The following is a 144,179-nucleotide window of genomic DNA, read 5'->3' on the forward strand; positions in this document are numbered from 1 at the left end:
ATTAACCTGTTACAACTTAGATTTGAAATATTTATCATATACCACATTTTGAAGTTTTATATTTGATATTTTCCTGATGCAACTATCTGAAAAATGAAATTTAAAAAATAGTACTAAATGATGAAACTACTACTTAAATAGAAGTTGTGCTAATTAGTCTAAATGTCTTGAATAAAAGTTTTGGGGGAAAAATTCAAAACGCTTGTGCAAAACCATAAGCATGAATTTTGTAGTATTTTAGAGAACATTGTATCATTGATTTTCATTCCTATGGTTCCAACTTCTTTAATGTGACTAGCATTTCACTTTTTCTCACATATTAAGGCACTAGCTCCATTGAAATAAATTTGAGTTTTATCAAAAAATCCTCATATACAAGATAGGCTATATGAATAAGGGAGGGAAAAGGTTGTATTTGCCTATATTAATTACTGTAGCAATGACCATTTATAAATTATTAGAGATTGGACTAAATGCTTAATTTGAAAATTAAACCTTTGTTGTTCCCTCTGAATGCTTGATGTGGTCTTTTGAAAACATGTGACACAAGACTCAATTTGAAACCACTGAACTCTGTAGTCATAAATGTGCAAAAACTTGACCATTCAAATTCCAAGACCCAATCTATGCCTTGCCAAGTTAAGATATTTAATAAAAGAATGTGTATAGATCTTATAAACTTCACTGAAATAGTTTTGACCTATACTTTCAAATACCGTATGTTAACTCAGTTAAGCATTCCTCCCAAGTGTCCATTTGTGGTTAAAGTAGCTTTAAAATAATAAATTCTATTTTTATTAATATTTATCTCAAGGCTTTAAGATCACTAACCACCAAAGAATCCCTGTGAGGGGGCAGAGAGAAGATGTTTCGTGTGTTTAGGTAATATTTAAGCATTTTAAACTTTCTTCTTTCTGGAAAGTGAGCAGGTATTCCACGTGCAGGGGTGGAATAGAACCCCGCAAGAACATAGTATGTATGCCAGTAAAAACTTTTGGATGCATGGGCATTTAAGCATATTGGCTTTTTTTTTTTCCTCCCCATGGGTATTCAAGGAACTCTTCAATCTAAAGTAATACTTTCCCTCAGCTTCCTCGGCACAAAAGCAAAAGTACTTATACAGTCTAAAAAATAAATACTAGAAATAAAAACAATTGCAACCAACAAATATACCAATGAGGCCTTTGGGAAAAGCTGACCACATAGATCCTGTAAATGCCCCAGCACATTTAAATTGTACTCATGGTGCAGAGGCCAATATTAAATTGTTTTCTAAAAAAGAAAAAGTTAACTAACCAGCTCAAAGGATACAATGTATTTTAAAACATTCTAAAAACATTTAAAAATACTTTCTCATCCTTTGAATAATTTGTACATTCTCAAAAAGAAAAACAAATTTAGCAGCATTATCTATCTTAGATTTGCAGTTTAAAAGGAAAAATACATTATTAACACGAAGATCATTGAACATCTATTTTGCTGTTTTCAGCTGCACATAATTGTTATTTTAAAAGGCTCTTTCAGGGCAAATTTAGTCGATTGGCTTTAAGGCTGCAGAATTGTTTTAAGTCTAGTGAAAGTTCCAATGCTGTTTTCAGTGATCAAAGCAAAAATTTTTAATAGTTTTTCCCCCATAGTTTCAGAATGTTTTCATACCTAGTTTTTCTAATAATATAGAATATATTGATTTTATTGCTGCAACAGAGTCTACATCTGTGTAATCATGCCTTTTAATAATTATACTTCAATGTATTTCAATGGCTTACTTGTCAAAGAAATACATGTATTATCTACATTTAAACAAATACTTAATCCTGTGCCTCCTACAAAGGGAGTTGAAATAAATGTAGCTACAGGAGAAAAATTCAGTTTTTCTAGTATCAGAAAACATTATGGTGAAAATTTTTGTGTGAGCTGGAAATATACCCATCACTTGGGCCTAACACATAAACACATTTAGGTAGAAGATGACAAATGCCTTGTAAGAGAAAGGACTTACATATGTACAGGAGAGTAACATGACAGCTATTACAGAAACAATTCTTGTGAATTTCCTAACTTTTACACCCAGGAAGTCACATTTAATTGAATTACTTTCCTCTTTTAAAACAGCATTTAAAAATCTATGCTCAAGCATTATTGCTTTCCTTTTTGACACTAAATTGAGTATGATTACAGTTATCAACTCAAATTCTATTAGAGTATTAACAATCAATATTATGCAAGGTCATAAAATATGTAACAGATGTAATGAGCTTGGGTGTTGTTAATATTGTTTAACTTTTACACAACTCTGCCCTGTAAAATATCCCTTATGCAAATCAGATATCTGGACATTTTTCAACTGACGTTTTACTACTGAGGAGAAACAAGGAGTTTAGAAAGAAAATGAGAGATGGGAAGAAAAGATGAACATGATTAATAGGTGTTTGTTTCATAAAGACTCTAGGGAGACTTTCAAATCCTTCACTGCTCCTATATGCTCACCGAAGTGGAGAGCTAGTTCACATGCCTTTCAAAGCCTTCAAAGGAGAACTTGAGTAGTTACTCAATCTTTACTGATGCTAAATTATTCCATTTGCGTCCTGTTGTTGTGAAATCAGGTGTTCTTTATGCATTGGTGCAAGGTTAAATGTTGACTGTATTCGTTAGAAACTTTTTTTTCGAATAAACGCCTAAATTATGCCTCAAAAAGTGTTTCATGGTGAGTCTGTTTCAAATAATGCCTCCTAAGAGGCATTATTTGGAAGACTAAAACATCTTTCTCGTTCTTTATTCCTCCCCTCCACCCGGAAAGAACTGCACTTTGAGTTTCCTCTTTAAATTCTTTTGATCAAAAAATGCATAATCTACTTTGATGCAGTTTTTTGTTTTGTTTTGTTTTAAGAATCACTCTTGTTCTCCAAATTCGTATAACTATAAAGGGGAAGTTAAACTTTATACAATATTTGAACCTTTAAAATGATGGGTATTCACTCCTGATAAAGATTTTGCCATTCTTAACTATTTACTAAGTTTTTAGTAAATAGTTTTTAGTTTTGCCATTTTACTAAGATAACTATTTGATAAAAATATGATAGCTTGACTAATTAAAACAGGACCCATAGATGCTGTGAGCACAGTAGCACAAAATTTTTATCAGTTTGCTTTTGAAAGGTGTTTATTTGTAGCTGCATCTAAAATTTTTAATAATTCTGTCCAATATGTTCGTGAATAAGATATTAATCCCTTAACTGTCGAAGTACAGCACCTACACACGCGCACTATATGTATACATGTGTACACACACACACACACACACACCACGCAGGAAGGAATCAATTGCCGTATTCCAGGAATGACAATGAAAGAGGAAAAATAAGCAAGAATTATAATTAGACGTCTACAGTCTCATTCACAGAAGGGCAGTGCTTGGGGGTTAAGCTGTTGAGTTAAAAAAAAGCCCCCAACCAAAAACCAACCAGTTGCCTCCGATTGGAGCTTCCCGCAGGCTTTCGCGCTGAGCGAGGAGTGGGGAAGGCGTAGTTCTCGGGGCCGGTGGGGGCCGGGATCCCGTCACCATCACCACCTCCCGAGGGGTCTTTCGGGAGCGCTCCCGCGGGCCCCGCAGGAGCCGGTGACAGTCCTAGGTGAGCGCCGAGAGCAGAGAAAGCGCCGAGCGCGTCCACAAAGAGCCCGGGCCGCCCCTCGCGCTAAGGCACGGCGGCCCTAGCGGCGGGCGCAGAAGGAAGGACTGGACGGAAGCGGCGGCGGCGGCGGCGGCTGGCGGGTGGCCGGGGTCGCGGGCCGGGGAGCGGCCCGGGAGGCCGGCGGGGAGCCCACGGGTTGGGAGGCCCGCAGCCCGCGCCGCCGCCGCCGCCTCCGCCGCCGCCCCAGCCGCGTGCGCGCGCGGCCGCATCAGCTGAGCGCGCGGCGCGTGTCACGTGGTGCGCGTGTCGAAGGTCACGGCGCGCTCACAATGGAGCTCTCGGAGTATGTGCAGAAAGGCTTCCAGATGCTGGCCGATCCCGGCTCCTTCGACTCCAACGCGTTCACGCTTCTCCTCCGGGCGGCTTTCCAGAGCCTGCTGGACGCCCAGGCGGACGAGGCCGTGTTAGGTAAGCCGCTGGGCTCTGAGCTGGATCGGCCTGGGTGGAGGGGCGCTCGGAGAAGAGGAGCGAGATGGAGCGAGAAGGGGAAAGCCCCGGGAAGAGGAAGTCTCCGGGGTTTGCCCTTCGCTCCGGACGGAGTGTGGGGATGTGGCTCTGCCAGAACCCACATCGGACCCTGAGCATTGTTCTCTCCCCAGTTGGCACCTGCACACAGCCAGCTACACGTTCCTGGCCTGATTTCCCCTCCCAGGCTCTTTGTTCCTTTGTAAAGCCGGTGTTCAAGTCTTGTTTGTGGCCTAAACATCTAAGGTTTTCAGCCTGGTCTGGGGCAAAGGCTGTTTGACACTTGGACTTCATCAGGGCAGCTCCCTGCAATTCAAGCTTTCAGTGCTAGGTTGACGAAGGTTTTAAAGGGTCTGCTTCCAAAGTAATTACTACGTCAAATAGTGTTGACATTTTTCATCTTAGAGAATACCTCAAGATCCTCTGATCATTCCAACACTCTAGTTCAATATGTTTTGCACAGGTTCCACGCCTAGACCCTTAAAATATGGTGCATAATGTTTTGTTCTGCACTAGTTATCAGGAGGCGAGTCTCTTATAAGTGGTCGGGTCAGTGATTGCGGAGTGCGGTGTCAGTATGGATGGAGGCATATTTTAAGACAGATCGCTATTACATGATTTTCTTAAATATAAATATCTCAACAATTCAAATTTTTTTCCTGTAGTTTCACGAGCTAAACACGTGTACAAAAAGATGAAAGTGGAAGTTCTTTAAACGAAAATAGTAACCGCCACCTGGTTAATCTCAAAAAAAAAAAAAAAAAAGAAAGGATGGCTGTCGAAACCTGAAAATATTTTGAAAATTGTATTTTATATTCTGAACTCGTTCCCTCTCCCCCACCTCCATGTGTTAATGTCCATGGAGCCAGTTAGCATAAAATTAATCTTTAGAAGGAAAGTTTATTCATTCTTAAATTTACACCATATAAAATATTTATCTTCTTATTTTCCTCGGAATTTACTCCATCTTTAGAGTGACCACTGTATATTTTACTCTAGGACTATGTTTTTTAAAAAATAAGAGTATTAAGGTAAAGTAAAAGAAGGTAATTTGACCAGGTAATTGCATAATTATTGATGTGTGATCTTTATTGTTTTGCCATTGACCATGTTGCACATCTCATTTACTTATAATTTCCAGTCCTTATAGTTGAATTCTTCTTGTTATCTTGTTAGAGAGGGTTCTTTACCCAAATTAAAATCCCTTTTTAGAAACAGGACTATAAAGAATTTATTGTCACAGGCATCACTGGCAATTAATTTATTTTAGATCACCCAGACTTGAAACATATCGATCCAGTGGTTTTAAAACATTGTCATGCAGCAGCTGCAACTTACATACTGGAGGCTGGAAAGCAAAGAGCTGACAAATCAACTCTAAGGTACAGGATTTATTTAAATATCCATTTGTTTTCAAATAGTACCTTTATGATTCCAATTTCAGTTTTTAAAATGGAGACTAAACTTAGGCTTTTTTTTTTCTTTAGCACTTATCTAGAAGACTGTAAATTTGACAGCGAGAGAATAGAATTGTTTTGCACGGAATATCAGGTTACTTACTTAAATTTTTAAAAATTAACAATTACTATTTTTCTTCTACTCTGTTTGCAAAGACATATTTTCTTTCTTTTTTTTCCTCCCAGAATAATAGGAATTCCCTAGAAATCCTACTGGGAAGGTAGGTCCTGTATAAGGTGTCAAGCTGAGCTACTTTTTACTTGCAGGTATGAATGGAGAGTGTTGGTGTGAAACAAAACAGGACAAAAAAACGGGATCTAGACCAAAAGAAAAGGGGCTAAAGGGCAAGTGAAACAATTGCAGTTAAGCTAATGTTTTTAAAGATAAAGCTTATGGAGATAATTTTTAAAATGCTCTTTACTCTTCAGAACTTGAAAATAAAGTTTAACAATGTTTTAAATTCAGAATGGATTAAAATAGTGTGTGTGGTGGGGAGGTGATAGACACCATTGTTGGTGAAGATAAATACTAAAAGTTTTCCTGTAGCTATTATGTACAAAATTATCATTGTATCTTTCAGTATAGGCAGATCTTTCCCTCATATAACTGATGTTTCTTGGCATTTGGAATATCAGATAAAGGTAAAGTTTAACAAACTGTTTTCTAGGGGAACTTAGGGAACTTTTTAAAAAAAATAAGAGTTAAAGACTGAAATCAATGTGTTGTGTTGTTTTAGACCAATCAACTTGATAAGATGTACAGACCTGCATATTTGGTGACCTTAAATGTAGAGGTATTTATACATAAGCCCTGTCTAAAAATTAAATGTGTAATGAAATTTAAAATTTCCTTGATTTAAATAAACAGCATTTTTTTCTTCCCTAGAACACTGATTCCCGATCCCACCCAGAGATTAGTTTTAGTTGCAACATGGAACAATTACAGGTACAGTATTAGGATCTGTGAATATGCCTACCTTTTTACAGATTTTTAATTGAGAATTATGCCTATGTAAAGTTCAAAAGAAAATTAACCATCTGTCAGTAGATAATGAAGGTTGGTTAAGGATTTAATGGTGAGGGGGCTTCAAAAGCAATATTTTAAGGTAGGCTTCGCTTTTGAAATTACGATGTTACTAACAGAATTGGTCTGCATTTGCTGTTCCCTCCAATTAAAATAAACTTGTGTAGTGTTGAGTGTAAATTCCTTCTATTTGTGATAAGTGTGAGCCAATAGGACAAAGCAAAAGGAAGAGCTTGGCTTTGAAAATGTCTTCTTTGCTTTCAGAAATTGAATTAAACTCTCAAAACATGATTTTTAAACAGTAGTTGTAAATGACTTTTTATAAAGGAGCAAGTATAAAAAATTCTTCAACTGTTTATATTGCCAGTGTAAGACTGGGGAAATTAAAAATTACATTGATTAATGGACATGACAACGAATTTATTTCTTACCACTTAAAAAAATGAAGGTCATTGCTTGAAATTTTGATGAGATTGAATTTTTCAAAAGGGATCTCCTGCAGAGTCGTTTTAATGTAACCATTAATCAAACTTTAAACTTTCAAAAGATGTGAATACAGCATAATCTTTGTTAGATAACTTGAGAAATTTTAATTTTGATATACTTCGCCTGTTCAGAGGATTCAATTAGAAACTATATCTCACATCTGAGGGCAAGCAGCCCATTTGAAGATGAGATATTTTAGAGGAAAACTTTCTATTGACCTTCTTTTAATTTTTTACATCTTTTATATTTTAGAAGAAAACCTTCTTTTGATAGTGGTTTGTCAAAGGTTTAAAATCTTTGTGAATTTTAAGCTTGTTTAGAAAGTGTCCCCCGACTCTTTTCTTGCATCTTTCTCAAAGTTGGATACTTCTTTCTTGTGTTTTTATCCTATAAACGATTCATCATACACATCTTCAGGACTTAGTAGGGAAACTTAAAGATGCTTCGAAAAGCCTGGAAAGAGCAACTCAGTTGTAATTTGGGGAAGTTAACGATCTGCCCCGGTCTAGAGGAAGACCAGGAACGCCTTGCCTCCGCCGAACCATCGTTTCTGCGAGCTGGATGTCTTCCTTTTCAGGAGAACAAATTTTTTCTTTTGGATTTGTGTCACTCATCAATTTTGACACTTTTTCTTTTACACTTGTGAAAGGGTTAAGAGGGAAAGTCTGCCTAAGTATTTGAATCATCTTTAGTATTATCCGTACACTGATCATATTTGATCTTTTCCAAGTCTTCCAAAAGGAAGCAGACAGTATTATATTCTGAATAAATAAGTTGTTCCCACTAAAGAGTGCTGAGAGTTTGTTTGGATTTGAGTTTGTTAATTATTACTTTGAAAACGCAGACACGATTGGCGTTAACTTTTAACGATCGCCTCTTCTCAGGATTAAAGTTAAGCGTAGTGGGAAAGGATGCGATCTTCGGGGTTGCCTTAAGACCCCAGCTTCGGGACGTGGGGAAAGGGCGCGGTCGCCCCGCGCCGGGAGCTGGCCCGTCCCGTTACCTGTGCCCGAGGGCTCGCCCGCAGCCCGACCCTCGCCCGTGGGGCTCCGGAGGCCCGGCCCGGCCGGCCCCGCGCGGAGCCCCTGCCCGGAGCGAGCGGCTGCCCGCGCGCGCCCCGCCTCGGCCACTGGCGGGCGGGGAAGGGGGCCGGCGCGGCCGCGGGAAGACTGGGGCGGGCGCTGTTGTTTCCGCGAGCCCAACTCGGTCGCAGGTTCCGCGCCGCGGCGCCGGAGTCTGGGCCGCAGCCCGTGGGGCCGAGCGGGGGGCGGCGGCCGGGCGATCTCCTCGGCTGGAGCCCGCGGACGTGTGCACCGCGGGCGGAGGCGGGCGGCGGCAAGAAAGAAATAACGGGGGGTGGGGTGGGCTGAACTGCTTGCGGGGCCGGAGCGATGCCCGCGCCGAGAGCAGGGTGGCGCGTGTGGCGCTGTGGAGAAATGTCTCCGCAGCCGCGCCAGCGCCGCCGCCGCGCCGAGCGAGGGGGAGGGGGCCGGGTCGCGCTGCTCCGAGGGGAGGGGGCGGCCGCGGGCCCGACTACACCGACACTAATTCCCAGGCCGCCCTTAAGGAATGAGGGGAGCACGTGACCCGGTGGGGGGGCGGCGGGGGGAGGGGGCGGGCGGACTCTGAGCCATTTTGGAGCCGGTGTCAGTTTCCACTCTGCCTTCAGCGGTGCTTTTTTTTTTCCACCCTCCCCTCCCCCTCCTCAGCCTTCCTCCCCTCCCCCCGCCTCTCCGCACGCACACACACGGCGCCCCCCACCCCCCTCCTCCCCCCACGGCAACTATGAAATAATAATCGTAGTATTAAAGGCAGAGATCGGGGCGAGACAATGGGGATGTTGGCGAGGGAGCCCCGATCCGGATTAGAAACACCTCCCAGCCCCGCAGAATAATACTGATCGCGCCCCCTCCGCGCGCTCCCTCCCCCGAGTGCGGAGCGGGAGGAGGCGGCGGCGGCCGAGGAGGAGGAGGAGGCCCAGGAGGAGGAGGCGTTGGAGGCCGAGGAGGAGGAGGAGGAGGCCGCGGAGGAGGAGGCCGAGGCGGAGGAGGAGGAGGAGGCCGGGCTCGGGAGGCAGCATGAGCCGAGCGCGGCGGCCGCGGCTCCTCTCGGCTGCGCTCGTTGCCCATTGACAGCAGCGTCTGCAGCTCGCTTCAAGATGGCCGCTTGGCTCACATTCATTTTCTGCTGAACGACTTTTAACTTTCATTGTCTTTTCCGCCCGCTGCGATCGCTTCTCACCGGCTGCTTTTTCCGGGTACGTAGGAGGCGAGGCGCCTCCGGGACGGGGCCTGGGGGCGGCGGGGGTCGCGCCGGGCTCGGACCGGCCGCCGGTGGACTGGGAGCGGCCCCCCCGCGCCTCGCCCGCGCCGGCCGGGAGGGCGCTGACAGCGTGGGCGCCGAGCCCCGCGCCGCCGCCGCCCGCCGCCCGCCGGCCCCGCGCGCCGCCCGGCCCCGCGCGCCGCCCGCGCCCGCGAGCGCGCGCCCGCCGCCGCCCGCCGACTCCCGCGGCGCCGGGACCGACCCGCAGCCCGCGCCGCCGCCGCCAGCCGGCCTCGGCGCCGCTCCAGCCGCCGCCCGCTCCAGCCCGGACGCGCCGCGCGCGGCCCCACGTTTTAGTTCCTTTCTCCCCCGAGCGCCCCTCTACACCCTCGCGACGCACATGGCCCCCGAGAAGAACACTTCTATTTGCAGCTTCTGCGGCTCTCCCGGCCACGGCGCCTTTTGTTGAGAGGTAGATTTTGATGAAACGGGGACGGGTGCCTGAAATCGGGAGCTGCTTGGGTCAAGTGGCTTCCCTCCTCTCCCGAAGAAAGGGCTTTGGAGGGGTTTAAACAGCCAGAGAACGCCCCCATTTTATAGGGACGGGTTGCGTGGGGGGCAGCGATCCCGCCAAGGTGGATGTTAGGCTGGTGAGAGCCCGAACAAAAATGTTATTAACTTAAGTTGGAGGGACACTTGTGAGAAATTGGATGGCTTGTAAGATGGCGGTTCCCAGTTGTTTCCAAGGTCTCCTGCGTTTGTGTTTAAAATGGTAAAGTTTTCAAGGTGTTATTTGTTGGGAGTCTTGGATAAGTTCTTCAAACATTACTTGGGACGTGCTCACTGGGAAGTGGGCATTTCAAATTTGGAGCTTTTTTTGGAGTGATGATGGTGAGTGGACGTTAGTCTTGCAAGAGGTTTCCTCTCTTTCTTTCTTTTTTCCTCTTTTTGTTTTTTTCTCTCTCAGAGACTACAGTTTTTCTCTCAACCTCTAGTATGGGATGCACTTAGAATCATGACTCAAGTCCACAACGTTTTACAGGTTTGGTAAATGTCAGCTTAGGTCATGTGGTGAGGAGATGCTTTGGAAAACGAGCACTAAAAAGTTGATGGCATATGTTTACGCAGTCTTTTGGGTTTGACAGCCGTATAGCATGATCTTTTTCCCAAAGATTTACAGTTAATAATTGGAAGTAAACAAGTATAGAGACTTTGATCATTCCCAATTGCAATAAAAGGATTTAGTGGGCTTAGTGGTCACGGTTCAGTATTTGAAATACAAGCATGTATTAACCCCTTCCCTTAAAGTAGGCAAAATTCTGGGCATATTATTCAAATCCAAGTGTAGGTTGGTAATGCCTAGAATGTTATGAGTAGTTCAACCTATATTTTATAGGAAGCTTAACCCCCAAGTTCTGGAAACATATTATATGCTACGCTATAGTCTTGAAACCTAAGGATGCCAATTGTTAACAGCATATGCTAACTTATGAGACTATATTAACATTTGAGTTTTATTTTAAGTAGAATCCCTTAGAGGTTGATTTTGTGGGCAAACATATATTTTTTTAATATTTGAGTTCATTCCCATACATCTGCCCCAAAGTGCAAAGGTGTTTGAAATAACCTACTTGTGTAAATTTACACCTGGTATCTTTAAAGCCATATAAGTCACTGTGTATGCATGTGTGTATGTATACACACACATATACACACGCTTTTGTAAGAAAAGTGAGCATTTAGTTGTACTTGAAAAATCCATTAATGTTCTACCATCAAGTCCTTGGATGTGCATTAAGTGCCCCCAAAGGTAAAATTCTCCCTAGAAGTCAAGTTAACCCAAAGTTTACCCATACTTGTATTGGCCTGGGAGCCCCAACTGGGGTTATGGAGTTCATTTGCATGTGTTAGATTGCAATAGTCAAGCTGATTGTTAACATAAGAACTTGCTTCTGTTTTCCTTCATTTTGACATTACTGGTGTTAGGCCTCCAACTAAAGTGACAGCCCCAACTGAGTATGTTATAATGGCAAGTTTAAACTATTGAGTATTTTTTCCATTGTATGTTTGGTGCATTTTTGCTTGCTTAACTGGCAGTTCTGTGGTGGAACCTAGAAGGTTTTCCTTTCTAAGGTGCAAGAGATTGTTTCTGAAACCTTATCAAGCATGTCAGATGTTTTGGAAGTCTTCATTAGGTTCCCAGTACTTTCAAGTGGTATATAAAGATAAAGAACTGATTCTTATACAAGTAACAAAGTGGTATTTACTAGCATTATAAATGGTTATAGGGTTGTGGTCAAATCCTTGTGAATTGAAGTAGAGGAGTTGTGTGAATTAAGACTTAAAATGAATTTGAAAGGGTTTTGGTCAAGTACATGAGACTTAAACGTTCAAAGCCAACCAGTAGATAACCTTTCACTGAGGTCTGATTGTTCTGTGTGTTAATATTTGTGTTTGTCTGGTGTTGATTTTATGTAAAGTAGAGGAGAAATAAAGGCAGCTGTTTTTATTGATGCCCCTTCCTGAACTTCATGATCGGTGGCATTAGTGTGATGTGCTTTTGCAAGGGGACAGAAGTATCACCTTGCTAACTATTTTTCTAGTAAAGGTCCTGCTGTTTCATAAGGAGAGTTTTCTTTGAGAACCAAGAAGACTTGTCTTTAATCACCAAGTACAATAGAATTAAATATTGCTACTCTTTAGGGACACTGCTCCATCCACAACTCCTCTGTAATCCCACTTAGATTTATATTAACAATATGTTGACAATATTCCTCTAAACAAGTCATCCAAAGATAACTGAGGAGTCACACATGACGTTTTCTGGTTGAAGTCACTGGTTGCCACTGTGGTCACTTTTCATAAAAGAGGCTTTGTTTTGTTTTTACCGGTTTTTTTTGTTGTGTGTGTGTGTTTTTTTTTAGTACTCTAAAACTTTTAGTTTCAGCCATTGAGCTGTGTTGATTAGTATTTCCCTCTCCTGCATTAAAATTCCCTGAGAATTAAAACCTCAGATGCATCTTCAAGTTTCACAAGTTCCTAGATTTCTGTTCAAGGCAGCTTTGAGAATGTGCTTCAGATAAGTCTGGAAGCTTAGTCTTATTTCAGATTCTGAAATGAATGAAGTGGGAGTAAGAAATGCATTTTTCAAGCATACTGCACGAAGTAATTGACTTCCCTGATTGTCCGCTATTGTATTGTTGCTGACAGTTCCCCACCGTGACTTTTCTATAACATACGATATCTGTTGGGAATAGCATTTCATTGTGTGGGGTTTGCATGGAGGTGAGGCTGAGAAAATGACATTTGTTTTTCTCTGCTCTCGGTGCTCTGGGTTGACAAGGTGTTGATTTAGCGTTGGGAATGGGCTGGTCACATGGTTCTTTACTTATTGTCACTGCCATCGATTCAGGTAGTTTTTCTTGCCTCTATCCAGCATAGCTCAGGTAAAACACAAGGCTTTGCCCACTTCTTGTCTGCTATGAAACAGATTTCAGTTTTCAGCCTTTCCAAAACTTTGTATCGCTCATCCTAATCTACAGAAGAACTTCCTATTAGAGAAGAAAGCTTTAAAGAGTTTCAGTTCAATAAACATCTCTGCAATTTGAGCCCTGACGGGTTCGGGCTAAGTGCACAGTTGGCAATTCTCAAAAGATCCCTTCATGAAATTTTTGACCTAGTGATTGCTAACAGGAGAGAGCGAAAGAGTCAAGATCTGAAAGAAGCTCTTCGCGCCGAGTCGACGTGGAAAGAGGCCCCCAAGAGTGTCCGAAATGGCCGGAGTGCGGTTTGCATTTTCCTTTACCACTGCACGCTCCGGGGTCCCCCAGGCTGTCTGCCGGGTCGCCTCGGGCCAGAATCCTGCTCCCCAGCGCGGCGGGCCTCGTGGGGCCGCCCCACCCCCGCGCTGCGCGCCCGCACCCCACCCCGCCCCCGCGCGGCCCCGCCCCCGCGCCGTGCCGGCCCCTCCCCCGCGCCCGCCGCTGCCGCCGCCCGGCAGCCCCGCACGCCCGCCGAAGCTACGGGCTCGGCCCGGCTCCGCGCGGAGTTGCAGCGGTGGCCGGATGCCAAGTGTAAGTGTAAGTTGCTATGGAAACCCCGACAGAGGCGAGTTCCGAATCCGGAGCGAGACGGAGCCCCGGGCGCCGCCGGATCCGCCCCTCCGCATCCCGGCCCCCCGGCCCCCGGGCGTCCGCGCGCTCAGGCCCCAGCGCGAGGCCGACTCGAGGTGCTTCTCCTGCGGCCCCAGCACCCAGCTCCGGAAATGCCAGGGATGCAGATAGAGCAGAATTTGCTTTCCCTTTGTATCGCGTCAAAACGTGCCTGGTTCTGGTTGCCGGAACCGCTTAAAACAACCAGAACCCCTGGGAAGCCAGGGCATGCTCCTGGATTTTCGATCGAAGATCCATAAGGAAGTTTTACCCTAAATTTGGAGTCCTGGAACAAGCCCTAGCGGTTGGTAAATATCTGCGGGGAGCGTGTAGCGTCTGCAGCAGCCGTGGGGCTGCTGGGCTGGAGGACAAATGGAAGAAAGAGACCCGAATGCTCTCAGCTCCCAGCCCCCACCCCAGACCTTTTCTTCTCCCTCCTGGAATGACCTGAGGAACCAGAGATTACTTTTCTTGGATCCTTTTTCACCTTTTCTGTAGAACTGATTGAGGTCTGATCAGTGAATTCTTTCTGTAGAAGACGTTGGGACAGTCCAGCTGCACAGTGTTAAACGAGTTTTATGAACTCCTTCAGCATTTCAGAGCATATAGTTACTGGGAGTTGGAGATAATCTCGAATCTCTTTCTGTGAATTATGGCCAATATTTCTTTGTCTTGCAGGATCTTTTATCAAGCAGAAATGCATCGAACAACCAGAATCAAGATCACTGAGCTAAATCCCCACCTAATGTGTGTGCTTTGTGGAGGGTACTTCATTGATGCCACAACCATAATAGAATGTCTACATTCCTGTAAGTACACAGTTTTAGACCTTTTCTTGTGTCGTGTATATTTAACATCTTGTCCTGAAATTTGAAAACTAACAATTCCCACTGTCCTTGAGAATGTTGGTACAAAATGAAGAAGTTGTTTTCCGCTCTTGCATTTAGTGACTTTTTGTTAATGCATATTTAATAAAATACTGTATAAATATAAATTGTATAAGTGTTCTCAGGATATTAACTGAATTTGTTTATTTAATTAGAAATGCCTTTTGGTATTTACCATTTTGTTACTACTAGTTCTCTATTTCTGACACACTAATTTTATTGCTTAGCATCTACTTCCTGAACTTTAAAAAATTTGTGTTTTTATTTCTAGTCTGTAAAACGTGTATTGTGCGTTACCTGGAGACCAGCAAGTATTGTCCTATCTGTGATGTCCAAGTTCACAAGACCAGGCCACTACTGAATATAAGGTAGGAAAATGTTTAAAAACATTGTTTGTAATTGCATAATTATTGAATTTAGTGTTTATTTCTTCACACAAAATTTACCCTTCAGTCACCGTCTAATGCGTGTACTTTGTAGAGGAGGATAGCCCTTAATTTCTTGGCCATTTTAATGATGACTAACTTTAAACAGAGTTCAGTATTATTCAAGGGATTTTAAGATTTTTTAAAATCATTTTTAAAAATGGAATTAGTTCTCCATTTTTGCATTGCTTTATTGACCTTGTGACAGGCAAGAGTGCATGTGTTTAAACTGCTTCCATTCTCTCCTCTTTGTTCTCTTTCATATTAGCTAATTCAGTAATTTGGAAGGCACACTTTTCTTGACTTAGTGAAATGTGAAGAATTTATTAGTGAGTATAAAATAGAGTATTCTACTAATTAAAAAACAGTGCTACTACATAAAGAAGTTTTATCATAATTATCATGTTGATGTAGTTATAGACAGTGTTACAATCAAGTAAAATACTATAACAGAGAAAACAAAGAATGTTTAAAAACTTAATAAACATTTTTAGTTTTTGCCATATTAGTTGATAGTTTATTTTCTAATTTATTCTTTTTCAGGTCAGATAAAACTCTTCAAGATATTGTATACAAATTAGTTCCAGGGCTTTTCAAAAGTGAGTAACTTGCTTAAAAATGAATTTTTAAAAAGTATTTATCAGTTTTACCTGCTATGTTTAAGTCTTTTTTTTCCTCCTCTTTAGATGAAATGAAGAGAAGAAGGGATTTTTATGCAGCTCATCCTTCAGCTGATGGTAAACTCTTTAGAGGGGGAAAGACATTTTATTTGGAGGGAGAACTTATCCAGTAAATTATTAAAATTAAGCTTAAAAGTACCAATTCCATTCTTCTATATGTATAATATTTAATTAAGTACTTAATTCTTAAAAATTGAATTTAAAAATGTCTTTATAGCTGCCAATGGCTCTAATGAAGATAGAGGAGAAGTTGCAGATGAAGATAAGAGAATTATAACTGATGATGAAATAATAAGTTTATCCATTGAATTCTTTGACCAGAACAGGTAAATTCTTTAGGAAATGTGTTTTATGCTAATATATTTATTAGATACATTGTTTGCCTAATAAATTATCTGTTTCTTAGATTGGATCGGAAAGTAAATAAAGACAAGGAGAAATCTAAGGAGGAGGTATGTTCCATGATACAAAAACACATAGAAGATGCATTGTTTGGATTCTAGATTTTATGAGGGTGTATGTTGCTCTTTAGCATATCCTAGGGTCAGATGTTGCTATCAAATAGGAGAAAATCATCACGTTTGTTGTTTAAGAGTGATCTGTATTCAATAGTTACTAGATAGAATTTATCTTATATATGATTACTCTTCTTACAAAATATTTTCAGTAATTAATGTTTAATGCTTTGATGTACTGAAGGAATCTGTTCATTTAGTATTTATAATAATAGCAAACTCAAAGTATAGCTGAGAACTTAGTCAAATCTCAGCTTTGGTATTCGTACCTTTTGTCATACTCAGACATCTATTTTTTTTGACTTTAAAAAAAAAATCTTAAAGTTAGGAATTTTAAAAAATTATTTTTTTAAATATGCTCTTAGGTGAATGATAAAAGGTATTTACGATGCCCAGCAGCAATGACTGTGATGCACCTAAGAAAGTTTCTCAGAAGTAAAATGGACATACCTAATACTTTCCAGGTATCTACTTTATAGTCTTCATGCATTCTATGTAAATCTTTAAAAAAAAATTTCAATGACATTTTTCTTTTTGGATTCTAAACCCAAAAAAGCAACGGAATTTTTTTTTTAATTTAGTACTTTATTTGGAAATCGCTCTTAAAATATTTGGTATGGATTCTGTTTTATGCTGTGAAAACAAATCCCTTACTAATTTCAAGAAATGTTTTCCCTCATTTGAAGTTTCCAGAGGGATTCTTTCTTTGTCCAAATGTTTGGAGAAAATGTTTTTTAAATGCATTTTTGGATTCTATTTAGGTGGCCAAAAAAATCTAGATTTACCATCATTCTTTGTGACACTTAATAATTGAAGTGTTGTTTTTCAACAGATTGATGTCATGTATGAAGAGGAACCTTTAAAGGATTACTATACACTAATGGACATTGCCTACATTTATACCTGGAGAAGGGTAAGTAGCGTACCTGATGCTCGCAGGTTATTTTTGTAGACTGTACTTAAAGATCTAAGACTGATTTTTTTTTTCCTCTTAACTTTATAGAATGGTCCGCTTCCTTTGAAATACAGAGTTCGACCTACTTGTAAAAGAATGAAGATCAGTCATCAGAGAGATGGACTGACAAACGCTGGAGAACTGGAAAGTGACTCTGGGAGTGACAAGGCCAACAGCCCAGCAGGAGGTATTCCCTCCACCTCTTCTTGTTTGCCCAGCCCCGGCACTCCAGTCCAGTCTCCTCATCCTCAGTTTCCTCACATTTCCAGCACTATGAATGGAACCAGCAGCAGCCCCAGCGGTAACCACCAATCTTCTTTTGCCAATAGACCTCGAAAATCGTCAGTAAATGGGTCGTCAGCAACTTCATCTGGTTGATACCTGAGACTGTTGAGGAAAAAAATTTTAAACCCCTGATTTATATAGATATCTTCATGCCATTACAGCTTTATAGATGCTAATACATGTGACTATCGTCCAATTTGCTTTCTTTTGTAGTGACGTTAAATTTGGCTATAAAAGATGGACTAGATGTGATATTCATATGGACGTTAATTGAAAAGAAAGATTATTCTCGAAAGAATTGATTTCTGAGAAAGCAGGCAAGATGTTTTTCTGTGTGTTAGGACAGATGTGAAATGGTTTCTGTAACCATTGTTTGGATTTGAAAATCTTCTGCAGTGGATATAAACATTGGGCCATAGTTTGTTAATCTCAACTAACGCCTACATTACATCCTCCCTGATTGTTCTTGTTATTATGCTGTTTTGTGAACCTGTAGAAAACAAGTGCTTTTTATCTTGAAATTCAACAAATGGAAAGAATATGCATAGAATAATGCATTCTATGTAGCCATGTCACTGTGAATAACAATTTCTTGCATATTTAGCCATTTTGATTCCTGTTTGATTTTTACTTCTCTGTTGCTGCGCGAAACCGATCAAAGGAAAGTAAACTTCAGTTTTACAATCTGTAAGCCTGAAAGCGGGTACTACCATTTATTTTACTGACTTGTTTAAATGATTCGCTTTTGTATGAATCAGATGGCATTATGCTTATTGTACAATGCCATATTGGTATACGACATAACAGGAAACAGTATTGTATGATATATTTATAAATACTATAAAGAAAATATTGTGTTTCATGCATTCAGAGATGGTTGTTAAAATTCTCCCAACTGGTTCGACCTTTGCAGATACCTATGTTTGAGCCTTATCACCATAGGATATTTTTAATGTGGATATTTAATTCTAAATTTTGTTCCATTGGAAGCGATTGGCATATCGTAATACTGATTTTTCTCTAGTAATACCTGTTTACTTTTAAAATTAATAGTTGCATTAAAGAAAAACTTTGCACTAAGGAAATTGGAAATGCTTTCTTCATTTCCCATTGCTTATGATGGAATTAATGTGTTTTTAAAATGCATATTGATCGCTGTAATTCTAAAACAAATATTTTAAATAAACCAGCAAATTGCTGGAAGAAGGCATTTTATCTAAAATTATTTTAATATGTGGCATAGTGGAAATTTCAAACTTAAGAATTGCTGTTACAGTTATAAACAGTGGAATATGCCCTCTCTGTAACGTCTGGAAATAGAAGCAATTTATTGTGAGCTTCTACAGGTATTAGTTTTTAAATACAGTGAGCATGTTGAATTTAAAGTATGAATATCCCCAACAATTTTCAGTTTGTGTTTTGCTTTGGTCGAACTTGTTCATCACCCATCAGTTATTTGTGAGGGTGTTTATTCTCTATGAATATTGTTTCATGTTTGTATGGGGAAATTGTAGTTAAACATTTCATTGTCCCCCGTCTGCAAAAGAAGCACAATTCTATTGCTCTGTCTTGCTTATAGTCATTAAATCATTACTTTTACATATATTGCTGTTACTTCTGCTTTCTTTAAAGATACAGTAAATGAAGTTTTATGAAACCACAAAATACATATATTTTTATTTTGACCTAAATTTGTACAGTCCCATTGTAAGTGTTGTTTCTAATGATAGATGTAAAATTAAATTTCATTTGTAATTGGAAAAATCCAATAAAAAGGATATTCATTTAGAAAATAGCTAAGACTTTAATAAAAATTTGATATGAAAAGCACAATGTGCAGAAGTTTTGGAAACCCTATTGTGGATTACAACAGGTAAAAGCTGAAGAACATCCATTGCTGTCTTAGTGATGTTGCTGAGAGTACATGCGTTGTTGTATAATTGCTTGAAAGCCCAATTGAAAGATGTATCTGTTTATTTACTCTACAATCTTTGAAGTAAAAGTTACCCATGTTTGCCAATTTTGGTGAATTTAACTTATTTTTCTAGGCTTTTCTTCTCAAGTTGTTCATGATGTTATCTAAGACAAGAAAAAAAAGTTAATGGAAGTTTCAAGTGATGTTTTTATTTTGGATATGACTGTGTATATAAAAAATGCAAAAGTATTTTTCAAAGGCTAAAAACTTAAAGTGCTAGTGGATTGTCATTTGACTTACACAAAACCAAGTCATAGGATCAACACAGAACTCAAAGATTTTACATCTCAACCTTTTTATGGACTTATTTTTGAAATTAGTAAAGTATCAGATATTGCATCTATGGCTTACCTAACACTATTTCACCATATTTGAAAACATGTCCATTTATTTTGTTTGAAAGAGGAATTTCCCCCCTACTCAATTTGAAAATTGCTTAAGCTTTAAAGGCTATTTCAGCTAAAATTTGTCTTTTAATAAAACGAGAGTATAATGTTTTGTATTTTATAAGCAGCCATCACGGGTTTGACAATTAGGCTTTAAAACTTTTGCTGAACTACCACTTAAAATTTCAATGTTACAAAAACCCATATCAAAGCTGCTAACTTTGTAACTCTTAGCAGTCAAGGCAGGGTGCGTGAAAAGTCGGCTTTAAGTTTGGCTTTTGCTATTGAACAGTATTCTGGGATTCTATACCACAAAGTTAGAGCTAAAAATATTCCACAGAAAATGCCTAAATTGATTTCACAGATTTTGGCTTAAATGCAAAAAAAGAATGAGGCTGGTTGCTGTTGTATAAATAGTGATCTATCTTGCTTTACACATGCATACCACTTTACAAATACCTTTTTGCTTTTAAAATTGCCGGCCGTTAATTGCTCTGAGTTGAAAAAAAAAGTTGCCCTTCAGTTGACTTAACCTACCAACCATATTGCTTTGTTTCCTTATCCATATGTGCAAATGTTAGGACCTTTGGAGGTACAATGCAACAGGCAGAGTAAGCTGATAGGGGCTTTCCTTCATCCTTTCCTCTTATTCTTTTCCCAATATTGGAGTTGCAGTTCATTTGTGAAGTCTTTCCGTACACTCGTTGTATAGGCCTATCAAAAAGTTTTGTTATGAAACCTTAATAGCAATGTAAAAGGAATCCATGTGAAATACTACTTGCACTGGCCAAGAAGAAATGAAAATGTTTGGTTTTTGAGAAATAGCTTAATGGTAATCTTTGGAGGAGATGGGATTTTAATTTTAGAAACAATTTGCACATGGAACCTAGTCTCCTTTAGAACCCTGAGGTGAAGGAAGTGTTATTTTTGTTCATTTCTCTTTATATTTTAAAGGTTTTAAAGATATATCTTTTCCTTCTGACATTACCCTGGAATGACAGTTGGAAATTCTGATTCAGTTTGGTGCTCCATGAAATGGAGGCTCCATGTTATTTTGAAATACAATGATTGTTTCTTCCATACAGTTTTACTCGCCTTTTATCCAAAACAAAAGGTCTTGATGAAATTACATTTTAAAGGACCCTTAAAAAAAAAGTATATACCTTTAAGACTTCTAAGTTTCAAAGAGCACAGAACGCAGCTCCAACATAAGGCTCTTGGGTTAGATAAGGTCACTTCGCTTGAGGATGTTTCTTCAAGTAAAAAATGAACAGTACAACAGGTGATTATTTCTAAGGTCGCTTAAAAAAAAATCCGGATTCCTCCAAAATAAAACCTTGAATTAAACTGGGACCACAGAATTCAGATAGATGGGTTCTTTACAAGGAAGAGAAAGTATCACATATTAGAGCCTCCCAGTAGATCAGACTTGGGAAATGCCACCGCGAAGCCTGTCCATCTCCTTACAAATCTCAAGATCTCCCAGTTTTGATTATGAAAGTCTCCGAAAATGTTTACACAGTCGAGTGTTTCCTGTTTCCGCACTTAATTTTTTTTTAACGTTTTTTCTTCTTTTGGTTCTTGAAACGGATTTCCTTTATTTGCACCAGTTTCTTTTTCTGAGTGTGCAATTTCTAGAGGTCTCACATGAAGACTTCACCATCAACTTTTTGTCTTCATCAAGTCGACGACATCAACAGTTATTCATCACTGGAAAGGCTACTCCAGGATCCTTATGAGTTTTCTGAAGAAGTTCAAGTGCCTGTGGAAAACTCACGCGAAGTCTCATTTAACCCCCTAAATGAATAGTAAGCACTACATAAAACTTCCAATGGATGAGTTAAATTACCCCCATTCTTCTGTTTTCTTAAAATATCCCTTCCAGAGGCTATTAGAAGGGAATTTCCCAAAATAGCAAGTGATGTTCCCTCAGAGTCACCTACATTTCAGTTAAAAAAAAAAAAAGTTACTTCTTGCTCTGATTGTTGGGTGGTCATCAACTCCAAACTTCAAAGTGAACGTGATTTCAAGTTCCGTGCGGATTCGGCGCTCTTCAACTCTGTCCTTTTAAGTTAGCTAGAACCCAACAGACCCTCGGAAGGCTGCGGACTAGGGTACTCGGGAAACGCGTCGAAAATTGGGATGGAAGGAACGAGAACGTTACAGAGATGGATAAAGAAGTTACTGGAGATAGCGAAGCCTGTCCAGGAGCTCCAGTCTTAGGTCTAAGTGCCCCCACGAGTGGAAATATTCAAAGAAAGCCGAAGACAGGAGCGCAGTGCGCGGCTTGCAAGATAAAGCGGGGGCGAGGGTAATTAGGGTGGAAAGAGCATCGGCTTAAAAAAAAAGAGAGAAAGAAAGGCTTCCTATGTTCGGGTGCCCGGTGGAAAGGGCACAGGACGCCCGGCCGGAGAAAATGACCTTCGTTTCCCGGCAGCGCTGCCTTCCCGATTAGGGAGCCTTTACCAAAAGGACCGGTTACAGAGAAAACGGCCCTTCTCCCTGTTTTATTTTTTAACTAGCAGCTCTCCGAGAACCGCAAAGAGCGACAGCCCGGACCTCCGCCCCCGATTGCGCCGCGGGGTTCGGCCCGGCCCAACGCTCGAGCCCAGGCCGCGGGGCACCGGGAGGCCATTTTGCGCGTGCGCGGCGCGCCACCCTCGGCTCGGCGGACTCGGATCCCGCCAATTTTGAAAGCGAGATTCCCAGGCCTCGGCAGGCTGGGGAGGCGGGAAAACGAAGTCGTGTCTCCAAGGCCGGACCCGGTGGCGAGCGGCGGCGACAGCCGGGTGCGCGTGATCTCACAAGGCGGCCCCCGTCCTGCCGAAGGCCTCTCCGCCCGGCAGGACACCGAGGCGCGGCAACCGGCCCCTGGGCCGCGAGAGCTCAGCGCGGGCAGGAAAGTGTCCCACGTCCCGGGAGGCGGCGGCGTCGCCTGCAAAGCCCTCAGAAGCGATTCCTTGCGGGGCCATTCCAGATTATCGCCTCGCTTTGCCCTCCTCCCTCCGGCTGCTTCAGATCCTGTGCCCTTTCTCCTTCAATAACAAGGTGTCCTTGGAGTTTAGGGTTTTGTTGGAAAGACTGTAAGCCAAATTATTAACAAAATATAAAACTGCCATTTGAGGCTTCCCGAAGGCTGAGCTTCAGCCTACCCGAAGGGTCCTCCAGTTGAACTTGTTTAATGGGTAGAACGGGCTCTAATCCCCTGGGAAGAAAACCTGACCAGGTGAGTGTCGAGGAAGGGGTGGCTGCGCGATAGGAATCTTAAGATCTGGGCAAAGGACCACACTTTAGGACCCAAATGCGAAGCCTGGGGCTCCGGGCAGGGCGAACCTGGAAGGTCCGGTGCTCTCGCACTCCGGCGGCATTGAGACCCCGGCGGGGCAGAGGATCGGGCGGTTGGAGGTTGGGATATCGCCTCTGAAAGCCGCCGGGACGCAGCGGTTTCCAGCAGAGTCCGCGCCTGCCTGATCCCCGGGGCAGAAAAGCTTCTCTGACCCAGGAGTCCCACGTGCGCCCAAAAACGGGGAGAGGAAGGGACGGCTTGGGGAGGGGGACCGGGGTAACAGCAGAGAAATGAAAGCGGCCTAAAATGGGCGACGCCCGGCGAGTCCTCTTTATCGGCGCGGCAGACTGCAGGAGCCGCCATTTGGTGGCGGATTTCGGTATTTCAGTAGCACGTTGTGCTGAACGTCACAACTGGCTTGTCTACGTGGCAAGGTCGTTTCGGAACCGCCGTTTTTAAAAATGCAAATTTCCCCCAGGCCTCCCCCCTTCCCCGGAGCACCGACCCCTCCCCCACTCGCGGTGGAGGGCGCCGCGTCTCGGCTCCCCCTCGACCCGGGGCGGGGACCTCGGGGCTGCACTGGGCTCCACCCGCGCCCAAGGGCTAGTGTGATGCGGGGTGGAGCCCAGCGCAGGACTAACGGGTGTTTTTCTCCCCGTTTTTCCCAGATTGCGAGCCCGCAGCTTTCCTCTCCCCTGCGGAGAATCTCATTTCCTTGGGGCGGTGACGGGCATTGTCTCTTTGCGGGGGTCGCGTGCCAGCCCTGGCCTCCCGCCTCACACCTCTCGGAAGCAAGGAAGAGAAAGGCGGGCCAGGCCTGGCGGAAAGGGACCCACCCGACGAGACGCGGCTCCTCGGGTAGTGTCGGGTTAGCATCCCGGACTGGCGCTTTCAGCTCGCTCCGGAGCCCCTGGGAGACCCGGGGAGCTACACACCTCTGGGGAGTGCCAGGACGTCGGCGTCCCACCCGGGGTCACCCTGTCTTACACGGTCTCCATTAAAAGCCCCCGAAGCGCGAGGTGCCTATCGAGAGGAGAACAAAGGGCCGAGGGGCGAGCGCAAGGCGAGTCGGCGCGCGCGGCTGCCCTTAGCTGGGCCCGACTCGGAGGCGGGGGCGCCAGGAGGGCCGACTCGCGGCCGGGAAGGGAGGCGGCGGGCGCGCAGCGGAGTCCGCAGCCCCCGCCTCCCCGGCGGACTGAAAGAGTCGTCTTTGAACCAGAGCTGCCATGTTGCATTCGCGGAGGACGCCAGTAATTTGACGCTCCCGAGGCAGCGACATCCCCAACCCGAGAGCCTTTCGGGGCCCTGCGTGCCGCACAGCAGTGGTCACAGCCCGAAGGGGCCGCGGGGCGCGGGCGGGAGCGCGAGCCCTGCGGGCGGCCGAGCCGGGGCGGCCGCGGCGCCGCCGCTTCCCCTCGCCACTTTCCTTCCAGGGGCTGCGGGGCTGCGCGCTCTGCACAGGCTCGGTTGCCAGTAGCAACCACACGACGGCGATTTGCAGCCAGGGCTGCAGCCGCGGGTACCGCCGCCGCTTCGTACATCTCGGTGTCTAGCATTTAGAACTCTAGGGGTTGCCCTCGTTGACATCTCTCGCCTCCACCCCTCCGTGTCCTCATCCTCCGAGACCCTCAGCTCCACTCGAAAGCTAGTACCCCCGGCTCGGCCCTGCCCCCATGGCAGACAATAGACAAATAGGCTCCAAGCGCACGCTGCCGCGCAGGCACCTGAGCCCCCGAGATCCCGGCGCTCGGCTTCGTCCCAGCCCCAGGTGCCCTCGTCTCCAACTTGAGCCGAAATTCTTTGTCAATGGCCAGTCCATTAAAAAGGTTTTCTAGATATCAGCAATAAGGATGGTGGTAAAGAAAGAAGTCAAGATGCCCACTCCCTCTCTAGTAACATCGACACAAAGAGCTTAGGGTTGTGTCTGCCCTTGGTAAAGGTGGCTTTCCTCTGGGTTATAACCACAGGCAAACGCTACAGCCTTCCCTCTTCTTTGTCTACCACGAATATTTTGCACGAAATTCATAATATAACTGCTTGTGTAGCTCAAACATTACGTCCAGATACTTGTTCTTATACATAAGTGGATGGAGCACTTTTTTCTCCTTCATCTCATGTGATAAACCACACCAGACGTCAGCAGTAGGGATGCATAAAGAAAATGATTGACATTAACCCTTATGAATCTTTCTGCCTTTTCTAATGTCTGTGGCTCTAGGACGTTGATTTAATTTTTAACAGAACTCTTGTTAATGTTTTAAACAAGTTTTTATTGAAGAAAAATCTTAAATGTATCCAGCAAAATATTTTGATTAGCTAGTAGGATAACCCCGGGAAATACATGCATTGCCAAGTTTCATCGCTCTTAACAACTGACCCGGTTTTAAACAGCTATTAAGTTAGTGGAGTGTTCTTCCTAGATTGACATTTAATGTAAATCACAGATGTGCTGAAATTTTTAAGTTTAAAGCTCCTTGAGGACAAGCACCTGTCTTATTTATCTTTGTATGCTCCGGAGTCCCTTTAACATAACTCAACAAATATTTGTTGAATTTCCAGAGGATTCCAGAAGTTCAACAGCCCTTGTGAGAAATAAAACTTACTAATAACTACTATAAAGCTTGGATATCTTTAATGAACTCAATGAAAAGGTAAAGATTTTCCAAGCCAGTGGCACTAATCAGATATCCTCATTCGTGCATATTTTTACCTAATTATATTTCGAATGTGGTGACTGTACTAAAAAATATCTGACAGATGTTTCCAGAATTCTAAGAATAAGAACTTGTAACTTTGTTATTTTCCCACCAAAGGTGTCTGGAAATTGGTTAAATAGGCATAAGATGATATTTTAAAGTGACTTTCATACAGCACAGGCAGGGTGTTAACTGTCTTCACAGTTCAACAGGAACTCTTAAGGAACTACTATTGGATACTGCAAATCTAAGACAATGCAGCTTGAAATATCCTATTTAATTTAATCTTTAAAACATACTGAAAATAGTTAATATGTCTTAATCATATCTGATGGTAAACTTAAATCAACATGCCTCCTAAAATGCTTCTTAGGTATGATGTTATGAAAGGGGTTCACCTTTAAGCTTCACAAAACGTCAAGTTCATTAAATAAGACAGTTTACTTCAAAGAAGAAAGTTAGCACTACTTGGTTCCTGGGGGCAACATAATGACCTGTAGCTTGCCCAACACTCCCCACCTCCACCTGAAAAACACGAAAGCAAGGCTTTAGTGAAAAGTTCCTTTCTATGGTCTTTCAGGAAAGAAAAGCTCCAACAACTTGCTTTGGACCAAGTTAAAGAGATTATCTCCCTTTTTCATTACGACTGTGTCTTTCAATGAATTGAAGGATAAGATCAAAGTGCATTCATATTCATGTGAATTATCGCTATTGACTTGAATAATGATGGATTTCATTGTTTTATTTAAACTGAAACCAGAAATGCTGCTGCTTTTGAGTCTACACCCCTAAGGCTGTAGAATTTCTTCTGAGGACTCAAAAGCCAAGCAATTAGGTCTGACAACCACGTCATTTCCATAATGTACTTCCATACAAAGGACTTTTTACTGGAATTGGTTACATTTCTATAGAATCTTACCATGCAATTTTTGACTCCTTTCCAACCTTCTGAACAAGACTCCTAAGTTCAATAAACACTCATCCAAAATACTTAAGTATAAATGATACTGGGAAAATGGAGTGCTGTTTAGAAAGCATCTAGCTGTTCATGAATCAGAAAATTAATGTTACCAGTAATTAACTCAGAAGAGTGTTTTTCCTTTGAACATGATATATTACAGTTTGTTTTCTAGTGTAACTGAAGAAGTCAGTCAGGGTAAGCTTGGGAAAATGTGTTTACCAGCTGTTTCTTTCTAAATATGCCTCATGACAGTTATCTTAAAATATATTCATTTGGGTTCTCTTCAAACTATGCCATCATTTTCTAATGAGAAAGAGGTTATGAGATCTGAAGGACTCCACTCACTTTTACTAAATAATCATTCTGCTCAAATTATTCACCAATTAAAATTATCACTTTGGAGACCACTTCTAAGGAAATTCATTAGAATAAAGTAAGTTTACAACAGAATGATATAAGCAACCTTTAAAATAGGCTTAAGGAAATCCTTTTTCATGAACTTAATATACACAATTCGTATAGGCTCTCTAAACTTAAAGACAGACCTTAGTGCAACCAAATCTATTATATTATCATGGTCTGCATTGGGTTCTGAGAATACACTTTCCAAGAAAGATAACTGACATCTTAATTGGTATCAGTCTTAGATGTTTGCCATACGTTTAAAGCATTATGCATAAGCATCATATTAAAAAAAAAATCAAGGTTTTTCTATCCAGTTATGCTACAAGAAGTCTCTATCTTAATTGTCCCCATTTGGTGTCCTTAGTATTGCAAGGCAATCTTTAAGCCAAAAGTTTTTTAGTAAGTTTGGTTCTCTGGGATTTGACCATAAATATACTGACATTACTTGTATACATCTAATTTTATCTGTAAACTTCCAAGACCTTCACCCTTGACATAATCAGAATGATAAGCAATTACGTATTATTTCACCGGGAAAAATAAAGCAGTCCTAGAATAAAAAGCATTTCTTTACTATTCATTTCCTGTTTTATTAATGGGAAAGGCATTGGTATTTTCTTCATATTGGTAGTCATTAATCTTTTCTTATGTGGTCCATATGAAAACCTTTATTCTTCGCTTTAAAAAATAAATATGAGGTAACACTGGAGTAGGACGTAAAGTAGTTCAGCTTTAGCAATATTCAGATGTTTCCTCAGAAATACCAAAAAAAAAAAAAAAGGCAGGAGTTGTGTTGTATAGCTTACTTGGACTAAGGAAGATGCAAATCATAGCGCAAGTTATCTCCACTTAAAAAATGGGAAGCTGTGCCACTGAGTCTTCCAAGTCTAGCCTACGTTTTAGCGGAGCTCTCTCTCGGCTCTGATAATCTGTGGGGGGAACCGACGTGCAGGGTGGATAGACAGCCTGTGCTATTTTTGTGAAAGCACAAACCTTGAACACTGTCTCTCTGTACTTTTGCAGTATTTCCTAGGAGTCAGAGCATACAGTCAATTATTTTTCAGAGTAATCAATGAGCAAGAAGTTTTGGCTTGAGATTTGATGTAGCGAAATGACGTCAAAAATTAAAAAAAAAAAACAAACCAAAAACACGAGGCTCGCACATGCGCAGTGACATGCAGCTTTTTTTCCTTTCCTTTTTTAAAGTAAGGTTTGGGCTCCTCACTCAGCCTTTGGGATCCGGCCTGCGCCGCCGGGGTCTAGGGAGCTGACTGATGTAAGGTGGTGTAGGATTCCCACACCCCACTCCCGGCCAAGAGAGTCTGATCCCCCTCCCCCGCTAACGGGGCTCTCTTTTTTTAAGTCCCTGGAGGAGCAAGTCAGGGGAAGCAGGGCCGAACGGAGCGGCCGCCGCGAGCTTTTCTGGCTGCGCAACGCTGCGGGGCCTTTGCTCCCGGGGTTCCAGCTTCCGCCCGCTCCGGGCTCGCCCCTGCGAGTTGGCCACACCATTCCCGGGCCCACGGGTCAGCCGCGCCGCGGGGAGGATCGGGCCGGGAGCCGTCCGCGAGAGCCCGCGCGGCGGTGCGGTGCTTGCTGGAGGCCTGGCCGGGGGAAGCAAAGCGAAAGGACAGAGGCCTTCTTCATCTTGCAACCCGCCCCCAGCAGACGTCGGCTTGCGGCATCTGCGGCCCCTTCCCTTCTGATCCCCAGGCCGGCGGCCCGCAGGGCTACGAGCAAGCCGAAGCTGGGACCTCCCCCCTCGCTCACACCCGCAGGCCCGCGGCCGGCCCCCGGAGGCCCCGCTGGAGGGGGGCCGCCCGCGCGTAGCCTGCGCCACGCTTCCGCACTCTACCCCTCGGGCCGCGCGCCCCCGCCTCTTCCTCCAGCCGGCGCTCCCGGCGCTGCCGCCCCCGCGGCCCCTTTTCGGCCCAGCCCAGCGACCCACGGCGGGGGCTTAGCGGCTTTCTGATTCGAACGATGGCCTGACCCCAACCCCAACAGATTCCCGCGCCCCCTCCCCGCTGAGAACTGCGCGGAGTGCGCGGGGGTGCCCGCTGGAGTCTGAGAAACTCTGGCCTAAAGGAAAAGCCGAGGACATCGGAGGAGCATCGTGTTCTTCCTTTTTCCTGCGGCTCCGACACCCCGTCCACATTGAACGCAGTTGCCTGCCTTAAGGCTAGCGCCGTCGAGCCGGGGACCCCGTGCCCATTGCGCGCGCGGAGACCCGCCTACGTCTAGCTTCGCAGCGTCGGCCCAGAACCTTCCGCTTGCGGCGGGCGGGGTCGCCGCGCAGCCCTGGCAGGACCCGCACATGGGGGATGCGTGAGCCGCGTCCTCCTGGGTCTTGGCCTAGATGCGCGCTTGGTGGGCTCCGGGTTTTTTTCCCTATGTGGCACCTTCCATCTTTTGTCTCTTGCGTCCAGTACTAATAAAAACGTGGGAAAGGAATAGCACCGACCTTGTCTCAGAGAAGTCCAAGGCCAAGATTTTAAAGGGGTGGGGGGCCTGGGGAGCGCTGAGAAGGAGTGGCTGACAGACTTCTATGGCAGGGTGCCTAGAGGGTATCTGGTGGTGCGGGGTTCGGGTACAGCCTTAAAGGAATACTCACATAAGTCTTTAAAAAGAAGATATTCACATAACACACACGCACACCAAGCAGCAATAAATTGGTCTTTATGCATGTCCCACTGCCTTCGAAAATGTTATGCTGTATTTCAGGCATTAGAATCATCAATTTTTAGTATCAATCACTTTGTGCTATAATGGTGGCTTTGGAGGTGAACTTATTCGTGTGTGGAATCCCCCTAATCACGGTTTACTTTGGAAGTGGAAAGGATGAGTTCAATCTATGCATCCACTGAATTCCTGGAAAAGGAAGCCATGTACAGGCGTATCTTTAGAACTTTGGGGCCAGCAAAATCACTGTCATTTAAACATTTTATTGGCCTTAACACAAAGAAACGTAAACACTTTAAAGTCTGAAATATAAGGAGTTGACTTTAAAAGGCTTGAAAAGCAAAGAATAGGAAACAAGACACAAACACAACATCAGCATAGAAATGTTAATCTTCTCTTTCTGGATGGAAGTGTCCGAGTCTTTTCTGCTCTGCTGACAAACTTGATGGCACAACCGGTTGGTCTGCTAAAACCCAAATGTAAACTCCTGAGGCTTTTACTCAAAAGAGGAGCAGAGCAACATTTAAGATGTCATATGTTTGCTTTCATCATTATAGGTAATATTTTGAGTCCACTAACTTGGTTATGTAATACCTTTATTTTTCATTCAAGTATGTAAATATTATTAATTTTAGATTTGATGTTGGCAAAATGATTATTGTATTCTTATGACTTGCATAATTGCATGCAGTTGCCAAATGAATGCATATTTAAATACTACCATTATGTTTTAATTCTTTGGGGGAGGAGGGAAGGAGATTTCATATCTAGGCAAAAGTCAGCTAATTTTTCTTAAAAACAAGACACCTTTTATTAGTTAAGTGATGTTTTAGATATTCTCACTTCTTCCCCTAGGTTATCCTAAGTCCTTCTTCTTTGTTCCCAAGGCACTTAACAGTGCTGAGTGCAATAATAGCCCTTAAAACAGGGCAGGCTGCAGTATATGCTTATTTAATGAATTAAACTTTCTTTAGATGTCGATCTCCCACTAGGTTTCATGTCCTAGAAGACAAGCACATTCTGTTAGTAGTAGTGTCTGGCACACACTGATATTTAATGTTTTTGGCTTGGGAGAGGAATATATATACACTTGATTCATTCAACAGCAGTTTTTTAAATGTGGATATTAATATCTACTTAGAACATATAAAGCTTTAACTTTTAAAATTCTTCTAGAAGCTGAAGGAAAAGAAAACATGTCTGTTAAAATTAGTAAAATTTCTTTTAGGCACATGCAGAATATATTCCCATGATAATGGGTTTTTCTGAATTCCCAGAGCAGATTTTTAAAGAGAAACAGAACAGGATTTTTAAACTGGCTTTATAATGTTGTCTTTTTTGAGTCTCATTTTCATAAAAAGATAAATGCAGAAATGATTTTGAAATTACATGTGATTAGCTTTATACAAAAGGGGACAAAGTCTTCCACACAAATCTTTCTTGGAAACATTTTTGCAAGTTATTCAGATAATAAGTTTCATTCTCAATCAAATGTATAGTTTAATGTGTCAAGTACACTGTATATCTGTATTAAAGTCAGCTGGTACTTTAAGAAGAGTAATCTTAAATAGCACCTTTTCTTCCTTTTTTTTTTTTTAATTGAAATATCCCTTTGAATAGTTTTCTTTCCCACTGCTTAACTGTTAGAGGTGTGTATGTCATCTTGGGGCATTCAACTAGCTTTGTAAAACAGAATGGTATTTTATTTTATAGTTAGTAAGTTGAAAAGTGAGTCAGAAAATATAGATTGGCTTTGTCAGTAAAAGTAATCTTTCAGTTTTGCCATATCTTATATTTGAATTACTAACAGTTCATTTAAGTTTTACAATTAATCTGTTACAGTTCTCCATTTAATTTTAAGGATTTTAAAAAAGAAAGCTAGAATAAAGAGCAAAGATCTAGCTTCTTTAGTATGTCCAGTTTCAGATATAAAGTAGGAATTCTATATTGTGTTTCATCAGGAACAATACAGTTTAACCCACAGGCACTGTTAATGACAAATACTCAGAATCTATAGTTAAAAATAATTTATATACCACTTGAACTTAAGTTTTCAAACTTTGTAGGGTTCCGTAAGTAGACTGTTACGTTTATAGGTTTAGCCTTTTTTTCACTATTAAGCTCTTATCTCAACACGTTTCAAGTAGAAAATACATAGTAAAAAGAATTACTGAAAATGGCAGCTGTAGTCACTTCGGAGTTTGAATTGTTAAAGGACTGAAACCAAATATGGAACCTTTTAGTTTTAAGGGGATTTCTTTTTTCACAATGCAACAAGGAACTGAAAATAAAATTACAGTGAAGGTGTATTTGCCATTTTAATTATTTGTTCAACTTGTCCCTCCCCCTGCCCCCCAATCTCTAAATTAGTACACACAAAAACTTTAATTCTAAAGGACCTGTTTCCTTAGGGAAATGTGGAGATCCCTGTTAAACTTTATGCCTCAGAGTTAAGTAAAGGGATGTGGGTATCATTGGCTTCTGAACTCCGGAGCAAAAGACATGCACCTGTTCTGGGGGTGGTAGGGACCCGGCTGAACATACCTATTTCTCTCTCTGATTGCTAGTCCATTCCACAACTATTTGGGGCTTCACAAAATACCAGGACTTTATCAGAGCGCTCAAGTCAGAGTGAGATTTGAAAGATTATTATATAGGACTCACCCCAGCTAAGTTTGCATGCTCCCTTCTATTAAAGAAGAGATATCAAGAGGTTTCCTGTCTTGGCACTACTCAGCAGCAGCTGTGACTATCCGCTCACTTGACATCTGGCGAAATTGTAGTTTCTGATGGAGGAACATTTAAAGTTGAAACCTGTCACTGAAACATTTGGTATACAGTTTTCAGACACACTAGAAACCAGTGATAGACTACCTAACTTTTGTCAAAAGAAACTGGGTAAAGAATTAAAGTTATGTCAGCAAGGGAAGTCTGGTTAAGATAATTTCAATCAAGGCTTTCCAGGTAAAGATTCTCTCAGTTTCTTTTGGAAATGTCCTTCAGCAACAGAATGAAGCCTAAATTTAAAAGACAAAGACAACATGTTTAAAAATCACATAAAAGTGAGGAAACAGCAAAGTTGGTAGTAATTTGGAGAAAGTCAAGGAAGACAGGACGTTTATCATATTGTTTCCTCGTCTGCTTTCCTCACTGAATCTCTATGAGTGCTTATTAAATGCTTTCAATACAGTATAATTAAATGTATGAACATAGCTGTCTTGACCCTCCAGGAATCCTGAAACCTGAAATGCCGGGTATATAAAAGCTGGACTAAAGGGGAAAACATTTGACTTTAAGGTTGTACTGACAGTAATGTATTTATCAGATTACACAGTGTCCTATATGAGATTTTTCTCGACCGTCGAAGCCCAGGCGACTCCATCGTAAAAGTTTGCTTGTCTCGCCGCACTTGGACCGGGTTCCTGGGCGCGTGGGGCTCCCTCCGGGTTCGGTCTGTGAAACTCCCTGACCTCCTGGCGGACTCCTGTGCCTATAGGGTGTGACCCTCGACGGCGCACGGCTCCCGCGGCCGCCGGGCGAGCTCCGCACGTCGGGGAAACAGCACAGGCTGAGCTCCCCGGTGGACTGTGACCGCGCACGGGGCGCCCGAGCACCGCGCCCTGACGTCACGCCCGGGACCGCCGTTGCCGCGAGAGGGCTGCGTTCCGGTTCCGGTCGGTTGCCCGGGAGACGCGGGTACACAGAGAGACCTGGCTCCCGTCGGAGTCCGAGTGGTCGCCACGGTCGCCCCCTCCGCGGACTCTCAGGCCGGGCGCGGACGAGCCGGGCGCCATGAGTCAGAGGCAGGTGCTGCAAGGTAGGTCCGGGCGCCCCGACGGGGGGCGGCGGGGCCCAGGGGCCGCGGGCGGTGCGCTCCAGCGTGTCTCTCCCCGCAGTGTTCGAGCAGTACCAGAAAGCCCGGACCCAATTCGTGCAGATGGTGGCGGAGCTGGCGACCAGACCGCAGAACATCGAGACACTGCAAAACGCGGGTGAGCCCTCACCTCGCACTCGCGTCGCTCCACGCCCCTGACCTCGCCTCGCCCGTCGCCCCGCACCCCGGCCCCGCGTCCCTTGGTGCCGCGGCTTCGCCCCGCGCCTCCATTCCTAGTCTCCCTGGGTCCTTGGCCCTGCTTCGCCCCTCACCCCGTATCCCCGGCCCCTCGTCGCCCAGTGTCCCCGGGCTTCTCCTCGCCCCGGGTCCCCGTCGCCCCGCTCCCCAGCCGGCTGAGCTGTTGGGGAGCGGCAGGATGGGGACAGGAGGACAGCGTCCCTAAATTCCTCCAATCCACCGCGGAGGCTGTAGAAGCGTTCGATCTCTTTAGCGGGTCAAGTTTCCAGATTGGTGTGAGAGGGACCCGACGTCCCTATTTCCATCTTTATCGCAACCAAGCAAATGTCAGGTTGTCTGAATCTACCCTAATCAGACCCATTTTATCCGGATGCCCTGCCTTTGATCACCTTCGACTTGACTTTCTCACACCAAAGGAATTCCAGAGCAGTTGACCCGTTATTTCTTGTCTTGCATTAGCGAAAGAGCAAAGATATGCTTGAATATTTTCCAAGAGATTCCAAGTAGGCAGAGACCTAGCTTTGAGAAATCCTTGTGGTGCTGTTATTCCACGTCTCGATCCGAACTCATGTACACTCTACAGGAAGAGGAAGAGTGTGTGCCTGTGTGTGTGATTTGCTTCTTATCTTTTAACATAAACAGAGAAGAAAATGGTGGTACCCTCCCCTCGTCTCTGTCTCTGATTAAGGATGATTCCACCACCATCTGAAGGTAGAATTTTATTGCTACTGTGTCATGAGAAATCTTCAGTTTATGGGATGTGATCTTTAAAACTCATTAAATTAACATGGATTTGAAGAAAATTCAGAACATATTTCGGGGCAAGAATGTTTAGACATACTGTTTACTCTGTGTTTCTTTGAAGGGAATTACTACTGCACCTAGCTGGCAATTTCTTCTGTCACTGGGAGGGATTCTGGTGTTTATTATTGCATGTTTTTATTTTGGGAGGGGGATGTATTTAGAATAGGGAAAGTGTATTTTATAATCATTTAAAAAAAACTTAATTTTGAGATATTTGTAGATTTACATGCTGTGGTAAGAAATAATATAGAGAGCTAGTGTACCTCAAAACTGTAGTATATCGCAACCAGAATATTGATAAAAATCCAACAGTTTTTCAGTTTTCCTTGTACTTTAAGTGTATGTGTGCTTTTAGTTCTATACAATTTTATACCGTGTGTATCCATCACCACTATTGTCAAGATACTACTTTCATCACCACAAGGATCCCTTGTGATGCCTTTTTATAGCCACACCTATCTCCCTCTTGTTCCTAATGCTGGGCAACCATTAATCTGTTCTCCATTTTGAAAATTTCAAAGTTGATAGTCTTTTGCTCTACCGTTGTTTCATGTGAATTCATCTTCTTTCTTCTGCACGTGTGTGTGCGCTTGTATGCATGCACGTATACTCCTCACAGTGCCCAGAACAGTGCTGGACACACAGAGTTTCATATATACTGACCATGTTAACTTCATTAGAGCATATTACATTTTTTGAATGCGCTTATTTTTGGATTTTTTTCCCTTTCAGTCCTACTCAATGGCCTTCGTGAATGGACACTTGCTATTTACAAATATTTAATTTTCTGGACAGTATGTATACAGCTAAACTAAAACATGATTTCTTAAAATGGGAAAATGATTGACATTCTTTTATAAATTTGATACTGAAATATGGATGTACAGATAACTCTTAAGATACAGAATATCATGTTTTAGTGTAATAGTGACAGATTATCTCTTCCCATAAGTATACAATGTAGAATATATTGTGGAATTTAATCAATCCAAACAGGCTAAGTCATCACCAAAGTATAAGTGACTTAGATATGGCATTCTTAAATAGCCACCTATTTCCACTTATGGTCTGGCTTATGAAGGAATGGAATACAAAAGGAATATAACTTAATGTTTTGAAGTTATCTGCACTTGCCTAATAGCTTGATGGAATGGTAAGATTTTTCTTTCCCCTGAGGAACTTATTTTAATGTATTTCATATTATCTAAATTCAACTTAAGCCCCCCTTTAATAACTTTAAATAGGGACAGATGAGTATTCCAATATATTTATTCTTTTAATTTAAAAAAACCCTGTAAGCTTTGTTATGAAGACTTCTCTTAATAGTCAACTTAACCATTTAAATGGTTTATTTTTAAAACATCACCATGGATTTAAAAATGCTTTTGAATGAGCCACAATATGTGTACATAAAGTATATATTTTGATCAAGCTTTTTTTTTTTTTTCAGTCAAGTGACTTCATTTTGGTATCATAAGATACCAGTGCATTTTATTCCTGACTTTGACATACTGTCTACATACCTGGGAGGGTTTTGTTTTCTCACTTGTCTTCCCTAATAAACTGTTTAAATACATATGTATCATAGATCCAAAATAATGTGAAAAAAAGTTTCCATATAGGTATCATGATAAATCAGTAGTTTACTGGTTTAGAATTTTTAAATTCATTCAGTGTGAAAGGAATCTTAAAGGTGAAAGTTATCAATGAAGTTTTATTTCATTTAAAATCTCTGATCTTTCTCATTGTGTTTTTGATGTGCTAATGAGAGAATCTGCTCTATTAAATATGTCCAAAGTAATTATAAAACAAAGTGTTGCAAGATATCTTCTTCAGAGTATTTGGACAAAAATAAGTTTGAGTTCCAATCAAAATTGTTACTAGAAAGAACTGTGTACAATGTGTCTATAACCTAGAGTTTTTTTTTTTCCTCACTGAGATTTTGTTCTTTCTAAGTCAAAAGGACATACATGAAAACATTAAAAAGTTTAATGTTTGTTATAAAACCTCTTTATGCTCCCTCAAACCCTATATGTTTGAGCCATTACATCTTGCAGCTATTTAAAAATGAATTTGGGTATTTCACCTCTTTGAATAATAACACATGACTTCAATGGTAGTGATAATACATCGTTACTTGTACCAACTGTGGAATCTCAGCAATTGGAGGTGGTTGTTTAATTACAAAATATAAGAAAGGTGTTTTGTGGTATATTGGAGTACCAGGCCACTCTTTGGTTGTTTAGAAGGTCTTCTAAAATAAGCCAGTAAAAGCCTGAAGAACATGATTTTTAAACTGCTTAGCTGCACGAAATAAACTTCTTCTGAAGCAGCTATTTATATAAGAAAAGTAGGGGTAAAGTTTAAAATAATACTTTGTAATATTTTGCTTGTAACCTATATGTAGCCAAACAGTAAACATGGCAAATCATAGTTATGCACATTTTCAGAAGAGTAGGAATAGAAAAGTTTGCCTATCACTTTAAATATGCACCTGTATGAAGCTAATTTCCAAATTGAGGCAATTTATTTGGTTCATAATTCAAGAAAATAAGTAATATATGTTGACATAAAATGATTTTAAATTGCATGTGTCTGGGGCAGGGTGAAAATCTTCATATTAATGATCTAGAACTTCAATTTGCTATGAGAAGGAAAAGCCTGTAGTAAACATTTATAATGTATTTAAAACACATCCTGGGAGGTACATGTACAATACCGAGATTCTCCTACAAAAACTATTGTTCCAAAGGATATTAGAACTGAAAAGATAATTAGTAAAGCAACTTCAGAAAACTTAAGCAATTATGCCATTTAAATTTGATGTATTTGCCAATATAAAAGGAGCCTTATACTTCTGAATGTATGATAATTAATTCAAAGCACTGACTTTTCCTTTAAGGATAGGGTAGGGATAGAGGCCTTTTTTTTTCTTTCTTTCTTCTTTTTTTTCCCAAATACTTAAGTGGAAAATGTTCCAGGGAGCTATAAAAATTCTGAATTTTTATGCACCTACCAATATGTCCTAAAAACAAGATTTTTCAGAATTTTATTCTGTGTCCCAAATAGTTGTTCCTACATGGACATTTATCTGTTTTGTTATCTAAGCATTGGTACATAAGTAGAAAATAATGCAACCAGGGCTAGGATCTCACTGTTTTCTTAGGAAGAGTTTGATGACTAAAAAGAAAAATCCAAGCTGTAGATAAACCTCTAAGAGTGGGTTTTTGAAATGGCAGATTGTGGGGTTACATTTCAATGTCATAGATTCAATGTTTTTGAAAAGTTATTTTAGTGTTTCCTAAAAGCACTTTACATTCGTTGAATGTTTTTTCAAGACCTTTGCTCCTCTGACTACTAGAACCTTTTCCTACACTTCTTTGCCTGGTTAATTCCTACTCATTCTTTATGGCTCTGTTCAGATGTAGATTCCTCAGGGAAACCTTCCTTGAGCCCTCCCCGGGGGTTGAGTTTATTGATTTATCTTTCCCTGCTTCTAATAGTTCTCTTTCATAGTCCTTATCACAACTGTAATGGTTTAGTTTCTGCTTTCTCTACCAGATGTAAACTTCATGCCTAGCATAATGCTTAGCATAGAGCAGATGTTCAACATGTTTAAATAGAATGAAGGAAGGAGTAATTATTTTTCTAAGTGTTTTCACATCTCTTAGAAGATTAGATTCTTATAACAGCTCAGGTAAGTAGAGTAGGTATCTTGTTCACTGTGGTTAAAGCCCAAAGAAGGTTGGATAATTGCCCTCATCACAAAGTGAGTTAGTGGCCAAACTGGGACTAGGACCTGTTTCTTAATTGCTGTCTGACCTTATGCTCTTTCTGTGTTACCTCAGAGGTATCAGGAAACTATTCCTAGATGTTCTAGGAGTTCCAGATAAACCTCAGTGTTAACTGTTAAAACAAGTCATCTATTTAGGCCTTTGGGTACCAGTGACTGTCCAGTAATTGTGCATAACTGCTTTTGAGGTCTTGTTGAGTACCATTATGGGATCTTGAGTGGAGGCCCAGATGCAGAGGACTAACTTTAATTGGTAACTACCTGGAGGTTTGAGGGAGTGGAAGTTGTATTTAGGGCTTAAACTGGCCTCAGAGCTCTAGAAGACCTTTTGGTTTCCTCTGGCTTCTAAGGAAAGTCTTATCAAACCAGAAGCTCTTTAAAATCACCTGGGGGAAAAAAAAAAATTAAAATCACCTGTGGAAAGTGTGTAATCCACTGCTTGTGTATGTGTGCCTGTGTCTCCAAAGGAAATGATCTCTCTCCACTTTTCCATATATTCTGAGTTGTATCTCTGTGTCAAGTTAGAATCACTATTATATTATGTAAGTAGACTAGATTACATTAGTTTTCTATAAAAATGTCTTTGTAGAATTAGTCTAATAACTCTAAAAGTCCCTCTTTTTTTTTTGAGGGCTTATTTAAAAATAGATACTTAGACTTTCCCACAACTTTAAAAACCTATCATTGAAGATGTCCATTTTGCTGTTAAATTTTTTAATACAAAGATACACTCTTTTATTCAACCAATCTTTTATTAACTATTATGTTTCAAGTCAGGCCTAGGTATGATTTCAGGAAAAAAAAATTTGTTCCTGCTTCCTTTTATTTCACAAAGTGGTTCTCATTCTACTTTTGCTGCCACAAAACTCAGTGCTATGTTCAGAGTTCAGCTGTAGCAACTATCACTATATTTCTGATTTAAAAAATAACCAGCCCCCGTCTCCACTCCATGGCTCTTAATTATTAACTTTGTATCCATATCTTTTAGAGTAAACTGTCTCAAAAAAAAGTAAACTAGGTAGAGTATGATTAAAACAAAGAATTTCATCTGAAGATAGATTTTTGAACTGATTGCCTTCCAAAAGTTTTCTCTTCACATATTACCCATGAAACCTCTTGGAGCAGACAGTCCTTTTAGAACTGTCCTCTTTATTCTCTATACTGACCCCATTCCTAAACATTCCAATCTTCTCCAGGAAGATGGGTGTAATAGGTATATATTGTAAAAGAGAAAACACATTGACAGAAGAAGACAGAACTAATTTAAAATTTGCAGCTCTCTAGAAGACTTTAAATTAAAATAGAATTATATGTATGTGGGGTGGTTTTAGGTGAGGGGATAGTTTAAATGACTCATTTGAGTTCCTTAAAGCTTTATGAATTTATAATAATGACACTTATGTACCTGACCTCGTGTACCTAACAAAAGAACTATGAACACTTTATCCATTTTGTTATTTTAACTAAAATGTACCTAAAAAGAGAAAATTGCACATTAATTTTCAGAGTTTGTTCATTCATCATTCAACAAACATTTACTGAGTGTCCAAGTGCCAGATGCATGCTTAGATGCTGATCATGCAAAAATTGAAGGCATAGACTCTGCCCGTAAGGAGCTTATTTGCTAATGGTGAGATATATAAATACATACTTTTTGATAAGTGTCTGATATATAGACATATGGGACACATATGAAGGGTACCTAATCAAGTTTTAGGAATGAGGAGTGCTGGTCATGGGAGACTTTTAGGAGGAGGGGTTATCTGTGCTTAATTTCTTAGGAGTTAGCTAGATGAAGAAATGGGAGAGGAAAACTGCATTTGGGTAGAGGGAACATTATGTGCAAAGGCAAATAGGCAAGAGAAAAGATGGTACTTGATAGAAAAGGCAGATGTTTAGGTATGGCTGGAACTTCTTGGGGTAATAGGACAAGAGAGAGGCAAGTCAGTGGCTGGAGAGGAAAACAGCCCTAATTATGAAGGACCTCATCTGAAGTTTGGATTTATCCTAAAACCTTTGAAAAACCTTTGAAAAGTTTTAACTAGAGGGATGGAGGGATTCATTTTGTGTTTTAGGGAGATGATTTTCACAGTGCTGTTGAGAATAGATTGGAGGGGATTGAAACAGGATCGGGAAGACCAGGTATCCATTTTTGCTATAGCAGTCATGCTGGATAAGAGGTCTGTCGGACTTGTGACTTAGTAGAAGGGGGCTGGCAGGGGCAGGTGAGGAGAGAGAGGGGTTCAAAATGACTCCAAGGAAAACTATAATTTGAAAAGATACATGTACCCTAGTGTTCATAGCAGCATTATTCACAATAGCCAACGCATGGAAGCAACCTAAATGTCCATAGACAGATGAATGGGTAAAGAAGATGTGGTATATATATACAATGGAATATTACTCAGGCATAAAAAAAGAATGAAATAATGCCATTTGCAGCAACATGGATGGACCTGGAGATTATCATACTAAGTGAAGTAAGCCAGACAGAAAGACAAATACCATATGATACCACTTATATGTGGAATCTAAAATACGATACAAATGAACTCATTTACAAAACTACAAAACAGAAACAGACTCACAGACATAGAAAACAAATTTATGGTTACCAAAGAAGAAAGAGGGTGGAGGAGGGATAAATTAGTTTGGGATTAACAGATACAAACTACTATATATAAAATAGATAAACAACAAGGTCCTACTGTATAGCACAGGGATACACACACACACACACACACACACACACACATCTGAATCACTTTGCTGTATACTAGAAACTAACATGACATTGTAAATTAAGTATAGTTCAATAATATTGTTTTTAAAAATTGTTACAGCCATCCACCTGGCAGAGGGTCCAGTACAACATAGGCACTCAATAAATGTTGAAACAGCTTTGGAATGGCAAACTTGTTGCCTGATGAAAGGCAGTCCTTCATGCTTTCACAATAAAATGACTTTTAGAAAGAAACAAAGAAACAAACAAAATGACTCCAAGGCTTCTGGTTACTTAGGCAAATTAGCACTCTTCATTAATGGAGAAGGGATACAAACAGCTCGGGGGAAATGGCGATTTCACTCTGTAACAGTGCTGGGGTTGAAGTGTGTCTGGGAGATCTATGTGCCAGTGACTCTGGTAAGCAGTTTGGATAGATAGGGCTCTGGGGCTCAGGAGAGAGATCTGAAATGAAAATAAAGGCTTGGATATGTGGAACTTACATGTTCATTTGGAAACTATGTTAAAAGCCCATTTTATATTTCTTCACGTTAACTATAAACACGTAAGTTCTAATCATTTTTATCTGAAGTATCATGTAAATTGAACTTGCCATAACTTTTATGCTCTACATACTCACTCAGTATAAATCTCCCATATAGATGGTGGGGGCAGTGACCTAGTCCAGAGTCACAGTTGCACTGGACAAATCAGTGGAATTTCGGTTTAATACAGTAATCATGGAAGAGACCTACAGTAACGTTAATGGCAGAATCATGTGAATTCAAGAGATGGTATGCATTCTAAACCTAGCACAGAGGCCAGTTTTCATTGGTAAATGGGGCGACTGACATTGGAGAAATAGGAGGGCATAGACTCCCGAGCTATAAATAGCATCTACCTGGTAGGATTGTAATGAGGATTAATGGGTTAATATTTGTAGATTTTTTTTTAGAGGAGTGCCTGGAGATGCTCTAGAAGTATATGTTAAATAAGTGAGTACATACTGTGCTTCCTTGCCCTCTTAGAAGAGTTGCTGGCTGCCAGTGAGAGGGTCAGTGATCTCTGTCTCATCTTCCTCTCACTCCTCCCCACTCAACAGTGACATGTCAGGTGTGGTAGTCCTTCACTCACAAATGACTGAATTGACAGTGAATCACCAAACAAAATTCAGAGGATACTGAAGTTAATGAGAATAAATTTAAAAGGAGAAAATATATTACCCTTGATCATAAGAGTTTCTTGAATCATTTATGATTACAATTGAATTTTATGTAAAAAAGACTATATACACATTTTGTGATTCATTCTGACCATTTAAATAAATTATAAGGATCTTTGTGTGTTGTAAGGGATATAACACCTAAAATCATAATTGACTTTATAGTTATGGCAGTGAAAAAGTGTTTCACAGAAAGCAAGACAAATAGATATGTGATACCAAAATTTACTAATTCTTTTTTTTTTTTTTTTTTTTTTTTTGCGGTACGCGGGCCTCTCACCGCTGTGGCCTCTCCCGTTGCGGAGCACAGGCTCCGGACGCGCAGGCTCAGCGGCCATGGCCCACGGGCCCAGCCGCTCCGCGGCACGGGGGATCTTCCCGGACCGGAGCACGAACCCAGGCCCCCTGCATCGGCAGGCGGACTCTCAACCACTGCGCCACCAGGGAAGCCCATAATTGACTTTATAGTTATGGCAGTGAAAAAGTGTTTCACAGAAAGCAAGACAAATAGATATGTGATACCAAAATTTACTAATTCTTAATCAAATGAAAGAATAGTGGCCAGAGGTATATAATCATAGAGGATGAAAGAAATCAAATCAAGGCCTGAAAATTCTTCTCTAAAGAAAAGCAAGGGAGGAACACAAATATTTTCAAGTGAGAAATGACCAGTGAAGGAAAACGAGAACATGCATTAAAACTCATCAGTGTCATAAAACTTGCTTCAGTAAAAATATAGACATGTAAATGTAATAACTTGTTAAAGAAATAAAAAAAACTAAAATCAGAGAAAAGCTGATGAGTGTAATTGGAATTACTCTGTGATAGGAGAGTAGGTAGTGCTTGTAATAGTAAAATCCAAGTGGATAGTGGTCTCTATAGAGAGTCAAGACCACAAAGTGTTTCAATAAGAGTTAGATGTGCGTTCAGAACCGTGCTAGGTAATTTGAGAAATAGAAGAAAAGTGTAAAACATAAGCACTGCTCTAGAGATGTTCATTATTATACTGAGGAGGTAAGATTTATTCACATGAAATAGAGAACCACATAAATATCAAGGATGGCTACTGTGCTTTGCACAACTTCGGGAGTGCCATTTATATCATGGTCTATGCGAATGGCGTCCCCTGGATTTGTGCAGTATGCAGCCTGCCCAGCCACACATGGTGGGCCTGGGAATTATTCAAAGTCTTCATTTCCATTTATTTACTTCCCTGAGAATGAGTAGTGCAAACAATAAAGCTCCCCATAGCTTCCCATTTCTCTTAGAACAACATCACAGAAATCTTCATTTAACCTATAGCTAAACTTATCTGGCCCCAACCAACCTCTCCAGCTTTATCCCTTGCCGCGTCACCCCTCCCACTTTACATTTCAGACCAGTATAGATTTATCATGGCTTCTTCAACAGTCTGCAACAATCATGCAGCCCTTGTCCAAGCCAGAAACTGGGAAGTATCAGTGATTCCTCCGTCTTCTTCACAATAATCAGTTTGTCTTTTAAATATCTCCTTAGACCTTTCACTTTTCTCTTTCCCTTTTGCCATTACTGTACTCCAGGCTATCTTCACATCTGGCCTAGGTTCCTATAATAGCTTCCTAAGTGGTCTTCTCTCTTTTCATCCTTTCTCCCCAGTGTAATCTGAGATGCTTCAGTACAAAGTGCAAATCTGATCTGTCACTGCACTGACATTAATGCTCAGATTAAATTTAGAATACTTAAAACAGTTCATTGGACGCTTCAGGACTTTTGTCTCTCTCTGTTCATCTCAGCCTTCTTTCTCCAACTCCTCTCTCCTCTCTTGTACTAAAGTCAAACTGTATTCTCAGTTTTGTCATCATATCAAACTCTTTTTGGTTCTGAGCTTCATTTATACAGTTTCTTCTAGTTGGAGTTCTCTCCAATCCCTACGCCTTCCAATTTTTTTCAGCAGAAAATCTGCCTGAGAGCCTTCAGATCTCAATTTAGATGTCAATTAGCCTTTGCACCTTCCCTCTGTCCCTCAAAGCCTGGGTTAGATGCTCTACTGTGTTTTTGCAAAGCATCCTCTATTCCTTTAGTTGCACACATCATAATGTGTTGTTTATCTCTCATGACCCCTTTATGAGTTCCTTGAGGTCAGGGACAATTGTGTTTTAACACGTTGTAGATTCTTAATATTTCTTAAATGAATGGTGAATGAGCTATTCATTCCAAAGTAATTCTAAAATACATCGTAGAAAAGGCTCAATCTGTGGGGCCGTGCAGCCTTAAGTATTTCTCCATTACAGTGTAAGGTACTGATTGATTAATGAGTCATCTATGTTAATAATAATAAAATGTTGATGAAAAATATGGTCAACATAGGGAATTGATTCCTTTAGAGCACTTTTATTTATCAAGCATCCAACTGGTGTTTATTTTGTCCTAGATAATCTTCCTAGCACTTTAGAAATTTTAGCTCATTTTAATTCTCACAACAGCTTTATACGGTGGTCCTAGAATTTGTCACCATTTTACAAATGAGGAAACTGAGACACAGAGTGGTTAAGTAATCTCGCTGAGGCCCCACAGCCAGGAAATGGCAGAGCCCAGATTTGAACCCAAACAATCTCCCTCCAGATACATGCTATTAACCATCTCAGTCTTTTGTCTCTCAGCATAGGCAGTGATGTACCAAGTAGGGCAAGATTCCTTCTATTTCTAAAGCACGAAGTTTCTTTCATATTTTAATTGGGCCCCAACAGAATGTCTGAGTAACGTTGACGTTGATGGTTAAGGGTGAATCCTTTGCTGAGTATTGGTTAACTGTATGCAGAAATCACTTCTTCCAAAACTTGAATGAACTGTAGTAGCAGTTTCATAGTAAATGGATACATGGAAAGTAGTTTTAGATTAAAATAAAACGTTTGAGTTTAAAATTTTAAAGCTTTGTAAAATTTATAACAAATCTTTAACATATTTTATGTTTGTGATAATTTTGAATAAAATTGGAAAGTAAAAAATATTCATTTTAAGTCTAAGAAACAAGGAGGGGCCTCAAGGTACACTATCAAGAGAGTGAAAAGACGGCTCACAGAATGGAAGAAAATGTTTGCAAAGCATATATTTGATAAGAGCTTAATATTTAGAATATATAAAGAACTATAACCGCCACCAACAAAATATCCACTTCAAAAATGTGCAGAAGGGCTTCCCTGGTGGCGCAGTGGTTGAGAGTCCGCCTGCCGATGCAGGGGACGCGGGTTCGTGCCCCGATCTGGGAAGATCCCACATGCCGCGGAGCGGCTGGGCCCGTGAGCCATGGCCGCTGAGTCTGCGCGTCCGGAGTCTGTGCTCCGCAATGGGAGAGGCCACAACAGTGAGAGGCCCGCGTACCGCAAAAAAAAAAAAAAAAAAAAAATGTGCAGAAGATTTAAATCAATTATATTTCTTCAAAGAAGATAAACAAATAGACAATAAACACATGAAAAGTAGCTCAATATCACTAGTCATTGGAAAATGCAAATTAAACCATAGTGAGATACCCCTTCACACCCCTCAGGATGGCTGTTATAAACAACAACAAAATATTGGTGAGGATGTGGGGAAATTGGAACTCTTGTAATTTGCTGGTGGGAATGTAAAAGGGTGCCGTCACTGTGGAAACAGTTTGGTGGTTCCTCAAAAAGTTAAGCATAGAATTATCATTTAGTCCAGCAATTCCGCTCCCAGGTATATACTCAAAAGAATTGAAAGCAGGGACTCAAATGGATACGTGTACACCACTGTTCCCAGCAGCATTATTCACAATAACCTAAAGGTGGAAACAACCCAAATGTCCATCAACACATGAATAGACAAACAAAATGTATATACATACAATGGAAAATTATTCAGTCTTAAAAAGGAATGAAATTTTGATACATGCTGCAATACAGATGACTCTTAAAAACATTATGCTAAGTGAAAGAAGCCAGATGAAAAAGGACAAATGTTGTATGCTTCCACTTATATGAAGTATCTAAAATAGGCAAAATAATAGAGACAGAAAACAGAATAGAAACTGTCACAAGCTAGGGGTAGGGGGAAATGGGGAGTTATTGTTTAATTGGTATGGAGTGTCTGTTAGGAATGATGAATAAGTTCTGGAAATGACAGTAGTGATGGTTGCACAACATTATGACTGTACTTAATGCCACTGAATGGTACACTTTAAATGGTTAAAATGATCAATTTAATGCTATGTATATTTTACCACAAGTAAAACAAAACAAAACAAAAAAGTAACCAGGGCAACCAGAAATCTTTACTATGACTTAAATGAACCCAAAGAATTGTTTTTAATGGAACAAAGTTGAGATGTTAAATATCTTTATAAAACACCTCAGATTGAAGTAATATCTATATAAATTATGCACATGTAATATGAGAATATTAGTTTTTTTTTGTCTTTAGAAATGTTTGACCTTTTTTTCCTGACTTACATATGCAATTGGCATGCAAAATTAAAGTGATTAGGGCTATGTTGCATTAAAAGGAATTAAGGGAAAGAGTTGTGATTATTTTGAGGCTATTCTATAATCTCTTCCACTAGATTATTAGTTTTTTGAGAGCATGAACTGCCTTTACTCGTGTATGAGGTCCTATTTCTTGCCACTCGGTAAACCTTGATCTATTTTTTGAATGAATGATTAGCGAGGGTAGGATTAGCGAGGTTGTTTTTTGCAAAACTGGATTACAATGTAAGTATTAGAAGCAGTGTCTCCAGTATGGCACTGGAACAAGAAATACAGAAAAGAAACTCAAAGCTATAAAGTTGGGGGTGGGGAAGATTGTAAAGATTGTAAAGATTTAGCCTGTAGGTTAAATTTCAGAAACATTTTCACACCATTTAATCAATTTATATAAAGAAAACAGAATTGTTTTATAGATATTAGAGTATAATACAGGAATAATTTTTACTATTAGATATAATATTGGATTGGCCAAAAAGTTTGTTTGGGTTTTTCTGTTAGATGTTATGGAAAAACGCAAACGAACTTTTTGGCCAACCCAATATTAGCTAGTATGTGTTGGCTCCTTCAGTGGAGACCCTAATGAGTCATTAGCTGCTCACTAGAGACCTTGTCTATCAGATATTGTAGCGGTAATTCCGACTGTTGTAACTTATGGACTCTACATTTTCATGCATTCACTCACCAAGGATCAATCACCATGAATTCCTAATGGACAGACAAGTAAGGAAAATTTTCTTTTTATGTTATATATGCTTCTCTTTCCCTCCTTCTCTCCCTCCCTCCTTTCCCTCCTCGCTTCCTCAGTTCCTTTTGCATCATTATCTGTATATCTAGGACAAACCTGCAATTAGAGTAATAAAGTATGCTTAGCCTATGTAAGAGATAAAAACATGTCCCTGGGGATTGAGGACTATGAAGCACTAAGAGGCAATTCAAGGACTAGAAATTTGGGGCAATATTTTCTCTAATAAGAATGACCTTATTATTTTTTTTTTAAGATTTTTTTTTGATGTGGACCATTTTTATTTTGTTTATTTATTTTTAAAAATAAATTTATTTATTTATTTTTCGCTGCATTGGGTCTTTGTTGCTGGGTGCGGGCTTTCTCTAGTTGCAGCAAGCAGGGGCTCCTCTTCGTTGTGGTGTGTGGGCTTCTCATTGCGGTGGCTTCTCTTATTGCAGAGCATGGGCTTTGGTAGTTGTGGCACTAGGGCTCAGTAGTTGTGGCGCATGGGCTTAGTTGCTGACGTGGACCATTTTTAAAGTCTTTATTGAATTTGTTACAATATTGCTTATGTTTTGTTTTGATTTTTTGGCTGCGAGGCATGTGGGATCTTAGCTCCCCGACCAGAGATCAAATCCGCATCCCCTGCATTGGAAGGCAAAGTCTTAACCACTGGACCGCCAGGGAGGCCCCAGAATGACCTTATTTAAACAGATATTTTAAATGGAAACTTTAGCTTTTACTTTTATATTCAGAGATTTAAAATTTTTCACAATTCTTACTGTCTGAACAAAGGAATATGATAGAGCAGAAACATCTGCATAGAAGTCTAACTTTGATTTTGAATACTGGAGTAGAAGGAAAGGAATTGTGTGTCATTTTATTGACCTTATTTTTCCGGGGCCAGATGCAGTAGAAAAAGGGAGGAGAAAATATACAAAGCAGAAAATTCCTTTGAGTATATGGACAAGTGAAATACATCTTTGGGGGTAGAATATCTTATTGCTAAAATGGCAAACTGAAAATATCCAACATTGGGAGACTTGTGGTGTGTTAGCTAAATATAGTAACTAATAATACATAATAATATAATAAGAAATATTATAAACTTAGATAAATTCATTCTTCAAATTCGTAACATAAAAGTTCAGAGTTCTTGCAGTTTAATTCAAAATTCTAGGTTGAATAACCCAGTATGGATTGATTTTCCATTTATATTTCAAAAGACAATAAGCCACTGCCTTCACATAATTATATCAAGTGAGGAGAAAAGGAAATACTCGAATCATCAGGGAAAAATAATATGAAACATATTTGTGATTCTCTTAAAACTATTCTGAGCATCCTCATTAATGTATTTATTATGAAACTTTAAATATATGTTAACAAATTTAGCTTTTCTTTTTTAGAGTATAGACTTGTTTTATTTAAAATGGTGCATATTCATTATAAAAAATATTAAGTTATACTCAAGAACAAAAACAAAAAAACCAACCCAATTAAAAAATGGGCAAAGGACTTAAATGGACAGTTCAACAAAGAAGATGTACAAATGACCAATAAGCACATTCACCATCACTGGTGATAGGGAAATAAAAATCAAACCACAAGGACATACCACTTCAAACCTATTAGGATGGTTATTCTAAAAAAAAATAACAAGTGTTGGTGAGGATGGGGAGAAATTTAAACACTTGTACTTTGCTGGTGGGAGTGTAAAATGATGTAGCCGCTGTGGAAAGCAGTTTAATGGTTCAATGCTGTGATGATTACACACCATTGTAAATGTATTTAATGCCTCTGAATTGTACATCCCAAAATGGTAAAAATGATAATTTTTATGTTATGTATATTTTACCACTGTTAAAAAACTTAAATTGAGTAATAAAGCAACTACAAAGAAGAGATCAACAAATTGTTTTAGATTCAACTTTCTAGAAGGAACCCATGTTAACGTTTGGTAGTCATTCTAATACCTTATTCTGTGCATTAAACTTTTTGTTGTGAGATATTACAGAAATGATCTCTATAAAAAAGTATAGAGAATAATATAAGCAACACTTATGCACATGGACATGCTGATTTGTTTAACATGAGCTGTGGCCTAGGCCTGAGGAGGGGCCTAGGCACACTTTGTGTGCCTGCAAAGTTAACCAGCCTGAGTGGGATGCAGCCTTGCAACGGTGGCCTTCTGTAAAATGATCTAACCAAACCAACTTAGACGTAAAAATGATCACTAAAGGAAATTGGGAACTGCGAAAAGCCACAGGTCTCATCATTAAATGTTTCTGTGATAAGCATCATTATTCTCTGCTTATGTTATTTGGTAGTACCATTTATCTTACTTTGGTCTAATCCTATATGTTATTGTAAATGTTTTCCTTTTCTTTCTATTTCACATGTTTCTGGATATAACATTATAAAAGAATATTGGTAATATGTATTTGCTTTTATAGGTCACTGGGGTATGTTTTTAAAGAAAAGATGTAATAACATCAAGTTGAATAGCCTGCTGTAAATTAAGTTTAGCAAGTCAAATTTCTAAACTTGTTCTAGTTTGAACTCTCGTCATTACCTTTTTTGTAATCTTAGACTAAAACACCGTCATTAAAGTACAAATAACAGTTGACTATTTTGCATATTTTATAGTAAGGCAAAGTTAATACAGAGTTGGAAGTATCCAGTAAAATGGCCCAAATGCAATCATGTTTCCCCACCTCCTCAATTTTCCATACATGTTACTTATTTAGTAAGTATCAAAAAAGAATGTCTGAATTGCTAACGTTGCTCCACCATTGTGTGAGGATTTCCCTAACCTTTCTCAGCCTCCATTTCCACATCTATAAAATAGACGTGATAATAGGGCTTACTTCCTAGGTTTGTTATGAGAGTTCAGTGAATTAATATGGAAAATAAGTTCTTAAAACAATGCATGCACAAAATAACCTATAATATAAGCTACTTTTATTATTGTTGTTATGATGGTATTCCTACTATGTATTCAAGCCTAGAATGAATATTATGAGAGCTAGTATTGTGATTTATTTATTTGGAGATAATGTCAGAAATCTGAATTTGCAGCCCTTTATGAATGGGAGGCCCTAGCCAAATGGCCCTGCTAGCTCACCTAGCCCTGAAGCAAAGTTCAGTTGGAATCAGAGAAAAAAACATCGGAAGACTTGATTGAGAGGAAAGGACTGAACTGAGCCCTGAAAGATAGGATGTGCAAAGGCTGTGTGGGAGGGACCCAGCTCCCCAACACCTGCCTCCCTGCCATGTGCTAGGTAGGCATTCTACTCTGTGCTTTACAACCTCTCTCTGCGTTCGTGACGTCACGCAGCTAGTGTTTGCCAAATCAGGGATTTAAACTCTGGTTCTCCAAAGCCTTTCTTATTTCCATGCTAAGCTGCTACTTTGATAATTACAGGTTGTATTATTCTGTGCCTTAGCCAGTTAGATGCTGCTTGATATCCCATTAGTTTTTAGTGCATGATTTTGTTGTTGTTGTTTTACTGATATATTCCCCTGAATTTTCCTATCTGTGTATATGCTGAATGGTATGCTTGCCTTTTAATTTAAAATTTGCTGATTTCTGTTTTCTCATAACTTAGGTGTAATGTCTTTGCTGAGGCCTCTTCTTCTGGATGTGGTCCCAACAATTCAACAGACTGCTGCTTTGGCTCTGGGGAGACTGGCTAATTATAATGATGACCTAGCAGAAGCAGTAGTGAAGGGCAACATTCTTCCACAGCTTGTTTATTCACTGGCAGAACAGAATGTAAGAATTTTTAAAAACTAAGTTATATGGTTTTTTGTTTGTTTGTTTTGGATTTAAAAAAAAATTGATAGTTTGGGTACAGTTGCAAGTTTGTAGGCATAGAATTATTAGGATGTTAATACAACCTTCAATTCTTTGAACTGCATGTAATAATACTTTTAAGGTATTTTACTTTGGGGCTGATAGGCAGCTTTTCTCCATTACTGTTAATATAAAGAGAAAACATATTATAATTTTTAATGGAATTATGCATAAAGCAGTATTTCTCAGCATGGGTTTATTCAAGTTATAGGATCAGTCTTAGAAAGGTGTATGGAGCCCTGGGCAAATAAGTTATATACAATGGTGAAATCTGGTTAATGGACAATGTAAGAGACAGCTTTGAAGCAAGGGGAAGAGAAGCATCCAAAAGGAAGGAGAATACATGTAATGGAAGGTTTGCCAAAGCATTTTTTTCCAAGTATGAAAGCATGTCAGCCCTTTTAAGGGCCATATAAGAGCGCCTCCATTGTTTTTTCCATCCTGTCTGGTTCCCTCTATGTTTCTAACAATAGTTAAGGATCTTCCTCTACATAGGGTCTTGGACTGTTCTTTCCATCCTGCTAGTTTATCATAACCTAGGGATGTATCTTTCTTGACATGTCTTTAAAATTAAATTCCTATTTGTTGTAACCAAAGGACAAACAATACAATTTTTAAAATGGCGGGGGGGGCTTCCCTGGTGGCGCAGTGGTTAAGAATCCGCCTGCCAATGCAGGGAACACGGGTTTGAGCCCTGGTCCGGGAAGATCCCACATGCCGCGGAGCAACTAAACCTGTGCGCCACAACTACTGAGCCTGAGCTCTAGAGCCCGCGAGCCACAACTACTGACCCTGTGTGCCTAGAGACCATGCTCTGCAGCAAGAGAAGCCACTGCAATGAGAAGCCTGTGCACTGCAATAAAGAGTAGGCCCTGCTCGCCACAACTAGAGGAAGCCCGCACGCAGCGATGAAGACCCAGTGCAGCCAAAAATAAATAAAATCAAATCTTAAAAAAAACACACCAAACATAATGAGATAGCACTCTACCTACTAGGATGGCCATAAAAAAATAAGAAAAAGAAAAAAAGGAAAATAATAATAAAAGTGTTAGTGAAGGTGTGGAGAAGTTTTGTAAAATCGTGCAGCTGCTGTGGAAAACGGTTTGGCACTTCCTCAGCAAGTTAAACATAATCACCATATGACCCAGCAGTTCTCCTCCTAGTTATGTTTCTGAAGGAATTGAAAACAGGTGTTCAAACAAAACTTGTGCACAAATGTTCATAGCAGCATTATCCACGATAGCCAAAAGAATGAGTAGATAAACAAAATGTTGTGTATCCATACAATGGAATATTATCAGTTCATAACAAGGGATGAAATCATGATATATTCTACAACACGGGTGAACCTTGAAAGCTTTGTGCTAACAGAAAGAAGTCAGGCAAAGCTACATATTGTATGATTTCATTTATATGAAATAGCCAGGATACGCAGATCCATCGAGATGGAAGCAGATGAATGGTTACCAGAGGCTGGGGGGGAGGAGGGAGTGAGAAGTGGCTGCTTAGCATGTGGGAGGTTTCTTGTCGGAGTGATGAAAATATTCTGGAACTAGATAGGTGTGGTTGCACAACATTGTGAATGCGCTAAATGCCATTGAATTGTACACTTTAACATGATTAACATAGTAAATTTTATGTTATGTGTATTTACCAAAAAAAAAATCCTAATTGTTTAAAAATGTGCCTTATTTTTTTAGATTGGAGAGTAATTTGCTAATAACTGTCTTATCCCTAGGAGGAGTTACAGAAATTTTATTTTTCTTGTAGGCATTCCTTCTATCATCAAATGCTTGGACTCACCTCCTTCTCTGAGGGCAGGGTCTGTGTTTGGTGTCTCACATAGAAGGTTCTCAACAGAAGTTTTCTAAGTGTGAATGAGTACCCATTAGCTGTAAAGAGACAAAAAGTACTAGGGCAGAGGTGAGGAGAAAGTGAGAATGTGAAGCATCATTCACAGGCTTCTCTCTCCTTCCCCTACCAGGCCTTTAGCCCATTTCTCACAGGAGATTTAATATCTTCTTTATGAGGTACAAAGTCCTCTGGTTTTGCTTTTCCTTCCTTTTTTTTTTCTTTTTTTTTTTAAAGGGTAATTCTTTTGGTGAGGAATTCTGGGAGAGAAGAGAGTTAGGGATTTGGAATGAGATCAGAGAGTGATATTCTAGGCACTGTAGTTAGTATTGACTATTGATGCCCAGTAAAGTGTGAATTTGAAAATTCTGCAATATAAAAAGTCAAATTAGCTTAAGGTAATGACAAGAAATGTGTCACCGTTATTTTTCCACAATTATGAGAAAATAATCTATGGGAAGCTACTCTAAAACTATTCTAATTTTTATAATAAAGTAGGAGATTTTTGGTTACTGACATGTAAAATTGGACTTTATAACAAATATCTTAATGCCTGTATATGTTGACATTTAAGAAACTAAAGAAATATATCAAGTCAAAACATCATTACTAACATAGCATATTTCTTATCTTGTCAATATATACTGATTTTGGAGATATAATATTTTAAAGTATACTTGATGTATTTTCTCTCACATAATTTTTTATTGAATCTTAATATTTTAGCCTGCATAAATAGAATGCTTTCAAAACAGATGCTATAGTCATCTAGTCGCTTTTTTTTGTAGTCACTGTAAAGAAATAGAAACTTAGAATCTAAAATAGGGCATTAATTGGGCTCTATTAATGAAAGATAGAGTTAGGAGACTGTTACTGTGTCATTATGCTAACCATAAAACAGGGAGTGTTATAGCCAAATACTTCCTCTACATCTAATTTTTTTTTTTAGCAATATGAAGAAAAACAGGTTAGTCTTGTGTTTCAGTTTTATTTCTTAATCTGATAAAATTTACACGTAGAACATATTATAAGTATGAAGTATTACTTGAAATTCACATAACGGTAAGTCATTTATATCTTTGTAAAAAAACATTTCTAAGAAGGGATAAATAACAACGCACTGTCGGGCTGGTTTATTTGCCAGGAGGAGTTTTAAAATGTATCATGAATATTTTGCCTTTATGTTTATCTGATGATTGCTAAGGGAGCCTCAGAACATAGTTGTTATTTCAGGGTAACGTGGGACACCAGAAAGGTTAGTTGAGGTCATGCTTAGAGACTGAGGGCAAGTAAAGGAAACGAATTTGTTAGGTGACAGTTTAGTTGCATGTGCTAACAATCTAAGAGTTCCCATAGGGCAAACAAATACCTTTCACTGTAATGCACAAACATGAAATCTCATTATTTTATGAATTTGTAGGAAATATAATGTTTATATTTTATTTTATACAATTTCCAAATGCATGTTTCAGAGTAAAACATTTGAAATGTATTTTAAGGCTTAAATCCTTTCAGTTCAGTTAACTGAACAAAAGCAATGGGGGAAACATCAAAAAATCAAAATGATATTGCAGGATGTTTTTCATCTCTTATATTTAATAGCTGTTGAGCTTTTTTTCTTAGTTTTATTTTTTATTTTACTTATTTATTTTTTGAGCTTTTTTTTTTAATATATCAATGTCATTTTAATGTTGGTTTTGGTCTATTTTAACTTTTAGCTCAATTCACTTTGAGTTTTGTCTATTTATCCTTGTAGCGTTTTTACAAGAAAGCAGCTGCCTTTGTGTTACGAGCAGTTGGTAAACATTCTCCCCAACTAGCTCAGGCGATAGTGGATTGTGGAGCACTGGATACACTGGTGATATGCTTGGAAGATTTTGACCCTGGAGTCAAAGAGGCTGCAGCCTGGGCACTTGGCTATATTGCAAGACATAATGCAGGTAATGGGCCTTATTATAAAATAGGATTGTTAAAGTTTAGATTAATTAGGTAAATCTGGTTTTGCTTAGTAAACCATAGATATGAGAGGTCTTTTTTTTTTAATTTTTAATTTTTGGCTGCATTGGGTCTTTGGTGTGGTGCATGGGCTTTCTCTAGTTGTGGCGAGAGGGAGCTACTCTTCATTGTGGTGCTCGGGCTTCTCATCGTGGTGGCTTCTCTTGTTGCAGAGCATGGGCTCTAGAGCACAAGCTCAGTAGTTGTGGCTCGTGGGCTCTAGGGCTCTAGAGCGCAGGCTCAGTAGTTGTGGCGCACAGGCTTAGTTGCTCCGCGCCATGTGGGATCTTCCTGGACCAGGGCTCGAACCTGTGTCCCCTGCATTGGCAGGCAGATTCCCAACCACTGTGCCACCAGGGAAGTCCCAGATATGACGTCTTAATGATATTTCTATATATTATGGGAGATAAGTTTCGAATGATGGCCAAGTTGTTTGGATCACAAATTCACCAAAAAACCTATACATTTCAGTCTTTATGTTAGTTAGCAAAAGAAAAATTTGAAGACAGAAAGGGAATCAGGGGGATGTGGGGAGAATGAGAGATTGATTAGATTCAAGGACCTTGGTAAATCGGTTCCGTTACAAAATTGTTTGAGTTTGTCACCCCTCAGGGGACATTGGGTCTTTACTCTCGCTTATGGTAGGGTGTTCCAAGCCAGCCAGGAGCCATGTTGTATGAGTGAATATTGTTGAAAAGATATGGGCGTGGTAACTTGCTAGAACATATTTGTATTCAGCCCATAATCGTCAGGAAGGAGGAGAAAGAGAAGGAGCACCTTTTCTTCTAAACTGAGCTCAATGAAGCCATCAAGAAGGGGCCAGGGGCTTCCCTGGTGGTGCAGTGGTTGAGAGTCCACCTGCCAATGCAGGGGACACGGGTTCGTGCCCCGGTCCGGTAAGATCCCACATGCCACGGAGCGGCTGGGCCCGTGAGCCATGGCCGCTGGGCCTGAGCGTCCGGAGCCTGTGCTCCGCAACGGGAGAGGCCACAATAGTGAGAGGCCCGCGTACCGCAAAAAAAAATAAAAAAGAAAAAGAAGGGGCCTGGGCCTCTTGTGTGAAGGTTGTGCTGACACACCTGCTCAGTAAAAAATACATAGGGAACAAAATTGCTCCCACCACTTTACAGAAGTTGCTAAATAGTATGAACAAATAACACAACAAGAAAGTAACAGTTTTAAGACAAACATATGTAAAAGTGTAAACTTTTCTGGTGATCAAAGAACTGCATATTAAAACATCAGTGAAAGTATCTTTTCCTACCTGTTATTATTTGGGGGGAAAAAAGAGTAAAGCAGAAATATAACCAAGTGGTTAAGAGCATTGTGGCCTTAGGACAGGATCTGAGTTTGAGTCCAAGTTCTACTACTTAGTTGCTGTGTAACCTTGGACATGGCTTTTAAACTTTCTGAAACTTAACTTCTTCATCTGCAAGAGAGGAAATACTACTTCAGAGATTCGTTGTGAGGACGATGAGATAGACCAATGCTTGGTACATGGTAAGTAATCAATAAATGCAAAGTATGAATACTGTATTAATACTGAAGGTCTGAGAGGGCATGATGATGTTTCTGCCCACTGATGGAGGCACTACAAATCGTAGAAACTTGTGCAAAGGCATTTGGCAAAACTAATCTAAGCCACGAAAGAGTTCATGGCTACTCTAGAAAACCTGATTTGGGAATTCTTCCTAAGGGAAGAATCCCACAGAATGAAGAAGCTGCATTCATGCAAATGTCATTGTAGTATTATTTCTAATATCAAAACCCCTCAAATATTTGGCAGGAATTTAGTGGTTAAATTACAGTAATTTACTTAATGGAATCTCACTCAACAAATAAAAGGTAATTATGAATCCTACATGATAACATGGAAAAGTGATTATAATGTGAAAAAAAAAAGACAAAATTGCACATTACAATTATAATAATATAAAAATAAATTTTTATGTGGACGTAAATTACAAGGACGTACATGTTTGTGCTACTAGGGTGATAGAATTAAGGATGTTTTTAATTTGTTTTCCAGATTTTTCAGTGTGTGTGCATGTATAAAATAATAGCTACCGTTTATCAAGTAATTACTGTGTGCCTGGCTCTGTGCAGTATGCTTTAGGATATTATCTCATTTTGGCTACAGATACACTTAGGGCAGGTATTACTCTCCCTGTTAAAAAGAGGAAGAAAGTGGAACTTAGTATACCTGAAGTCATGTTAACGGTGGAACTAAAATTTGAGTCTAAATCTGTCTTGACTCCAAAGCCAGATGTCAACCCCTGTACCATACAGTTTCATTAAGCACTCCTTGAAAGAGTTTTGAAGAAGAAACTCAAAACAGAAACAGGAAGTGGCTGTCCCATGGTTATGTTTAATTTGTTTTTTTTTAAAATTTATTTATTTTATTTATTTTTGGCTGTGTTTGTTCTTCATTGCTGCTCACGGGCTTTCTCTAGTTGTGGTGAGCAGGGGCTACTCTTGGCTGCGGTGCGCGGGCACTACTCTTCATTGTGGTGCGCTGGCTTCTCATCGTGGTGGCTTCTCTTGTTGTGGAGCGCAGGCTCTAGATGCGTGGGCTTTAGTAGTTGTGGCACACGGGCTCAGCAGTTGCGGCCCGCGGGCTGTAGAGCACAGGCTCAGTGGTTGTGGCACACGGGCGTAGCTGCTCTGTGGCATGTGGGATCTTCCCGGACCAGGGCTCGAACCTGTGTCTGCTGCATTGGCAGGCGGATTCTTAAGCACCGCGCCACCAGGGAAGTCCTTTAATTTGGTTTTTAAATGGTGACACTATTGGAGACAAAATAATAAAATGATATAAAAGTAAATTGAGAAAGAAAACTATTGTTTTGCTTAGAATGATTCAGAATTGGTATATGAAAATTATTTCTTTAATATCTGGATTTTGGTTTTCCAAGTAGCTTCACCTTAAGACTATTGTTTAACACTTGTTGATTGAGAAAACTAAAGCAATTGTTTTAAATTAGAAGCTGGTTATCATGGGGAAACTACATGAGTATATTTCGTTTTTTTTTTTAGTTTTTTTTTTTTATTGTCAGAGGACTTTACGGCAAACAGATTGTAACATGGGTATTTTAAAGAGTGGTGCAAAAGAGCTTTGAGGCCAACCATGCAGATATGCTCTGAGGCAGGTGCCCATAGGTAACCTTTCCATACCTCCCTTTTGTTGAACCTGAGGCTAAATGATTATAGTTCATAAATAGGCTCTGTCTTTGGGATTCTATTCCAATTTTTGGCTATAATCTGGCTCCCACATGGAATTCCCAGTGTAATTTCAATATTTCACAGTAGTTAGGGGCTTGGGACCCAGAAGCTCCCAGAAGAGATTACCGCATAGATTTCTCAGAAGGAAAGGGAATTGTTATCTAGTAAGCAGTAAGTCATCATTCACATCCTGAATATCAGTGAAAATAGAAGATTTACCTCCAAATAACCTGATTTCTTTCTTGGTGGTCTCTTAAAAATGGAATATATTGAGATTAAAGGGATTCATTCAGTGTTTTCTTCTGGGTATTCGTGGTAAGTTGTTTGATTAGATAGTTTAAGAAATATAAACCTTAAAGGAGGTGCAAAAAATATGTACCTTTAAGCGCAATAAGAAAGGAACCTTTAAGGAAAAACGTTTGTGTATAGGAAACAGAAATAAAGTAAGCATACAATTAGTAGAAGAGGGAAATCTATGGGCATCATCTGACTTTTCCTTATTTGAAAAAATGCAATTTCTAAGAGTTACTTCTATGTATAGATTTTAAAGCATTTTACAGATAACCAAGGGAAACTGGGGGCTATCCACCAGAAATGGTGGTGGTGGTGGTTTTAACTCGGGGCAAATGGTCTCATTAAATGTCCACGCTTGACTCAGCAGGTACGGAATACAATTGATAATATGTACCTCTTACTCGGAAGATAAATAAGCTACTTCTTTCTACTCTGGGCTCCTTAATAAAGGTCGAGGTAGAATTCTTCTCAGACTGGTTGTCCCTCTTCCTCCGTCTTGCTACATTCTCCCACTCAGCAGAATTATTCTGGTTACATTTTTACCTAATCGGTGTCAAATCTCTCACTCTCTCCGAGGACTGGTCTTACTTTTGGAGCTACAGGGGGCGAGGCAGGAGGAGCGGTGGCCTCTGCGGCCGCGGTGCTCCCACTGGTAGGGCCCAGGCGGGGGCTTCCTCGCACTCAGGGCCCTCCTTCCTCGCTCCTCCTGGCAGCCTTGCTCTGGCCTTGCGCCCGCCGGTGGCACAGCAGCTTTGTGGAGGAGCGCCGCCAGCGAACTTGAGCGCAGCATGTGGCAGTCATCAGAGTACTTGGGACAGAGGTGAGAGCAGCGGCCTGGCCGCAGCCTGAGGAAGGAGGGGCCGCGTAAGTGTTTTGTAGGAAAGATCTTCCACATTTGGGCTGAAAACTAAGTTTTCAGTGTTTGTTTAGGAGCTTTAGCTAAAAATTCTGTCTCTTGTAAACTTTGCCTCCTGTAAACCTTTGCTGTCTCAGAATAAACTTTGGCTGTTCTCAGTCCTGGCAAAGAGGAATACGTTTGATTAGGTGTTCTAAAACATTTTAATTATTAACACATTATATTATATATATATATAATATTAACATATCATAGGTGAGGAAACTGAAATAGAGAGGTTAAACGATTTATTCTGGTCAGACAGCCATTTATGGCAGAACTGCTTGGCAATTACTCAGAACCCTTCAGAGAGTCTTCCTTTTTATAATGTGAGAAAGGCAAGTGTATGAAAGCTCATCGTTCTTCATTTTAAGCTCCTTGTAGTATCTGACAGTCTTGCCAGATACCTCTGTTTTTAATCCCTGATGACTGGTTTCCACATGTGTGACTATTCTTTCTCTCAGGGATATCATTTATATCCTAAATCAAATGAGAAATTTCCCTTCCAGCTCAGTAGCAGTCAGGAGAGGAGATTGCTGCAGCCACAGATGAGCAGTGCTTGCAGGAATTGGCTCATTCTGATACTACAGAAACATCGAGTAGATTACAACCCGTTTACCAAATAGATAATGTAAGGAAGAAATCCAGACAGAGCACGCTGGCCTGATTCTTTTCTATGTCATGTGTCAGTAGTTGCAGTACGCAGGCTCAGCAGTTGTGGCACGTAGGCTCCAGGGCCACGGGCTTCAGTAGTTAACGGCTTGCGGGCTAGAGTGTAGGCTCAGTAGTTGTGGCGCACGGGCTTAGTTGCTCCGCAGCATGTGGGATCTTCCCAGACCAGGGCTCGAACCCGTGTCCCCTGCATTGGCAGGTGGATTCTTAACCACTGCGCCACCAGGGAATTCCCTAGAAAATTTTAAATTATATACGTGGCTCACATTCCCATCTCACAGCACTGACTTAGAGTTCCTGTACTCTGTGTTTTGTGTGTGTAGGGGTGGGGGTTGTTGTTGTTAAAAGGCATTGTAGGGCTTCCCTGGTGGCGCAGTGGTTGAGAGTCCGCCTGCCGATGCAGGAGACGCAGGTTCGTGCCCCGGTCCGGGAGGATCCTGCGTGCCGCGGAGCGGGTGGGCCCGTGGGCCATGGCCGTTGAGCCTGCGCGTCCGGAGCCTGTACTCCGCAACGGGGGAGGCCACAACAGTGAGAGGCCCGTGTACTGCAAAAAAAACCCCAAAAAACAAAAACAAACAAACAAAAAGGCAATGTAGTGGTGATGCTGTGGTCTCAAAAAGTCACACTTAATATTCATGCTTATTAATCAGTGTAACTGAGCAGTACATGTGTAGTAAGTTAAGGAATATGGAACTAAACTTACCATTTGGGGAGAAGTAAATGATGAGTCCACTTGGAGCAATCACTTACTGATGTAAGGGCTGAAATGTACTTTATAAGTGGCCAAACTACCAGGCTCGCACATTGCTGATGGGGCCACATACTGATAACCCCCTTTGGAAAACAATATTGCAGTCATATTAGGTTGACCTTATGAAATTACCTATATTTGATTGGTTTTGACTTAACAAAAATAGCAGTTTCATGTGGTTTAATCTAAAAATATCAAGAACCTCAAAAAATGTCAACATTCTTCCCCTCAGGACCTTCACCTCTGTGCCTCTATCTTAACTAAACACATACGTGCACACACATATGTGTGAATGTGTGTATGTTTGTCTGACCTGTAGAGTATATTTGTATCAGTGTAGGACCCGTGGTAGCCAGCCTCCCAAATGCCCCTCAGAGATCCCACGTCCTGGCATTCTCACCCTTGTACAGTCCCCTCCCACATCGTACCAGAATTGGTCTGTGTTACCACCAGAATGCTGCAGAAGTGATAGTCTGTCACTTCTGAGAGTAGGTGACCAGCTCTGCAGGATCGAGCCTTCTGTTGTGGGGTTCTCTCATCACTCACTCTGAGGGAAGCCAGGTGCTGTGACATGAGGACACACTCAGGCAGCCTGTGGAAAGGCCCATGTCATGAGGAGCTAAGGTCTTTGACAACCAGCAAGAAACCGGAGCTTCCTACAGCTACACAAGTGAGCTTGGAAGCAGATCCTACCCCAGTTGTGCCTTCAGATGACTGCAGCCCCAGCAGACAGTGTGACAGCAACTTCATGAGAAACTCCAAGCCTGAATCCCCCAGCTAGGCTGCTCATGGATTCCTGACCTACAGAAAATATGAGATAAGGAATGATGCTTTAAGCTGCTGAGTTTGGGTCATTTTGTATGTAGCAATGGATAACTAATAAATAAACGTAATCTTAATGCACAAAGAAGTTCACTGTACTGAACTTAAGAATGGCAAAGCCCCAAAGCAAACAAAACAATTAAGTGTCCTGAGTAGCTGGGGTGGGGGGGAGAGGTTAAGTAAATTATGGAATATTTACTCAGTGGGATATCATGCAGTTATTAACAGTGTTGGGCTGGCTCATCCTCAGGAATATAAGTGGACAGTGGAGGCCCACAGGTAGCTTCATTAACCACCCAGAGGCAGTCACCCCGAGAACTGCTGACCGGGGACCACTTGTATAAAAACACCCTGTAAACTTTCTAACCATCCAGTGCTTCGTTTCTGTTTCCTCTGTCCTTTGTGTGTTCTTGCAGAGAATTCCACTGGGGCACTGCTAACCCTTTACTGTTTAGCCTCCTCCGTCAGCCTGAGCTCCTCGAAGGCAGGGACTTGCCTAAAACTGGGCTGGAACAAAGAACAAATGCCAGTGAAGTTCGAAAGTTTGAATAATAAAATCTGCATTTGCCATCTAAGGATTTATTTTCCCCCCAGCAGAATGCAGATTGTAGGTGGAATGAAACTACGATTGTTGCAATATTATATAAAGCAAGTAGAAATGAATGGAAACATGTCTAGATACAAAAAGCGTATTTTGTAAAAAGCTGATTCCAAGTAATTTATTATTTTCTTCATACAAGAGCACTCCAGACCCTCTCTGTAACTTTGCCTTTTCCAATTCAGCTTAGTCTCAGCTGTTGAGTAAAGTATAAAACTAAAAGCTGCTAAAATCAGGGTTTTAAAAATGGCTTTGTATCTTATGCTACCTATGCTCTTCCAAGGCCGTACCCAACTCTACCACTTCCCACCTTCTCTTTCTCTCGTCTCCACTTCTTGACTTTTCCTTTCCGTATTTTGAAGCTGTTTTTTATACTTGAGCCTTGTATAAGTGCGCCATCCATCCAGCTGATTGTAATTTCTTACTAAGGCCCCGTTAACTCCAGATCAATGGCTTATTTGACTCACTTGACTTTTTAAAGAAGCTAGAATTATTTAACCTTCAAAGCATATGTATGTATGTGTGTTAACATCTCTCAGACACTCAATCCATATGTAAGGGTTAGACCGATGGCTCTGGAGATGGGGTGGAAAGAGGTGGCGTGGAGATAATGGGTAGGAAAAATGACATTTGTGGGAGCGGGGGATAAATAAAAATCATACATTAGATTTTTTCATAATAATATGCAAATTCCCACCACCTTTTCTCACTCCGACATGCGATTGGAGATATCAGTTTCTCAGCTCAGAATTATAGCTCCAGTGAGCCATCATTCCCTATAGAAGGATATTGCCTCTCTCAGATGTGTTGGTGTAGAATAAAGGTTTTTTGGTAGCTGGCTTCCATGCCTTCCTCTTCCTAGTCACATCCCTGTGCAGTCTCCGCCCACGTTGCACCAATGAAATACAGCAGAAGTGATGGCATGTCACTTCTGAGGTTAGAGGATAAAAGACTATGGCTTTTGTCTTGGGTTCTCTCCTCTGGATCACTCACTCTGGGGGAAGCCTCATCATGAGCTACCTATGAAAGAGCCCAGAAATGGGGAGGAACTGATGCCTTCTTCCAACTCCCATGGGCACGCTGGGAAGAAGATCCTGTAGACCCAGTGTATCCCGGTCAAGCCTCAGGTAACTGCAGCCCTGGCTGATGGCTTGATTGCAGCGTAGTGAGAGGTCACAGCCTGAACCATCCAGCTGAGCCGCTCCCAGATTCCTGACCTACAGAAGCTGTAAGATTATAAACGTTTCCTGTTTCAAGCAGCTAAGTTTGGTGTAGCAGTAGGTAACTAAACCAGTTGTAAACAGCTGGGTTAGACAAATTTCTTCCACTTTAAAAGTGACATTCCTAAAATCATACTGGCGTATGGTCAGTATATAACCAGTTTTGGCGATTACACCTCCATCTTTGTTTTTACTGTAATTTCACCAAATCATGAAAAATTTGGTTGAACGGGATGATTATATAACATAAGATTGACATCATAAGTGACAGCCAAACCTTAAATGTATTTTTTAACCCGTTTTATTTCACAAAGGTTTTGAAGTGATATAGCTGTGTTTTACAGCCAGATGCAAAACCAGCCTATCTTTTTTTTTTTTTGCGGTACGCGGGCCTCTCACTGCCGCGGCCCCTCCCATCGCGGAGCACAGGTTCCGGACGCGCAGGCCCAGCGGCCATGGCTCACGCTCCGCGGCATGTGGGATCTTCCCGGACCGGGGCACGAACCCGCGTCCCCCGCATCGGCAGGCGGACTCTCAACCACTGCGCCACCAGGGAAGCCCCAGCCTATCTTTGAACTAAGAAATAGGGCCACCTAAATGCAAAGAAATGATGATTCATAACTTTATTTTTAATGAAAAAATAGAATAGAAATTTTTGTAGGGCTTAAAACCAGTGAGTTAAAAGCAGTGTTTGGAAAACGAAATTAAAAAGCAATAAAGTTAAAAGGAACTAGAGGTTTTTTTTTTTTTTTTGGTTCGCTGGCCTCTCACTGTTGTGGCCTCTCCCGTTGTGCAGCACAGGCTCTGGACGCGCAGGCTCAGCGGCCATGGCTCACGGGCCCAGCCACTCCGCGGCATGTGGGATCTTCCCGGACCGGGGCACGAACCCGTGTCCCCTGCATCGGCAGGCGGACTCTCAACCACTGCGCCACCAGGGAAGCCCCGGAATTAGAGTTTTTGAGGTGTTTGATTTGCCTAATTATTTTTAAATTAGTATGCTAAATATATATTATATATTTTATATATATATATAATATATATATAGTTTTTCCTTCCTTTTTTTCCTTTCGGAGAACCTCTTCATTTTGAGTCCTTTTTATGAGTTCTCATGATGGATCACTTAATTTTGCTCACATTCTTCCCTCTTACATCTCCATTATGAGCAGAAAAATTAGTGGAGTATCATAATATATGTTTAGATTAATCCTTTTTTTGCAGGCCAAGTTTTAGGTTTTCATCAGTTTTCTTGGAATTCACCTCTGACTTTTCTTATGTAATCACTACAGTGGTTCTTCCTTTATGACTCTAGAGTGTGTCTTCAAGAATCAAATGTAGAAAGAATGTCACCTTTCTACATCCAGAAAGTCCCCATAGCTCGTTTTAGAAGGTGTAAGGTTTAAGCCTAGGGTTGTAAAATGATGGACGTGTTTTATTTAGCCTGCACTATGTTGTCTTACACAGTGTGTTTTTAAGTTTCCAACACTTAAAAACCAGGCAATTTCACATTAAAAATAAGATGTCTGGCTTCTCTTGAAAAATCCAAGCGTCTGACAACGGTTGCCTATATTCCTACGTGGCCGCGCTGGGCTGAAGCTGAGTGGTTGCTGCTCCTTGGAGCTGGTGCATATAGTTTTGCAGTTTACTGTGCTTCCCACTCAGGTATTTTTCTTACACCTGCTGGCTTCACTTATTTTAATTACTTGCCTGGGCCCTGTGTTTACCACTCCTGATCTAAACAAACCACTAACCATAACAATTAAGAGGAGGGGTTAAGGCCATTGTGAGCACTGTTAAAGCAAAATCACTTTTGCCTGACGCACCTAGTTTTATGTGTTACAGCCGTGCCTATTATATGCTGATGGACTTTCCGTTCTGTGCTCTTCCCTTCTGGTCAACATAAAGTCATCCCTAAATATTCCATTCATCCAGCTTTAGATACTAGTAATTTTATGAATGTTGTTGATCTTAAATGTCCTCCCTTTTTTCTGTGTCTCCTTTTGTTTTAAAAATTAAATCTAAAGTTGTACTGAGCTTGTCATGGTCCGATAGAGGTGGCTGCCTCAATTCCTTCACTCAGCCGTGAGGTATTCAGGAGGCCAAAGAGAACTAGCTATTTCTTTACTGAAAACAGCTGACCATCAGATTTGCGGACTGTATACCAGTTGTCTACATGCATGCAATCAATGGCTTTAATTATTATTTATGAATAAGGAAAGTGCTATTGTATAGTTTTATTTCTACTGACAATTTGAAGTCTAAAAAATTGTTAAAAATGAATAAGCCTTAACATTTAAAAAAATGTAATATTTTAACTGTAATAAAGGCATGAATTAAGATGAGGGAAAGTGTGAAAAAGTAAATGGATAATATTTCTAGTATATATTAGTAATTCTTCAAAGAATAATTATGCATTCTTTCCTAATATTTTGTTTCAAGGAGACATATTCCCACCATTTTTAAAAATAAGAAACTTTCTTTCATGGTGAGAAATAAGCTAAAGTGTTTATTTTTCTTTAGAATAGTAATGTTAGTATAGTTAGCCACAGCAATAGCTATATGTGTGGTCAAAGGACATGTTCATATTTCTTTTATTTTTTAAAAACAATCACATTGAAGAAAATTTGTCAAATAGAGAAGAAAATATATCACCAATAGTACCATCAACCCCATCTAAATCTTGTTAGTATGTTAGTATAACATAAAGCCTTCTTTCTCTGATTTTTTTTATTTTTTGCATAACTACTTCTAATTTTGCTGGTTACCTAACAGTATATGATTATGGCACATGTTCTTGCATAAATAAAAGAAGATGTAGTTTTAAAAAATTTGTTTTTTGAAGATTCATTTAAAATTTAAAATGAGGTTAAGGAAAAAAAATGAGGTTAAGATATTTTCAGGCACTGAAGATAAATTAATTGGCTCTTTTTTTTCCTTGATCAAACCTTTTATGAGCATCTGTACATATCAATCTTTGATTTCCTAAGTTTAATAATTAATTAAACAACCCAGACTCATTTCCAAATTAGAGTTAAAAATGAATTCTTTGAGATTTCTCCTATAGGGAGTAACTTTTAAATGTACCAGATTTTTGTATGTGTTTTGGTTACTACCACTTTTTTTAGAGTAGAAAAGTAGAGAGAAGAAGAAAAGGGGAGCAGGAAGGAGGATGGGAAGCACTGCCTAAAACGGCACCCCATGTGTGTTTCCCCAAACTCTCCATGCACCCAACTCCCAGCTCCACTCTGTGCTGTGGTCTGTTCACGTATTTACCCTGAGCAGAGTCTGCTAGAACAGAACAACGTTTTTACTCTATTCTGCTTCCCCAAGATCTAGCCAAGTTTCTAGCACATAGTAAGCACGTAATGAACACTCAGTGACCAGAAAGGAGAGGAAAATAAGTACATACACCAAGCCTGAGAGAGGACAGAATTGTATCAATATGTTTGGGGCTGTAAGTTACAGAATATCAGCTACAGGTGGCTTAAGCAATGAGGACATTTTTTTATTTCACATGACACAAAGTGAAGAGTCAGGGCAGTTCCAAGGTTGGTTATGCAGCTGAACAGTGTCTTGGAGGACCCAGATGTTTTTCATTTTTGTACTCGGCCATCCTCAGCATATTGGCAATTTCTTCTGTTATAGTTGCAAGATGGCTGTAGGAGTTCCAGATGTCATTTGCAGGCAGATGTGCCCATGTCCAGCAAAGAAGAGGCGGTGTTTCCTCCTGTGTATTTCTGTTTATTACAGAGGAAAACCGCTCAGAGATGCTTCTAGCTGACTTCTGCTCAGGTCCCATTTACCAGGATTGATTCACAAGCCCATGCCCTGACCGACAAAGGCTATGGGGTAGACGTCAACAGCGACTGGCACAGAAATACCAGAGGAAGCAACGGTAGGAAAGAGGAGAAGGATATACCACAGGAAAAAGAGCAGTGACAGAGGCAGGATGAAATAGCCTGTGGAATGTGTAATATAGTATGGTGTGCATTATTTAGGTCTATTATACTCTTACCTTTATATACACTGTCTTATACCCAATATATGAATGAAAGTGGTAGAACAGTATCATTTATGAATTACAATGTGTGCCACCCAAGAACAGAGCTGGGTTTTGTAGGACCATATAAATTGGAGATGTAAGGTATATGAAACTGCAAGTACAAAATTGCTAGGCCCCATCCAGGTCCCTGGAAGCTTCATTACCTTCAGGCAAACCTTTCTTTGGTACCCTCCCCAGCCTTCCCCTCATTTAGCATCACTGATCCAGAAAGAATGGAAAACAGCTTTGGATGGGAATGGGTAACAAGTCAGAAGAACTGAGTTTGCTTTATTATTAATATTATAGAGTTCAGGAAAAGGAGGATACGATACTCACTCAAGGAAAGCATAAAATGTATGGGAATTACAAAGATGATAAATTTTTTTAAAAAGAACTTTGTTTTTATTAATAGTTTTATTAACTGTTTATTAATAGTTTATTAACTTTTAAAAAACTTATTTATTTTATTTATTTTTGGCTGCATTGGGTCTTTGTTGCTGTGTGCGGGCTTTCTCTAGTTGTGGAGAGCGGGGGCTACTCTTCGAAGGCTTCGTGTTGCGCGGGCTTCTCATTCTGGTGGCTTCTCTTGTTGTGGAGCACAGGCTCTAGAGCACAGGCTCAGTAGTTGTGGCGCACAGGCTTAGTTGCTCCGCGGCATTTGGGATCTTCCCGGACCAGGGCTCGAACCCGTGTCCCCTGAATTGGCAGGCAGATTCTTAACCACTGTGCCACCAGGGAAGCCCATATTAACTGTTTTTTAAACAGTTGTTTACTGCAGATTCTTTACTCTTAGAAACTGTATAAAAGTGAAAATACATAAATAGGTGAACTTCCCATTGTATTTCATATTTCACACTTGGGTTTTTTAATTGAAACGTATTTGCTAATCAGTGTAGTGTTAATTTGTAGAAGTGTGTCATCTGCACCCGTGTTGAATGAGTCTGACACATAATAACCTTCCATTAATACTTGTTTAACGAAAGAATGAATGAATCGTTTATGCAAGATCGGGACTTTTAAGATAATTATAATAATTGAAGGAAAACAAGTGTTGGACACTAACCTGTATTTTCTAACATTATTTCCTTTTAGAAAATGTGATATTACCAATCTTTTGAAAAATTAAAGACTGTACTTTCTTTAAAGACTAAGAGATATGCTGAATTGATAGCTTGGCTATTAAGATATAAATTGCCAAGGTGCTATAAATCTGAGAAAATGAGAGCATAATTTGAAAGAAAGAGATTATAGAAATGGGTATATGTGATTCAGCAAGAAAGGCCATGAGTACAATGAGAGTAGAATCTGTAACTATGCACTGTTTTATGCTTCTCAACAGACAGTTTTTACACATATATTATATGGGTCTGCCTGCTTGTCTCCTGTTCTCTATAATTTTAAAATGTGTTATTTTTTATAGCTGTTATTTTTGGGCACACAAGTGAATCAACATGTATATACAAAAGATACTATTTCTGACATGTAAAATGCTTAAGATAAATTTATTTCTTTATCTTACATTAACATTTATATATATTAAAGCCTGTTCAATTGTAGTTCTCATTTTTGAAAGTGTTTTTATATGTACAATGAAAATACACCTTTTAATATTGTACAAAGTTTTAAAAAAATCTTTTAAAAGTACAGTAAGATGAAAGGAATTTAAAAATCGACATTATTGGCACAAGATTCATGTTAATGTTTACTCATATAAATAGCACAAAATACTGCCTAATTAGTGTGGTTGGTAAATTTTTGGTACTTTAATTTTCTCTGTTATTGTAAACCATGCATAAAATGCTTGCCTATTGAGAAGTGCAGAATTGTCAGAGCTTAAACAGCTGACATCTGCTTACTCTCTTAAAAAAAAAAAAGAATAGGAAGCCATTTCAGCTTAATCTACCTCAAATGTGTTCATGTAAATGGAGGTCCATCTATTGACCTGTATTCTTTTCAGCTCAGGATTGGTCCACATGGTTCATGAAACCAGGAAGCCTGATTAGAAATGCAGATGTCGAGACAGTGAAGTACACCGTCCCCTTTTCCCTTTGCTGTATCTGTCAGGGTGAAAAGTGGCTTGTACAAGGGTCAGTCACCCATACTCACTCAATTACTTTTCTTGGACCCACAGAGCTGTCACAAGCTGTGGTGGACGCGGGAGCCATTCCTCTTTTAGTGCTCTGTATCCAAGAGCCAGAAATTGCTTTGAAAAGGGTTGCTGCTTCGGCCCTCAGTGATATTGCAAAGCATTCTCCGGAGTTGGCACAGACAGTGGTGGACGCAGGAGCAATTGCTCACTTAGCCCAGATGATCCTGAACCCTGATGCTAAGTTGAAGGTAGTTAAAAATAAAGAAACAAACAATCCAGGATTCTGATAATCTAAGAAGATGGAAATGTGTGCAGATTAATATTATACATTTTTAAATAATTAGTAAATTATCATGGAAAACAGATACGAAATATTGTGTATTTGGTCCTTTAATATGTGAAAACTGTGCTGTAAGGATTAGACAATAAAGATGTGACTGGGAAAAAGTATGTGCAACGCTGAAAACTAGAAGTAGCATCAGAATTAATACTAATAATTAAAGTAAAGAATCACGTAATGATTAAATCTCAGGGTTAGAAGGGACCTAAAGGTTTTCTAGCCCATTGTTATATTTAAGTTTCCTGTAAGAATTGCCATATTTACATTAGTCTTTTCTATGGCTTTCTAAAATCTAATTTTCAGTTGATAGTCACCAATTATACTTTTATATTCTAATAGTTATATTCTGTAAGATTTAAAAATTGTCAATATTAATTAAGCAATGTAAAGTTTTACAAATGATATTGGCAATATCCCAAAATGTTAGTTCTGCTTGATTGTTACTGTACTACATTACTGTGTTTATCGTCAATTAACAATTTAAGTATTGCGTAATTAAGAAATAGTATTCATCCCAGGGTCATATTCTTTGACCAGCCTCAACTGATAAGAGATTTAAATAGTCAATAGTGTGAACTAAGATGTTTAACTTGGATATGAGGGAATTTAAGAAATTGAGTATTGAGGTATAAGAAGACTAGGATGTGAATGCCTCGAGACTCCTAGATTATGTTGGATGTGTGATTGTTTTTTCCTCTTTATAAAGGAATTTGAGTGTGTACGAAGCTGTTTAAATTACGTCTGAACTCCACAGTGGAGTCTATGTAACATTTGGGTTTGGTTTTTGCTCAACAGCGTCAGATCCTTTCAGCTCTCAGTCAGATTGCGAAACATTCTGTGGATCTAGCAGAAATGGTGGTTGAAGCAGAGATTTTTCCAGCTGTACTTACCTGTCTGAAGGACAAAGATGAATACGTGAAGAAAAATGCTTCCACTTTAATTAGAGAGATTGCAAAACATACACCTGAGGTAAAACAAGGAAAAAAAAAAAAACAGCTTCAAAATACAACAGTATGGGGCTTCCCTGGTGGCGCAGTGGTTGAGTCTGCCTGCCGATGCAAGGGACTCGTGCCCCGGTCTGGGAAGATCCCACATGCCGCGGAGCGGCTGGGCCTGTGAGCCATGGCCGCTGAGCCTGCGCGTCCGGAGCCTGTGCTCCACAACGGGAGAGGCCACAACAGTGAGAGGCCTGCGTACCGGAAAAAAAAAAAAAAAAAAAAAAACCAACAGTATGCAGTTAGTTTTAGTTTTTAAGTAAAACATCAGTTTGTTCACAGGGCTCAGGGACAGTGTCACATGTTGTGAGGGGTTCTCGTCCTCAGCACTGTTGACATTTTGGACCAGGTCATTCTTCGTTGTGCGGGGCCGTCCTGTACACTGTGAGGGGCCGTCCTGTACACTGTAGGGTGGATGTTTAGCAGCATCCCTGGCCTCTGCCCGCTGGATGCCAGTAGCGCCCCTCCCCCAAGTTGTGACGATCAAAAATGTCCCCACATATTACTAAATGTTTACTAGGGGACAAGAGTGCCCCCACTTGAGAACCACTGGGTTATATCAATGGAGTTTGAGTCTGAAATCTCAGGTTTTAATCATTTTCTGCTTTCCATTTCTAGATTGTAGGGACCGTGGACCTTTGTTGTCCTGTCACTCTAGGTCAGCTGGGCGTAGTGAGAGATGGTGCCCCTCCAGGTTGGGAGAGACCATCAGGCCCCCTGACCTGGCGTAACTGCTCTAACAGCTGCTCTTGCACAGTGGTTCCTGCTCTGAGGTGTGAGGTGGGAAAGGAATAGAGACGAAGCGAACCTGGGTAGATTCTGAAGTTATGTCTTTTTCTGTGTATATTTTCACTAATCAATTTCATTTCACTAAACTTTTAAGTCCTTATTCTTTTTTTTTTAAAATTATTTATTTATTGGGATGCACCAGGCCTTAGTGGCAGCACACAGGATCTTCGTTGTGGCGTGGGGGATCTTTAGTTGCGGCACATGGGATCTAGTTCCCTGACCAGGGATTGAACCCAGGCCCCCTGCATTGGGAGCTCGGAGTCTTAGCCACTGGACCACCAGGGAAGTCCCAAGTCCTCATTCTTTATTTCACCCAACATCTTTATCTGGTTGAGATTGTTCAAGACTGGAGTGCAGTCAGCTAGAGATCATTGCTGGCAAAGGAAGGATAATGGGGCTAGACTATTTCAAGTCTGATCTCACCTTTCAGCATTCAGTGATTAATCCAATTCTTACTCACACCTTGTGATAGGGGGTTTCAGCAGTTAGCTAGTTATGAACTAGCCCTAGACTTAGTGTTTAGGTGAGGAGTTTTGACATCCATTATGATAAGGATAGAGTCGTGCAAGAAAAATTGAACCACAGAGAGGGTCCTCACAGTGAGCATATTCTGTACATTAGAAATAGCAGGACTGTTACCCTTGTACACTTCTTTGATAAAAATAATAATTTCACTAAATGACATTTCAGATTTTACCAGACGTTTTTTAGGTCCTAAATTTTAAAATTTGGCAATGCTAAAGTAATATTTAAAGATCATCTTACACTTTAGGGCCATGGTTATCTAGCTCTCCTTCTTTTCTCTTAGCTTTCTCAGCTGATAGTGAACACGGGGGGAGTTGCTGCCGTGATCGATTGCATTGGGTCCTGCAAAGGAAACATAAAGCTGCCGGGCATCATGATGCTTGGCTACGTGGCAGCTCATTCTGAGAACCTGGCAATGGCAGTCATCATTTCCAAGGTTTGTTCTTGCTTCCTTTTCCTCTGGGTATTGCAGTGAGATACTCTAAGACAGAACCACAGATTAATACTATCCCACAGAGTGTAAAATATAGCTGACCAGAGTCAAAGAACTACCAGCTTTCTTCAAGGCTTATTAGTAAGTTTCCCAAAGCAGTGCTTGAAGTAAAGTTTACTTGGCAGGAAGTTTAAAGTTTTACTCAGTGTTTAATATCAATAAAATGTCAACACCTCTGAGTGTTAGTATCACCTATATCTAAATACCATGTATTTGTATCTTGAAGGATTGGCTTTACAAATATGTAAAGCATACTTTGATTAAAGACAGCTATCATAAATGACATGCCCAGTGGTCATTTTGATTATTCCGTACATTCTCCCACTTCCTGCCATTTGGGCAGGATATGACAATGGATGGCTCTCTCTCCTTCAGCTTCCATGAGCTAATTTATCTTCTTGGACATGGGCAATTCAGAGCACATGTTGGATAGCATGTTTCTGACATGCTGTTTCCTTGCTCTAGGGATTTGGCCTTATCTCAATTTACGGCTTGGAATTAACCCACCAGATCACGTAGCCCTGGCTCATAGTAGGTGATCAAAAAATATTTGTTGAATGAATAAATATTGATCTCCTGAAGCATGCTTCAAAGGCTGCGTGCTCCCAGTGTCTCCGGCAACCCTCTAGGATGTGGGTTTCTTATCAGCATGGAAAATCTGTTGCTGTATGTTAAACAGAAGTGTGGATTTTTTTTTTTAATCCTTTGCTAATCCTCAGAATAAAAATGAACCTCAGATCTTTATTTTCTACCTATTCCTTGATAATTCTTTACTTCACTCCCTTTTTATCTCTAGCTTTTCCTTTTGTTCTTCTATTACCAAAGACTCTGATAGTGACTAGAGCAGTAGTGCTGCTTTCTGAAGGGTCACCATGGGGATGCGATCAGGATTCTTGATTCTCGGTTCTTTTGTGGATAGTCAGAAAGCCTACTGTAGGAAGGATGAGGAAGGAAGCAGCAATTGCTTTTGCTTCCTGTGTTTCTTCCCCAGACTAACCAGGAGGTGCTCCCTGCCTTTGTTCTGGGGCTGCTTCTGGCCTCTCCCATCTGGTTTGTCTTCCATTTAACTGAAGATCAAGGTGGGGGCACCAGCAGTTTGAGGCAGACCACGCAACACTGCCTCATCCTTTCCCGTTCCGTGTAGTACTCTCAGGACTGAGAACACCTCCAGTCTAAATAATACTTTCTAATGTTCAAAGCACATTCAGCGCTCCTTGTCTCATTTGCCGTTCAAAACAACTGAGGCCAGTAAGTCAGAGTGCTGGGCATGGGGTAAAGGGGGCTGGCTGTCTTCTTTTCCTCCTGCTTCTTCAGTCTTGGTATGTCTCAGAAGTATGGACTTTCTGGAGAGTTACCTCATTCTGAAGATAGAAAGATTCTGACCTTTTTTTTTTTTTTGTATGGGCAGACACATTTTTAGTCATAAGAAGGAAGTCAAAGAAATATGGCAGATCTCTTCTTTAAGAAATTGGTCTTAAAAACCTAATTTAAAGGTGGAGGGAAAAAAAGTATATATGATCATTTGGCCTTTGCTGCGGTAGCATGACCCATGTGATAGTGGCTTTTGTGGTGCTAAATTTTAGGTGATAATTCTTCTAGTCTCAAGTTAGTTAGAAAATTATGCCTATACAGAATGAATTATAATTTGATTTGGTTATTTGACTCTTCCTTGGGTATATAAACTGTGATGCATTTGAGGCCCTTTAGTTAACTCTGTTTTGATTATTTAGATAAAACTGAAGTTTGAAGTGCAAGATATAAGCATATGCCATCTGTGTAACAAAAGTACTCATCCTCCTTTGACATTCAATCATGTTAAAATGGGCAAAACTATCATTTAAATGTTGACAAAAATTAATGGAAATTTACTATTTCAGAAAAGGTTTTAGTGACTATATTTTACCTAAAATTTACTTCAATAGGATTCTTGCTCATATTATTCATTTGATTTTGGATCTATAGTAGGTATTTTGTTCTCAGATCTGTTATACTTGGTGAAAAGTCAATTTTTAAAAGGATTCTAAATTAACTTTTTTAACAAGGGAAAGCAAAAGGTTTTATTTTTTTAACATCTTCATTGGAGTATAATTGCTTTACAGTGGTATGTTTCTGCTTTATAACAAAGTGAATCAGCTATACATATACATGTATCCCCATATCTCCTCCCTCTTGCGTCTCCCTCCCACCCTCCCTATCCCACCCCTCTAGGTGGTCACAAAGCACTGAGCTGATCTCCCTGTGCTATGCGGCTGCTTCCCACTAGCTATTTTACATTTGGTAGTATATGTAAGTCCATGCCAATCTCTCACTTCGTCCCAGCTTACCCTTCCCCCTCCCCATGTCCTCAAGTCCATTCTCTATGTCTGCGTCTTTATTCCTGTCCTGCCCTTAGGTTCATCAGAACCATTTCTTTTTTTTTTTTTAGATTCCATATGTATGTGTTAGCATACAGTATTTGTTTTTCTCTTTCTGACTTGCTTCACTCTGTATGACAAACTCTCGGTCCATCCACCTCACTACAAATAACTCAATTTTGTTTCTTTTTATGGCTGAGTAATATTCCATTGTATATATGTGCCACATCTTCTTTATCCATTCATCTGTTGATGGACACTTAGGTTGCTTCCATGTCCTGGCTGTTGTAAATAGAGCTGCAATGAACATTGTGGTACATGACTCTTTTTTTTTTTTTTTTAGTGGTACGCAGGCCTCTCACTGTTGTGGCCTCTCCCATTGCGGAGCACAGGCTCCAGACACGCAGGCTCAGTGGCCATGGCTCACAGGCCTAGCCGCTCTGCAGCATGTGGGATCTTCCCAGACCGGGGCACGAACCTGTGTCCCCTGCACCCCTCAACCACTGCGCCACCAGGGAAGCCCCATGACTCTTTGAATTATGGTTTTCTCAGGGTATATGCCCAGTAGTGGGATTGCTGGGTCATATGGTAATTCTATTTTTAGTTTTTTAAGGAACCTCCACACTGTTCTCCATAGTGGCTGTATCAATTTACATTCCCACCAACAGTGCAGTAGGGTTCCCTTTTCTCCACACCCTCTCCAGCATTTATTGTTTGTACATATTTTGATGATGACCATTCTGACTGGTGTGAGGTGATACCTCATTGTAGTTTTGATTTGCATTTCTCTAATGATTAGTGATGTTGAGCATCTTTTCATGTGTTTGTTGGCAGTCTGTATATATTCTTTGGAGAAATGTCTATTTAGGTCTTCTGCCCATTTTTGGATTGGGTTGTTTGTTTTTTGATATTGAGCTGCATGAGCTGCTTGTAAATTCTGGAGATTAATCCTTTGTCAGTTGCTTCATTTGCAAATATTTTCTCCCATTCTGAGGGTTGTCTTTTGGTCTTGTTTATGGTTTCCTTTGCTGTGCAAAAGCTTTGAAGTTTCATTAGGTCCCATTTATTTATTTTTGTTTTCATTTCCATTTCTCTAGGAGGTGAGTCAAAAAGGATCTTGCTGTGATTTATGTTATAGAGTGTTCCGCCTGTGTTTTCCTCTAAGAGTTTTATAGTGTCTGGCCTTATATTTAGGTCTTTAATCCATTTTGAGTTGATTTTTATGTATGGTGTTAGGGAGTGCTCTAATTTCATTCTTTTACATGTAGCTGTCCAGTTTTCCCAGCACCACTTATTGAAGAGGCTGTCTTTTCTCCATTGTATATTCTTGCCTCCTTTATAAAAAATAAGGTGACCATATGTGCATGGGTTTATCTCTGGGCTTTCTATCCTGTTCCATTGATCTATATTTCTGTTTTTGTGCCAGTACCATACTGTCTTGATTACTGTAGCTTTGTAGTTTAGTCAAGTCCAGCAGCCTGATTCCTCCAGCTCCATTTTTCTTTCTCAAGATTGCTTTGGCTATTCGGGGTCTTTTGTGTTTCCATACAAATTGTGAAATTTTTTGTTCTAGTTCTGTGAAAAATGCCATTGATAGTTTGATAGAGATTGCATTGCACCTGTAGATTGCTTTGGGTAGTATAGTCATTTTCACAATGTTGATTCTTCCAATCCAGGAACATGGTTTATCTCTCCATCTGTTTTGTATCATCTTTAATTTCTTTCATCAGTGTCTTATAGTTTTCTGCATACAGGTCTTTTGTCTTCTTAGGTAGGTTTATTCCTAGGTATTTTCTTCTTTTTGTTGCAGTGGTAAATGGGAGTGTTTCCCTAATTTCTTTCAGATTTTTCATCATTAGTGTATAGGAATGCAAGAGAGTTCTGTGCATTAATATTGTATGCTGCTACTTTGCCAAGTTTGCTGATTAGCTCTAGTAGTTTTCTGGTAGAGTCTTTAGGATTCCTATGTATAGTATCATGTCATCTGCAAACAGTGGCAGTTTTACTTCTTTTCCGATTTGTATTCCTTTTATTTCTTTTTCTTCTCTGGTTGCTGTGGGTAAAACTTCCAAAACTGTGTTGAATAATAGTGGTGAGAGTGGGCAACCTTGTCTTGTTACCGATCTTAGTGGAAATGGTTTCAGTTTTTCACCATTGAGAATGATGTTGGTGGTGGGTTTGTCATATATGGCCTTTATTATGTTGAGGTAAGTTCCCTCTGTGCCTACTTTCTGGAGGGTTTTTATTATAAATGGGTGTTGAATTTTGTCGAAAGCTTTTTCTGCATCTATTGAGATGATCATGTGGTTTTTATCCTTCAGTTTGTTAATGTGGCATTATCACATTGTTTGATTTGCATATATTGAACAATCCTTCTATTTGATCATGGTGAACGAACGTTTTAATGTGCTGTTGGATTCTGTTTGCTAGTATTTTGTTGGATTTTTGCATCTATGTTCATCAGTGATATTGGCCTGTAGTTTTCTTTGTGACATCTTTGTCTGGTTTTGGTATCAGGGTGATAGTGGCCTCGTAGAATGAGTTTGGGAGTGTTCCTCCCTCTGCTATATTTTGGATGAGTTTGAGAAGGATAGGTGTTAACTCTTCTCAAAGTGTTTGATAGAATTCTCCTGTGAAGCCATCTGGTCCTGGGCTTTCGTTTGTTGGAAGATTTTTAATCACAGTTTCAATTTCAGTGCTTGTGATTGGTCTGTTTATATTTTGTATTTCTTCCTGGTTCAGTCTCGGGAGGTTGTGCTTTTCTAAGAATTTGTCCATTTCTTCCAGGTTGTCCATTTTATTGGCATAGAGTTGCTTGTAGTAATCTCTCATGATCCTTTGTATTTCTGCAGTGTCAGTTGTTACTTCTCCTTTTTCTTTTCTAATTCTATTGATTTGAGTCTCCTCCCTTTTTTTCTTGATGAGTCTGGTTAATGGCTTATCAATTTTGTTTATCTTCTCAAAGAACCAGCTTTTAGTTTTATTGATCTTTGCTATCGTTTCCTTCATTGCTTTTTCATTTATTTCTGCTCTGATCTTTATGATTTCTTTCCTTCTGCTAACTTTGGGGTATTTTTTGTTCTTCTTTCTCTTATTGCTTTAGGTGCAAGGTTAGGTTGTTTATTTGAGACTTTTCTTGTCTCTTGAGGTAGGATCTTATTGCTATAAACTTCCCTCTTAGAACTGCTTTTGCTGCATCCCATAGGTTTTAGGTCATTGTGTTTTCATTGTCATGTGTTTCTAGGTATTTCTTCCTCTTTGATTTCTTCAGTGATCTCTTGGTTATTTAGTAGTGTATTGTTTAGCCTCCATGTGTTTGTCTTTTTTACAGACTTTTTCCTGTAATTGATATTTAGTTTCATAGCATTGTGGTCAGAAGAGATAGTTGATAGAATTTAAATTTTCTTAAATTTACCAAGGCTTGACTTGTGACCCAAGGTACGATCTATCCTGAAGAATGTTCCATGAGCCCTTGAGAAGAAAGTGTATTCTCTTTTTTTGGGATGGAATGTCCTATAAATATTTTTCCATCTTGTTTAATGTATCATTTAAAGCTTGTGTTTCCTTATTTATTTTCATTTTGGATGATCTGTCCATTGGTGAAAGTGAGGTGTTAAAGTCCCCTACTATGATTGTGTTACTGTCGATTTCCCCATTTATGGCTGTTAGCATTTGCCGTATGTATTGAGGTGCTCCTATGTTGGGTGCTTAAATATTTACAATTGTTATATCTTCTTCTTGGATTGGTCCTTTGAGCATTATGTAGTGTCCTGCTTTGTCGCTTGTAGTCGTCTTTATTTTAAAGTCTATTTTGTCTGATATGAGAATTGCTACTCCAGCTTTCTTTTCATTTCCATTTGCATGGAATATCTTTTTCCATCCCCTCACTTTCAGTCTGTATGTGTCCCTAGGTCTGAAGTGGGTCTGTTGTAGACAGCACATATATGGGTCTTGTTTTTGTATCCATTCAGGCAGTCTGTGTCTTTTGGTTGGAGCATTTAATCCATTTACATTTCAGGTAATTATTGATATGTATGTTCCTATGACCATTTTCTTAATTGTTTTGGGTTTGTTATTGTAGGTCTTTTCCTACTCTTGGCTTTCCTGCCTAGAGAAGTTCCTTTAGCCTTTGTTGTAAAGCTGGTTTGGTGGTGCTGAGTTCTCTTAGCTTTTGCTTGTCTGTAAAGATTTTAATTTCTCTGTCGAATCTGAATGCGATCCTTGCTGGGTAGAGTAATCTTGGTTGTAGGTTTTTTCCTTTCATCACTTTAAATATATCCTGCCACTCCCTTCTGGCTTGTAGAGTTTCTGCTAGAAATCAGCCGTTAACCTTATGGGAGTTCCCTTGTATGTTATTTGTCATTTTTCCTTTGCTGCTTTCAATAATTTTTCTTTGTCTTTAATTTTTGCCAATTTGATTACTATGTGTCTTGGCGTGTTTCTCCTTGGATTTATCCTGTATGGGACTCTCTGTGCTTCCTGGGCTTGATTGACTATTTCCTTTCCCATATTAGGGAAGTTTTCAACTATAATCTCTTCAAATATTTTCTCAGTCCCTTTTTTTTTTTTTTTTTTTGCGGTACACGGGCCTCTCACTGTTGTGGCCTCTCCCGTTGCAGAGCACAGGCTCCGGAAGCACAGGCTCAGCGGCCATGGCTCACAGGCCGAGCCGCTCCGCGGCATGTGGGATCCTCCCAGACTCGGGCACGAACCCGTGTCCCCTGCATTGGCAGACGCACTCTCAACCACTGTGCCAGCAGGGAAGCCCTCAGTCCCTTTCTTTTTCTCTTCTTCTGGGACCCCTATAATTTAAATATTTGTGCATTTACTTTTGTCCCAGAGGTCTCTGAGACTGTCCTCAATTCTTTTCATTCTTTTTTCTTTATTCTGCTCTGCAGTAGTTATTTCCACTATTTTCTCTTCCAGGTCACTTATCTGTTCTTCTGCCTCAGTTTTTCGGCTATTGATTCCTTCTAGAGAATTTTTAATTTCATTTATTGTGTTGTTCATCATTGTTTGTTTGCTGTTTAGTTCTTCTAGGTCCTTGTTAAATATTTCTTGCATTTTGTCTATTCTATTTCCAAGATTTTGGATCATCTTTACTATCATTATTCTGAATTGTTTTTCAGGTAGATTGCCTATTTCCTCTTCATTTGTTTGGTCTGGTGGGTTTTTACCTTGCTCCTTCATCTGCTGTGTGTTTCTCTGTCTTCTCACTTGGCTTAACTTACTGTGTTTGGGGTCTCCTTTTCACAGCCTGCAGGTTCGTAGTTCCCATTGTTTTTGGTGTCTGCCCCCAGTGGCTGAAGTTGGTTCAGTGGGCTGTGTAGGCTTCCTGGTGGAGGGGACTAGTGGCTGTGCTCTGGTGGATGAGGCTGGATCTTGTCTTTCTGGTGGGCAGGACCATGTCTGGTGGTGTGTTTTGGGGCGTCTGTGACCTTATTATGATTTTAGGTAGGCTCTCTGCTAATGGGTGGGGTTGTGTTCCTGTCTTGCTAGTTGTTTGGCATAGGGTATCCAGCACTGTAGCTTGCTGGTCATTGAGTGGGGCTGGGTCTTATCGTTGAGATGGAGATCTCTGGGAGACCTTTCACCGTTTGATATTATGTGGAGCTGGGAGGTCTCTGGTGGACTGGTGTCCTGAACTCAGCTTTCCCACCTCAGAGGCACAGGCCTGACACCCGGCTGGAGGACCAAGACCCTGTCAGCCACACAGCTCAGAAGAAAAGGGAGAAAAAAAGAAAGAAAGGAAGGAAGGGAGGGAGGGAGGGAGAGAATAAAATAAAGTTATTACAATAAAAAATAATTATTAAAAATAAAAAAATTGGGCTTCCCTGGTGGCTCAGTGGTTGAGAGTCTGCCTGCTGATGCAGGGGACACACGTTCATGCCCCGGTCCGGGAGGATCCCACATGCCGCGGAGCGACTAGGCCCGTGAGCCATGGCTGCTGAGCCTGTGCAGCCGGAGCCTATGATCCACAATGGGAGAGGCCACAACAGTGAGCAGCCCGTGTACTGCAAAAAAAATAATAAAAATTAAAAAGTAATTTAAAAAAAGAAAGAAGAGAGCAACCAAAGCAAAAAACAAATCCACCAATGATAACAAGGGCTAAAAACTATGCTTAAAAACAAACAAAAACGGACAGACAGAACCCTAGGACAAATGGTAAATACAAAGCTATACAAACGAAATCACACAAAGAAACATACACACTCACAAAAAGAGAAGAAGGAAAAAAATATATATATCATTGCTCCCAAAGTCCACCTCCTCAGTTTGGGATGATTCGTTGTCTATTCAGGTGTTCCACAGATGCAGGGAACATTAAGTTGACTGTGGAGATTTAATTCGCTGCTCCTGAGGCTGCTGGGAGAGATTTCCCTTTCTCTTCTTTGTTCGCACAGCTCCTGGGGTTCAGCTTTGGATTTGGACCCGTCTCTGCGTGTAGTTTGCCTGAGGGCATCTGTTCTTCGCTCAGACAGGACAGGGTTAAAGGAGCAGCTGATTCAGGGACTCTGGCTCACTCAGGCCGGGGGGAGGGAGGGGTACAGATGCGGGGTGAGCCTGCGGCGGCAGAGGCCAGCGTGACGTTGCACCAGCCTGAGGCGCGCTGTGCGTTCTCCCAGGGAAGTTGTCCCTGGATCACGGGACCCTGGCGGTGGTGGGCTGCACAGGCTCCCGGGAGAGGAGGTGTGGACAGTGGCCTGTGCTCGCACACAGGCTTCTTGGTGGCGGCAGCAGCAGCCTTAGCATCTCATACCTGTCTCTGGGGTCTGCGCTGGTAGCCGCGGTTCGCGCCCATCTCTGGAGCTCGTTTAGGTGTTGCTCTGAATTCCCTCTCGTCGCGCACCCTGAAACAATGGTCTCTTGCCTCTTCATCAGCTCCAGACTTTTTCCCGGACTCCCTCCCGTCTAGCTGTGGCGCACTAGCCCCTTCAGGCTGCGTTTACGCAGCCAACCCCAGTCCTCTCCCTGCGCTCCGACCTCCGAAGCCCGAGCCTCAGCTCCCAGCCCCGCCCGCCCCGGCGGGTGAGCAGACAAGCCTCTCGGGCTGGTGAGTGCTGGTTGGCACCAATCCTCTGTGCAGGAATCTCTCCGCTTTTACTTCCTCACCCCTGTTGCTGTGCTCTCCTCCGCAGCTCCGAAGCTTCCCCCCTCCGCCACCCGCGGTCTCCGCCGGCGAAGGGGCTTCCTAGTGTGTGGAAACCTTTCCTCCTTCACAGCTCCCTCCCACTGGTGCAGGTCCCGTCCCTATTCTTTTGTCTCTGTTTTTCCTTTTTTCTTTTGCCCTACCCAGGTATGTGGGGAGTTTCTTGCCTTTTTGGGAAGTCTGATATCTTCTGCCAGCGTTCAGTAGATGTTATGTAGGGGTTATTCCACATGTAGATGCATTTCTGATGTTTTTGTGGGGAGGAAGGTGATCTCCGCATCTTACTCTTCTGCCATCTTGAAGGTCTCCTTCTTCAACCAAAATGCTGCTGCATTGACTTTTTAAAGTCACACAGGCAGATGTCTGGGGTGGTTGGTGATCCGTGATGTTGATAGCAAAGAAAGGATGTGTGTTCTAAGTGGTGACACCGAGGAGTCCAGCTCCCTGATCAGATCTGGAAATCCTTTGCCCCGGGGGCAACCTCGGAGACCGTCCTGCGCCCCCCGCCACTTCCCCGGACTCTGGGGCGCCACCTGCAGCTGAGTCACCAGCCCGGCTGCGTCTGGGATGTGTGCGCCGGCCCCAGCCGGCCTCCCCTCAAGCAAAAGGTTTTAAAATCCTACGCATTTTTAATTTGTCACGGGGGAATCTGGTTTTGCCTAAATACTGGTCTGTGGCATCTGTTTTTTGGTTAAATGCCTCTGTTTGGGGAGTAAACGCTAGTGGAGTTATTTAGTTTAGTTGGATTGTTACAGATAATTAAGGTAAATTAGTTCTAGTCATTTTATTGACTTGAAAAATGACAGCCCCTGTGAAGTGCTCATTTATTGAACCGTTTAAGAAAAGGATCAAGACCAAAATGATTCCTTCTAACGTTTGAGAGACAGGGAAGACTCTTTAATCCTGCTCTGGATTCATAACTCTTGCTCTTTTGATCAACGCTGCAGGGTGTGCCCCAGCTGTCAGTCTGCTTGTCGGAAGAGCCAGAAGATCATATTAAGGCTGCTGCTGCCTGGGCCTTGGGACAGATTGGGAGGCACACTCCGGAGCATGCCCGGGCTGTCGCGGTCACAAACACTTTGCCCGTCCTGCTTTCTTTGTACATGTCGACCGAAAGTTCTGAGGATCTTCAAATGAAAGTAAGTGCTTAATTCTTGACTGTTTTAATGAGGCTTTGTTAGATTTTGACTCATTCTTTAAAATGTGTAAATTAAAATGTTTTAATTTTCATCATGGACAATATCGCTTTTCTGAGTCAAGAAATAAATTTATCAGAAGAAGTGAGGTGACTCTTTGAAAATGAGTTACCCTTGTCTCTAAAAATCAGTGATATATTTTAATGAAAGTTCTCTGTAGGTACAAAGTTGTTTGTAAAATGAATGTCTGGTTGTTGCCTTCTACATTTCTATTGACTTTTCTTATGAAATAGGTTATTGAATAATAGGATTTTGGAGATGGAATTGGCCAGAGAGTACTTTAGTCCATTTTACATTAAAAAATTGAGTCTAAAGAAATTTAAGCTGCTTTCCCAAGGTATTCCTGAAGCATGAGCTACCTCTCCTAACTCCAAGTCTGCCTGATCTTTTAATTATGTCTTATATTTGTTCCTTAAAGGAAAAATGACTGTAAGATTCACTAAATTAAACATTTTTACATCATGCATTTAAAAAAAAATTAAGATTTCTAAAAAAATGTTAGTAGCTACTGAAATGATTCATAAAACATGAATATAAAGTAGGATGGGTTTGTAAAATAAGTTTAGAATTTCAAAGAAAGAAAAATGCTTCCCAGCATACTGCCTATTAGGAAAACATGTAACTTTTGGAAAGCAGCTTTCAGAATTGACTTGGGTTGAGAGAAGTACACAGAAAAGACAATCAAAATAACAGTAAATTAAATTACTTTTAAATTTTAATTAAAACACTGAAGTAACAAATAGGAAAACACATTTGCTGGAACAACTTTAGGTGCTCTAACAAGGCAGGAAGTCTGCTTGAACTTACAGTTGAGAGACTCTGAAAGCGATGTCGTGAGTCATTTATTTGGTTTATAAATTTTATAAAAGTGAGTTTATGTTGATTTGGTTATGTTTACATGTTTTTTCTCTACAGATTCATTGGGGGAAGTTGATTTCTGAGATTAACGCTTTTCCCGTTTTTATAAGACTTTCTAGATCAAAGCAATGATTTAATAGATTTAGGGCTTTTCCCTTACTTGTCTCCAATGTTGACTCCATTCCTTGGCAATGCTTGGTAGAGAGTAAGATTGACAATGTGCTAAGGTCTTTTCCTGTTTAACAATTGTGTGATTCTTTGACTTTCTGGTGGGAAACCACAACTCCATTTCCAGTTTTGAGTTGTCCAAGTACATCTGATTTACATACATATACTTTTATTTTATTTTATTTTATTTTTAAATGTATTTATTTTATTTTTGGCTGCGTTGGGTCTTCATTGCTGTGCGCAGGCTTTCTCTAGTTGTGGTGAGCAGGGGCTACTCTTCATTGCGGTGGGTGGGCTTCTCACTATGGTGGCTTCTCTTTGTTGTGGAGCGTGGGCTCTAGGTGCACGGGCTTCAGTAGTTGTGGCATGAGGGCTCAATAGTTGTGGCTCATGGGCTCTAGAGCACAGGCTCAGTACTTGTGGCCCATGGGCTTAGTTGCTCCGCAGCATGTGGGATCTTCCTGGACCAGGGCTCGAACCCGTGTCCCCTGCATTGGCAGGCAGATTCTTAACCACTGCGCCACCATGGAAGCCCTACATATAATTTTAACCTATGTATGTAGTTCTCTTTTTGTGGCATATTTCTTTAACCCATTATCATAATTGTCTTTCTTCCTCCCTCTTCCCTCTCCTCTTCCCCACTTCCTCCTCTTCCCTCCTCCCTCCTCCTCACTTCTCATCCTTCCCACCCTTACCTCTAGTAATCCAGGGAAATAAAAGATTACATCAGCTAGAGCATGAATAATTAATAGTGGAGTCAGTAGTAATTATAGTTTGAGAAACCCTTGCAAATAGTCTCTGAGGGAGCACTATATACTATTTACATGCTACCAAGTTTATATAACTTGGTTTTTAATGAGTTATTATGATATTATGTTGTATAAATATCACCAGAGTAAAATAAGTTTGATAACTTTACTTTTTGAAGTCAGATAATTTTTATCTTGTATTAGTTTAATAAAGGTGGTTTTATTAAAACATTTAGGTTTACTAATAGAAGATTCCTTTTGCCCTTATTTAATATAATATTTACTTTCAGGAAATACAGTGGGTATTAAATTAAAAGTGATTTATCAATCTTTATCCTGTCAACAATCTTTCCAAGGCTTTAAATCCATCCAGATATTTTCTTATTGTAGGGACTTAATCATTCCTTTTCTTTTCTTCCCCAAGGTCTCTTGGATTCTATCAGTTGTTGTTTTAAAGGCTTTAGAGTGAAAGTCCAAATCTGTTTGATGTGACACTATCTCAGTAGGGAAAATGTATCCAAGAGCTTTAGGAACTGTCTAATCGTGTTTCTCATTTGTTACTCTGTAGCAGCTTTCAAATTATAAGGCCATGTTGAAGTTCATTTTGTCCCAAAGGCATGTCAGCTTCTGTAAGCATTCTCTAATTGGTTCTGATCCATGAGAGAGAGCCAAGGAGCAGCCCCTTGGAATTTCTTGCACATTTTCACATAACCTTACTGTCTATACACCTATGTAATTTCAAATACCTTATAAAAACTGAAAAGAATATATATCTTTTATATAATCAGCTTACCTACATATATTTTGATAATATTCAGCCAACTACACTTGTTTTGATTCAGAGGTATCCTATCGAAATGTATCATCTTAATTTGGCATTTGGATGGTTATAAAACTATTCAAATAGTTATAAAACTATTTCTAAGATAATTATTTGATTTAATTATTGTATTCTTATTGTCTTGGTTGTTCCCCTTTATTTTTAGCAGCTTTATTGAAATATAACTCATATACCATATAATTTACCCATTTAAACTATACAATTCAATGGTTTTAGTATCTTCACAGGTGCAAACATCACCACAGTCTAATTTTAGAACATTTTCATTCTCCCATTAGCAGTCACTCCACATCCTTCCTGTTTAGCCCCAGGCAACCATTAATTTACTATCTGTCTTTGGGGATTTGCCTCTTCTGGACAGTTCATTTAAATGAAACCATACAATATATGTGGCCTTTTGTGCCTGGCTTCTCTCACTTAAAGTTTCAAGGTTCATCCATGTCATAGCATATATCAATATTTTGTTCCTTTTAATTGCCAAATAATATTCCATTGTATTGATATATACCACATTTTATTTTTCTGTTCACTGCTTAGACATTGGGTTGTTTCTACTCTTTGACTATTATAAATAATGCTGCTATGAACATTATTATGCAAGTTTTGTGTGGACGTATGTTTCCATTTCTCTTGGGTATGTACCTAGGAATGGAACTTGCTAGGTCATATGATAACTCTTTTTGACATTTTGAGGAACTGCCAAACTCTTTTCCAATGTGACTGTACCAGTTTACATTCCCACCAGCAATGTATGAGGGTTCTAATTTTTCCACATCTTTGCCATCACTTGTTATCGTCTTTGTTTTTTATTATAGCCATCCTAGTGGGTGTGAATTGGTATCACATTCTGGTTTCGATTTGCATGTCCTTGATGGCTAATGATGCTGAAAATCTTTTCATGTGCTTATTGGCCATTTGTATATCGTCTTTGGAGAAATGTCTAATCAGACCCTTTGCCCATTTTTAAATTGGGCTATTTATCTTTTTATTATTGAGTTGTAAGGGTTCTTTATATATTTCTGGATACAAATCCTTATCAGATGTATGATTTACAAATATTTTCTCCCATTCTGTGGATTGTCTTATCACTTTGTTGATGGTATTGTTTAGAGCACATTTAAAAAGGAAGTTTTAACGAAGTTCAGTGTATTTTTCTTCTTTTGCTGCTTGTGCTTTTGGAGCTGTATCTGAGAAGACTTTGCCTAACACAAGGTCATGAAGATTTACTCCTATGTGCCCCCCTCATTTAAATAACTATAGCTCTTTGGGTCAGAATGCTTTCAGAATAAAATTAACTTTTGAATAAGAAACATTTTTCATTTTAAGCAGTTTTCATTAGAGATCATTCATTAAGGAAAGCAACAGTGAATAATTTTTTGTTACTCCTTTCATTTTCTGTGAAAAACAAGTGAAGTGGCACCAAGTGTTTGCCTAGAATTGACAGTTGTATTTTGTTAATTACTACGCTTATGTGTGTTGTTGAGATAAAAAAAAAATAGTATTGCTAGTCACTTACTGTGGTTTTTACAATAGCTTTGATCAGTGTGGCTGAAGTCAGTTTTTAGAAATATCAGAAAAATTAGTGAATGTAGAACTGTAGATGCTATGCTAGTTCATAGGAAAACCAGGCTCAAACTCAAGTTGCCCTAAGTAGATAGCCCATGACCCCTTCCCTCACATCATCATGTATTATATATGTCTAAGGATAAGCACTAGCTACTAAATGCTCTGACATTTAGCAAAATTCATAGTCTCTCATTCATTATTTCAAAGTAACACCTTACTTGATTTCCTGAATTAGGTAAATAAAAGGGTTTGTTGACCCCATGTAATTTCTGTACAATTCACAAAATGAAGTTGTAGGAACAATTTTATTTCGTTCACAGCCATAAATAACCAAATATAAGGCACATTTTCTAAAGGCTTATACATTTTAAATCCAAAATATGACGTGATCTTATATGTAGAAAATCCTAAGGAATACACACAGACACACACATACACAAATACTAGAACTAATAAGAGTTCAACAAAATCACTAGGTATAAAATCAATATAAAAATCAATTGTATTTCCATATCTTAGTAATGAGTAATTCAAATATGAAGTTAAGAAAATAGTTTCATTCACAATAGCATCAAAAAGAATAAAATACTTAGGAATAAATTTAACAAAAGAAGTGTAAGGGCTTCCCTGGTGGTGCAGTGGTTGGGAGTCCGCCTGCTGACGCAGGGGACACGGGTTCGTGCCCTGGTCCGGGAGGATCCCACATGCCGCGGAGCGGCTGGGCCCATGAGCCATGGCCGCTGAGCCTGCGCGTCCGGAGCCTGTGCTCTGCAACGGGAGAGGCCACAACAGTGAGAGGCCCGCGTACTGCAAAAAAAAAAGAAAAAAGAAAAGTATAAGACTTGTACACTGAAAACTATAAAACATTGCTGAAAAAAATTTAAAAAGATCTGAATAAATGAAGAGACATTTCATGTTCACAGATTGGAAGATTCAATATTGTTAAAATGGCAATTCAATATTGTGAAAACCATCTACATATTCAATACAATTCCTGTCAAAATCCCAGCTGGCTTTTTTCCCCCCAGAAGTTGAGAAGCTGATCCTAAAATTCATATGGAAATGCAAAGGACTCAGACTAGCCAAAACAATCTTGAAAAAGAAAGACTTACACTGCCCAACTTCAAAATTTATTATAAAGCTACAGGAATCAAGATAGTGTGGTACTTGCTTACAGAAAGACATATATATCAATGTAGTAATTGAATTGAAAATCTGAAATAGACCCTTTTATGGTCAGTTGATTTTTCACAAAGGTGCCAAGGCAATTTAATGTTAAAAGGATAGTCTTTTCAGCAAACTGTACTAGGATAATTATTATATCCTCAGACAAAAATATTAATTTGGACCCATGTCTCATACCATATACCAGAATTAACTAAAAATGGATAATAGGTCTAAATATAAGAATTAAGACTATAAAACTCTTAGAAGAAAACATAGAAGTAAATCTTTTTAACCTTGGATTAGGCATTGATTTCTTAGAAGTGACGCTTAAAGCACAAGTAATAAAAGAAAACATTGATAAATTAGGTTTCATCAAAATGAAAAACTTGTATGCTTCAGAAGACATCACTGAGAAAATGAAAAGACAAGCTGCAGACTTGGAAAAATTACTTGCAAATCATATATTCAAGCAAGGACTTGTATTCAAAATATATAAAGAGCTCTTACAACTCAATAATAAGAGGACAACCCAACTAAAAAATGGGTAAAAGATCTGAATAGACATTTCACCAACAAATGATCAATCAGCACATGAAAAGATGTTCAACATCATTAGTGATGATAGAAATGCAAATCAAAACCATAATGAGATATTACTTTACAGCCACAAGAATGTAACTATAAACGGGCACGAGGTTTCTTTTGAGATGATGAAAATGTTCTAAAATTAGATTGTGGTGATGGTTGCACAGCTCTGTAAATTTACTAAAAATACATGGATTTTAAAATGAGTGAATTTATGGTATGTAAATTATATCTCAATAATGTTGTTAAAAAAATCTTAAACCCAGAACTTGACAAGTAAACAAAATCTTAATTAACTAATATACTAATATTTCTTTCATGCTGGATAATACAACTGATTATTAATCATGATATACATCCTGATCTAGAAGTTTATAGTCAAAACTCAAGTATATTTCTTGATGAAGGATAGTGAAGCTCAGTGGATTTCTAGTGTCATTAGAGTTCTTGATTAATAAGTTGGCAGTCTATCACCAGCTTGGAACTGTTAGAATTGGAGTAAGGCTGTCTGCATGGTACAGTGGATGTGATCTCCGCTATCCCGCTGGTAGACCTGGTCACCAACAGCAGTTAAGTTCATCACAAGCTCTTCACTTCATTTTCAAATTCCAGGAACACAAGACATGAATTCTTGTCAAGCTTTCATTGATTACTTACTTTGGTATGTATTTTGCTTTGTATTTCAATAGAGTAAAAAAGCCATAAAGAACATCCTACAAAAATGCACCTATTTACCAGCTCTCGAGCCATTTCTGTATGATGCTCCTCCCAATATTCTGAAGTATGTGGTTGGACAGTTCAGTAAGGTAAGACATGCTCTCTTAGCCTAGAAGTGGGGGAAGAAAATTGAAATGGGGTATTAACTTGTTGCTTCTGCTGGGTCAATGTTTTCTTCTGTAAGATGGGGGCAGGGTTTTACTACTTAACTTTCACCTATCATATTGACACGGAAGGTAAAATAGGTTAATAAAATTAACATAAGCTAATAAAATTCACACATAACTAATTCACACTTTCTTCTTCCTCACATTTTCCTCACAGCCTCTGTACTGTCTTTTTTATGTTCTTGGAGAGTAAAGAGTCAACATATAAAAACCTCATAGCGCAGATAATTTATACTGAGAAGTAACTTTTGGTAATTTTCCCAGTGTCTGTTAGTTTCACTCATCTGGGAACACTGCGAAGATCTTATAAAGAAAAGGTAAAAGGTCTCTGAGTCACTGAAATATTTTTTGCAACGTGCATGCACTTTACCGGAGATGCTTTGAGACAGTCACTTGGAGTGTATTGACTTATTCTGTGAACAGTTTTAACAAACGTGGCTGTCATATTTCTTAGACCACTGCAGATTCAAGGTAGTAAGGTAGAAAGGTCAAGCTGCTGGAAGGGGCTCAGCCAGTGGGACTGACTGCTGAAAGCAGAGGCTGAGAGAGAGTGAGTGCGTTCTCACAGCTGTGGATGGCCAGGAGGGGGACCCTAAACTATCAACTGTGTTCAGGAGGTTGGGTTTAAGAAAACAGGGTTGTTGGAATTAGTATCCCACTGTGGCCATGAGCCCAGGCTCTGGAGCTGGGGTGCCTGGATTCCCCATTTACCAGCAGCAATGCCTTTAGCAAGTCTTGACCTCTCTAAACCTTAGTGTGATTACCCATAAATGGGGTTAATAAAAGAACCTATTTATAGGGTCATTGTAAAGGTTAATGAGATGTTATATATAAAGAGTTTAGCTTAGGGCTTCCCTGGTGGCGCAGTGGTTGAGAGTCCACCTGCCAATGCAGGGGACACGGGTTCGTGCCCCGGTCCGGGAAGATCCCACATGCCGCAGAGCGGCTGGGCCCGTGAGCCATGGCCGCTGAGCCTGCGCGTCCGGAGCCTGTGCTCCGCAACGGGAGAGGCCACAACAGTGAGAGGCCCGCGTACCGCAAAAAAAAAAAAAAAAAATTATGTGGCAAGTGCACAGATAGGGGTTTAACAGAATTCCATGAGAGAAGAAAAGTACCCAACTCATCCTGCGAAAAGAGAATAGGGCTATCCCAGAGAAAGTTTCTTAAAGGAGGTGACATCTGAGCTGAGTCTTAAAACATAAGCAAGAATGGGAATTTCCTGATGGTCCTGTTTCCACTGCAGGGGGGACTGGTTCGACCCCTGGTTGGGGAACTAAGATACTGCATGCCACGTGGCGTAGCCAAAAAAAAAAAAAAAAAAGATAAGCAAGAGTGAGCCAAGTAATGGGGGAGGTGTGTGGAGGGTGGAAGGGTATTCTAGGAAGAGGAAACAGCATAGGCAAAGGCAAGAAATGGTTTGGACACACCCTTTGAGATTATTGAAATAAAATTTAGCATAGAGCTTGGTAGGGAAGGACGCTGGAGAGGTGTTTAGGACCTGAGTCACAGAAGGCCCTCTGTGCCTTGTTAAGGAGCTTGGAGAGACCTTCAGTTTGTATAAGAGAAGAACAGATACTGCTTTACCTTGTATGTATATGAGTGGCTCTCCATTATCTTTGCTCCTGTTCATTGCCTTTATTCCATCTCCACAACATAAAAAGTTAAGAAATTTCTAAAAAGGCTGCATTTTACTTCCAATGATCAGCAAATTTAGGCTCATTATGTTGCAGGTATATTGGACATAAATTCTCTTATGCATTTCCTCAGATATATTATTGCTTTTCAGTAGTAAAAATCCAACTTGGAAAAGAAAAGCTGACATTTTTATGTGCTTCACTTTTCAAGGTGCTGCCGCATGATAGCAAAGCTCGACGACTTTTTGTAACAAGTGGTGGACTTAAAAGGATTCAAGAGATAAAAGCAGAACCTGGATCTCTCCTTCAAGAATACATCAACAGTATTAACAACTGTTACCCAGAAGAAATAGTAAGGTGGGAAAAATGGACTTTGAGAAGGTCAAAGTTATAATGTAGTTTTTCAGTTCTCAAACCTAGATTTTATATCTATTGTGTCAAAATGTGGACTTTGAAATAGCACATAAGACCAGTGTATACTTCTACTTCTCTCTTGATCTCTTTTATCCCTCAAATTAAATTATGTTCTGAGTGACACATACATTTCCACATCAAACTGGAATGCCATTTGAGATATTTCTGTACTAATTTAATACATGCTTTACTAAAGAGTACCCAAATACAGAGTTCAAAGTAAATTAACAATCTTTAATATGAACCTGATTTAGAAAGAGTCTGATTTTCATAGTTCCCTGCATATTATTTCTCTGCCTTAAGCTCCATTCATATTGGTGAGAGTATTACAAATAAGAAAGAGATGTTGCATGGCAAAAAGAAAGTTACTATCTATGTTTGAAAAAATTAAATAAATTATATTTTTTATGAAATGCAGATGCTTCATAGTAATGTAGCAGGAAGTTTTTCTCAAGATTAATTTTTTTAATGAGGTTGGTTTCAGGGCATTAAACCTAAACCTCAGTCCCTGTAAGCCTAAAAGAGAACTCTACCACTAAATCCCAAATAAATAAAAACAAAGTTACCAAGTACAGATAGAATTATTAAGCAACTGAATCTTGAAAAATGTCCACAAAACATGCAGAATTAAAGGCTATATTTATCTATATTTTTCTAATACTACGCTCATTTCTTATTTTCTCTTAATATTAGAGATTACAAATTCCAATTTTTAAAATTTGTTATAATTTATATGTTATGTAAACTATTCTTCCTATTTATTTTTCTTCAATTTATTTATTTTTTAAACTTTTTATTTTTTATTGGCATATAGTTGATTAACAGTGTTGTGATAGTTTCAGGTGTACAACAAAGTGATTCAGTTATACATATACATGTATCTATTCTTCTTCAAATTCTTTTCCCATTTAGGTTGTTACATAATATTAAGCAGAGTTCCCTGTGCTATACAGTAGGTCCTTGTTGGTTATCCATTTTAAATACAGCAGTGTTTACATGTCAGTCACAAACTCCCTAACTATCCCTTCCCCTCACCCTTCCCCCCGGGTGTCTGTGAGTCTGTTTCTGTTTTGTAAATAAGTTCATTTGTATCATTTCTTCTTAGATTCCACATATAAGTGATATCATACGATATTTCTCTTTCTCTGTCTGACTTAACTTCACTCAGTATGACAATCTCTAGCTCGGTCCATGTTGCTGCAAATGGCATTATTTCATTCTTTTTAATGGCTGAGTAATCGTCCATTGTATTTATGTACCACATCTTCTTTATCCATTCCTCTGTTGATGGACATTTAGGTTGCTTCCATGTCTTGGCTGTTGTAAACAGTGCTGCAGTGAACACTGGGGTGCATATATCCTTTTGGAGCATGTTTTTCTCTGGATATATGGTCAGGAGTGGGATTGCTGGGTCATATGGTAGTTCTATTTTTAGTTTTTTAAGGAACTTCCAGACTGTTCTCCATAGTGGCTGTACCAATTTACATTCCCACCAATGGTGTAAGAGGGTTCCCTTTTCTCCACACCCTCTACAGCATATATTGTTTGTGGATTTTTTGATGATAGCCACTCTGACTGGTGTGAGGTGATGTCTCATTGTAGTTTTGATTTGCATTTCTCTCATAATTAGTGATGTTGAACATCTTTTCATGTGCTTCTTGGCTATCTGTATGTCATCTCTGGAGAAATGTCTATTTAGGTCTTCCACCCATTTTTTGACTGGGGTTGTTTGTTTTGATGATATTAAGCCACATGAGCTGTTTATAAGTTTTGGAGACTAATCCTTTGTCGGTCACATCATTTGCAAATACTTTCTCCCAATCTGTGGGTTGTCTTTTCATTTTGTTTATGGTTTCCTTTGATGTGCAAAAGCTTTTGAGTTTAATTAGGTCCCACTTGTTTATTTTTGTTTTTATTTCCATTACTCTGGGAGTATTCTTCCTATTTAATATCAGTGGTTTTTAATACATATGGTAACATTGATTTTAAAAGCACGAAAATAATTTTAAGATTGAAATTTGTTTTATATTCACATATACTCTGCCGGTAAATTCTTTCCAGAGGTGTACAAATTCATTCACTTTGGGGAGGTTTATGAGAACTTCTTGACCAAAAGAGTTCCAATAAATTAGCTTTGAAAGTATTAATATATATAAAATACATCAAAGGAGTAGTATATCATAACATGTATATATACTATGTATAATATATAAATAAAATAACATACCAAAAAGGTTGTATAACATATAAATATGTGTGAACCCACTAAATGAAGGAAATATGAAAACCTTTTATGAAGAAAATAAAGTTAATTTTTGTGCATGGAATGTATGTCCCTTCAGGAAGAATGCTATTTTACATAAGTTTAAAATAACTTTCTATGCAATTTTCTAACATAAACAGAATTATAGAAAAATGGAAGAAGTGAACTAACTGGTCCCCCAAATGGAGTGACCTATTAGAATTGACCAATGGTAAGGTGCTTTCTTGAATAGAAGTCTTCTTTCCACTAATTTCTAGGATTAGTTTACAGGGCACCAGGGGAAATAAAAAACTCTGTCGTGTTAGAATTTGATCTGGTTCTTTGTCAAAATACCATTGTAAAATTTCCACTTCTCATATTCTGGGATCTGGCTAATTATCATGAAGAATTTTGGTTAGCTGGCTAACTTTTTCAAGTTTCTTACATATATTTTTTTAAAGCATTGGGCTCTATAGAACTTAGAGGAGTTTTATAGAAATCTCTGAAAATTTGCCTTCCTATGAAAGCAGACAAATATAATCTCAAAATTGTTTAACTTTTGCTGTCATAATTCTCAAAAATGACTTGGTGACTATTTTAGAATTATTCTTTGTAAGACAGATTATCAGTGGATACATTCTCTCAGCTGTTTTCAGCCTAAACATTTATTTCAGTTGCCTTCTGATTTTAGTAATCTTTAAAAATGTTTAATAAAGGTGGTTGGTATGATGAGAGGGAAGGCGCCCAGGACAAGATGTTAGAAGACATAAGTTCTAATCCCGGGCCACTCCACAGCTGTTGTCTTCTGGATCTCTGCCTAAACCGGGGGGCAAGGCATGCATACAGTCTTCCGTTCAGCCCATTTCTGGTGTGATAACAGGTATTGCAGTAACCTAAATTCTACATGGGTCTAGGATGAGTTAACTCCCCTATATTCTTAAAGGCCAGGAAGAAGTAGGATGATAGCCAGAGGAAAGGCATTTCCAGTTCTTTTTTGGAGGTTCATTTTGGTTCTTTCATGAGGAGTATGGCTAAAAGCTCGGACTTAGGTATCAAACAGATCTAAGTTCCTATCTCAGTCCAAACGACTTGCTAACTGTGACTTTGAAGATATTACTTAACCCTCTTAACCAGTTTTCTCATGTGTAAAATGTGAATAATTACCTACTTCACAGAGTTGCTATTAGGATTAAGTGAGAGGCTATTAGGATTAGCCACAGGGTTCACAGATAGGAAGAATTCAATTCAGTAAATATCTGTTATTGTCCTCAGTGGGCACCCCTCTTCTTGTTCTTTTTTTCTTTTTCTTTTTTTTAAAGTTGAAATACAGTTGATTTACAACGTTGTGTTAGTTTCTGGTGTACAGCAAAGTGATTCATATATATATATGTATATTCAGATATATTCATATATTCTTTTTCATATTCTTTTCCATTATGGTTTATTACAGGATATTGAATATAGTTCCCTGTGCTATACAGTAGGACCTTGTTGTTTATCTATTTCATATTTAGTAGTTTGTGTCTGCTAATCTCGAACTCTGAATTTATCCCTTCCCCATCCCCTGCCCCCACTGGTAACCATAAGTTTGTTTTCTATGTCTGTGAGTCTGTTTCTGTTTTGTAAATAAGTTCATTTGTATCATATTTTAGATTCCACATGTAAGTGATATCATATGGTATTTGTCTTTCCCTTTCTGGCTTACTTCACTTAGTATGATAATCTCTAGGTCCATCCATGTTGCTGCAAATGGCATCATTTCATTCTTTTATATGGTTGAGTAGTATTCCATTGTGTGTGTGTGTGTGTGTGTGTGTGTGTGTGTGTGTGTATACACTAAATATTTATCTGTTCATCTGTCAATGGACATTTAGGTTGCTTCCATGTCTTGGCTACTGAAAATAGTGCTTCTATGAATATTGGGGTGTATGTATGTTTTCAGATTATAGTTTTGTCTGGATATATGCCCAGGAGTGTTATTGCTGGATCGTATGGTAGCTCTATTTTTAGGTTTTAAGGAACCTCCATGCTGTTTTCCACAGTGGCTGCACCAATTTACATTCCCATCAACAATGTAGGAGGATTTTTTCTCCACACTCTCTCCAGCATTTGTTATTTGTAGACTTTTTAATGATGGCCATTCTGACCAGTATGAGGTGATATCTCATTGTAGTTTTTATTTGCATTTCTCTAATAATTAGCAATGTTGAACATCTTTTCATGTGCCTGTCGGACATCTGTGTGTCATCTTTGGAGAAATGTCTACTGAGGTGTTCTGCCCATTTTTTGATTGTTTTTTTTGTTATTGAGTTATATGAGCTATTTGTATATTTTGGAAATTAAGCCCTTGTTGGTCGCATCGTTTGCAAATATTTTCCCCCAGTCCATAGACTTTTCATTTTGTGTACGGTTTCTTTTGCTTACAGAACCTTATAAGTTTGATTAGGTCCCATTTGTTTATTGTTGCTTTTATTTCTGTTGCCTTGGGAGACTGGCCTTAGAAAACATTGCTACAATTTATGTCAGAAAATGTTTTGCCTATGTTCTCTTCTAGGAGTTTTATGGTGCCATGTCTTATATTTAAGTATTTGAGCCATTTCCAGTTTATTTTTATGTATGATATGAGGGAGTGTTCTAACTTTATTGATTTACATGTGGCTGTCCAGCTTTCCCAACACCAAGGAAACAGATATTCAGGTACAGGAGGGTCCCAAACAAGATAAACCCAAACATACCTACACTAAGGCATATTATTCTTGTTCTTTTTTCTATCCATGTTAAGTCACATTATTAGCTAGATCAAATTTAACATTATAATAATGGAGAAACTTATGTAGCAGCACATGGCCACTTATTTTTTCACTATTTGTTTTGATGATAAATGCATAGCAAGCAAATATTTGTTTCATTTTTGCAAGTATAAAAGACATAAATAAAGATTGTTCTGATTAGATTTAAATTGCTTTTAATTGCTAAGGTAGGGATTCCAAACTTTTTCCTGATGAGAAGCTACTTTTGAATTCCTTAGCGACCAAAGGACAGACAGAAAAAGCAAGAAGAGCTACAATCCTGCAGCCTGTGGAACAAAAATCACATTCACAGAAAAATAGACAAGATGAAAAATCAGAGGGCTATGTACCAGATGAAGGAACAAGATAAAACCCCAGAAAAACAACTAAATGAAGTGGAGATAGGCAATCTTCCAGAAAAAGAATTCAGAATAATGATAGTGAACATGATCCAGGACCTCGGAAAAAGAACGGAAGCAAAGATCAAGAAGATGCAATAAATGTTTAACAAAGACCTAGAAGAATTACAGAACAAACAAACAGAGATAAACAATACAATAACTGAAATTAAAACTACACTGGAAGGAATCAATAACAGAATAACTGAGGCAGAAGAACGGATAAGTGACCTGGAAGACAGAATGGTGGAATTCACTGCTGTGGAACAGAATAAAGAGAAAAGAATGAAAAGAAATGAAGATAGCCTAAGAAACCTCTGGGACAACATTAAATGCAACAACATTCGCATTATAGGGGTCTCAGAAGGAGAAGAGAGAGAGAAAGACCAGAGAAAATATTTGAAGAGACTATAGTCGAAAATTTCCCTAACATGGGAAAGGAAATAGCCACCCAAGTCCAGGAAGTGCAGAGAGTCCCATACAGGATACACCCAAGGAGAAACACGCCAAGACACATAGTAATCAAATTGGCAAAAATTAAAGACAAAGAAAAATTATTGAAAGCAGCAAAGGAAAAATGACAACATACAAGGGAACTCCCATAAGATTAACGGCTGATTTCTAGCAGAAACTCTACAAGCCAGAAGGGAGTGGCATGATATACTTAAAGTGATGAAAGGGAAGAACCTACAACCAAGATTACTCTACCCAGCAAGGATCTCATTCAGATTCAATGGAGAAATCAAAAGCTTTACAGACAAGCAAAAGCTAAGAGAATTCAGCACCAGCAAACCAGCTCTACAACAAATGCTAAAGGAATTTCTCTAAGTGGAAAACACAAGGGAAGAAAAGGACCTACAAAAACAAACCCAAAACAATTAAGAAAATGGTCATAGGAACATACATATTGATAATTACCTTAAATGTGAATGGATTAAATGCTCCAACCAAAAGACACAGGCTCGCTGAATGGATACAAAAACAAGACCCATATATATGCTGCCTACAAGAGACCCACTTCAGACCTAGGGACACATTCAGACTGAAAGTGAGGGGATGGAAAAAGATATTCCACGCAAACGGAAATCGAAAGAAAGCTGGAGTAGCAATACTCATATCAGATAAAATAGACTTTAAAATAAAGAATGTTATAAGAGACAAAGAAGGACACTACATAGTGATCAAGGGATCAATCTAAGAAGAAGATATAACAATTATAAATATATATGCACGCAACGTAGGAGCACCTCAGTCCATAAGGCAACTGCTAACAGCTCTAAAAGAGGAAGTCAACAGTAACACAATAATAGTGGGGGACTTTAACACCTCACTTTCACCAATGGACAGATCATCCAAAATGAAAATAAATAAGGAAACAGAAGCTTTAAATGACACAATAGACCAGATAGATTTAATTGATACTTATAGGACATTCCATCCAAAAACAACAGATTACCCTTTCTTCTCAAGTGCGCACGGAACATTCTCCACGATAGATCACATCTTGGGTCACAAATCAAGCCTCAGTAAATTTAAGAAAATTGAAATCATATCAGGCGTCTTTTCTGACCACAACTCTATGAGATTAGAAATGCATTACAGGGAAAAAAAACGTAAAAAACACAAACACATGGAGGCTAAACAATATATTACTAAATAACCAAGAGATCACTGAAGAAATCAAAGAGGAAATCAAAAAATACCTAGAGACAAATGACTATGAAAACATGATGATCCCAAACCCATGGGATGCAGCAAAAGCAGTTCTAAGAAGGAAGATTATAGCTATACAAGCCTACCTCAAGAAACAAGAAAACTCTCAAATAAACAATCTAACCTTACACCTAAAGCAATTAGAGAAAGAAGAACAAAAAAACCCCAAAGTTAGCAGAAGGAAAGAAATCATAAAGATCAGAGCAGAAATAAATGAAATAGAAACAAAGAAAAAGATAGCAAAGATCAATAAAACTAAAAGCTGGTTCTTTGAGAAGATAAACAAAATTGATAAACCATTAGCCAGACTCACCAAGAAAAAGAGGGAGAGGACTCAAATCAATAAAATTGGAAGTGAAAAAGGAGAAGTTACAACAGACACTGCGGAAATATAAAGCATCCTAAGAGACTACGGCAAGCAACTCTATGCCAATAAAATGGACAACCTGGAAGAAATGGACAAATTCTTAGAAAGGTATAACCTTCCAAGACTGAACCAGGAAGAAATAGAAAATATGAACAGACCAATCACAAGTAATGAAATTGAAACTGTGATTAAAAATCTTCCAACAGTGCTTCCCTGGTGGCGCAGTGGTTGAGAGTCTGCCTGCCAATGCAGGGGACACAGGTACATGCCCCGGTCTGGGAGAATCCCACATGCCGCCAAGCAGCTGGGCCCGTGAGCCATGGCCACTGAACCTGCGCGTCCGGAGCCTGTGCTCCGCAACGGGAGAGGCTGCGACAGAGAGAGGCCCGTGTACCGCAAACAAATAAATAAATAAATAATTTTCCCACAAACAAAGTCCAGGACCAGATGGTTTCACAGGTGAATTCTATCAAACATTCAGAGAAGAGCTAACACCCATCCTTCTCAAACTCTTCCAAAAAATTGCAGAGGAAGGAACACTCCCAAACTCATTCTATATGAGGCCACCATGACCCTGATACCAAAACCAGACAAAGATACTACAAAAAAAGAAAATTACAGACCAATATTACTGATGAATATAGATGCAAAAATCCTCAACAAAATACTAGCAAACAGAATCCAACAACACATTAAAAGTATCATACACCATGATCAAGTGGGATTTATCCCAGGGATGCAAGCATTCTTCAATGTATGCAAATCAATCAATGTGATACACCATATTGACAAATTGAAGAATAAAAACCATATGATCGGGGCTTCCCTGGTGGCGCAGTGGTTGAGAGTCCGCCTTCCGATGCAGGGGACACGGGTTTGTGCCCCGGTCCGGGAAGATCCCACATGCCGCGGAGCGGCTGGGCCCATGAGCCATGGCCGCTGAGCCTGCGCGTCCAGAGCCTGCGCTTCGCAACGGGAGAGGCTGCAACAGTGAGAGGCCGGCGTACCGCAAAAAAAAAAAAAAAAAAAAAACAAAAACAAAAAACCATATGATCGGGCTTCCCTGGTGGCGCAGTGGTTGAGAGTCCACCTGCCGATGCAGGGGACACGGGTTCGTGCCCTGGTCCAGGAAGATCCCACATGCCGCAGAGCGGCTAGGCCCATAAGCCATGGCCGCTGAGCCAACATGTCCGGAGCCTGTGCTCCGCAACGAGAGAGGCCACGACAGTGAGAGGCCCACATAACGCAAAAAAAAAAAAAAAAAAAAAAAAAAAAAAAACCATATGATCATCTCAATAGATGCAGAAAAAGCTTTTGACAAAATTCAACACCCATTTATGATAAAAACTCTCCAGAAACTGGGCATAGAGGGAACCTACCTCAACATCATAAAGGACATATATGACAAACCCACCACAAACATCATTCTCAGTGGTGAAAAAATGAAAGCATTTCCTCTAAGATCAGGAGCAAGACAAGGATGTCAACTCTCACGACTGTTATTCAACATAGTTTTGGAAGTCCTAGCCACGGAAATCAGAGAAGAAAAAGAAATAAGAGGAATACAAATTGGAAAAGAAGAAGTAAAACTGTCACTGTTTGCAGATGACATGATACTATACATAGAGAATCCTAAAGATGCCACCAGAAAGCTACTAGAGCTAATCAATGAATTTGGTAAAGTTTCAGGATGCAAAATTAATGCACAGAAATCTCTTGCATTCCTATACACTAATGATGAAAAATCTGAAAGAGAAATTAAGGAAACACTCCCATTTACCATTGCAACAAAAAGAATAAAATACCTAGGAATAAACCTACCTAGGGAGACAAAAGACCTGTATGCAGAAAACTATAAGTCACTGATGAAAGAAATTAAAGATGATACAAACAGATGGAGAGATATACCATGTTCTTGGATTGGAAGAACAATATTGTGAAAATGACTATACTACCCACAGCAATCTACAGATTCTGTGCAATCCCTATCAAATTACCAATGGCATTTTTTACGGAACTAGAAGAAAAAAATCTTAAAATTTGTATGGAGACACAAAAGACCCCAAATAACCAAAGCAGTCTTGAGGGAAAACAACAGAGCTGGAGGAATCAGACTCCCTGACTTCAGACTATACTATAAAGCTACAGTAATCAAGACAATATGGCACTGGCACAAAAACAGAAACAGATCAACGGAACAAGATAGAAAGCCCAGAGATAAACCCACGCACCTATGGTCAACTAATCTATGACGAAGGAGGCAAGGATATACACTGGAGAAAAGACAGTCTCTTCAGTAAGTGGTGCTGGGAAAACTGGACAGCTACATGTAAAAGAATGAAATTAGAACACTCCCTAACACCATAAACAAAAATAAACTCAAAATGGATTTGAGACCTAAATGTAATACCGGACACTATAAAACTCTTAGAGGAAAACATAGGAAGAACACTCTTTGACATAAATCACAGCAAGATCTTTTTTGATCCACCTCCTAGAGTCATGGAAATAAAAACAAAAATAAGCAAATGGGACCTAATGAAACTTCAAAGCTTTTGCACAGCAAAGGATACCATAAACAAGACCAAAAGACAACCCTCAGAATGGGAGAAAATATTTGCAAATGAATCAATGGACAAAGGATTAATCTCCAAAATATATAAACAGCTCATGTAACTCAATATTAAAAAACCAAACAACCCAATCCAAAAATGGGCAGAAGACCTAAATAGACGTTTCTCCAAAGAAGACATACAGATGGCCAAGAAGCACATGAAAAACTGCTCAGCATAACTAATTATTAGAGAAATGCAAATCAAAACTACAATGAGGTATCACCTCACACCAGTTAGAATGGGCATCATCAGATAATCTACAAACAAGAAATGCTGGAGAGGGTGTGGAGAAAAGGGAACCCTCTTGAAGCATTGGTGGGAATGTAAATTGATACAGCCACTATGGAGAACAGTATGGAGGTTCCTTAAAAAACTAAAAATAGAATTACCATATGATCCAGCAATCCCACTACTGGGCATATACCCAGAGAAAACCATAATTCAAAAAGACACATGCACCCCAGTGTTCACTGCAGCACTATTTACAATAAGCAGGTCATGGAAGCAACCTAAATGCCCATCGACAGATGAATGGATAAAGAAGAAGTGGTATATATACACAATGAACTATTACTCAGCCATAAAAAGGAACGAAATTGCGTCATTTGTTGAGACGTGGATGGATCTAGAGACTATCATACAGAGTGAAGTTAAGTTAGAAGGAGAAAAACAACTATCGTATATTAATGCATATATGTGGAACCTAGAATAATGGTACAGGTAAACCGGTTTGCAGGGCAGAAATTGAGACATAGATGTAGAGAACAAACGTATGGACACCAAGCGGGGAAGGCGGCGGGGGGGTGGTGGTGGTGGTGTGATGAATTGGGCGATTGGGATTGACATGTATACACTGACGTGTTTTAAATTGATGACTAATAAGAACCTGCTGTATAAAAAAATAAAATTAAGGCTTCCCTGGTGGCGCAGTGGTTGAGAGTCCGCCTGCCGATGCCTGCTGATGCAGGGGACACAGGTTCGTGCCCCGGCCCAGGAAGATCCCACGTGCCGCAGAGCAGCTGGGCCCATGAGCCATGGCTGCTGAGCTTGCACGTCCGGAGCCTGTGCTCCGCAACAGGAGAGGCCACAACAGTGAGAGGCCTGCGTACCGCAAAAATAAATAAATAAATAAAATTAAATAAAATTAAATTTTAAAAATTTTAAAAATATTAAAAATAAATCAAATAGAAAAAAAATCCCAGCAATTCCTAAGAATTTAGAAACAGAAGCCAATTTTACTATTTTCTTATTGTTTGTAAAAGTAATTATCTTAAATGACTTAAGAACACAATATTTTAAATATAACTCCATTTTTGGAGTACATTCTAAAGACAAACAAATGTACAAAGAATCAAAAAAAAAAGTCTACAGACAATGTATGCTAGAGCGGGTGTAGAGAAAAGGGAACCCTCGTGTACTGTTGGTGGGGATGTAAATTGGTGGAGCCACTATGGAAAACAGTATGAAGTTTCCTTAAATAAAAATAGACCAAAAAAAAAATCCAAAAGAATTCCTTAGCATCAGACAGATTCCAGCTGGAATGAGATTTCTGACAGTTAATGGGTAACTTGATGTACTTATTTATGGGTCCATACACTGAGATACATACGTGGTCTGCATGCATTTATGAGAAGTTAGGTAGTGATAAATGTACACCCTGCTGAGAGGGTGAGAAGTATAAGTCCTGAGCACATTTCCTTCCCCGTGGGGAATCCTGGAGATGTGGCATCGCTGAGGTCCCTGGAGAGACAGGTATACAGTGGCAACTAGCTTGGCAATTAGCCAGGTAAAACCTCAAGAATTATAGGTAGGTCCTAATTTATTTATTGGGGACCTTTATTTTAAAGCAATACTGTCCAACAGAAATATAATATTAGCCACATATGTCATTTAAAATTTTCTAGTAGCCACATTTTAAAAAGTAAAATGAAACAGGGTAAATAAATATTAATGATATATTTTTGTTAGCCCAATATATCTAAGCTTTATAATTTCAATTTGTAATCAGTATAAAAATTATCAATCAGCTATTTTACATTTTTTGTACTAAGTTCTTGAAATCTGGTGGGTATTTTATCACTTCTAGTGCATCTCAATTCAGATATTAAATTTCATTGGAAATACATGATCTGTATTTAGATTATATAAAGTTTACGGTTGAAAAAGTAGATTCACAAGTTGTTCCAAGCACACCTAAAATTTTTCTAATAACTAATTGAATATCAGTTATTAATATTTTTAATTAAACTTAAATATACAAATTCAGTTCCTCAGTCATGTTTCTAGGGCTCGAGAACTACATGTAGCTAGTGGCTACCATATGAAACAGCACAATTTTTAAAGTTTTGGTTTTTTCTAAATCCACTTTCTCCCATTTCTAAAAAAAGTACCTATCTCATGTCTAACACATTTATAAGACCCAGGGAGGTGAGGCCTGCTTAAAATTTGTGACTGACTCAGAGAGAAACAGTTGTAACTTCCTTGGTTTAGGAATACTTTGAAGAGACTCACTGTTGAGAGACAATTTTTTTCAAGGGTAGGAGGCCTTTGGTGGAGATACATTCTTTAAGGTAGCTCTTTATGTATGCATGTATCTGTTTATCTATGACTGCCTATAAGCACACTGTTGAGAAAACACAGTTTTATCCATGTTAACTTGACAAATTGTGGAAGAAATTAATGTAATATAAATTATGAGTTTTTAAGTCAAGCATCTGAGGATAAGTAAAGCTTATTAACAAAGGATAAAGCAAGTCTTGAATATTAGGTTTTATTTGGAGAAAACACCTTAGGAGGTTTAATTACTTTGAATGTTTTAGAAAATTTTAAATTATACTTACTAGATTTTTATCCATTTAGCATATTCTAGAATGTCTGACAAATTTTATTTGACATACTTTTATATGCATATAAATTCTTTTCATGGTATGTGAAGCATCTCACAATGCATTAATCAATATATATAATACTTTTATACTATATATTTTATAAAATGATAAATTTATACATGTAAATTTATAGTACTATAGATGCCCAAAACCAACGAAAAGGATTTATTTCCTAGGTTAGTATGATGAAGTATTTGTAAACTATTTATTAAATAGCTATTTAATGTGAATTATACTCCCAGAAATTTTTGTTTTTATGGGTAGCCAGATCTGATTAAAACATATGTTGAGGGCTTCCCTGGTGGCACAGTGGTTGAGAATCCGCCTGCCAATGCAGGGGACATGGGTTTGAGCTCTGGTCCAGGAAGATCCCACATGCCGCAGAGCAACTAAGCCCACGTGCCACAACTACTGAGCCCGCAAACCACAACTACTGAGCCCTTGTGCCACAACTGCTGAAGCCCGTGCACCTAGAGCCTGTGCTCCGCAACAAGAGAAGCCTCCACAATGAGAAACCCGTGAACCGAAATGAAGAGTAGCCTCCGCGCGCCGCAACTAGAGAAAGTTCGCGTGCAGCAACGAAGACCCAATGCAGCCAAAAATAAATTAATTAATTAATTTTGGAAAAACATACGTTGAGAATAATCTGTAGGGTAGTAAGAATGCGGAAGTTGATTAGTAATGATAGACTGTGTTGTCTAACTTACCAAAAACACCTATTAGCTACAATCATGAAAGCAACATCAGTCACTTGACATAATGAAAACAGAGTCTCTGTAATAAAATACGTTACTGGATCCAAGTTCCTGGCTTTGAAAATACACCTTTGCCATTGCATTGATATCCCTTAAATGTTTGCTGTTTATCTGGCAGTCTTGTGAGCTGTCGTTCTCTTCCTTGATCATCTCTACGCTCATGCACAAAGCATTCCTGGAGCATAACTGGTCAGTGTACTAGAGGTTTCACTCAGAGAATTATTTCAGATAAATATCTTATATTAAATCTTTTTTGCCTACTGTGCCGAATCTTTTCACAAAGATCTAATAGAAAATTTTCTTTTTCAGGTATTATTCCCCTGGATATTCAGATATACTTCTGCAGAGAGTGGACAGCTATCAACCATTTACCAACTGAGAAAAGTTACATTTTTATACTTGAACTCACAGCAGAGTAATTATGAATGATAGTTGTTAAAGCTCTTTCTAAATATTTGAACTAAATGCATTCTAGATTTATTCACTGTGAAAAACCTTTGGATATTTTCTAAATTTATGGAATACTTTAAAAATTAGTGGCTTGAATGTATGAGGAACTCTTCATGGTCATTTGCATAGGATATGCTCTAAAGGTAAATTTTTAAGACATTAAAGGATCTAAGGCATTAGTTATTGTTCCATTAAAGACCACACACATACACACACACACACACACACACACACACACACACACACACACACACACACACACACACACACACACACACACACACACACACACACACACACACACACACACACACACACACACACACACACACACACCTTCCAACTAGATACAGATGAAAGATGGTGTTCAAAAACTCTTAATTATGGGCTTCCCTGGTGGCACAGTGGTTGAGAGTCCGCCTGTCGATGCAGGGGACACGGGTTCGTGCCCCGGTCCGGGAAGATCCCACATGCCGCGGAGTGGCTGGGCCCGTGAGCCATGGCCGCTGAGCCTGCGCATCCGGAGCCTGTGCTCCGCAACGGGAGACGCCACAACAGTGAGAGGCCCGCGTACTGCAAAGAAAAAACACCTCTTAATTATTTTGCCAATTCCTCACAGGCACAGGCAAGGAAGGCTGGCCTTGCAAATTCCACAGTAGGATATCCAAGGGAAGTACTAGCTGAAAGAGGACGCTGATGACGAAGTACAGGGCATTTGAAAAACATACTGATGCTGGTTACACAAATGTGTTAGCCGAACACATGGAATCTATCGATAACCTGCCAGGTTTTCCTAAAATTTAGGAAGTCTCCTCTTCATCCTAAGCTTCCTAAACCTCTTCTTACCCTACCTAAACTGTTCCTTACCTTTCTTGGGGCTGGACGGGGTAGAAGTCAATATTAAGCACTATACTATTGCAGGCATGCTTTCCATTTTCATTGAAAGGTTTCTTCTTAGTCTAGCCCTGCTCATGAATAAACAAGGAAGCAAACAAATAAAATGGGTCCTCAGCGTTCCCTTGTCCTAGCTTCACATTCCCAGGTTTCAAAAGTCAGATTTTCAGGGATTTAAGGAAAAATTTGAAAAGAATACTGTCCGACTCAGAATTTACATTTTCACAAACGGAGCTGAAAGGAGGGTAAGAGGGAGTTGTGATAAAATTTTCAATAAAAACAGCACTAGAACTGTCCTTTTCATTTTTCCTATGTAGTGTTTCTGACCTTGGGGAATATGTGATTAGACTCAGGAGTCTTGGTTAGTTGGCAACTGTGTCTTTTTTTTAATCTAAAGGACATTCTTTACAGTGATCTCCCCTGGAGGCCTGGAGAGGAAGTAAATGGTAACCAGAGAGCCCCTTGGACACACTGTTTCCAGTCTGGTTGGCCTTCAGGTTTCCTTCTCAGACTCTTTTTTTTTCCCCTCTAAAAAGAAACCTACCCATTTATTTTTGGTATTTTCTGGATTCATCTCTATCATCATTTCCTAACAGTCCATAGCTTTGTTGTATATTTTTAAATTTCATCATACCCAAGATTACCCCATTTCTTTTTGCCTTGTATCAGTCTAGAATTGCCTGCAGTTTTTTTGGAAAAGGGCCTATTTTGTTTCCTTGCAGTAATCTCTTAGATCCATTGCATAAGAAAATGTAATCTTTATCCTCAGTTTTGTAGCTTCCCTTTCTCTCCTTCCTGCCTTCCCAGCTTCTCTTATGAACCTTTTAACAAACTGAGAAAATAAAGGTGGTTTCCATCTTTCTTCATTAATAATGACAGAAATTAGTCCATCTGCTCTAAGACCTCCTCAAATGTTATGGGAATGGTGAATTTCCTATTATGTATTTCTTGCTATTGTATGTTGTATTTGAAATTTTTCACTTCTTAAATCATTTCGTACTTATCAAATAGTTTTAAGCTAAGAAAAATAAAAATATTTAGTGGAATTTGAATGGGTGCTTTAAGTTGTTCATATGCAATTTGGAAAATATATGCTATGCAATGTTTCTTGACATAAAACACTTAAAGCAAAATGAAGCTTTCTTTATTCTTTGCAAAGTCTATTATGAGACTTTTAAAAAAATATTTTCTATTTGTGCTAGAGGAAAAATAGTGTCTCTCACTGATGGTATTCTTTGTTATTTTCACTCCTGGTTTGAATTTTGTCAATTCCAATCCTCTGTTTCCCCTCCCCACCCCCTGCAGTTTATTTAAAATTCAACTATCATTAGGATATCTCATTTAGCTTACATGAACAACAGTTTATTTTTATCATTTCAGGAATAGAATGGTTGAATCTTATTATTGGTTGAACCTTATTATTATTCATTCAGTTCACCTGTTGTGTATCAGTGGTACCTGAAAGGAGATGGTGAAAGTTTGGGTTCTGATCATGTCTGTTAAATAGTAAAGGTGATAATACTTGCTCAGCAGACTCATAAGGTGCCTATGAAGATAACTTGCAATGATGCATGTAACAATTTTGTAAACTCTTCTGTGCAAACCAATATGTGATTTATGGGCAATCTGACAGCCAGTGACAGATTACACATTTTGGCCGGCAGTTGGGCACACCAGGCCCCATACTCTTAGATCAGTAGAGTTTATTCCAGATGATTTATTATAAAGAAAAGCTAAATTTCCTGCCCTCATGGAGTTTTCTAATATAAACACATTTGCCCAGACACAGGGAGTAAAATAGGCACAAGACACTGAACACCAAACAGGCATATTTCATTCAGTATGTAAAAACAAATGACAACCTCATAGTTACAGGAGGTTGACCTGTTTTTCTAACCTTTTCTCTCAAACTATCCCCTTAAAGACAGGATTAAAGATTTGCTAGTTTCTAAACTTGATTTGAGGTCCTGCTTAACATAAACCCTGACCTTAAATTCCTGGGTGAGGCCATCTCCAATCCAAGATGTCAAGTTTAGAAACTAACCTTGAAAGAATGAAGGATTTGTCTGTTGTGTTTTTAGATCTCCAGCCCTTTCCTTAAATTCATAAACCCTGACCTTAAATTCCTGGGTAAGGCCATCTCCAATCTAAGATGTCAAATTTAGAAACTGACCTTGAAAGCATGAAGGATTTGTCTGTTGTGTTTTCAAATCATCTAACTTTAAGTAAGGTGCTAGCAAACGTTGAGGCTTGTGTATACTGTGGCTTATTTTGCCACAAAATTCACTGTATAGAAAATACCGGTTTGTAGCTTGTCTGTTTCAGAGATTAAAAGGATCAAATGACAGTCTTAATTGTAACTATTACATTTACCCATTGGTTAAGGCGCTTTGGACTTTTTCTAGGTTTAAACTGGCTTTTATTTTAATTATTTTTTTAATTGTATAGTTGATTTACAGTGTTATATTAGTTTCAGGTGTACAACATAGAGATTCAATAATTTTATAGATTATACTCCATTTAAAGTTATTATAAAATATTGGCAATCTTCCCTGACTGTACAATATATCCTTGTAGCTCCTTTGTTTTATACATGGTAATTTGTGCTTCTAAATTCCCTACCCCTAACTTGCCCCTCCTCCCTTCCCTCTTCCCACTGGTAACCACTATATCTATGAGTCTGTTTCTGTTTTGTTGTATTTATTTCTTTATTTTTTTAATATTCCACATATAAGTGATATCATACAGTATTTGTCTTTCTCTGTCTGACTTATTTCACATAGCATAATGCCCTCCAAGTCCATCCATGTTGTTACATCAACTATTAGCTTGTTTTACCTTGTTTGTCACTGACAGCTGTAAGGAGGGAAGGAGAAGAGGAGGAATTTGGCCATTGATTTGCAGCATGTCTTACTGACAGTTAAATACAGTGGTTTGTTCTGTTTTCTGCCACTCGAGGGTTATTTAATTAAATTCATGACCTAGGATGCTAACCAGCCCCACATCTAAAATAATTGCTTCTCTGTTGGTGAGATGTAAAGCCGGGATTGATTTTCCCCTGACTGATAGCGCTCCTTTCTGAGTCATGAATGTCATCTCCACTCTCTTCCCCACATAATTTGATCTCTGTATTTGATCCCTATTTACTATACACTTCGCTAAACAGATGTCTGAGTAATTAAAATCCCACATGGGCACTCTCATCAGTGAGTTACATCTATTTAACAGTCAGCTTAGAAACTTCTCACCCTTGGCTCTTCTCCCATCCTGGTGTCATCTGTCACTGGCCTTTAGCAGGCTTTAAATATTAGAGTTCAAACCTGCTATGTTTGTTTGCCTGCGTTCATAGAACCTCTCTTTTTGTTTTCTGATTGCATTTTCCTCACAAGTCCCTGATCTCTTTCTCCTTCAACTCACCTGGATTTTCTGTACAGTTTTCTACCAGCATTCAAAATTCTCATTGGATGAATCATTCTATATTTTCATTCATGCCAGCACCGGCAATTAAAAAAAAAAATCAGAACAGTGCTGTCAGAACCATGGATTAAGAGTGCCTTTTATTTTTTTCCCCTGAGGCATAGCCAAATATTTCAGTTTGAACAATCCCCCCATTTTTAAAAACTATTTGAGATCAAATCCTGGAAACCTGTTTGGTGGCTACAGCTCACTGAAGGATTTTGATGGCCAAGAGTTATAGAACGAAAGAATGTGGGTTTGGAGCAGGAAAAGGAAGTTAGGAAGGACTTATTACATGAAATTTACTCACTTTTGAGAGAGGATTTAGATAGAAATTTATTTATGAAAACGTTTGTACTTAGACAATGTTCTTACGATAAATCTTATACTGATATTACATGCAACTTGAGGTTAATGCTGTAATTTACAATAGGTTAAAGAATTCCCTTTGCAGTTGATGACACATATCAATTTTAGGAACATTTTGAAATTAGTATAGAGTATATATTTTCTGATACCTATCATTTGAGATGAACAAAAACAGATAAATGAGTGGGCAACAGTCTTATAGTAAAAGGATTCTTTATTTTCCTACTTTTAAATAGAGTTAGTTCCGGTGCATTTAATTAACATGGATCATTTTATAGATGTAAGTTTATCAGAACATGAGAGTTTCTTGTGAAGTTCCTTTGTGTTCACAACACTGGGAAATAAATAAGGTGATCAAAGAACAAGCAACAAGTTCAGAGGTTAACTAATACTGTTTTAGTTCTATGAGAGCAAATTCTAAAAGTATTTGCATAAACTTTATTACCATGATTGTATTTTAAAACTACATGAAAATCCTATTGTGCAATGGACCTTCATTTTGGCTGTTTAGACATAACTTCTAGTCTTGTTAACTAACGAGGGCCAGGTAAGTAAACAGGGACATGGATTAACAACAGTATTCTTGGACAAATAGTGACATAGAGTAGAGCTAGTATTTCAGGAAGGTAAACGAGCTCGACATGATGAGAATGCTGTGGGTGTGATTTCTTTCACTGTTTATCATCCAGCATCATGACAGACCTGATGGCTGGTGAGCTAGAGTGATTTTCATTCTCCCCATGCTAGGATAACCTCCCCTTGCCTGTTCCCCAGCTCCCTTCCCCTCCGTTGTGTTTAATCTACTTAAAGTTTAGGGCACTTCTTTCTCTGATCCAAGCCTTGCTAAGTCTTTGTTTTCCCTCCAGTCATTCCTTATCACATGTCCATCCATGCTCTTTCTTCAGAGTATATATATAAAAAAAAAGATGACTAATTCCAGTAACCCATTTCTGGCTTCCCACCTACTTGGTGTAAATCAGGGAGAATATTTCCTGACCTCCTTACAAAGTTGTGAGGGAGGACAGATGTGCTCCTGTGGATGAAAGGGCTTTATACATGGTTACTTGTGGCCAAGGGGTTTGGGCTCCAGCCCCAGCTGCCTGGCTCAAATACAGTTTCGACCACTCCCTTGCTGTGTGAGCTTCAGCGAGCTGCTTAACGTTTTCCGTGCCTCAGTTTCCTAATGTGGAAAATGGAGACTGTAAAAGTACCTAAGTCCTGAGGTTGTTTGGTGATGGTTACATGAGACAATTCATGCATATTGTGAAGTCGGTACATGCTCAAAACAGTCTCTGTTTTGAGCCCCCAGAAGGTGTTAGCACAAGTGCAGGCATCTGTGAACTTCCTCACAGCCTCCTCTCTCCAGCGGGGCCTCTGTGACCTGTCCTCATTCAGGCACTGCAGAAAGCTAGGTTGTATCCCTTGGGCGTGGTCTGTGACAGCCAAAGATGGGGCAGGATGTAAGAATCCTTCCTGGTTGAGCACACGCATTTGAGGATCGGCAGGTACTTTTAACAACTGCCTCTCTTTCTCTAAATCATGTTCACTCGGTGTCGCTTCTCCTCTAATGACTTGTTTATGTCGATATTTCAGTTTGCTGCCTATTTGTACTTAAAGCCACAAAGATACATCTTTCCTAATCTGGAAAATGGGGATAGTAAGAGTAGCTACTCCTGAGTTTGCAATGAGATAAATCAAGTGAACCCCTTCAGAGGAGAGAGGGAAGCACAATATTCTAGGGGTGCTTTTGAAAAAGAAAATGGAAAAAAAAGCATTTGTAATCCAAATAATATCACTTTGTACACATGAAATGAGGTGGAAACAAACAAAACATACCAAAAGCAAAAACCCTGCATTCTAAAACTGGGACAAATGATTCTAATGAATGAACTCTCTTCTTCAAAGTGGTTCCCTCTGAACTCATAAGACATAACCCATAATACAGTGATGCTGTTTTGACCCAAAAGGTGTTGGGATTTCTTCTTTGAAAAGGCTTTTAAGGACCTTGTTGCAAATACTAACTCTTACGGCAAATATCTTTCTACTTCTTGACTTTTAATTTAATATTGTTTGTAATTTTTGACATACAGATGGTCTAAATGCTTATGCAGCTACATCTATATATCTTGTATTTCGTAGTTTTTTTCCCCACTCAAAATCCCTTATTTAAGGGACTCATATTTTCTTTTAGTTCTTTCACAGTTTCGTTTTTACATTTGTCCGTTTGATCCATCTGGGATGTATTTCAGTAAATTGTATGAAGTGAGCATCTAATCGACTAAATTACTGGCCAGTTTTGAATAATCTACGTCCTCCTCGTTGGTGAAGCTTCATTTATTGGCATATTAAATTTTCTTTCAGGGCTTTTTCTGAACTATTAATCTATTTGTCAAGCTTTTCTCAGTAGTTCAAAATCATTGTAATTATTGTGGCTTTATAACATGTATTAACATCTGGTACAGTGACTCTCCTATTATCATTCTTCCTTTTCAAAAGTATTCTGGCTACTCTCCTGCTTTTTCTTCCAAATGGAAATTAATTTTTTTCAACTTAAAAAAAATCTTATTAGAATTTGGGTTAAAATCACAAACAAAGCACTAGATACATTTATCTAGAAGCATAACAGATTTCTCAATCTATTTAAATCTTTTTGCTTTCATGCTTTTTCTCTTCTCTCTTTTTTTGTATCAGTCCCTTCCAGGTGTTGCCAATATTATTTATATTTTAATAGAATCTTTAAAAAATACATATTTCCCTACAGGTTATTACTGGATCTGGAAAAGTTACTGGTTTTTAATAGTTATTTTATAATAGCTTTTTAATCATGTCTTGAGTTTTCTAGGCAAAAGTATCATCTGCAAATAAAGGTAACTTTTCTTCTGCCTTCAATATTTTACCTATTTCTGTTTCTTGTCAGAATTATTTCAGCATAATTTTAAAGGATAGTACTGATAGCGGGCATCTTTATACCTGATTTTAATGAGAATGTCTCTCCTGTCATATCATTGAGTATGGAAATTTAAAAATACACATGAAAGTAGATTGAATAGTAAAATGAATTCTCACGTGCTCATCACCTACCCTCAACGATTATCGATATTTTTGCAAACATTTTTAGAGGGATTATAAATTAACCCAGACTAATTTTTAGATGCTAATTTGGAAATATCTATTCAGAAATGGATCCAGCAATTCCATTGCTAGGCATTAATCCTATACTCAAGGATACTCAGTGTAACTGTATAGAATTGCAGAAAACTAGAAAATGTTCCCCAATAGGGGAGTGAAAAATTATGGCACATTCATATAATATGTGAACTGCTACATAATTCACATATTCATATAATAAGTTATGAAAATTTTTGGTAGATCTATGTGCTGATATGGGACGGTGTCCAAGTTATTGTATACAATGAAAAAAATCAAGTGCAGAACAATACGTATGGTAAGATTCTATTTGTTTTTTTCAAAGGGATGGTCATATGCTTTTATGTTCATGGAAGATTTCTGGAAGGACATGTAAGAAACTGTTAATGAAGGTTATGTCTGGGAAGGAGAATAAAGAGTGATGATGGGAGGGTGAGGAATTACTATACACTTTCTCTTGTTCCTTACAGTTTGGCTGTCTTACCATTAGCATTATTATTTTTATAGAACCTTATTAAAATATATGATGCTGGCTATTGGTTTAATATTTACTAAGAGGTCTTTTTAAAAATTTAGTTGTTGTAATCAGGAGTAGGTGTTAGATTTTTATCATCTATTGAGATAACAAAGTTTTTTCTTATATGGCCTAAATGTATGATTTGTTATTTCAATTATTTTCCCATTATTAAAATATCTTGGCATTTCTAGGATAAAAGCTACTTGATCATGTTAAAAATTACTTATTTCATTGAATGTAATTTGCTGATAGTTCTGGGGGGAATTCTGGCATTTTATTTCTTATGTGACTTCGTATTTTTTGGCTATTCTTTTTGTACCACAGTTGATAGGTTTTATAATAATTATATTTGCTTCATAAAATGGATTAAATTTTAATATATTTATGCATGCAGAAAGGGAATTACATGTCCTTCAAAATTTCCAAGAATTTGCCTATAAAATCTCTAGGGTGAGCCTTTTTTGACTTCTCTAGTTTTGATCTACTTAGTTTTTCTAACTTCTTCTTGATTAAATTTGGGTGATTTATGTTTTTCCTGGAAAAAACATACATTGGCATATAGCTAACTATACATAGTATTCTCATATAATCCCCTCAGACTTCTCCATATCTGTTGTCTCCTTTCTCCTTTATAATTTTATTTATATTTTCTTTTTTTAATTAAATAGATTTGCCAGATAGTTCTCTACTTTCTTATTTTTTTCCAAAGAACTACTTTTGGAATTGATCAATAATTGTGTTTTTTGTTTTCTCATTCATTAATTTCTGCTTCAATCTTTTCCTTAATTCTCCTTTTCTAAGAGTTTAATTTTTTAAAAAGTATCACTCCGTTCACTTATTATTTTTTCGTGTTCAGTTTTCTCCTGCTAAACAATGTTCCTCAGCTTGGTTTGGTTTCAAATGACTGCAGGGTTATTTCTAAAAATTAAATCCACTCTCAAAAGAGAAAGATTTGCTATCACTGATGATGTTATTTAAAAGAAAGTGACTCAGTCTCTTTCAGAACTCTAAAGAATTCTAAAAATGTTTGAGTAACGACAACTGCAGCAAAGCTTATGACCTATTCTGAAAAGGCCAAGACCTATTTGTGTATATAAAACCTAGAACGTTATCTGCCCTCATATATTCGGAAAGAGTCAAGTGCTAGAATTTAAAGAGAAGCTCTCACATTTGCTTAATGGGATGTCCTCTGATACCGCATGTCTATAACCTAAGATATTAAAAAATTTTTTTTCTTTCTGTGAAAATTTATTTAAATACATTATGTGTGCAGCCTGGCTTTGTGTTTGTCTGTGATTGAAATTAACCCCAGATAAAACATTTTTCGAATGTAAAGATTAGAAATTGTTCACATGATAGGATGACAAAGTTTTCTCTGCAAAAATCAATTCATTATGATGATGTAGATAAGGCAGAACATGTTTTTAAAAATAACTTTTAAATGCTCTGGTACACCATATTATAAGCAATAAAAATGTCTCTAATAAAAAAATATATTGTGCCAATAGAAAGGTAGATTTGCAGGTGTGACCTCTGCCAGCATATGTAGCAGATCATCATCAGAGCCACATGTTTGTAGATTATGTAACAGTGTTTAAGTGGCCAGGAAAGGGAGGATTTTGTGGTCAAGAAAGTGGAAATGTCCTATTTAACATATGACCCTGGCCAGTCTCATCTCAAATTACTGTTGATCAAGTTACAGATGGTTGGCAAGCCAAGTGGGAGGGAAGAAAAAGGTCTGACAACCCTGCAATAAACAGGAGGCCACAAAGCCAGTGGCTGTTATCATTAAAAATACAAACTTACTCGTCTTCAGTATTTAAAGTAATGCAAAGAAAAATTGTTTTGCAAAGCATTCAGGAACAGAAGATGTTCCTGTAAGTGGCTTTAACATATCCTTCCCTAATAATAAGATTTTAGCAAAGATAGAACATGGCTTTATGAATGAACCAAAAAACATAACCAGACCCCCCGACAAACTGACAGCTTTATGATCATGATTGAAAAGGATTTTCTTGGGTTTGCACTCACATGCATCTCAAGTTTTTTAAGCTTCCAAAACATACAAGTGCCTGTGCTCTAGGAACTTACTCGTGAGAGGAAACACCACTAGGAACTTATAAATGGAAAAACAAATTTTTTCATCTCTACTAACTCACAAAGAGGTATGTGTATATAAATGTATGTACTTAGTATTGGTTTCAGCTGGTTGCTTTTTCAAGTAGCAGTTCAGGGCTAATAGGACAGTACGCCAGAGCCAAAAAGAATCTTAATTTTGTTTGCTATTGTGGCTGTGAAATTTTCAGTAAAGCACAGAGTGAAAGACCAAAGGCTGCTAAAGGATTACCTAGAAAGCAGAGCCTGAGGCCAAGTTTAAGCGCTAAGATTTTATTAGAAGGTGCAATTCCAGGGCATCAAGGGTGAGGGGGAAGGCAAAGGAAAGCAAATGGAAAGCGGTGCTTCACGAGAGAAGTACGGCTGATTGCTCAGTCCCCAGGGACACCTTCCCGTCAAGCCATGCAGAACCATCACGTCTTGGGACGAGCTGCCTATGGAGAAAAGGGGAGAGGAGTTTATATGTTTGCTACTTCTTGCTCTCTGCCCTCTTAGGTTGTCCTCTGTGGTGTAAGTTTGCCTCGTGGGGCTCCAGTGCCCCACTCTTCTGGGCGTGTCTTCTGACCCTCCCAGCAATTGCCAAGGAGACGAGAACAAGCTGAACCTCAGGGTTTTTCACCTGAGTCTGGGACTGGTGGGAGGAGCCGGTGCCTCCGACCGACCGACCGTCAGAATCGGACTGCGGGGGAGACGGTGCTGAAGCCTGACCCTCACCCACGGGGAGGCTGTTCTGAGAGGAAACCACAGCAGTGGACGCCAGGCCTCCGCACCGAGCTAGAGGTTAAGATGAGGGTGGAGGTGGGACTGAGCAAAGCGGCGAGGCGCACAAGCTGGGTCTGGTACCGTGCCTCCTTCGAGGGCCAGAGCTGGTCCTGTGCTGATGTTCACTCCTAGGGGAGGAGGAGCCCACTCAGTTCAGAGATTGCACGCGTTCAGCTCTCAGATTTTGTAAATGTAATTATTTGCCACCAAACGGTCCCACGTTCCTCGACTACCCTTACCCACTACTTTAACTCTCCCCCCGCCCAAGATCGTTTGAGGTGTAATTTGAGTGTAATAAAATCCACCCATGTGAAGGTGCAGAGCGTTGAATTTTGCACACGTCCTCAACATCCACTCCCATCAAGGCGTGGAATTGCGCCATCACGCCCACAGTTCCCTCCTGCTCCTCTGCCTCCCATCCTCTCGCCTCTTTCATCTCCACAGTTTTGCTTCTTCTACAATTTCAGATAAACGCAATCGGACCCGCTAAGGTCTTCCGCGTTTACCTCTCCTCCCGCCCCCAGCATAATGTTTTTTTAGATCCATCCGCGTTGCCGTATGTATTAATACTGGGCGTTTTTTCACTGCTCGCTCTGTTGGAGAACTTCACTCTGTGTGCTGAACGCCGGGCATTTTACCTGCATTCGCTCACTGGGAGCCCTCACAACCACCCTGCTTCCCAGCACAGGGACACGAGGCTGGCGGCGCCCGGCAGGGGAGCTTGGGAGGGGGCTCCGGGCCGACCCCGGCCAGTCAGGCTGCCACGCTCGCCGCGGTCCGGGGCCCGACTCGCGGCACCTGCTGTCCGGCTGGAGAGGGGGACAGCGGGCCCGGCCGTGTACAGCCGCGGGCCAGACAAACCCCCACTCCCGGGACGGAGGCCCTGCCAGGGCGCCTGTAAGGCCGGAGAGGCCGAACCCCTCCAGCCGCCGGCCTCCAGGGCCTCCTGCTCTCGAGGGACGGCCCGGGGGCTCCGGCCACCAGCACAGGCTGGGCCGCGGGCGGTCGACGCGCACGAGAGCGAGGAACCCGCGTTTCCGCGGACGCGTCACGGCGGCCGGGCTTCTCACCGCGCGCCGTTTCCCTCCGCGCGGACGGCACTACTTCCCGCGGGGCGGAGGAGTAGTGTCGTGGACGAGGGGAGCGCGGGCTCGGCCGGTGCACGCCACGGCCCGAGGGAGGCCGCCCCGTCCCTGCCGCTGCAAAGGAACGAGCGGGAAGAGTGGTCCCGAGTCGTTTTCTCCTTCTCCGCGCCCTCCTCGCTACGACAGCCCGCGGAGACCGGGTTTGAAGGACAGGGTGGAAACAAAGATGCCGGTCCTCTGCCCTTTGGCAAGGCGCGGCCTGGCCGCCGCTATTGTCTGGCTGCCTGACGGAGAGCAGCGGCTCTCTTTTTCTTCTGCCGAACGTGGTGCCCCTTCGGCGGCAGCGGAGGGACTGACGAGGAGGCTTTGTCTGCGGGAAAAGAGCTGTGGCGAAGCGGCGCCCCCTTAATGGCCGCCGGGCCGCTCTCCGCGGGCTCCGCTGGCGATGTTTTCTGTGTCAGTTAAACCCGGGAAAGTCTGCTTTTTCCTTCCTGACATTTTCATTCTGATTAGAGTCTTGGAGTTTGAGGACTGCCCTCCGCCTAAACTGACTGCATCTCCTTTAGCGATTCTGAAACCTGATGAGACCTTCTCTGTGGACTCTTAGCGCACATCTTTTCTTTTGCTCCCTCAGAAAGAATTGAATTGGGAAACCGTGGAGGTGGGCGAGGCTCACCCGGGCTTGCAGTCCTGAGATGTGTTTGCTGAGTCCACCCTGGTGCCTCAGACGCAGGCCTCAGGAGACGGCTGTGCGGGTTAAAGTTATCTGGGGATCCCGTTAGTCTGTGTTTTTTTCATGAAAATCCAGGGAAACTGCCTGACCAGAGAAGGTGGAGGCAGCTGAGCCTCAGAAAGGGGCTTCCAGTCCGCAGCGAAGGCGTCTATTGTTTGGTTACGCGACAGCCCTCAGTGACGGAAGAGAGGGCAGGAGGGTATTTTTCGAGAGCACCGAAGTCCCGCTTGGGCTCGCAGCTTGTGACTACTGATCTCCCCCTTTGTTTCCCTTCGTAGCCTTTCTTGCCACCAGCTAGACGTTGCATATTTTACATACTTATTGTTTGGCTTCTCTCCGCCACTTGATCTAAACCTGGGAGAGCCCGGAGGTGTTTTGTTCACTGGGGTTCCCTGGAGCCTAGCACGGTGCCTGGCAAAGTACTGGCGGGGCGGGGTGGGGGGGACTTCGTAAATAGTTACTGACTCAGTGAATGAAAAACACACATGGCACATTATTTAAAGGCATTGTGAGAGAAGCACGAAAACGAAAGCCACGTGACACAAGAAAAATTGATCTCTTCAGACCTGCTCTTTTCGTTTCGGAGCAATCATTGGTGAGGAATAGCCGAGAGATAGTGATACCCCACTATTACGTTTTCCAAAGGAGAATAATGAAAGAAGTGAGCTTTTATGTCTAGGGTGCTTTCCACTTCATTCTAGAGATTAATTCTCTGAGGTGAGCCCAACAAAAATCTATGAGGAAAATGGAAGTCCTTTTTTTCTTTTTTACTAGTCGTAGGTGACCCTCGGACACATGCTCAACCCCATCTGGGAGTTTAGGTGGCCTGTCATGAGCAAGACATGGGGCTTTGGGACATTCAGAACACAAGACGGACCTCAGTGAGCCCCACGTAACTATTTTTCTGTGCTGGACCCACAATGTCATGTCTAGTACATGAAGACACACCTGGGGAGTGTGTTTCACACGAAAATTAGCTGGCTAAGTCCTTCTGCTCTCTGAACACCCTTTCATCCCCACAGGATGCTGATGCATAAATGATGGATTAGTTTTGAAGGAAGTGAAAATGGGGTGTTTTGAAAGTGAAGAGGATCAGAACAGCCAGCTGCTCTAAGGAATTACCCCTGTCTCAACCTCCGTTTCTTTGGAACTTTTGGTTGGGAAAGAGCTACACCTTGGCCAGGAAAGTTTATAATATATGTCAAAGTATACCTGACAGATTGGAAAGTCCTTCACACAAAAAAATAAGTTTAAGATCTCATATATTAATGCCTCAGCCAACCAGTAATCATATCATCCTGGTATGCAAAACTGGAGGTATCCTGTAAGATCATTCATTCATTCAACAAGTATACTATATTAAGATCATTCATTCATTCAACAAGTATACTATATTTATTATTATGTGTCATGCCTTGTTCTAGATGCTGCAGATACAGCAGTGGAAAAAAAAAAAAAAGACAAAAATCCCTTTCCTTGTTTTATATTGTTCTACTCCCAGACCCCTTCCATCTTTTCACTACATCTTTTTTCTTTACTTGTTTTCACCTTTCATTTGCCATCTACTTTACCACTTTTTTTCAAAACATTTCTATTTTCTGCCCCTCACTTCATCCAAAATACGAACATATCAAATAAAAATACATGATGAAATACATTTTAAAACTCAAGTCTTTTTAAAAACCTAACTTTTTACCAAAAAATTCATTTCTAAAATTTTCCTTTTATGGCTATAATTTTTAAAAGTTTAAAAATGATTTTCCTGGTTTCCTTCAGTTGGCTATTGTATAAGTGAAGATAATTACTATTCAGTCAGCTTTCACCCTTCCATGAGAATGTTTCCTTCACCCAGCCTTTGCCTGACCATACTAATCTTACAATAAATCATACAGTAAAACATTATGTGGAGAATAGCAATATTAAACTTAAAAATAGAGGTGTTTCTTTTCCAGATTTTTTTAAAAGGAGTAAACTGAATGTTGGCTTAGAGATTCGGAATATAAACGTGCAACACGTTTCTAGTGCACAATACAGCACCAGAAGGAATTTTCTTAGTTGTACTAACTCTACTCTTTTTCAGCAGTTTTCTCTAAATTTTCTCCCTTTGATTCAATCCAAAATGCTCACTGACCCAAACGTTTCCTGAAGACTGTGGCTTAACTGCAATACTTCCCTTTCCCCGTTTCACATTTAAATCTGTTACGTTTCAAACTTGCTTACCATTCTTTTGAACAATCCCTATATTCCTGCTCATTCCCTTCAGCCTGAACTGAGGAAGCAGACCTCTCTCTCCTCCCTCACCTCCCCTCATCCCCACTGCCAACCCCCAGCTGCTCAAGCCTGGGGGTTAGAGCTGGATTACCCAACACGCTAGTGATTCTCAATCCTGGTTGGCATATTAGAATCAGACTTTAAAAAAGTACTGACTTCTTGGGCCTACCCCTGACCAGCGAGATTAGAATCTGTGGAGTTAGAGTCCCAGCGTTGGTATTTTTATAAAGCTCTCAAGGAGATTCTAATGAAAGCTAGTTTGAGAAACAGCGCAGTGGGCAGCTCAAGCATCTGTCTAAGGCAGCCACTCTCAAACTTCACTGCTTCAGAACACCTGAAAGGGCTTGTTAAAACGCAGATTGCGAGGTCCTGCACCCTGAGTTTCCGATTCAGTAAATTAGGGGTTGGGGCAGAGAATTAGCATTTCTAACAAGTTCCCCGGTGATGCCGCTCTACTGCTGGTTCAGGGATTACACTTTCAGAACCACTGTCCTAGGACACCGAGGAAAACAGGGGCACCAAGAAAAAATGAGGGGAAAAAAACCCCAGATGGATTGTATCTGATAGTTCAAACGAAGCTTCTAAGTAACTATCATGGTGCAAATCAGAAACGTTCTGAGCTTCTTTACCTTTATTTTATGGCTAGTATGATTTTTGATTTAGAGTTTTACTTGGGGAGATAGGACTCCCATAATTCTTTCTTTGCTAGAAGTGACTTCTAAAAGTCTTAAGTCTTACAGTTAAGTACCCCACAAGCCAATGCATCTCTTCATGTAAACCACAGCTTTCACCCTTCCATGAGAATGTTTCCTTCACCAGATTTTCTCTTACCATAATGAGTCATAGCCCACCATAAAGCATTTACGGAGAGTAGCAAAGTAAAACGCGCACGCGCGCGCGCGCACACACACACACACACACACACACACACACACACACGCACCCCTCACTTTTCCCGACAAAAAGCTGTAAGGCTGAAATAGTATTTATCTTGTCTTCCAGGTGATAGGTGAATGTATCTTGCATGTTCAACCCTGTGACAGAGAACCTGACCCATGGAGGGCATGCAAATGTCATTGCAAGAGGACCTGTCAGAGTTATGGAAATGAAAGGTACTTTTGCCTTTGAATAACTCTTCCATCTGTTTTTGCACTTTATCTTCTGTCTACCAGCACATGAGGTATTTCTACTTTATATGGAGAATATCAGGTGCAGGAAGCTTTTAAACTTGCCCAGAACCATACAGCTCATTTGGTCTGAAGTGAGAGCTCTTTGCTCCCAAACTCTGCATTCTTTTCTCTAGAATATGCTGTAATTCAAATGCCAGAACACTGGATCTGAAGGAAAGAGGGAAAGAATCTGAGATATTTTTTATCACATAGAAGTGAAATCTAAGAAAAACACCCTACATTTTTCAAGTCCATGTAAGTAACAGGGTTAATATGTAGTTAGAAAGAATTTAGATGCAATTTATGATACCTTAGGGAAGAACAATCTGAAACGGGAGTAAGATGATAATGTGGATGAACCTTGAGGGCAATATGTTAAGTGAAATAAGTTAGAAAGAGAAAGACAAATACTATATTATTTCACTTATATGCGGAATCTTTAAAAAGCAAAGAAACAAACAAAAACCAACCTCATGGAGACAGAACAAATTGGTTGCCATTGGTGGAGGATGGGGGACTGTGAGAGATGGGTTAAGGAGATCAAAAGGTATAAACTTCCAGTTATAAAGTAATTGTCAGGGGTTGTAATGTACAGCATGGTGACCATAGTTAATTGTACTGTATTACATATTTAACGGTTGCTAAATAGTAAATCTTTAAAGTTTTCATCAAAAGAAAAGAATTCTATACTGTGTGGTAACAGATGTTAACTAGATTTATTGAGGTGATCATTTCACAATATATACAAATATGGAATTATTATATTGTACATCTGAAACTAATATAATGTTGTTTGCCAAATATGCCTCAATTAGGAAGAGAGAAGGAAAGAAAGAAAAAAGAAAGAAAGAAATGGGGGAGGGATGGAGGAAGGAAGGAAGAAAGGGGAGTAAGAGAAGTAGAAAAGATTTAAGGTAAAACACTGGTATGGTTAGCTAATAGTCCTAGAGCCTGAAAGAGGGGCTTCCCCGGTGGCGCAGTGGTTGGGAGTCCACCTGCCGATGCAGGGGATGCGGGTTTGTGCCCCGGTCCGGGAAGATCTCACATGCCGCGGAGCGGCTGGGCCCGTGAGCCATGGGAGCTGAGCCTGCGTGTCCGGAGCCTGTGCTCTGCAACGGGAGAGGCCACAACAGTGAGAGGCCCGCCTACTGCAAAAAAAAAAAAAAAAAAACAGGGCAGAAGACTCATTTTTTCAGTTAACTACTGTTGTGTTACAAGCCACCTCCAAATTTAGTGACTTAAACAAAGACCGTTTTACTTGCTCATGATTCTTTGGGTTAGGAATTCAGGCAGGGCTCAGTGAGGATGGCTCTTCTCTGTTCCATTTCCTCTTGACTGGGGTACCTCAGCTGGAGGATCCAGGGTGACCTCATCCACTTGTCTGGGCCTTGGCGCTGATACCTGGGTGGGGCACCTTGGTTCTCTTCCACATGCTTCCTCTCTCTCTCTCTCTCTCTCTCTCCCTGCCATGTGGTCACACATCATTCAGTAGTCTAGCCCAAGCATTTTTACATGGTGGATGTCTTCCAAGGAGTGAAAGGGATTACACAGCATCAATTTCACTGTGTTCTGTTGGTCAAAGCAAGTCCAAGGGCCAGCATAGAGTCAAAAGATTGGGATTCCACTCTTGATGGGAGAATGATACAGGCACATTGCAAAGGGAATGTGGTTCTGCTGATTGAAAGAAGCCAGACACAAAAGAGTACATTATGTATGATTCTATTTATGTGAATTTCTGGAAAAGGTAAACTGATCTAGAGGAAAAGAAAGTAAATCACTTGTTGCCTGTGACTGAAGGGCGGTGACAGCAAAAAAGCATGCGGGAACTTTTGGGGATGATAGAAATGTTCTGTACCTTGATTGTGGTGGTGTATACACAGGGAACATTTGTCAAAATGTGTGCATTTTATTACAACTATTTGGTAAAGTATAGCAAAAAAGTAGGAGGTAGGAGGGACTGTGGGACCATCTTCAGAAATAATCTGCTGTATATAAAAGCTGAGATCTGAAAGAACCTTTGAAGATCATCTGATCCAGTGTCTTCACTTTACAGATAAGGAAAATGAGGCCTAGAAAGAGGAACTTACCAAAGGATACTCTGTTAGTGACAACATCAGGATTGCAACCCAGTCTTCTGACCACAGGCTTCCTCTAATCAAATTGGGGAAAAGGATTCCCCAGGCCTGTGTCCCACTGAGGCCCACTTAGACGTAAGCATGTCTGAAAGTGAAGGCTGGACCGTTAGAGCTGTCAATATCCCTTTGTACTCCAGAAGTTTCCAGGAGTCTCCAGTGCTCAGATTTCTGCACTCTGTTCCTAGTTCTGAGAGACTATGGACAAGTTCCTGTAAGTCAGCGCCTGTAATAAATATGAATGGAGCAATATTTATACATAGACGCGAACACTGTGTGGAAGAAATAAGAGAAGAGCAGCTTTGCCACAGCTAGCTTTGTCTACTGCGCTGCCTCTGGGTTTTCTGCGAGGGTGCTGCCTGGGAACGGGCAAGGAGGTCTGTGGAGCTAGAGAAACGTTATTATTCACTTAGGTCTTACTAAAGTAATAAACCCACCTTTTAGGCTTGTAAGGTAAGAATTATTGCTAGCTTTCATAAAGTGCTCCACAGAGTAAGATAAGGTTGAAATAATAAAAAATAGTACTGCCACTCATAGTAATATGCAAATGTTAGAACATATTTAGGGAACGTGAAAAAATGAATACAGTTCATGCTCTACCTTTACTATACTGTCTTTACTCGGAAAAAACTATATCAAACCTTGTCCAAAGTGTCTCAGACATTTATCAGATGTATCCAACTCCTTTGGATGCCAAAGAACCTTTTAAAAATTATCTGTGAGAGATGGCAGAATGCTATGGTCCGAAATAATTTGCGGCTGGTACAGAAGAGAGTAATACCCTGCTGATCTTGAGCAATTACCCGGAGAACTACGGACTTGAACTGTGGAGGGACCCTGAACTTTTTGCTAACACGAAGTCACTTTTGGAATTAGTTACCATAACACTAAAAATGAATGATTCAGCAAGGGAAGTTTTTTCAAGAGAACATCACTCTGATAGATTTCTGAAGCTTGGAGTTTTCTTCATTTTACTTTTGGGTTGTTGTCATTTCCCCATTTTTCTGTTACCTGTATCTTAAAAATTATTGTATAGTAAGCATCTTATTAAGTGAAGGGACACTAATTTGCATCTTGAACTTGTGGTTTCTGTCTCAAAGCTGCTGTTTGAGAGGAGCCTGTTCTTTCACAAACTTGAAGGACAGTTGCAGAATAACTCCACTGGCCTAACACTAATGCCAGGTGGAAAGTGATGCATTTATGGAAATAATTCAAGCCAAAGAAATCTACTCTTGTTTGGATTACCCCAGCTGGGCAGTACTTTGCTCCTGAATGGATTCCCCTTGGGTTAAGTTGGGTTAAAGAGGGCAAAACAATATGGGATATGAGGGAATCAGCCCAGGGCTCTCGTAGAGTTTAACCTCAGCAATCCTATAAAACTTAGCTTGGTCTAGGCCAGGCATTCTCAACTAAAGACCTTTTTAAAAGTTACACTTTCACTCCGTGGTTGCCATGTTTTGAAATATCTGGATTACCCAAAATGTAGTAACCCTTGTAGCTTTTACTGAGGTCCATGCACATTTTGGTAAGGTTTTTTTTGATAGCACTGGGAACCATGGACAGATCACCCATACTACCGTAAGAGCTCAGGAACCCAGCATGATAGGAAACTCACGAGGGAGATCAACCAAGACTGCTAGGTCGTCTTCATCCCTGCCAACCTGGCTCCCACTTCCCACCATCACCACTGTTCCTCTGGAACCCATGGTGGTTTGAATCACCTCCTATTCACGCCATTGGTGAGGGAGGTGTTCACACCCTAGAGTTATGGGGACGGCCAGACACACAACCCCTGACACTGGACAGAAGAGATTGACAGTAGTTTATTGGTCACCTACACTCACAGCTGGGAGGAGGAGGACACTGCACACAGGGCCACGTGCAGGTTGCACTCGAGGATGGAATGAACGACCATGACTTGTGTGGGTAGGGCAGACTTCTTTGTAGCGCCAAGAGGGTGAAGTGCCCCCTGATTCCCATGGGAGGATGTGAGTGGCTTGTTTGAATTCTGAGGGCTGGCAGGGAACTGAAACCCACCACTCAGGGATTAGCACCTGGTCCATTTAATAAGGCGAGTTGTTTGGCTGGGGGACCTTATCCTCTGGAGCAGAGTGGGGAGGGGAACTTGTGGTTAGACCATTTGAGGTCTCCCATTTTTCCCCAGATGTCAAGACATACATAATATTGGGCCTTAATTTTAGGCCTTATGCCACAATAGCCAAGTCAGGACATTATATCTAGACCACCATGTACAATGTCCTCTTGTAACTGGGAGGGAAAATAGAGGTGGAGTGAGGCAAAGGGTGCAAGCCAAATCTTTCTAGTTAATACTTCCAGTTAGTCACCTAGCAAATGCTCACTGAATATCTTCACGTGCCAGCACTAGACCAGGCCTTGAGACTTACAGGTGAATGGAGCCCAGTCCTATTTTGAGAAAGTCAAATGGAGGAGAAACGGAGGACATGAGCATATGGTCATACTGAGCGACAGATGCAGGAGCCAAGATTTGTGCCTGTGCTATGAGAGCACAGTGATGGGGGCAGGTCATCCAGGGATGAGGGCCCGTGACCCCTGAGCTGGCCTTGAAGGATGAGTAGGGGTTTGCCAGTCAGAGAAGGGAGAGATGGGGGCATCATATCAGAAGGACCAGCATGACCAAAGGTGGAAATGATCACGACATGATAAAAATAAGTGACAAATAGTCCCGCAAGCAGGGGGAGGGGTGGGTGTTGTTAGCCTAGTGATTGGGGCAGGATTGACACAGCCTCAGAGAGGCAGCCTGGGATAGGCAGGAACATTGTACTGCGAGGGCCGCCCTGGAAGCTTCTGCTTCTGTCACCCTTCTTCCCCACATTTCCCTCCAGTCCTCTGCCTCCTGCAGGCATCTTGTCATATTGCAGAATCAGATTCTGCCCTTATCTTACTGGGGGCGGGGGTGATGGGAGCAAGATAAGAGGCGAAGAGAGGAGGGTGCTAAGGGGACCAGAATAAACTTCACGCTCCTGACCATCTCGCCAAAGGCTGCCTCTGAATACATGTGCAACGTATTGTGCCAAAGGTCCCAGGCACAGGCCAGGCTAGCTGGGCACTGCCCGAGCTCTGTCACGAGCGCTCAGGTCACCCGACCTCTCTCTCCTGCTGCTGCTCTTGGCATCTTCTCCACACTCTGCTTCTGCTCTCCTTGGCCATAACGGTCAACTCTGTAAAAGCCACAGACTCCTCTAGAGACTGAGGAGGCGGGAACCAAGCAGCTAATTTTCCCGGAGCAGAAATAAGGTAGAGGGAATTAAAGGTATTTTTATCCATTTCAGGAACTCTGCCATCAGCGGTCCTACTTTAGACAGATAGATCTTCAAGCTGTATTTATTTTCTTATACAATGTTCTGCTTTCACATGTGCTGATATCTTGGATTGGAAATTGCCTTCCCTTCATTTCTCCCTAGGTTCTCATCTGGAAAACTCCTACTCTTCTTTCAAAACCTAGTTCAAAAATCACCTCCTTAAGAAGCCTCCCTCTGGCAAGCTAGTTTCTTCCTTCTGGCACTCCCTTAGCAGCTATTTTACACTTTTTTAAAAACACTGAACACATTGATTATAATTCTGTTTGTATGTATTTTCTTCACTCTTATCTAAATTCCTGAGGCATCTTTGTTTCCATAACAACCAGCCATAACAGACATGTACATAGTAGGTATTCGGTAAAACTTAAATGAATAAAAAGCCAAAGAAAACATTAAAATAAAAATCATACATATGGATCAAGCTTCCAACTACCAATTTATAGAAAATAGAGTACAGAAAAAGATGTTTTTCTTTTCCTGCCACCCCAGGATATAATCAGCAAAATCCTGAGAGAAGAACCCCTTTAGGACAAACACCCCAGTTTCCTGGAAAATAAATTACAAAGGGGGAAAGAGAGTGGGAGGAGGACCAATAATTTAAAAGAGACTTAGGAGACCCATCAAACAACTGCAAAGCATGGACTTTACTCAGATCTTGATTTTTAAAAAATATTAGATTATGACACGTATGAGACCTTGGAAATTTGAACGCGGGACATTTGATGACTTTAAGGACTGATTGTTAATTGTTTCAGATGTGATAATGGTGATATGTTGATATGTTTACTTTGAAAAGAAAGTAGTCATTATATTTTAGAGATAAGTTCTGAAATGTTTATGAGTGAAATTATATGTCTAGAATTTGCTTCAAAATAATATGGGAAGGAAGAAGTGGATGAGAGTGTGAATGGGGCAAGTTTGGCCATGGGGTTGATGGTTGTTGAGGCTGAGTGATGGGTGGACACAGAATCACCCTATACATATTTTTATGTATGCCTGAACTTGTTATTGCATTATTTAAAAACAATGAAAAGTCTTTAAAATTCTTGAATGTTTTGCATTTATACTTCGCTGTACAGTAACTATTTGCTGTACAGTTTGCTGTACAGTAACTATTTTAAATAACAAAATTGAAATGATTACTCCTCACCTCAGTGTGAAAAAAAATTTGTTTAAGGGATGCATATCTGTGGTTTTATTGTGTATTTGTGCTAGAATATTTTCCAAAGGAACATCTTTATTTAAAAAAAATAAGTAAAGCCAGTTAGAAAGTAGAGGGCTTATATAGAGAACTTCACTTTCTTTCTTCTTTTTTTACAAATTTATTTTATTCAAGTATAGTTGATTTACAATGTTGTATTAATTTCTGCTGTATAGCAAAGTGATTCAGTTACACATATATATTCATTCTTTTTCATATTCTTTTCCATTATGGTTTATCACAAGATATTGAATATAGTTCCCTGTGTTATACAGTAGGACCTTGTTGTTTATCCATTCTATATATAATAGTTTGCATTTGCTCATCCCAAACTCCCAGTCCATCCCTCCCCTACTCCCCCTCCTGCTTGGCAACCAAATCTGTTCTCTATGCCTCTGAGTCTGTTTCTATTTTGTAGATAGGTTCATTTGTGTCATATTTTAGATTCCACATATAAGTGATATCGTATAGTATTTGTCTTTCTCTTTCTGACTTACTTCACTTAGATAATCTCTAGGTCCATCCATGTTGCTGCAAATGGCATTATTTCCTTCTTTTTTATGGTTGAGTAGTATTCCATTGTATATATGTACCACATCTTCTTTATTCATTCATCTGTCGATGGACATTTAGTTGTTTCCTCGTCTTGGCTATTGTGAATAGTGCTGCTCTGAACGTAGGGGTGCATGTATCTCTTTGAATTATGGTTTTCTCTGGATATATGCCCAGGAGTGGGATTGCTGGATCATATGGCAACTCTATTTTTAGTTTTTTGAGGAACGTTCATACTGTTTTCCATAGTGGCTGTACCAATTTACGTTCCCAACAATGTAGGAGGGTTCCCTTTAGAAATTCACTTTCTTAGCCAATTTTTGGGAACACATCTGTTTTTCAACATATATAGTTGAATCAACTACTAAACTATATTAATATTTATTGCCAGTTGCAGACAGTTCTCAGGTGCAAAGCAAATTTGGAAAAATAGTTTCTAAGCACAATCTCCAACAACTTTAGCAATAAGTAGATCTTAAAGTTTGTTCACTTCCATAAAGTCCAAAGTTCTATAAGTTAAACAGTGAGTTTCCAAGGGTGCTTATCGGTGTGAATAAACAAGGTGTGGTGATACTCAGACAGGCAGTTTTTGAAAAAAAAAAAACAAAGAAGAAAACCTTCATTGAGTCAGTTTGCACAATATTGGTTACTTAGAGAGAACATTTTATTATCTGTATCTTCAACATAATATTGCCTTCAATTTTTTTTGAGAAACGTCTTCTGAAACTTAAATATTATAAATAAAAATTTGGATTTTTTTTTTGTCAGATTTGCCTAAGTAATCTGGGGATGAGGGGTCATTTTCCTACTTCTGCAACTCTCACCCTGTGAATTACGGACACTCAGTCAGTTGGTCCTTGGAACCAATGGTCACCATTAAGTGTGTGTTTAGTTAACATAGCACTGTTATATGTAAAAGTTTAGTTTTTAAGTTAATTAAAAACATTCCTCAGTTTTTAATGTATCTTGAGATTTTTTAAGGTGTGTGTGAGTATTGCTGTATGACCAGGAAGTTTATTGAATGTCTACTGTGCCCCCTAATATGCTCAGTTGCTTTGAAAAGTCACAACTCATTCATTTAAACCTCCCCATATGCCTCAGGAAGAGTTTTATTATTTCCACTTTGCAAATGGGAAAAGTAAGACTCAGAGAGGCTAAGAGACTTGTCTAAGGTCACAGCTTGTAAGCAGTGCAGGGCGTCAAGTGTTGGCTACCCTGGTTTATACTCTTCTGCCCTGTGCCCTGTTTAATTGTCTTCTCCTCAAGGTTGTGAGCCCCTTGAGAGCAGTCTTTCATTAGTCTAAACATGGAAGTGGATGTTTAATAAATATTTGTTAGATGATCTCAGCAAGTCATCCAAGTGTCAACACCATACAGCTGTAACCTCCTTAGGCCAGGAGCTGGGGTTCTTGGCCCATATGTTCCAAGCTGGCCTTTGGGACTGTGTATGATTATACAATAACCACCTAAGAAAAATGTTTGAGAATATACCTGGAAGCTTAAACCTACATAAAGAAAAAGTGTGAAAAGGAATGATTCCAAAGAATAGGGTCCAGGTTGAAAAACATTGAGGTTTAAATTTGGAAAATGACAAATCGACCAGAAAGGTTGATACAGTTTGGTCTTCACTCTATAGTTTTACTTCAGAACAAGTAGAGAAATTAACAACCTACGGAAGAAAATTCCTAGAACACTGGGATCAAGTCAATACACCTGATGGTTCTGGAAGATAGGATTTTCAGAGGTAAAAATACAATAGATCACTCCCTGAACTCCCTTCCTCAGCCTGTGGGTGTCAACCTGACTTCCCTTGGCCAAGAAGGAATATTTCCCTAATGTGGCCTTATCTGTGGTATCAGTGCAGCCTCATCAGAGATGAGGCACTTAACTGAAACTGCCGTATGCTTTGACAAATGCGATGGTTAATTTTGTGTGTCAACTTCATTGGCCATGGGTTGCCCAGATACTTGGTTCAACATTATTCTGGGTGTGTCTGTGAGGGTGTTTCTAGATGGGATTCGCATTTGAATTGGTACACGGAGTAAAGCAGATGGCCCTTCCAGCATGAGTGAGCCTCATCCTCCATTGAAGGCTGAATAGAACACAAAGGGAGAGGGTGTAGAGAGAACTTTCTCTCTTTCTGTCTGTCTTTGAGTTGGGACATTGGTCTTCTGTCTTTGGACTTGGACACAGAGTGGAATTATACCATGGGCTCTCCTGAGTGTCCAGCTTGCAGACTGCATACCTTGGGACTTTTTAGCCTCCATAGTTGCGTGAGCCAGTTAGTTGTAATAAATCTCTGTCTCTGTCTCTTTTTCTCTCTCTGTCTCACTCTGTATATATCACATTGGTTCTGTTTATTCTGGAAAACCCAGGGCCAGTACAACAGGTGAGATGTTAAATAGCTAATAATACTACCTACCATTTATTACATGCCAGTATCTACCAGGGGCAGTACTAAACATTTTATACAAGTTATCTCATGTAAAATTTAAAGAACCCAATGAAGAAACTAAGGTTCAGGGAGCTGTGACTTTTCAGCTAGAAGTTTCAGAACTGCATCTGTCGAACTCTAGAGCCCAGGCCTTTTCTTGCAGTTGTGATGCTGGGTGAGGATGGCCAGCAGTGCCATGAAAGAGGATTTGTGTTTAACGAGCTCTTGTGGCAAAAGTTTGTAAGCATTCAGTTACTGAGGAGCTGTGCGCTAGAAAGATGTAGAGACAACCGTGAAGGTGACAGGCCTAGGAACGAAGGCCTGGTGCAAGGCCCCCGAGGAGCTCTTGAGCAGCAACTCAGTATTCAACATTCAGAATACAAAGCCAAAAAGTAAACTAACTTTAAGGTGGAGTCTGCATTTTCAAAGAAAGGAGACTCACTTTCAAGAAAGGGGCAAACTGAGTAGATGAAGCTACTGGAAAATTTGCCCTGCTGTTTCTAGCACCTAGACTTCCTGCCTCAGTTCCTCCCTGTGCTGTGATAGCTCAGCACAGCTAGCAGAGCCACTCTTCCAAAGAATCGAGGTTATTGTAGGCTCTTTGAGGGCAGGTCCTGGGGTCTCGATGAGACTCCAATCTGGGAGATTCTAAGCAAATATTTGCCGACTGTTCCAGGGATCAGAGCATGCTGAGTGAGAACTAGGGCCACCTTCATTACCCTCTTTTTCCCATTGCCATGGAATGTGTGGGACAAGGGCTGCTGTCCTGCTGTGCCAGTTCCTTTCTTGCTCCTACTGCAGATGGACTGACTCGGCCTGGTGTGAGGACACGCTTAGCTTTCCCCAGTATTGTAATTCATAAGGTCCTTTAATTTTTTCTTTTCTTAAAACGTCGAATGGGAGAATGGCTAAGATGAAAAAGGTATATAACAGCAAGGGTTTGTGAGGACGTAGAGCAACTGGAATGATCATATACTCTGCTGGTGGGAGTATAAACTACTGCAGCCACTTTGGAAAACTGAGAGTACCTAGTAAAGCTAAACACACACATGCCCTCTACCCTAAGGCCCAGCAATTCCACCCTAGGTGTATAGACCAACAGAAGGGTGTACACACGTACTAGGATCCTCACAGCAGAGCGTAGTAGCCTCAAACTAGAAACAAAGTGCCCATCTACAGTAGAATAGATAAGTAAATTGTGGCATTTTTATGCAAGGGAATACTACACGGCAATGACAGGAAGACACTACAACTACGTGCAACTGTATGTGTGAATCTCACATGTTGGACAAAGGAAGCCGGATGCAAGAGAATCCATACTCTGTGATTCCATTTCTATAACAGTAAGATGTTTACATTAAAATATGAAAACATTTCCTAAAGATAAACCAGCCTGTGGCCTTACGACTGCGGGTCATAGTTACGTGGTGTGTGGGGGGAGGCACTGGGCGCGGCGGGGCGCTCGGGTGCTGTGAATGCTCTGTTGCTTGATAAAGTCGCTCGTTGCATGGCTTTATACACTTTGTGAAAATTCGTCAAGCTGTGCACTTATGATTGGCCCACTTTTCTCTATGTGTGTTATAGGTCAATGCAATTTACCAAAAAAAAAAAAAATGTGCAGTGAATTATTTGAAACTTCTCTACTAAAGAAAGTCTTTTAAATTGTGGGTTAACCCTGACATTGTTCCTTCACATGAAGTGAACTCAATTGACATTGTTTCTTCACAAGAAGTGAACTCAATTCTGAACTCTTGTATCATTTATAATATACAAATATCATGATGCTTTGTGTTACTAGCAATGATTAGTCTCAAAAATGTTCTGTAAAATAGTAGTTTTCTATTTAGAAAGAAGCCCATTTGCCAACACTTACGTAGGAATCATTTAATGAGAAGCATATGAGTTTCATCTAGTCTGAAACTGCTTTTACATCTTCTGTTTCCATAGAACAAAACTGATTGCCACTTTTTTTAAACATAAATTTATTTTATTTATTTTTGGCTGCATTGTGTCTTCGTTGCCGTGTGAGAGTTTTTCTCTAGTTGCAGCGAGTGGGGGGCTGCTCTTCGTTGCGGTGCATCGGCCTCTCATTGCGGTGGCTTCTCTTGTTGCGGAGCACGGGCTCTAGGCGCGCAGGCTTCAGTAGTTGTGGCACGCGGGCTCAGGAGTTGTGGCTCGCGGGCTCTAGAGCGCAGGCTCAGTAGTTGTGGCACACGGGCTTAGCTGCTCTGTGGCATGTGGGATCTTCCCGGACCAGGGCTGGAACCCTGGACACAATGCAGGCTGTGTGTCCCCTGCATTGGCAGGCGGATTCTTAACCACCGCACCACCAGGGAAGCCCCTGATTGCCAGTTTTTTAAGGAACAGTAAGTAGGTCAATTTCTGAAGGCCAGTAGCTGATAATTTCTAACCCATTAGTTTGCTAATAAAATCAAACACAGGAAATCCAAAAATTCTGGGCATCAGAGTGAACTTACAGTATAAAACTTCTTAAAACCACCAGTACACTGATATCAAAAGTGTTCCCTGACACTGTGAGTCTAGGGAAGCAAATACACATTTCAATATTCATCCCAATGTAAGGTGCCTCACAGGGGCTCAAAGGGAGCTGTGACTACATGTAATATAGATTCTGTCATGCTTTAAATTCAGACTGACAATATACTGTTGCATGCTTAAAATCAATGTGGTAAGTGTAAAGTGAAAAATGGCCAAATGGCATTTAAAATTTCAAAAACAGAGATAGCACTCAAATCCAACCCATTAAAATGTTCTTCCTTTCCTGCAAGTTGAATGGTGAATCTGTTTTCAGAAGCTGATTTATTTCTTCCCAGGCCTTGTACTTACGTCCCTCTCCTTGGATATTTTGTTGAGTAGAGAAGTCACCTTAAAACTCAAAGTCCCAGGCCAACTTTTCAAAAGGGGTCTCTTTTAAAGCCCAGTGTTTCCAGAAGCACCCTCAGCATGTTCCTTCTATCGTAACAGTAGTAGTAGTAGTGGTAGTAATGACAACAGCAACAATAACAGCTAACGTTTATATAATGATTTCTGTGTACTGGGAACTTGTTTTAGTCAGTTAGGGCTGCTGCAACAGAATACCATGGAGTGGGTGGTTTAAACAACAAGGATTTATTTCTCACAGTTCTGGAGTCTGGGAAGTCCAATATCAAGGTCTAGTGAGATGCCACTGCCTGGTGTGCAGACAGCTGACTTCTCCTTGTATCCTCATGCGTCAGGGAGCAGAGAGAGAGAAAGCAAACTCTCTTGTGTCTCTTCTTGTATGGGCACTAATTCCATTCATGAGGGCTCTATCCTCAAAACCTAATCATCTCCCAAAGGCCCCCTTGTAATACCATCACACTGGAGGTTAGGACCTCAACATATGGCTTTTGGGGGGCTACAAACATTTAGTCCATAACAGAACTGTTGTAGGTGTTTTCTATATATTAAACCATTTAATCCTGCCAACAACACAGTAAGGCAACTATTAAACCATCATCCTCATTGTTCCATTTTGTAGGGGAGAAAACTGAGGCACAGAAAGGGGAGGGGACTTGCCCAAGACTGTGTAGCTAGTAGGGGAAGGAGTCAGGATTCTGGCTTTGGACGGTGATTCTCAACGTTGATTGCAGGATGGATTCACCTGGAGACCTTTTTAAACTCTGATGCCTGGCTCTCAGCTGCAGTGGCCCCGCCCCAATTCCAGATCCTAATTTAATTTTTCAGGGATTTTAAAAATATTCCTTGGGCCATTCTAGTGAGTGGCCAGGGTTGGGCCTCTGGTCTGGGGCCCGGCATCTTAGCATCCTCCTGTGCAGTCATGAGAAAGTCTTGAGGAGACACTGTACCTTGGTTCCTGTGCTTTTCCCCTTTGGGCACAGATTGGTTAAAAGTCAATGGAAGGACAAATCTTGTGAATGAGATAATGACAACCCATGGGCATCAGCCAGCCAAAAGGTTTTAGGCAAGTGCCTCAGGACTTAGTTTTTTCATCTGCAAAGCAAAGGGTTTGACTTGAATAATTTCCTGCTTCCTTCCAGTCCTATGAGTCTATGAATGAAATCAATATATTAAACCCTTGATTATCCATGAGGGGATGATCCACAGAGAGTGTTTAATCTGAGGACTAGCTTCCTTCAGTCAACCTTCTTATCAACTGGTGTACGCCCAGGAATGCATATCAATTTGATTTGGGGCCTAAGCGGAACATAATGAGGAAGGAAAGAATCATGTGTGTTTGCGTGTGTGTACATGTGAAAACCATGCAAAAGATAAATTAAATGATTTGGAGGGATTATCTGCTGCTTTGGATTATCCACATCATTGCCCCCTCCAAGAGCGTTGATAATTGAAAGTTGCCTGTAGACTGATTGCTGACAGCTGAAGGATCCATGTTGCCAAGGAAGCTATGGCTGTAAGCCAAATAGCAACCTGATTAATTATCCTTTTATTTGTGCTGTCCCAGCGCTCCACCCTCTTCCCTCACCAGAGTGGTGTCCAGTTTCAGGAGCTTGGAAGAGAATAGTAAGCCCCCCCACAAATGAACAGCCCCTCTTTCCTGAGGCAGAAAGTACCATAGAGAGGTTTCTCATCCCTCCTCAGGTCTTTTGCTCACTGCCCCACTTGCTGACTCTACCTAAGATAATAATTAAATCAAGGACCAATAATTAAATCATTGGTCCAGTCACACTGGCTTTCCACATGGAGGATTTCAGCAAAATGCTCTGTTTTTCAAGATGATGCGTATGGAGGTTGCCCCAAATAGTACAACAGAGGCTCCAAGATAAGAACAAGCTGCCATGGCTAAGAGACTAAACCTTATCCCCAGGAGCTCTGTGCTGACTGGACTTAAGTAATTATCCTCAGGGTTTTAACTTTGAGTGACACACAGAATTCTGACTGCCTTTTCTAAAACCAGTTGTAAACTGCTGGCTTTCACAAGGGTATTAAATAGGCACTGAACTTATGACTGCAGGGCAGAGCATTGGTGGCAGGAGGGTATGGTCTCTGGTCTACACCACCTGCGGGAAGAGCCCGGCAACAGAGACGAGCCCATGTGTGTTTCTCCACAGCCTGGGCTGATATCAGGGCTGAGGGGTACTTCTTACCACGGCAGTTTGTGGATTCCAAAGGCTTTCCCTGCCCATGACTCAGTCAGTGCCCTCAGCACAGAGTCCTCCAGTCCCTGAGAAGCCACTTTCTGATTTGTACTGGGCGCGCCCACGAGGGGCCAGCTCTATACCGGTCTGCTAGGGCTTTCCGTCCAGGGCTGGCCTCTGGGATGTGTCAACTTAACTCTGGGAAACAAGACCCAGGAAGAGGGTAGTTCTACCCAGCACCAGAGCCTTTCCTGGCTGACAGCTTTCCTTGTGATGAAGTCAGGTAGACCTCAGGCGTCTGCGCCATCTGAGGCTCAATGGTGGTGATTATTTCACTGAGGACCAGTCTGATTTTGCATAGATTTTAAACAAATCTTTTAAGAGTAGGGTCCTATCCTGGGGGCAGCTGGAGGGGGACAGATTTCCTCTTAGAACGTGAGCTTTGAAGTGCACTCTGCCAGCTCTCTTGCTCTGGGCTTTTCAGGAACACAGTTGTACATTGATTTGGGAGTTTCTCCTAATGGGCTAGAAAACACAGCTTTCCTGTGGGGGGTGGCTCAGTGAAGCAGCTATTTTAAAAACCAGTGGAGGCCCACACAGAGACCCCCTCTAGTGAGGTCGTTCCAGACACTTCCTGAGGTCAATAAAAAGAAGCTGAGCCTGTGTTTCTTTTAGTGGAATAGACAAGTTCTCAGATACTTGGACACTGATTTAGGCATAGATTTGTGCTTAAACCACATGAACAGATTACTCTGGTATCTGAGCCATATAGATAAGTTGATTTCACTATCTATACTTGTCTGTATATGTAACTTATTAGCTTGTCTTAATGCCTTTCTTCCAAAGAACAATTTATTTAGCCTTTAGAAAACACATTGATTTTTAAGTAATATCGTTTTATAAAATAACTTTAGCTTAGTCTAAAATTGTTTTGCTTCTCTGCACATTCCATAGATTTACTGGGGTAAACTGATCTTCTCTTTATCTGTTCACTAAATTACTTTATGACTTTACCTATTGCCCTAAGAATATTTGTTGATAAGTATGGAGACCGTTTACATTTTCCGAGTCATCAAAGGAATGTAAACTAAAAGTCGAAGATAATGATTTTCCCCCATCAAAGAGGCATCATAGCAAAGAAACTAATATTGCCACTTATTGCTGGTGTGACATCTAGGAATGTATCCCAACACAGAATTACTTTTAAATAGGAGGGAAAGTTTTATGTACAAGTTACTCAGCACTACTCTACTTTATAATAATAAAAAAAAAAAGTTGAAAACAATCTAAATATCTGATTAAAGGGGACTCATGGAATGACTGGCCATATTGCAATGAAAAATGGCTCTAATGAAGAACAGTGGAAATGTTTATGATATACAGCTAAATGAAAAAGCAGGCTATAACACAGAGTGTAGACAGCGGCAAATATGTTAAAAAAAAAAAACTATGTATAAAATGTGTTTCTCTTTCACCTCCTTCCTTCACTGGCTGCTCAGGGCCTTCAGAAAAAGCCCTGAAATTTGCGGCAATTTTCAGCTGGGCCCAGCCTCACCTCTACTCCCACACTGCTCTGCTTCCCTCAGCCCAGCCTGCTCTCCAGTGCATCCTGCCTCCAGGCCTTCGCATGTGCTGTTGTTCTCTTGCCCAGAAAGTGCTTCTCTCTTCCCCATCTCAGTGCATTCCCCAGTCCTCCTTGACAAGTGTTTTCTGTGCTATACGTTGATTTTTTAAGGTCTTGCCTTCTGCTCTAATTTCTCCTGTGCTTTCACTTTCTGCATATTTATCCAGGTACTTAAGAAGAGGAAAGCTTCTAGGAGGCATGTGATTTTTGTATCATATTTACTAAACATACCCTGAAGCACATTTCATGAGCAAACCTAAGAGTTACAGATGCCCAGATCTCTCTCTCTCTCTTTTTTTTTTATTGGAGTATAGTTGATTTACAATGTTGTGTTAGTTTCAGGTATACAGCAAAGTGATTCAGTTATACATATACATATATCCATTCTTTTTCAGATTCTTTCCCATATAGGTTATTACAGATTAGTGAGTAGAGTTCCCTGTGCTATACAGTAGGTCCTTTTTGGTTATCTACTTTGTATATAGTAGTGGGTGTATGTTGATCCCAAACTCCTAATTTATCCCTCTCCTCCACCTTTCCCCTTTGGTAACCGTAAGTTTGTTTTCTATGTCTGTGAGTCTGTTTCTGTTTTGTAAATAAGTTCATTTGTATCATTTTTTGGATCCCACATATAAGTGATATCATATGATATTTGTCTTTCTGTCTGACTTACTTCACTTAGTATGATAATCTCTAGGTCCATCCATGTTGCTGCAAATGGCATTATTTCATTCTTTTTATGGCTGAGTAGTATTCCATTGTAGATACGTACCACATCTTCTTTATCCATTCATCTGTCGATGGACATTTAGGTTATTTCCATGTCTTCGCTATTGTGAATAGTGCTGCTGTGAACATAGGGATGCACATATCTTTTTGAATTATGGTTTTCTCCAGATATATTCCCAGGAGTGGGATTGCAGGATCATATGGTAGCTCTGTTTTCAGATACCCAGATCTGTTGCTGCAGGTCCCAGGGGAACTTGCAATCAGTGCTCGGTGATCCAGCCAAAAGTGGAATAAAGTTGTGTCTGAAAAGTCTTAACTCATGTTGCATGACAAACTCATATTTGCGACTTAGATGCGCTGGTAGTAGCAGAAACAGCGATCATGTGAGGAAAGGGGCTTGGAAGCCATGCAGCCCCTGATGAGCGTGCACTTGGGACATTGCCCCAGTCTCCCAAGCTCTGCCCTGGGCCTGGTGCTCAGTGTTTATCCCCACTGGGACCCTGGCTCATATTGAACAAACAAAGTCCAAGGTTGGTGGGAAGGAAAGTATAGCAAGCATCTATCCGTCACTCAAGATAACACATAATAAAAATCAAATGCTATATAAATCTTTCATGATTAGACACATACAGGTCAGGAGCCAGGGCAGGATGCATAATGGCAACTACAGAACATCCCTCAATATTCTTTCTGATGATACAAAATCAGTTCACATCCAATACACTTAAAATAACCAATTCACCCAATATTATCTGATATGGCTAACAAGAGCTGAAATTGAATCTTAATGTGGTTCATGAGTATATTCAGCAGTTTCTTAAAACTCTTCGTATAATCACAGTGCTTTATTGTTGAAGTTACCAGGTTTTGTGATACAAATATATCAGATTCATAATTAAAATGCTGTTGTCTATTAATGCCGCCACAGCATTTCCCCAAGTAGACACTTAAAAAAACATCCTACACACTTTCAAAGATGAATGAACTCCTCTTTTAGGAGAGATCCCTCCCTACACATGCTTTATGTATTAATATTTATTAATATGACCAATCTAGAGAAGAATAAAGTATTAAGAGAATGAGCACTAATGAGGCCTAGAGCACAACATTAAAAATAGCCACCACTTTGCCTAAACTGTGAAATAGTCCCTCCAGACTTCCCACCTCCTCCGTGGCTTGACCGTGGTATTGATTCTAAGGCTCATTCGACAATGTGGTCCGAGTCATCATAGAAAAAATATAAAGCTATAATGAAAGTTTTTTTTACAGAAGGTTCCAGTATGGTCAGAATAGCTTATCTTATGCCCTACTCCGTGGTTTAGGGATGGATGGGGAGTCTGGTCCCCACCTGCTCCCCACAGGGCTCTGGGACCGGAGAGGATTTCCACACGTTTGCCATAACCGGCCAAGCACAGAGGAGGCAGCTGGCAAGCAGGAGTGAGGCAGGAGTGGACCTGGGTTTAGAGGGCAGTGGAAAAGCGCTGGGGAACACTCTGCCCTCCACTGACTAGGCGGCCAGAAATCTAAAAAGGTCTTTGGGGTATACTGCTCTTGGAAAGCAACAGTGCATTTTCCCCAGGAAGCTAAGCGTTGGTGCCTAGGGGCTCCCAGCCTAAAAAAACAACAACAGATTTTTGGGTTTCCGGCAAACCAGGCATCGCCCTTAAAGGCTCATCGTATTCTCACATGCTTGTGTAACCTGTTTTGCCCCCTCTGGTTTAATTTTCGTGAAAATCTGTAAAATGAAATTGACTAGAGCAGAGGCATCCAGCCTTTTACCACCAAGTACTCTTTTTAGTATCCTCAATCAAAACCTTAATTGGTTTTCCACTTTTTAGGTTCAGAGCACCTGATCAACAGGCAGAACAAATATTATCCCAAATCACTGATGTTGTTCTAGCCAAATGCCGTGGCTCATGGCATTTTAATCAGACACGGGGTTCTTACAGCAGGTCCATGTTGAAGGCTGTTGGATTTTGGGAGATACTTTTAAAAGTCTGAGGACTCCTTTCAGTGTCATGAAGACTCTCGACAAGCTGGGGCCTGGTGTGTTGGACAGAAGAGAACCTGGGAAGCAGAGAGCCCGGAGCAGGCCGATGTAGATGCTGCTGTGGCTGAGGACTTTACACCCTTCCGGTGGTCTTGGTGGAGCCGGAAGGCAGAAGTTCACACAGTGCAGAGCAGGTCTGTTTCCAGGGTCAGGGGGAGCTCTCCAAGAGCAAGCAGGGTGCTCCAGGGACACAAAGGTTAAGCAACAACAACACAGATAGATATTCTGAAAGCTTTCCGAAAAGCTTAAAAAAGAAGGAGGAGCAGAAGAAGAGGGAGATGGAGAAGAAGAAGAAGGAAAGAAAGAAAGAAAGACCCCAAGGACAGACTATATAATCAAGTGTGCCCTTCAGAACACAGGTGACAGACATGGTTTAAATTTCCCCATTTCCACTGGGGACATCAGCATTGTTGAGCAGATGCCATGTGCCAGGCACTGTGCTGGGTGTTTATGGGGCTGGGCTTTTCCAATAGCATAGTGGGGGTCACACACATCATTCTCTTGCCTGTGCCCCTGGACTCACGGCCGAATGCCCGCAGGAAGGGCACTGTCACCTGAACAACCACCACGGCAGCATCAACTACAGCAACATGGACAGAAACTGGTAATGTTACTGAGAGCTTGACCAAGATCAGGTACAGGATTAGCTTTTTACATGGATCAATTAGTTCAGCCCTGAGGACATCCCGATTACAGAGGCACTATTATGATAATCCCCAATTTACAGCTGGAAAAACCGAGACTCAGTGACTTCACAAAGAGACCACAAAGAGAGAGAGAAGGATATCTGGGACCCAAATCCCAAGTCTGTCTGGCTTCAGAGCCCTTGCTTATAATAATTAGAGTGGATGATAAGAGGGGATAAAAATGAGGAGCTGCTTCACTAAAGTTTCCACAGAACCCAGAGAGCAAAAAGAAAACAGTGTCAGCGGCCATGGAGGTGGAGGCACACTTAACACAGAGCCTCAGGGAGCCACGTGTGGACTGAGCTGGCCCTGCAGCTCCCAGCATCCACCACGCCCAGCCATGCATGACGGCCTGCTGTGAGGGCAGAAGAGAAGGAAAATTGTACAACTGACGCGGGAACCAAGAGAGAGAACTTCCACTTTCCCCAGCCATCCCTCCCCCATCCCCAAGTCCTGGAAGTGTTTGGGAGGATTCTGGGGGTCTGAGGGGAGGGCTGGGGGCCCTGCTGAGTGAGTGATACTGTGTTTTGAAACATAGGAGATTTCGACTGTTGACTGGACACTGTTTTTAATCCCAAACTGGTGGGCCTGGGAAGTCAGTCCTGCATTTACAGAGAGTGAATAGTTTGTTTGGCTGGTGGGTCTTGTATCTTTTTCACATCTATATAGGTATTTTCTGAGTTGGAGCTCAAGCTTCTTTCATGCAAAGACTTCCCCTTCTTTGTACAGGATTTTGCAAAGTGTTGCATGAATTTCAACGTTTTGTCTGTTTTCTATCATGATGGCAAATATGACTGAGAAAGGAATCTTCTTCACAAAGCTCGTTAGTTCCAGATGACCCTCTCCTTAACAAATCCTTGGTATATTTTTCCTAGAAATGAGGGAGGTGTTCCACTGCTATTTTTAAATAATTGGGTTGAGTATGTTCGCAGTGTGTTAGTTCCTTTGTCTAATATGGACACATCTTAGATTTAGTGGGCTTGAGCCCCATCTAGACCATTATTTGCCATTTGACTGCCTGGCCATCAAGCAGATTGCTTTATGATCTGATTGGATTGTTATAGACTTAACCTAAGTAGCAAGAGGAGACCGAAAGATGACGG

The 144,179-nt window shown here is 40.2% G+C and overlaps 4 protein-coding genes and 1 long non-coding RNA gene across 12 annotated transcripts; 4 read left to right on the forward strand and 1 right to left on the reverse strand.

The window, feature by feature from the left end:
- Positions 1-3,952: 3,952 nt before the first annotated feature.
- COMMD3 (COMM domain containing 3) lies at positions 3,953-7,899 on the forward strand. The gene is made up of 8 exons (XM_060006208.2): positions 3,953-4,097; positions 5,425-5,536; positions 5,642-5,705; positions 5,798-5,832; positions 6,193-6,253; positions 6,349-6,405; positions 6,498-6,557; positions 7,539-7,899. Exons 1-8 carry the CDS (start codon positions 3,959-3,961, stop codon positions 7,596-7,598), a joined length of 588 nt encoding a protein of 195 aa, XP_059862191.1. The 5' UTR covers positions 3,953-3,958; the 3' UTR covers positions 7,599-7,899.
- Positions 7,900-8,838: 939 nt separating this feature from the next.
- On the forward strand, positions 8,839-19,301 carry BMI1 (BMI1 proto-oncogene, polycomb ring finger). Of its 7 annotated transcripts, none has more exons than XM_060006201.2 (11): positions 8,839-9,378; positions 13,064-13,165; positions 14,213-14,343; positions 14,693-14,789; positions 15,390-15,445; positions 15,533-15,583; positions 15,744-15,852; positions 15,933-15,978; positions 16,407-16,505; positions 16,874-16,954; positions 17,045-19,301. In XM_060006201.2, exons 3-11 carry the CDS (start codon positions 14,232-14,234, stop codon positions 17,372-17,374), a joined length of 981 nt encoding a protein of 326 aa, XP_059862184.1. In that variant the 5' UTR covers positions 8,839-9,378; positions 13,064-13,165; positions 14,213-14,231; the 3' UTR covers positions 17,375-19,301. The 7 variants fall into 7 exon arrangements, with proteins under 7 accessions (XP_059862184.1, XP_059862185.1, XP_059862183.1 ...); XM_060006202.2 differs by having other exon boundaries at positions 13,077-13,165; XM_060006200.2 differs by lacking the exon at positions 13,064-13,165.
- On the forward strand, positions 8,953-9,852 carry LOC138413976 (brain acid soluble protein 1-like). The gene is made up of 3 exons (XM_069540367.1): positions 8,953-8,960; positions 9,054-9,290; positions 9,387-9,852. The coding sequence occupies exons 1-3, from the start codon at positions 8,953-8,955 to the stop codon at positions 9,850-9,852; spliced, it is 711 nt and encodes a 236-aa protein (XP_069396468.1).
- Positions 19,302-33,458: 14,157 nt separating the features above from the next.
- On the forward strand, positions 33,459-106,639 carry SPAG6 (sperm associated antigen 6). Its single transcript, XM_060003769.1, has 11 exons — positions 33,459-33,483; positions 33,563-33,658; positions 51,093-51,259; positions 54,948-55,131; positions 69,828-70,033; positions 70,921-71,094; positions 72,718-72,870; positions 83,379-83,570; positions 90,251-90,367; positions 92,291-92,436; positions 106,570-106,639. The coding sequence occupies exons 1-11, from the start codon at positions 33,459-33,461 to the stop codon at positions 106,637-106,639; spliced, it is 1,530 nt and encodes a 509-aa protein (XP_059859752.1).
- Positions 106,640-117,479: 10,840 nt separating this feature from the next.
- Positions 117,480-119,009, reverse strand: LOC138413990 (uncharacterized). 2 transcript variants are annotated; one of them, XR_011246352.1, is made up of 3 exons: positions 118,609-119,009; positions 117,923-118,098; positions 117,480-117,642 (listed from the first exon to the last, which is right to left on the reverse strand). It is a non-coding gene; the product is annotated as an uncharacterized lncRNA (long non-coding RNA). The 2 variants fall into 2 exon arrangements; XR_011246351.1 differs by having other exon boundaries at positions 117,828-118,098.
- Between the last annotated feature and the right edge of the window lie 25,170 nt (positions 119,010-144,179).

This window comes from Delphinus delphis, chromosome 2 (genome assembly GCF_949987515.2).
Source record: "Delphinus delphis chromosome 2, mDelDel1.2, whole genome shotgun sequence".
Taxonomy (NCBI): Eukaryota; Metazoa; Chordata; class Mammalia; order Artiodactyla; family Delphinidae; genus Delphinus; species Delphinus delphis.

What these genes read in the sequence shown, in the direction of transcription:
- SPAG6 (XM_060003769.1), top strand. Translation starts at nt 33,459, where the DNA reads ATGAGTCAGAGGCAGGTGCTGCAAG. An exon ending in ACCCTGATGCTAAGTTGAAG is followed by an intron (nt 70,034 to 70,920) that starts GTAGTTAAAAAT and finishes TTTGCTCAACAG; the next exon opens with CGTCAGATCCTTTCAGCTCT. An exon ending in TTGCAAAACATACACCTGAG is followed by an intron (nt 71,095 to 72,717) that starts GTAAAACAAGGA and finishes CTTTTCTCTTAG; the next exon opens with CTTTCTCAGCTGATAGTGAA.
- COMMD3 (XM_060006208.2), top strand. Translation starts at nt 3,959, where the DNA reads ATGGAGCTCTCGGAGTATGTGCAGAAAGGCTTCCAGATGCTGGCCGAT. An exon ending in GCTGACAAATCAACTCTAAG is followed by an intron (nt 5,537 to 5,641) that starts GTACAGGATTTA and finishes TTTTTTCTTTAG; the next exon opens with CACTTATCTAGAAGACTGTA. An exon ending in TGTTTTGCACGGAATATCAG is followed by an intron (nt 5,706 to 5,797) that starts GTTACTTACTTA and finishes TTTTCCTCCCAG; the next exon opens with AATAATAGGAATTCCCTAGA.
- LOC138413976 (XM_069540367.1), top strand. An exon ending in CGCTTCAAGATGGCCGCTTG is followed by an intron (nt 9,291 to 9,386) that starts GCTCACATTCAT and finishes CCGGGTACGTAG; the next exon opens with GAGGCGAGGCGCCTCCGGGA.
- BMI1 (XM_060006201.2), top strand. Translation starts at nt 14,232, where the DNA reads ATGCATCGAACAACCAGAATCAAGATCACTGAGCTAAATCCCCACCTA. An exon ending in AGGAGAAATCTAAGGAGGAG is followed by an intron (nt 15,979 to 16,406) that starts GTATGTTCCATG and finishes ATATGCTCTTAG; the next exon opens with GTGAATGATAAAAGGTATTT. An exon ending in ACATACCTAATACTTTCCAG is followed by an intron (nt 16,506 to 16,873) that starts GTATCTACTTTA and finishes GTTTTTCAACAG; the next exon opens with ATTGATGTCATGTATGAAGA.